General features: G+C 36.3%; 6 protein-coding genes, 1 long non-coding RNA gene and 1 other non-coding gene across 10 annotated transcripts; 3 read left to right on the top strand and 5 right to left on the bottom strand.

The window, feature by feature from the left end:
* Positions 1-28,211: 28,211 nt before the first annotated feature.
* LOC132641516 (SWI/SNF complex subunit SWI3C) lies at positions 28,212-45,326 on the bottom strand. Of its 2 annotated transcripts, none has more exons than XM_060358545.1 (9): positions 45,167-45,326; positions 44,503-45,027; positions 39,639-40,174; positions 38,625-38,988; positions 38,465-38,538; positions 36,288-36,427; positions 32,300-32,373; positions 32,044-32,228; positions 28,212-29,141 (listed from the first exon to the last, which is right to left on the bottom strand). In XM_060358545.1, exons 1-9 carry the CDS (start codon positions 45,183-45,185, stop codon positions 28,683-28,685), a joined length of 2,376 nt encoding a protein of 791 aa, XP_060214528.1. In that variant the 5' UTR covers positions 45,186-45,326; the 3' UTR covers positions 28,212-28,682. The 2 variants fall into 2 exon arrangements, with proteins under 2 accessions (XP_060214528.1, XP_060214537.1); XM_060358554.1 differs by having other exon boundaries at positions 38,673-38,988.
* LOC132619431 (small nucleolar RNA snoR83) lies at positions 33,700-33,828 on the bottom strand. The gene has a single exon (XR_009574718.1). It is a non-coding gene; the product is annotated as a small nucleolar RNA snoR83 (small nucleolar RNA).
* Positions 45,327-53,794: 8,468 nt separating the features above from the next.
* On the top strand, positions 53,795-57,796 carry LOC132641506 (aspartic proteinase Asp1-like). Its single transcript, XM_060358533.1, has 9 exons — positions 53,795-54,129; positions 55,309-55,426; positions 55,562-55,788; positions 56,024-56,257; positions 56,343-56,481; positions 56,557-56,751; positions 56,835-56,907; positions 57,178-57,262; positions 57,355-57,796. The coding sequence occupies exons 1-9, from the start codon at positions 53,960-53,962 to the stop codon at positions 57,467-57,469; spliced, it is 1,356 nt and encodes a 451-aa protein (XP_060214516.1). The 5' UTR covers positions 53,795-53,959; the 3' UTR covers positions 57,470-57,796.
* LOC132641494 (kinesin-like protein KIN-7C, mitochondrial) lies at positions 57,522-80,480 on the bottom strand. Of its 2 annotated transcripts, XM_060358523.1 has the most exons (26): positions 80,123-80,256; positions 79,693-80,000; positions 78,991-79,088; positions 78,420-78,509; positions 77,575-77,627; positions 75,676-75,741; positions 75,502-75,555; positions 73,464-73,523; positions 70,726-70,804; positions 68,548-68,615; positions 67,516-67,575; positions 67,216-67,320; positions 66,880-66,984; positions 66,597-66,704; positions 66,353-66,496; positions 65,601-65,771; positions 65,250-65,420; positions 63,401-63,637; positions 62,286-62,426; positions 62,057-62,182; positions 61,026-61,076; positions 60,876-60,923; positions 60,486-60,794; positions 59,675-60,406; positions 58,680-58,769; positions 57,522-57,827 (listed from the first exon to the last, which is right to left on the bottom strand). In XM_060358523.1, exons 4-26 carry the CDS (start codon positions 78,433-78,435, stop codon positions 57,807-57,809), a joined length of 3,015 nt encoding a protein of 1,004 aa, XP_060214506.1. In that variant the 5' UTR covers positions 78,436-78,509; positions 78,991-79,088; positions 79,693-80,000; positions 80,123-80,256; the 3' UTR covers positions 57,522-57,806. The 2 variants fall into 2 exon arrangements, with proteins under 2 accessions (XP_060214506.1, XP_060214498.1); XM_060358515.1 differs by lacking the exon at positions 79,693-80,000 and having other exon boundaries at positions 80,123-80,480.
* Positions 80,481-86,936: 6,456 nt separating this feature from the next.
* On the top strand, positions 86,937-92,178 carry LOC132641487 (replication factor C subunit 3). The gene is made up of 9 exons (XM_060358504.1): positions 86,937-87,234; positions 87,787-88,003; positions 88,550-88,629; positions 88,716-88,875; positions 89,941-90,022; positions 90,963-91,092; positions 91,192-91,255; positions 91,330-91,398; positions 91,854-92,178. Exons 1-9 carry the CDS (start codon positions 87,045-87,047, stop codon positions 91,951-91,953), a joined length of 1,092 nt encoding a protein of 363 aa, XP_060214487.1. The 5' UTR covers positions 86,937-87,044; the 3' UTR covers positions 91,954-92,178.
* Positions 92,179-92,664: 486 nt separating this feature from the next.
* On the bottom strand, positions 92,665-102,006 carry LOC132641476 (protein CELLULOSE SYNTHASE INTERACTIVE 3-like). Its single transcript, XM_060358495.1, has 6 exons — positions 101,909-102,006; positions 98,415-101,532; positions 95,007-97,545; positions 93,863-94,317; positions 93,379-93,495; positions 92,665-93,141 (listed from the first exon to the last, which is right to left on the bottom strand). Exons 1-6 carry the CDS (start codon positions 101,971-101,973, stop codon positions 92,977-92,979), a joined length of 6,459 nt encoding a protein of 2,152 aa, XP_060214478.1. The 5' UTR covers positions 101,974-102,006; the 3' UTR covers positions 92,665-92,976.
* Positions 102,007-116,343: 14,337 nt separating this feature from the next.
* On the top strand, positions 116,344-117,344 carry LOC132611693 (ras-related protein Rab-2-A-like). Its single transcript, XM_060326101.1, has one exon. It carries the CDS (start codon positions 116,374-116,376, stop codon positions 117,004-117,006), a length of 633 nt encoding a protein of 210 aa, XP_060182084.1. The 5' UTR covers positions 116,344-116,373; the 3' UTR covers positions 117,007-117,344.
* Positions 117,345-118,939: 1,595 nt separating this feature from the next.
* On the bottom strand, positions 118,940-119,423 carry LOC132611643 (uncharacterized). Its single transcript, XR_009571710.1, has 3 exons — positions 119,323-119,423; positions 119,120-119,218; positions 118,940-119,034 (listed from the first exon to the last, which is right to left on the bottom strand). It is a non-coding gene; the product is annotated as an uncharacterized LOC132611643 (long non-coding RNA).
* Positions 119,424-126,737: the final 7,314 nt, after the last annotated feature.

Below are 126,737 nucleotides of genomic sequence, written 5' to 3'. Positions count from 1 at the left end.
TTTGAGGAAAATGTTGTAAAAAAAGAGATTTTAACCTTTGATTACCTAACGAATCTGGGGCGTTATATATTGTTCGTATTCTTGTTTAGTAGTTGTGTATCAAACATCATTTGTTTTGTTGGAAGATAAAAGAGAATACTTAGAAGATGTGGTGTTGCTAATTGCAATGTATTCTCTTTAGGGGGGAAATCCTTCAACTTTTACATATGAAGACAAACATGTCCTCAAAACATGGTTCTTTTTTTAGACAATATTATATTTTATGATAGTTGTATCTAGAACATATACTTCTAGTTAAAAAAAAAAATAGGGAACCCGCAGCCGCTATTCTTTGAGTGCGTTCTGGAATAACCCCGCTTCTAGTGCAATAGCCCGCAAATCACATGGGAGATGTAAGCCACACCAGGCAAGCCCTGTGCGACGAGCTCATACTGATTGTTTTCGAGGGAAATCGATCACAGGTCTCCCATATGAAAAAGTATTCGCACCAACTCAGTCACCTCTGCGGATCTTCCAGTTAATTTTGATCAAACATAAAATTAGAAAAATATCTTTTTAAAGTGTAATAAAATCACCTACAAATCTGCCTCCTTATCTCCACAATTTTCTATTGTGTAACCTAAAAAATCGTCGCACTTGCTATAATATTGGTGCATGCAGGCAGATATTAGTAAAAAGCAGTTTTTCTCTTTATTGGAAGAAGCCTTTTATATGGTCCAAAAATAGCCGGAATTTAGTACTCGTGTAGGCATTTCTTGGTAATAAAATCTCTACCAAAACGAGATATACTTTCTTTTCTACCTAGAAATAATATCTCAAACTTTTAATTTGATTCAGATATAACAAAATCAGACCACATAATTAATCCTCCATACATTCCAACAGTCCTATGGGGATTATTTTTCCCCACTTTCTTGTCATTGATGAACGTGCTGATTGGTGAAAGAAAAAAAGGCCACTTGTTTGACACATAACCAACAAGTGTCAACCTCTATCCGCCAACGTTAGCATTAGCGGTACTCAAAACGTTTTGTTCACCCTTTATTTATTTCGACTCTACTGCAAATATTGTAGTATTCTTTAACACAATTTATTGTCGTGCAAATGTGTTACGCTCTGTTCTTTTTTCTTTGATTTTGGTTATGACACTGCATGTTGTGGCATCGTAATTGTTTCTTAACGTTTAAATGATTAGATATGAAGAAAAAAGGATCAAAGGTGTGATTTGATTATTATTTCAAAAAGTGATTGTTTGTTTACGAAGTTAGCAAAATGACACTCCTTTAGGATACAATAAACATTTTTTTTGGTGTTGAAGATACAATAAACATGTTAATACTTGAACTTTAAGTGATCGATATAAAATAAAATGACTCTTTTTATATAAAATGTACAGCTTGAACAAAATTTAAGATTGTAACTTTACAAACTTTTTCATGTGACCACCTGAGAAAGCAGTGATGGGTTTTCATGGGTGGTACCTGAGTAAGTAAATTTTATAATATTTCACTCATGTTACCTTAAAATATAATTCTTTAAATAAATATGTTTCACTCATGGTGTTGCTAAAATATTAATTCTATAAATAAATTTATTTCACTACTGGTACCTAAAAATAGTTCATTAATTTAATATTGTTTGACTCCAATATAACAAGCTATATTAACAAAACAAAAAATGGAATGGAAGTGTTTAAAATGAAATATGACCAAAAATATAACTGTGCGGCTTTATTGAAATAATAGATAAAAATTTAGTAATCATGCGATGAAATTAAACCTGAAAATAAATGAGAAATATAATTAGAGTTATTTTGATATCTCATAAATAAGACTTACAAACAATTTAACTTGTACATATAATTGCCAAAAGGGGTTGCATCAAGTTTGTTTACTTGACTTATAAATTGATATGTAACATAATTAAATATTTAGTAACTCAAGGTTAAATTAGTTTCTATGAAGAATTTGTCTATGCTACTCTTCCAGTTTTTGTTTTTCTTTTTTGTATATTTTCGAATAATGTTAGACAAGATATGTTGGTACAATTTTAAGGATAACATTTTTCTAATGTTTCATTGGCATATATCTTTAAACAATTACGTCGGCGTTCAAAATCATGTTAGAAGTACATATGTGATCAGCAATTCTTAAATAATTCCAAGATCTTGGACCATAAACACCATACTAGCTAGAAATTAGCAAATTTGTGGTCAATAATTTGTCCAACTTCTGGGAAAAACATTTGTTAGGATAACTTGTAGCATACAAAACTCCTAGATGTCGAATTGTTGGGGGTTTTAAGGTGTGAAGAAGAAATGAGAAAAGACACTTTTGGATTGCACGAAAAAGGTACTTTTGGATTGTACCTCTTCATTTCACCATTTAATTGTCTGTAAATTCAGAGACCTTATTTAGATTTTATACACCGAAAACATACTCTGAAAATAAGTCTTCTCCTTCCCCTCATATGCATCGATTTTCAAAAGAAAAAATAAGTGTCAAGTGCGATTTACTGTCGTTTATTGAATTCGATGATGTTCTGCAATTTCAATTGCTAATATTGCATAATAGTGTTTCATTCTTCCCTGGGAGGAATCAATCTAAACCTTGAGCAATTGTGAGAGGATTAAATTACTTAAGGAAACACAATTTTCTGTTGGGCTGGAAACAAGGGAGGAAGGGATGAACCCCGTTCGGCGGAAAATTACACAGTTTAGACATAGTTAAAATTATTTTTTATATATTTATAGTAGACATTGAACCCCTTTTGACTTCTTCGTGTGTTTTTTTTTTTTTTTTTTATACTTTGAACCCCCTTAGTGAGAATCATGGCTCTACCACTGGCTGGAAACTAAATTACTCTAACGTTTCTTCTCTTTTCAGTATATAATTTTGAATTCAGAGATAACAAATCTTGATATCTAAAAAATAAAAAAAATAAAAAAAATAAAAAAATAAAAAAATCTATCCACCATGCATACTTCAACTCTCCAAAATTGAAGGCATAATATTTTATTAACGGGAGAAAATAAAAAAGGGGATTCTTGGATGCACTACAGTTCTTGAAGAATTATACACCTTTTCTATGGTGCCACCTTGCTAAAAATAGTTCTTTCTCTTCTTCTTACATTTATTATTTCTTTTAGTAAATCATTAGATAAAACCAATTTAAAAGAACAACGAAAGGCATAATGCAGGAGGAGAATAAAAGCAAGAAGTGGCCGTGTTAAACAAAGAGAACATTGGAAAGCTATATGATAGCTACTATACCAAAAGGGATAACCAAAATATAAGAGGAAAAAAAGAATTTTCATTCTTTGGCTAAAAGAAGAAAGAAAAAGATAAAAGAAGAGAATCTAAACAGTTGGATGAGAGAATAGAACTATAAAAACATATAGAGGTACAACCATAGTTGCAAGTTGTATAATTATTGGTACTCAACGAATATATAACAAGTCATAGAGCCCAGATGCAGCATATAATAAAAATAGGTCATAAAGGAAAAACAACATGACCTAACTTTTTAATTAGAAAATTAGTTTAAATATTGTTGATTACTAGAGATAAAGGATGGAATCGTCTAACTGGTTCCAATTAATTAAAGAAATTTTGGTTTGAGATATGAGGTTTAGTCTCAAGATACTCGAAGCCACAACAACTGATCATTAAGACGATTGGTATAACATTATATGCTTGAGTTTGATGTTTTCTGGGAATTAGTGAAGTGGGGACTACTGAGGGCATGTTTGGACAGGTTTCAAATCATATTTTGAAATCAGATTGTTGTGAAGTTGAAATTTTATTTGGACATGTAATTTAGATTTCTTGAGTTATACTTTTTTTCCCCATAAATATGAAAATCCCACAATTTGTGAAAAATATCAAAACTTCCCCAACTCTTATATAATCTTACCAAATGAACAAATCATGGTTCATAAATAAGGTATCTGGATATCCTAAAGCGCTACATTAATAAATTACATATCTCCATATTCTTTTTATAAATAAATGTTCGCGATTACATTCTATTATCAAACTTTCAAATACACATAATTTTACAAAGATCCACTGGTTTAAAAACTCAACAGTTGTAGTAACTAGCTTAGCATTATATTTTTTAATATAGTCCTTCCACGTGGTACAAACAATCTCTTCACGTCAAACATGATTTTTTTTTTGTTGCAAAATCCTAAATAATGGGTCTTTTTTTTTTTTTACAAAATATGAACTTTTGAGTCAAGTTTTTACATCTTTAAAAATTGAAAAATCACAAACAAATGCTGATTTAAAATGAACTTTAGTGATGACACAACATGTCTTTTTTTATTGGTTTCTCATGCGGTGTCCGGTACAAGCATTAGAGTCTGATTAATTTGGATTCGCCCCGCGTAGAGCTCATTTGGGAGAGTGCCCCTTACCAAGAATCTTTTTAATATCCAGACTCGAACTCGAGATCTTTAATTAAGAGAGAATCAGCCCATCGCAGCATATCATTTGGTGGTTGTGGCACAACTTGTCATGCGCCAAGCGAAACTTCTTCTATCAACGGAGAGGGATGGAGCCCAGACATAGAACAAATCTGGAATTCCTTTCTAGAAAAGGAAAAGGAAACAAATTGCACAAAACCCACTGCAAACTTGTACTAGAAGATTTGTCACTGGACAATAGTCACACTATTATCAGAAAGAGAACTCATACATATGAGAAAAATAAATTTTTAATTAAAAAAGTTCTCCTGAAGATATGATTTGTATCGGAGCAGCCCTAGTAAGTCAAAAAGTATTCAAGATTGGTATAGCTGAAATGTTTGACTAGTAGTTACCCAGACGTTCAAGATTAAGCTGAAGGCAATTTTCAAGAATTCTATACCCACGCAAAAAGCAATTGAAAATGACTAAGTTCACAAAGATGACTATTTAGTGCTTGCTTTTGTAAAGTGAAATTATGGTAGGTGTTGAACTGTTCATGTACCTTCCCTCAACTAGCCATTAACTGAACTTTAGAGCATATCTCAAAAACTTTTACACATTTAAAAAATTTGCAAATTGCAACTTTAGGAGGAAACAAATATTTGCTGGTTCAAGAAATGGGTACAAAATATATATCTCATTTTTTAGTACGGTACAAAATTGAAAAAAGGAATTATTCCTTATCATATTATGGGTTCTAATAAGGTTTGATATATTGCAACATGGACACGGACCTTTCGTCACATAGAATTTAGAAATGGTAGAAATGTACTGATCACAAATATTGGAGGAATTTTGAGGTCATCAATTAATTAAAAAGTGTAACATCAACCTCGTCCGGTCAATGTACATATTTTCTTATATTTTAGGAATATTTGTAATTATTTAAATTTCTTATTTAGGATTCCTACTATTATATATAACCTATATATATGTATAAATACTCTTACAAACATAATCAGAATTACTATGATTTTATAACCTTTTCATAACATAGGTATGTAAATTGTTCAAGTTATAGCCAGTAGTTGATTATAACAACAACAACCCAGTGAAATCCCACAACGTGGGGTCTGGGGAGGGTATAGTGTACGCAGACCTTACTCCTACCAAGGTAGGACGGCTGTTTCCGAAGTTGATTATAACAACTTTAAACTAAACATGAATAACCTTTTTCAATTCTAAATCGATCAAGTCTGAGTCATAATATGTATATGTCAATAAAATAAAATAGTAATTAATGGGTCAAGTAATTTCCAACATATTTCAATCAACTCATATGAAAAACCAACACATTCAAGCATATGCAAAAGCCAAAAATTAACATTTTGGTTCATGCATCGCATCAAATTTATGAATTAACACAAATAAGAATAAAATGGGTCGACATACACCACATATAGAAGAACAATATGCTTTGTCAAATTTCTTTATTTTGTCGATTACAACTTGTCTCAGTATTTTTTTTCTTCCTACAAGCTGCAAATGGTCTTTATTCCATATAAAATTTAAAGTTTATTCTTCAAGTTCACTCAGCTATTGTAAATTAACCTACTCATTTATATTATCTATATTTCTCGGTCTTTTAGATTGTTGCTAAAATTGATGGAACTATATATACACTTTGTGTCAGTTGTACTAAAAATATTCCATAAAGGCTAAAGCATGTTAAATTAGGAGTCCGGTGCCAAAATGGCACATTTTTGGAACTTGAAGACAAAAATGGTATTTTTTTTTTTTTTTTATATACCAAAATGGGTTTTTCGTTGGTTATCCAATGAAATGTTAACCCCATTTAACGTTTCCGTCAAATGTAAAAAAAAAAAAAAAAAAAAATCGTTACATACCTGGCGAAATACAATTTTTTTTTTTTTATTTTTTTTGTATTTCGCTAGTTGACTAGCGAAATGTAATTCATTTTTTTCCCTTTTTTTTTTTTAAAAATCCACTTTTTCTTGTGTTATTTTTTTTAAAGTTTCCTAAAATAAAATTATGAAAATCTAAATTTTCTAGAACACAAAAAAATCAATTTTCTTGATTTAAAAGAAACCCATTGTTTCAGATATTTTAATTAATTAAAAAAATCCAGTTTTGCATTTTTTTTAAAAAAGCGGGTTTAAAAAATGAGATTCATTTTTCCTGATTCTAAAAAAACCATTTTCCAGATTATTTTAAAAAAAAAAAAAATTGCCAATAATAAAATGCCCTAATTTACATTTTTTTTTAAATTAGTGTTGACCGTTAGTCAAACGGCATAAATGAGCCAAAAAGTTGAATTGAGGGGTATTTATAGCAAAATAGATGAATGAAGGGTATTTTTAGACCATTTCTAATAGTTCGGGGGCATTTTTGCCATTTTCTATTAAATTTTTAATAAAATATTTGGGAGTTAGACAAAAAGCGCACCACTTATGCAAACATAATGCTCCATGTAAGAGAACATATATAGTTCTAGGTCCAAACCTAAAGGTAATATACTATTTTGATCCTTTTCTCGAGTCGTGAATTAGGATGTTCGATCAATATTAAAACCTCTTTTTTCCCATCCAATTTGAATTTTTCCCCAAATTGTTGGTGTACAATTTTCATTCATCTTTAGTAAAAATCTAGTGATAAAAAAAATATATTTCAAGATGGTAATCCCGTGGTAATGATGTTTTGAATGTCAATTTCAAGGCTCGAAATTCAATTTATGAAAACAAGTCAGATGGCATTAGTGAAATTTATAAATAATAAAAAATGTTCACGTTGTCACTTTCCCAAACTTGGCTTGGCGGTTTAGCCAATCTTTTTTATCCCAACCATCAGGGATCAAACCTATGCGGGTGCATGATTAAGTAAATATTAAGTATATTTTTTGTGTATAATAAATCTTATTTTAAAAAGAGCAACATATTCGAAATAAAGTTACGCATTAAAAAATAACACACTTAAGGAAACTTAGTGTTTTTTTCCATAAAAAAATCGCAACATCTTTTTTTTTTTTTTTTTGCAACACTTAGTGTTTTTTTCCATACTTTGACCAATGATTAGTCGTGTGTGAAGACTCCGAAATGTCAATATTTTATAGAGAACCTGATATTTTTTTCTGCTTACAATAATTTAGGCTCAATACATCAAGGATACATAGATGTTCGAATCGTCATTTTAGGGGTTGAAAAGGTGTCCAAAGTAAGTTTTGTTTGAAAATTTTAGGTTTAAGTGTTTTACTTTTTAAGGTTTTGATTTAAGCATGTTATTTTTTAATCAAGGCATAACTTCATTTTGAATATAAATCTAATTCAATTAGATAAAAACGTATTTAAAAAATATTGGAGGAAAAGGAGTTGTAAATTGGTAAAACTTTAAACATTCATAACTTTCACTCGGATGTCCGATTTACAGGATGTTTTTTTTTTGATTTTGCATATTTTTCTGAGATCTAGCCAAGCAACCCGCCGCTAGGCCGGGATGATTTTCTAGAAAACCTCTTTTTTCCCATCCAATTTCAATTTTCCCCCAAATTGGTGAGAAATTTTCAGTTTTCTTTACTTATAATATGATGATGCGCAATAGATTTCAACATAAAAATTTCGGAGTAATGTAGCTGTGAATGCCAATCTCACTTATGTGGTTTCAATTTTCGAAAATAAAGCTGACTAATTTTCTCGACATACAAAGTTGACTAAAACAACCTTACAAAAATATAACACTTAGACCTAAAATTTTCAAAACTACTGCAGTAAAATACTGCTTTATACAACAACAAAAAACTTTAATGCAGTATTTTACTGTGTTATTGGACTTAACTGTGCCGTTACAATTTAGGTTTCGAGAAAAGGATCAAAACAGTATATTACATTTAGATTTGGACCTACAACTATATATGTTCTCTTACATGAAGCATTATGTTTGCATAAGTGGTGCGCTTTTAGTCAACTCCCAAATATTTTGTTAAAAATTTAACAGAAAATGGCAATAATGCCCCTGAACTATTAGAAAAGTTCTAAAAATACCCTTCATTCATCTATTTTGCTACAAATACCCCTCAATTTAACTTTTTTGCTCATTTATGCCCTTTGACTAACTGTGAACACTAAAATTTTTTAAAAAAATATGTAAATTATGGCATTTTATTACTGGCATATTAATTTTTAAAAAAAAAAGTGAAAAATGGTTTTTTTTAGAATCAGGAAAAATGAATCTCATTTTTTAAACCCGCTTTTTAAAAAAAATGCAAAACTGTACTGTTTTAATTAATTAAAATATCTGAAACAATGGGTTTCTTTTAAATCAGGAAAATTGATTTTTTTTTTGTGTCCTAGAAAATTTAGATTTTCATAATTTTATTTTAGGAAAATTTTAAAAAAAAAATAACACAGGAAAAAGTGGATTTAAAAAAAAAAAAGGAAAAAAATGAATTACATTTCGCTAGTCAACTAACGAAATACACAAAAAATAAAAAAAATAAAAAATTGTATTTCGTCAGGTATGTAACGAAAAACATTTTTTTTTTTTACATTTGACTGAAACGTTAAATGGGTTTAACATACATTTCGTTGGATAACCAACGAAAAACTCATTTTGGTATTAAAAAAAAAAAAAAAAAAGACATACCATTTTTGTCTTCAAGCTCCAAAAATGTTCCATTTTGGCGCCGGACTCAATTATTAGAACCGGTTATCTCTAGGTCACATTTAGAGGAATTAGTTAAAATAGCTTTTTTGTGCTAGCTAAAGTAGTTATCATGATTTAGAAAATATATTGTTGCTGACTTAAAAAATGAGAGGAATTTTATTGCTTTTCCTATTTACCAAACGTGCTCCTGAAAAGCCAACATTTAGACATGTCGTAAAAAAAGTGGGTAATTTTTGAGACCTTTTTCTTTGTAAAAAGGTAAATTTAGGAAGAAAAACAGAAGTGTTATAAAATAATATTAAATGTACATGATACAAGAGATATAGCCAAAAGAAGTTGGGAGAGAGAGATTTTTATTGCTCTATCAATTCATCAAATGGACCTCCTATTTATAGGAGGAAAATGGTGGCCAAAAAACATGATAATAGCTTGGAGGCCATGTATTCTTGGTTGCCAAGTTTACTTGGTAACCAAGTATACATAGTTTTCAAGTATATTAAATGGATATCCATTACTAATATTTACAACACTTCCCCTTGGATATCTATTAATAAATGATGTGCCTCGTTAAAACTTTATTAGGAAAAACCCTATGGGAAAGAGTCCTAATGAAGGAAAAAGAGTACACATATCTAGTAATACGCTTTGAGAGCTGCCTCATTAAAAACCTTGCCAGGAAAATCCAAATGGGACAAAACCTTGGTCAAGGGAAAAAGAGTACAACGCGCATTTGCTCCCCCTAATTAAAGTATCACATAATTCTTGAAGATGATGTACTCCGATCTTGTATATACCAACTTATCATATCTTGAGGTTGGTACTGTGTTTGTGATCAGATCTAACAAAAGACCTGGCTGATAATCTGCATCTTCATTCTTTAGATAGAGTTGCATCATCACCATATAATATTGTTAAAATCACGTCAAGTACATTCTTGACTTGCTTCATTATCTATCTGATGTTATCATTCTACGGTTTGACTGTCATGTATAATAACATAGTTTGACAGTAATCCTTCATGGAAAGAGATAACATATTTGGATCGAGCTCTTATGTCGATCAGATGAATGCCTTGTATATTCAAAACACTTGACAATATTTGTTAGAATAAACACATTCATGCCATACTTTCATTAGTAGCATGCAATTGATTTTATTTCATTATCTCCATATAGGACTAAATTATATCATGCTCGTAGTTATAGCAAGATATATAACTGTATCAATTGCATAAAGATATGGTACTTCAGGACCAATTCAATTTTCTTATTCCAACTTCTTTCTGCAGATAATGTACTGCTTTTGTAAACTCTTCAAGAGCTCCAATAATATTCATATGAAAGGTTCTGATTATAATAAAGAGACAAGGGTAAACATAGTATATTTGTACCATTCATCAATGAATATACATTAAGACAATTTCAGTACATCAACCTTGATTCATTTAATCCATTTAAGGATTATAAACCAGTTTCCCAAGAATTTGTATATGCTTCAAGCATTTTGAATCCTTTAAAAATTTTCGTATAAATTTTGCGAAGTAAGCCATATAAGCTGTGACAACTTCCATCATTATAAATTGTGACATCTTCTAATGTCTGGACTACAAGTCCAACCGCTTATCAAGATGCATCATTTCACTCGGTAATTATTTGTACGTCAACATGCTTTAAAAGATGTAGAACTCAGATCCTCACAATCTTATACAATATTGCGCGCCATATTTTATCGAATATATCGTCAACGAGATATCATTTTGTATCGGTTGGCAATTCGACATAACTTACTGAGATCTCATCACTTCATTATTTTCAGGTACCTGAACCTCTCATAAGGTTTATGAAGTGTTATGTCGTAGCTCTTCAAGAGCACATTGCCTCTTTATTATGATCATTTGCTCTTCCCTTTTTCAAGGGTTATTATATTTGGAACCGATTGGTCTACCATGCGCCATGCATACTGTAGACTCTGTCCTTCAGGGACATTAGAAGCATTTTGCAGATGAAATATGAAATAGTTGGGTCAGCAAATGCTTCCACATTTTGACTTGAATTATCTGAGAATCATACTGATGATAATTCACAACATATTTCTTAGCTGCTTATTCTCTCCCCCTTATTTTAGTGACATATGTCCCCATTTTCTTTGGGAAAATCCATATGTGTGCATCATGGTATATCCATTAATCATATACTGCACATCAATCGCTATAAGATGGAAATATCTAGTTCCTGACCCTGAACCAAATAAGAGGGGAGAATTTATCAAAATTTATTGATCTGAAGCATACAAGTGTTGTTGTATGCAATATATCATATCGCGGACTAACATCTGAAGCTCTGTTCTCATAAGCAATGGTTTAGCTGTATTATGGAGGCATCTAATACCAAACCAGCTTAGATATAAACCAGCATTATCAAGATGATTGTCTTGATTACATATTCTGAAAATTATGCTTCCAACTCAATTATTTTGAGCAAGCAACTTCGTAAATGTCAAACTGTCAGTTGACAATAAACATACATCTGACCATCTCATAGATGCATCTATTTAAGACATCACATTGCAGGTGAAGGGGCCCATATTCACCTTTTATGTTTTCTAGAATTTTGGGGATTCAGTCCCAACATCAACTGGTGTAATCAACTTATCATGAGAACAAGCAACACAAACAAATTCTTAAAGAATCTTCTAGTTCTTCAATATGTTTTTAATACTCAATTAGCACATCAAATTTAAATCACGACAATCAAAATGGTCTTGTCAACTGATAAAATTATATGTACCCGTAAACTTCAAGTTTACCATGACGAGTGCTATTTATTTTAATAAACTTCTGGTTTACTATTGCATGAAATTGTATATCAATAAACTTCTGGTTGATCGTGGTATGTGATCTCATCATGCTCGGGTAACATTTCACATGTGTATTTCTTACCCGTAGTAAATTGAAGATATTTAATATTCCGATCATTTGTAGTCTCAATATGATAACCATTTTTATTGTTAGTAAACTTCAGGTTCACTACAGTGTTCCGATCGTACCAATTATGATCTATGATGAATGGTATTATCATATATAACATCTTCAAGAGACTTCAATTTATTTATCATAATCATATATTATTTGGACACTGCTAGTGTCATGATACTTGTAAATAAATAATTAGCTCTTCTGGAGCCTTTGATCATTAATTTATATTACCAAATATTTCTTAAATACTTCTGGTACCATGAAAGCAAATTTTGACACTACTGGTGTCACGAAATAAACATTGAGTTCTAAACTTCAATATTTCAAACATCTTCAGGGAGATTCATCATTAACTAAATATTTTGTATCTAAGCATCAACCACATAATAATCACATCCTTCATAAAGAGATACATTAATTGTTATTTTCTTTAAGGAAATCAATAACAAGTAACCATAATGTATCAATGTGGTTAGAGTAGAAACATTTTATTTTGCTTTCTTTTGCCTTAAAAAGATAATTTGATAAAAATTATTTAAGATGTTTCTGCGTACAACAGGTACGTCTTGCTATGTCTTAATTCCATACCACAAAAATAAAATGTATATTCCTTGTATTTTATCTCTCCAGGAGACAGATAATGGTATTTCTTCATTCACTTCGGGAAATGGAACCTGATTATTCAAATGTGCTTGCAATACGACGTTCATCAATAGCTCGTTATTTTGTTCAAGTACAAGAAGACATTGCTCAGAATATTTCTCAGATATTTTACCGTTTCTTTCTGCTTCAGGAGTGAAGATTAAAATTTTACTACTTCGGGAGTAAAGTTTAAAGGTTTACTACTTCGAGACTAAATTTCAAGGTCTTACTACTTCAAGAGTAAATTTCAAAGTTTTACTACTTCAGGAGAAAATTTTCAGAATTCTACTACTTCGGGAGTAGATTTCAGAGTTGTACTACTTCAGGAGTAGTGTCACGACCCGACTAGGGGGCCATGACGAGTACCCGAAGCTGACTAATACCCGAAGCTCGACATTCTCTCATAATCCATAAACTTTCTCTTCTAATATGATCTTACACATCCTTTCCTTTTGAATGTAGGTTGCTACCATCCAGTATTTACATGATTTTAAATTGTTCATTTTCATTCCGACCCTCTCTTATTGTTAGCGCCGCATCTTTCCGTTAGCAAAGGCATTACTAAATACTGAGTCAAGCACTCTGCCTTTAAGGCCTTTCACTGTACAATGCTTCCTAAATTGCTATGCGACATTGAAACTTCGCATCCATGTAACTTGCTTGCGGTAACTATTTCACTTGACTTCCCGTCTCCGTCCATCATTCACTTCCCCCCTTTAGTCCAAATCTTGCTCTCATCGCTTGTACCTCCTCACTATAAAATCATTCGCATGAGCCCTTATTATATCGAAATACCATTTTATTCTTGTCTACCTTACGCTTGAGCCGAAGCCGCAATACTCATGTGATGTATCTTATTGGGATTAATATTGCTCTTCCGTCATATGCTCATCCGTTAACTCTACCTCGTAATCTACCTTAGTGTTGTACGACTGCCATGTTAGATTCTCCGTCCGTCTAACATTCTATGGCCCATATCTTGTATTATCTCATTCTTACGCCTTCGGCGGCCATGTTGCCTCGGAAGGTCGAAGAATACTTCTTTGGTGGTCTCTTTTGGTTACCATTTTGTTGCCACAACTATCAAACCATGAGGAAAATTGCCTTTAGCCCTATGCTTCTTTCCTCAATTATGCTTAAGACCTATAGATCGTCCTGCGTATTCATCATTTGATCGATGTAGCTCATGACCACCCCATACTCCCTATACCGTATCATCCACAAGCTCGCTCTCTCTTAGCTCACCTTTCCCAAATAATCACTCCCTGGCACCATTACTGTGTAACTCACCAGGGATGCAATTTCATTTGCTACTGTCTGGTGATACATATGAAGTCAGTCCATTGATCGTTCACAATCAACCTTGTTTCTTCTTCCGTCTTACCTCTCACCCTCTCCTTAGATGATTTTATCCACAGGACAATCGTTCTAAGCATATTTCAGAGCACCATTGACTCCCCCTCCTCTTCTCTTCCTATTTTTTTTCTACTCATTATCTATTTTATTTGATTTTTTTTTTTTGAACTACAACTTAAGGCTCAACTCCAATCCTTTCATACTCTTCTCTGCTCAGTTCACACCGCTATAGGAGCTTTGTCCCCTGCCATCTCAACATTTTAATAACAGGGTAACGCTTGGCCTTTTTTGAAAGTCACCCTTCATGCATAAAACGTCTTACTCCACACTTGATTCCACCTTCCTTGTCATCATTTAATCAGTCACACCATCCCCACGATTGGATTCAAAATTTCAATCACTCCATGACACCTATTACCATTCCTACTTAATGTTAGGATATCCACAGGGTTTAATTCTTTTCCACCTTCTGTTTATCGAGTCACTGTTCTAGTAGACTTCCCTCCTATTTGCCTCGTTCCTACCCTTCCTTCTTTGTTTCTAACACTTCTACCACGCACATCACATATACTGAACATTCATCACTTGTCATCCTTTTGTTTCACCGATCAATCTTATCTTATTTTTGCTTTCCCTTATATCTGTAATAGCAATCCCTGTCATATAATCGTTCGAGCAAATTCCTGGATGCATAACTTAAACCATAACACAGAACACAACTGCGATCATAAGGTCAACCAATTGCTAGGCAAGGAGCTTTTGTGAACACATCTCTTCTAATCTCTTTTCTCGAGGTATCGCCAAAGTCGTTAAGGCTAGCTTGTAGTGATATGAAAGCTTCTCCTACTATATTCCTCAGGTGAAGCCTAGCTTAATAATTTGATTCAGTGCATCCTGTATCGGCGTACACATACACATCAAGTTTATCTCATAACTTAATGTTCCCCAAAACGAAGGGAGCTAGTAAAATATTCTAACTTACAGCTTCTTCTAGAGTGCTTACCCTTTTAATTCTCCTTAGTATATAAAAATTCTTTCTATGTCAAACACACCATTCTCCCTTTCCATGTTCTTTATTCCATCCTGACCTATTCATTATTCCCTTAGTGTAATACATACTCGCGAAGTTCATCCTGCATTTTAACTACTAGCTCCATCCTTAATCACTCGTTGCTGGCCTTCTCTTCTTTTCACGCCAATTCTGTCTACAGTTCCCACAATTTCCTTTAGATTCCTGGGAAAATTTCGGCAGAGTTTCCCTTGTAAACATAACAATCCCAAACCTGCACATAGCCCAGAAAACACATCCCATGCCTTAATAGGACACATATCGAAACACATATAATATGCGACTCAGCAGCACAAGACTGTTTACCATAAAAGGATATAAGTAACAAAGCTTGTCTTATAAGTTGTACCTGCGCACTCTTTCTAGAATTCCATTATATTTTTTTTTCTACACACCATCAATCAACTCCCTCCTGGGAGGTTTACTTACTCATAAATCATAATTCTGGCTATCACCAGGTCACTAACAAGCACAAACATCTCAAATTGTTTGATTGGCTCAGACTTTCACCTCAACACAGTCAACAACATCAGGAGTGATATATGACAACATAGGACCCGAATCAATCGATGCATACACATCATAAGGGGATACTGACAATATACCTGGGACATTATCAGGGGGAGACTTAAGATCCCGTCGCCCAGCTAACGCATAGGTATGATGCTGGGATCCACTTGGACTGCGCATTCCTCTTCGGTCTCTATCACCACCTATTAACATCTGCGGCCTTTGCCTCGGAGGGCGTACCAATGATGAAGAGCCAGCTACCACTCCCGTAGCCCGAACCTTATATTTACCACCTAGCGATGGGCAGTCGCGCTTGAAATGGCCTGGCCGAGCACAGGCATAACCAACATTCGAGCCCAAGCGGCACGGTCCCTAATGTCACCTACGACACCGAGTACATCATGGTACTGTGATCTCACCTAACTGGAACCACTCCGAATCCTGGAACTGGAAACTCTGAGACTCTGGGTGGGCGAAGTATGGGAAAACCGAAATAGGGCCTTACTCTGGGGTTTGCTCTCCTTCATATCCATAGACGTCTCCCGTTCAAGCCCCTCTTCAACCACTATCTTGCCCTTCTGGGCTGCTGTAGCTTTTCCTTTCATCAGCTTTGCTGAAATCATAACGCACAATTAGGGAAAAGAAAATCTTATAACATGGCTCTATGGCACGATCTAATAAGAGGAAGGACGGTCATTTTTCCTAGATGCCCCGCAGCCTCTTGTTTATAAGTGTGGCACGCAACACACTCATAAACAAGACTCTACTGGACACCGCTCGTAGATATACCCTAGGACATAACTGCTCTGATACCACTTTTGTCACGACCCGACTAGGGGGCCATGACGGGTACCCGGAGCTGACTTCCGAGCACCGCTCTTTATGCTAATCATCATACCCATCTTGAATGCATTTATTATTCTCAACACAACCAGCCATAAAGAACCCATTATCGCTTTCAAAACATATCTACATCCACGTGCATAAGCCCCTCGGGCTATTAAAATAATATACAAATATACAATGTGATCATCATGGGTCATCTACTACCCACGCATATGTATCTACGAGCCTCTACTAGAGTATTAGACATAAGGACGGGACAGGACCCCGTCGTGCCCAAATACATACACAAAATAATACATATCAAAATGGCAAGGAATAATGGAGTGCTCCTGTAAATTCGTTGATCGACTCCTATGAATCTGGGCCACCTCCTTGTCTACCTGTGGGCATGAACACAGCATCCAAAGAAAAGGACGTCAGTACGAAAATTGTATTGAGTATGTAAGGCATGAATAATATTAACATAACAAAGAAATCATGAAACATGACGTGAAGATATAACCTGCTTAACCTTTAAGAGAAAACACATGTACACATATCACATATACCATCATTGTTAACCCGCGTCCAGGTAACCATCGCAAGCCGCCCACTAGTGGTGTCATGTCCGGCAAAATAGGCACGGTGTAATCGTATGCATCCCGCCTTCGCAGTGACATATCCGGCCATCTAGGCACGGTGTAATCATAAGCAGCCCGCCTTAGCGGTGACATATTCGGCCTTCTAGGCACGGTGTAACCTCATCATCATACACTTATCATGAAGCATGCATAAGAAATCAATTAAATACTACAACTTTATCGGGGTGACGTAAGGTCGAGAACCCCCGATTCCATTATGGAGTAATCATAATCATCATACCTCACCTTGAAGGAACTAGCACCATAAGGTGGGTCTAGCAACAATGAATAACTTCAAAGAATCGTATAAGGACCATTAGCTTCGTGAAAATATCATATCATCAGCTTTAGGATCTCTAGGCTTAGACTCATCATCATCATTATCATATCATAGCGTAAGCTTTAGAACCGTTAGACTTAGACTCATCATCATCATTATCGTATTAATAACATATCTCTTATCTCTATCTCATGAGAAGCTCTTTATAAACATAGACTCATAGTTCCCGGAATGTACGAAGGTAATGGAAAAATAAAGGAAGTCATGTCATAGGAATCATGCCTTAGAAAAAGGAAGGGACTAGCCTTACATATCTTTATGTCTCTCCAACTTTATCAATTAAACGCTTTTCTCCAAGGTTCACAATTCTACCTTCAAGAGAATTCGTACTAAGATTAGATAATTGGAACATACTTAGGCTTAAGCTAAAGCTAACGAAAATTGGGAAGCATCTCCTTTGTTTCTACAACTTCCTCTATATGCTATAACAACTCCCAACATCAATAACAACATTCATAATATCATAATCAATAACTTTGTCAAGTTCGACATTATTCAATTCCCACAATTCCTTACCAAAATGATTCATGACCATAGTTATGGCATAACTTCGTATTTGTTCTCACATAATACCTCCTTAACATCATTTGTATCATTTACAACAAGATTTCACTCATAATACCTCAAGAATCATGATCCATGTCAAACTACTATTCAAGAATACCACTATTCTTATATTTGTAACCTACTTTCTACTTTCTTCCATAATCCAAGTCTTTCAACCCTTTAATATTCTAAATAACATGAAATGATCTTAAAACTCACCTTTGATTGTGTAGAAATGGGTTTTGGATGCAAATACTTCACTTAAAGAAAACCCTAGCTCCACTTCCAAAGAAATTCTTGACTTCTAGCAATCCTAAAGAGCTTCCTTGTACTTGATTTCCTTGGATTAATGATGTTGATCTTTGATTTGCCTTGGATTTATGTAAATGAAGTGTGGAGAAGGTTCTAGAGGTGTGGAGAGGGTTTTTGGGAGTGTTTGGGGTCTGTTGGTGAAGAAAAATGGGGAAAAAAATGAAGTGGGCCAAATATATATGTAACTTGGAACTTTTCCACCGACACCAACTTACGGTGGACATACGGTTCGTATGTCATACTTACAGTCCGTATGTCTGACCGTATGTTGGCCAAAATTCTGCACAACTCTCTGATGTTGTTTTACGCCTCTCTGACATGACAGACGGTCTGTATGTCACTTTTACGGTCCGTATGTTGGGCCGTATCTCTGCCCAGTCAACAAACTTTCACGAAAAGTACTTCCTTCGATTATCTTAGCCTCGGAACCTTTAGGGTACATGCTTAATGACTGTCAAAAGTCTCTCTTTAACCTGATAGGGGTATCATAGCCTCTCTGGACTTACATTAGTTTGCCTACGATGTAATCGACGCGGAAATTCTCAAGGTGTAACAAGTAGAATTCAAAGCCTTACTACTTCAAGAGTAAAATTCATAATCTGACTACTTCTAGTAGAATTCACAGCCTTACTATTTCGTGAGTAGAGCTCAAAGTTCTACTACTTCGGGCGTAGAGTTCAAAGTTTGCTACTCGAGGAGCAAAGTTATGAGTTTAGTACTTCAGGAGTAAAGTATATAATATTCAGAATATCTCTTTTCAATTATTCTACCTCTTCTGTAGATGAATCATGATATTTTCACAATCAAATGCACGTTTATATTTATAGGCTTTTATTACATATTATCACATTCACTTCAGGGAATGGATTTATATTTATAGCTTATATCAAAAGTTCTCATTCTTCAGAAATGGAACACAATCATCTGAATGTGCAGGCCTTAAGCATATCAAATTGTGATAGCTTAGAATTTCTTTTAAGATATTGCTACTTTAGGAGCAAATCGAGGCATACATTAATGTGGAAAAAAAATTCTCTAACACATCTTCAATCGTAAAGTGCAATAAGCCTGTGAAAATATTACCACTTCTGGTGTTTATAGACATAAGTAAATATAATTACCACATTCGATGGTTATATCACAAATTCTGCTGGAATTTAAGTGAATTTGTTCTTGTTGTTCACTTTATAATCCCTTTGCATTATTGCTTTTCGGAAGCAAATTTCACGTCTTTGAAAACTTGTAATTGTGGAATGGAATATAAAAATAAATTTCGATTACATCATTCAAACACTTAAAAACAAGTTTCAACGATTAGCTCTTACCAGAATATGTTAATCTTTAGCATATCAAGTAAAGCACCATGATTTCTAATGAAAGATATTACCTGACAGTAGTGACCAATATATGGGTTGCTTTCTCCGTAGCTTTATAATCCAAATAGAAGAACAGATGATTACTTCTACTTCAACTGATTCATCATGAATAATGAAATCGTGGCTTTGAATTTCTTCTTGCATCTTCGAGGCTTTTATCGAGATGGCAGAGTCTCGTGCTGATAACGTATTATAAAATAATATTAAATGTACATGATACAAGAGATATAGCCAAAAGAAGCTGGGGGAGAGAGATTTTTATTGCTCTATCAATTCATCAAACGGACCTCCTATTTATAGAAGAAAAATGGTGGCCAAAAACATGATAATAGCTTGGAGGCCATGTATTCTTGGTTGTCAAGTTTACTTGGTGACCAAGTATTCATGATTTTCAAGTATATTAAATGGATATCCATTACTAATATTTACAACAAGAAGAAGATATATTTGAAAAGTACAATTAAGTTCATTAAAGGTATGGCTAGAACCTAGGCCTTTTCAAAAATTCTTCTAGGCGCTCAAAGAGTTTCTCTAAAGGCCCGTTTGTCCATGAGAATTATTCACTTTTTCCGGAATATTTTTTCACTTTGGCCATAAAAATTTTAAATACAACTTTTTGGCATAAAAAAGTTGTATTTGGAATTTTTCACTTTTTTTTGCTAGTTTTTTCACTTTTAACACATTCACACAACCAAATATTCTTTGCAAAAACTAACCAAACACAACTCCATCTTCAACTTCAACTTCAAAATACCAAATAAATTGAAAATATTTGGTTTTCATGGCCAAACACCTACTTAATTTTGTGGAACAATGTTTGCTATAGCCAATTAATTAGGTTAAAACTTAGTAAATACAATCATCCAATAATTTTTAGTAAGTATTATTCACAAACAAATAAAAAGATTATAGAAATAAGTGAAAACCCAAATAAAGTAAGTAAAATGAGTTTAAACATGAAATAAATTTTCCTAATGCAAATGTATCTGAATCGCATTTAAAAATGCAAATCTTCCTAAATTAACGTCGAACGAAAAATGCAACCACGCATTTAAAAATCCTTTCACATGCAAATATATGTGCTCATAATAGGACATGGATATAGAAACATTAATAAGTAGAACTAAAGAATATTGTTTTAACATACCTTAGGCCTTAAGTTGGAAACAAATAATGCATTTCTTAAACTTTAGGCTAAGTGTAATACGTGTTCTTAATAAATTTACTATCAAAGCCTCGTGTCTCCATAAATATTATGATAACTCGACATTTCTATCATCAAGGATTGTGGTAGGATAAATAAGGATTCTTCAATCATTAATCAAAGTTCTCGTATTCGAGTCATGAGAATGAAAAAGAATCTTAATAGGAAGCGTTTTCCCTTTAATTAAAGAATTTTATGTGCCATATTAATTAATTGAGTCCCCAAAGAGGATATTTCTAATTTTTTCATGTTTGGTTGGTCAAAATGTTTTGGAAAACATTTTCTCGAGGAAAATAATTTCCTTAAAAATGAAAGAAAAAATGACTTCCCAGTAGGAAAAAAACAAATTCCTTAAGTGACATTCCAACTTCACTTGGTTCTTCTCCCGACCATCCCAATCCCCGCCACCCCCAAACCCCACTCCCAACCCCATCGCACCCCATGGTATTTTGCTAGATTACATATAAATTGCTCTTGGGATAATATTTTTTTGTTTACGTACCAAAAAATAAAAAATAAAGTAAGAAACCCGTTGGTTTTCCAAGAAAATATTTCTAAAAAAAAATAAAAAAATCATGGAAAACATTTTCCTTCATACCAAACACACCCTTAGTGGAAAACAAAAATAACTCGATATTTTGCACGGTATATGGAACCTTCTTTTTCTTTTTTTCTTTTTTTTTTTTTTTGTGATTGATTTTCCTTGGATATGGATCGTTCTTCAAACAGTGAAGAGGGCAAGATCAATAATGAAGGATCCTTCACTCTACTAAAAAGGAAAAATTAGCGCACAAAAAAAAAAAAAAAAAGACCTAGTTATGGATGCAACTCGACCTTTTTCTTTAAAGACTAGTGCAGGTGTTTCATCTTTTATCTTGTAATACAAAATATTGTTCAGATATCATATCTGTACACCTCTTATACGAAATATGTTTCGAATTTTCCCTCGAATCGATTGACTACCAATTAATTAAAAAAAAAAAAAAAAGGAAAAATTACATGATGACCTAAATTGGACTCTCAAATAACTAACCATTGAGGCATCGAGACAATCATCCACTGGATGTCAAACACACAATGTCCATCCCACTGCCATACAAATATTTCAATTCCTAACAGACAAAACAAATAAAAATATAATAAACAGAGAAAACAAACAAAAATATTGTAGAATATTACTTTAATGTTTTCATAAAATTAGAAAATTCCAACTTCAATTGGATGGTTCACTAATGTTCTTCAGATAAAATGCCTCAAACTAACATAATGTTTCCAAATGTAGTTTGTGAATTTAGCAAAATGTGCTAACCAATAAATTGGAACTCCAACTTCTTTAGGAACCCTCTTACTTTTTAATTTCTTCATATGAGTCGAAAAAGAAGTTTCAGTTGTCGATTGGAATTTGAAAACTAACACTCAAAGGAAATAATTGGTTAAGTATCATATACACTTTGGAATTAACTTGTTGATTTTGTGTTACATTGCCCATTGACCTTCAAATCACTTAAATTATATCAGTCCTTTGCTAAAAAAAAGTATATTACGATATATAATTGGAAACTGTGATAAAGTTAGCAGTTAGCATACTATATAGATAAACAGATCCAAACTAATATTTCTCTAAGAATCCCGTATGAGCTTTTATGATTTCCTCTCCTCCGATTTTAAAGTTACACAATAGCCAAACAGACTTCAGAGATCAAACCAGAAATTAAACTTTATATCACAAATTGCTAATAATTGATTGAAGTACTACTATACGTATATGGATGCAACAAGTTATTCAAAGGACTTCTTTATGTTCTTTTTATCTCTTCCTCAATAGAGAAAAAAATTGTTCAGACATCATTTCAGTCAATAATTTTATAAGTTTCCCATCAAATTGACTGATTGACTAACAATTATTGTTCCAATAAATGCTAAAAAGGGTTGTTGCCTGATGAACCAACTTGAAGTGTCAAATAACTACTAGTAACATTTAAGGCAGCCTGACAAATTTTACACTGGAAATTAAAGTCAAACAAAGTCTATCCAGATCAGTGTCTCCCTCTCTCTCTCTCACACACACACATACATATATATACATACACTTCTTTCATAATTGAATAAATTTTTAGCAGGGCGGAGCTAGGCAGGGCCAAGTGGTTCTTCAAAACCCCCTTCGGTGAAAAACTACACTGTAAATATAATGTTAAAATTATTTTTTATGTATATATAACAGATGTTGAATCCCCTTGGCTTCTTGTGTGTTTATTTTTTTATATTTGTTGAACCCTCTTAGCAGAAATTCTGGCTCTGCCATTGATTTTTAGTTATATACTTTAAACATTTTACTGTTTCTACGCCTTAGAATTATGAGAACTCCAATTTTATCTTAAAAAATCTCTCAAAATAATATACTATTATTTTCACTCTTCCAACTGAACTATAGCCAGATGCTTATGATACATATTGTAGTTTGTGAATTAAGCAAAATGTGTGCGTCCACACATAGAACAAGGTTTCATTCTAATCTCGTACGGACACTCTTTTACGTTTAATATCTTCATATAATTCGAAAATGAAGTTTCACTTGTTGATTGGAATTTGAAAACGTAACCTATATTCGAAGGAAACAATAGGTTTACTATCATTTACAGTAACTGAAATAGTACCTTTTAGTTTACGTCAAACAAATGATAACCAGAATCTCACTCCAAAAGGATTTTTTTTAAAATCAGTCCAGATTACGAGTAGCTGAAATATAAGTGTTTATATCTACGAATACCAAAATATGTTCTCATCTTCCTCTTTTTTTTTTTTCTCTCTTTTCTATTTCTCTCTTTTCTCTTCCCCTCCCTCAAATGGTAAAAAGTGTTTATATCAAATCAATAATGAATCCAAGATATGTTTCTTTCATATACACATTTATCACTAATTGACTGTGGTTAAATTATATATACTTCATTGCAATTTTTAACTGCTAAATTAAATTGATTGATTTAGTATAATTTTTACACTACTAAAAACCAGGAATTAGTGATGGACAAATTCCGTAGTTATACAACAAAATTCGTCGCTAGCCCTATTTAGCAACCGATTAGCGACAAAATATCAAAAAAAAAAAAAAATAGTTATGAACAATTTAGCAACGAATTAACGACGTTCCTAACTAATTCCAATTTTTTATAAGTGGTAACTGCTAATTTTGAAATGAATGGATCATTCAATTTAAGTAATCATCAAAAGTTCTTTGTTTGATCTTCCTAATGACTTTATAGGCAGTAATGAATAAAAAGTCAAGGCTGTGAAATTTTGTCAAAGGCACGAGAACGAGCTTATAGTATGAAAGGAACAAGGGGTTACGTTGACCAGTGTCTTATTAATTAATATTCTTATTAATTTTAAGCGACAAAAGACATCAAAAAGAATCATATGACGACTTTTTAGACAAAAACTTGTACTGTTTGGTTACGTATTTCTTTATTTAGTTAAGATTCATACTCGAAATGATTGTCGTTGCTTAATCTTCTACGAACATAAAACAAAAAGGAAATGCGACTAATTAGACATTCTTCATAGTAGTTACGTTGTAAAAATTAGTCCCATCTTCCGACTAATTTTTTTATTTTCCACCTGGTGTTCGGTACCTTCATTGAAGCCCAACTACATCAAAATTCAGGTCGCGTAGTACTCCAGTCGGGGGGAAGCGCTCCCTACTAAGAATTTTCCTATCTTCGACTAATTTGCATGTCAAAGAACAATCCTTGAGGTATTTTCGAAAGGAAAAAAAAAAAAAAAAGAGGTCAAGTTTGAACAGCCAAGATTACCATAATAACTTGAACTGAAAAAGAATAATTATAGTTTTGAACCGAAAAAGAATAATTATAGTTCCAACTGAGATAATATAAGGTGCGTTGGGTAAGAAGGAAAATAATAATTTCCAAAAATAAGTCATTTTCTAGCAACCAAACACCAACAAATCTTTTTTTATGTTCTGCTCTAATAGTTCAATCCAAAATTTTAGAGAGTGTTGAATAGTGAAATACACTTTCTTTTGGATAAATATTTTGCTTCATACGAAACACGCTCACACGAATGGCTTAGCGAGACAAATTTTTAAAAAAAAAAAAAAAAAACAAAACAAACAAACCACAACTCCGGGTGGCTGCATTTACGATTTATAACAGACTACCACTTATAAATAATAAATAAACTAAAAATAAGAGAAAGTAGGAGTAATTACTCAGTATTACAATATTTGCCGACATCAACCTTAATCATTAACGAACGGACAATGCCAAAAATAGTAAAAAGTCAGAAGAACCACAAATAAAAGTACATAACAATGAATGGACCCATGAGTGACTAACTAGCTGGACTTCGAGCAGCGGTGCCTACAAAAGGTCGACCAAGTTTTCCTTGCTTATGTCACTTTTGAATTTTTTTTTTCTTTTTTATTGTTTTCATTTTTTCTACGTTAGCAAAATAATTACAATATTATTACATTAACTAGAGAAGCAAAATTCTCCAACCTCAAAAGACAACACCGTGACATACTAAGTGACGATATCTGTTGAATCTGCATCTTCTAACATTACATTCTTCAAAGACTTCATCATGTATACTCACTTCAAAGTGTGATGATTGAATTTTTTTATTTTATTGTTTTAAGGGGAATTTGGACTTATGCCCATTCATATATCGGTTAGGGGTGCTTATCGGGCGGTTCGGTTAGATAATTGTGCTTAACGGTTCGGTTTATCGGATATCGGTTTTTAAATATCTCAATCCGCTAACCAACTAATAAGATATCGGTTGGTTTGGTGTGAATTTAGCGGTTAACGGTCGGTTAGTGGTCGGTTTATCGGTTAATCAATAAAGTATATGAGATTTTTTTTTTCCTTCTATTGCTCGGACTATTGCATCAATACAAAATTATCAAAACACAAAAGGCTCAATATTGATAGTGTATAGGTTGCAAACTCACATTTGACTCTATTTCCTTCACATCGCATGATTTAAATGGAAGTATTACTCATGGTAGGTATTCTTGGGACACATGATTTTAAATTATTGGAAATACGAATTAAATTTTCCTACTAAAGTGTGTCAATGCCCATAAGAAAACTTATTTCTTTCAAACAACCACTAATAATTTTATCTCGTTCTCATCTTCACCATAGAAAAGGGAAGAAACATCCAAGGAAAGTAAAAATGTTTTGAATGATTTAAAAATGTTTTGAATGATTCTAGTTGGTAACATGAGATAATCAGAAACAAACACCAGGCAAAGCAAAAAGGAAAATGAGAAACTGCTACCATGTTGCGGGAAGAAAAATGAGTTTTAGGCTCAAAGATTAGTATTAGTATTTCTAATCTTTAGTACTTTATATACATAGGGATATATTTATAATTTAATTATTCTTAACGGGTTAACTGCTAAACAGATAGGGAAAATGAGGAAACCGTCCCCCGCACCGTTAAGCCGCTAACCATAAAATTCCAAACCATTCCCTATATCCGTTAACCAATTACCCGATACCAATAAATCAATAAACCAATTTTGCAGTTGCGTTATCGGTTGCGGTTCGGTTGGATAATTGTGTTTAACGATTCGGCTTATCGGATATCGGTTTTTAAATATCTCAACTCGCTAACCAACCAATAGTACATTTTGATTTTGGACCTTGTGATATTTGACCAAACACATTTATTTTAATTAATTAAATTATGCACTTGTAATCTCTCTGCTGGTAAATCTTCACAAACTTAACGAATCATACAACATCATATCATTAGACTACTCATATGTTATGTTAAGTTTGTGTTGTTACTTCATATTTGAGGCTACTATACTACTAAAAATAGTTTAAATGTAACATATTGCATACATAAACTGATTAAAACACATATTTTAATAAATTGAAGATTATATATATTTCATCATATTTTCACAAAGATCAAAACTAGAATTTACCGATAACGGAGGGTTGAAAGTGCTATGTTCTCTGTTATCCCCTAGTTTTAATGACCCAGAACCAATATTTCTAACCACGATTCTAATCTCCAGTTCAGTAGTGCATATCCGGTTTGGTAAAAGGAGCCAAAGGGATTCTACCATCAGAAATAATTTAATTTCTCAACAACAAAATTATACTATTCAACAAATTCTTACTGATAATAACAATTATAATAATTAATTTAAATTATAATATTTCAATTCACGTATTATAGCATCACAAAAGTCACATTTGATTATTGTCCAACCACACCATCCCGACACATTACACACTTCACATTCAAACTAAATGTACATCTTATACTGTGTGATCACAACAGTTTAATTACTTTGAGCCTGTTTGAATGGGCTTTAAAATAAGTCGTTTATAAGCTGAAAACAGCTTATAATAAAAAATAAAAAAAAAATTGGAGTAGGTTAACTTATTTTTTTGGCTTATAAGCTGTTTCAGCTTATGAGCTGTTTTAGATAAGCTAAGCCAAACGGGCTCAATTATTTTCTTGGACTTATTTTATGCGCAAAATGGCTTTAAGTTGGCCAGTCAAACACTCAAAAAAGCTGCAAACAGCTTATAAGCAACTTATAAGCCAATCCAAACGGGCTCTTTAACATTATAAGTACAAATGAACTTTGTTCTTGATGAAAAGAACTCTTTACCAATAATTCTCTAAAATCGCCCCTTCTGTGAGCAATTTTCGACCACTGCACTTAATAGGTAATATAGAAACAAGGTGAAATTCGGTTTATTCTGATTAAACGATAAAAATCAGTGGAGAAAAGGCCAGAATTTGGTTGATATGTTGGTGACTGCAGTAACTATTATCCCTGTTTCCAGAGTGAGCAATACCCTTATATTATCAATAGTTCAATACAGTTAGAACACTAGACATGTAGGTAAAGCGTCTTAAAGTTGAACGAGTTTATACATTGAAGCTCAGGTGCGGTTTAACCGACCCCAACTTGTTGGGACTGAGGCATAATGTTGTCAGGTTCGTTTAGCCAAACCCCAACTTATTTGGAACTGATGCATAGTTGTTGCCAAGTGTCGTCTAACCGCAAAGCTTAGAGCCTGTTTGGATGGGCTTATGCCTATAAGTTGTTTGCAGCTTATAAGCTAAAAAAAATAAGTTGGGGTAGTCTAACTTATTTTTTTGGCTTATAAGCTGTTTTAGATAAGTTAAGTTAAATGAGCCCAATTATTTTTTTGAGCTTATTTTAAGCACAAAATGACTTTAAGCTGGCCAGCCAAACACTCAAAAAAGCTGAAAACAGCTTATAAGCAACTTATAAGCCAATCCAAACGGGCTCTAAATTACTTTAGACATCATTACGAAACAACTACAAACGTAGGAATCCGCACAACAATTTTGTTACACGACTTCTATGATCAAGAAAAGGCATGTACCTAAAGACAGTCAATATTCCATTGCCTGTTTTCTCCATCTTCATTACCTGTACTGCACAGAACTACATTTCTAGATCCCTAGTTCTCGTACTTCTTGTTACCAAAAGCGTGTTATTTCACATTAGAAACCGAAATATAATACAAGTTGTTTCTATGAATTAAGTTTAGCTGCATAAAGCAGTAACTAATTTGAGCACTCCTGCTTGAGTAATCAGAGGCCAATGCACTGTCAGTCCGAGCTGCATCTTCAGTCGATTGGCTTCATTAATGTCTCAATCCGTCTGACAGAGCAATGCAACTGTAATTCCTTTGTTCTCTCGCCCCAATAATTGCGAAATGAAGAGAACTGATCAGTAAACTGAAGCAAATCCAAAGCTTAATCACACTCTTCAATCAACCTAAACCAGATTTCGTCCCAGATACAGGTCTGAGCATTGAATGACTGAGAGCAGGCTGTGAACTTGTTGGTGCATTAAACATACCGGGTGTTGAAGAGGATGGGTGTATTGCTGATAGTGGCAGCCGAGGCCCAAATCCATACATTCCTTGTTGTGGCATAAATGACATTTGGGGATGCATTTGTTGGTTGTTGCCATATCCAGAAATAAAATTTTGCTGTGGAGGACCTGAAACAACTTGTTGCCTACTATTTGACGTGTTACTGACCACTGCTGCACCAGCACCAGACACGCCCATTGGTCGGGAGACGCGAACCGAACCAGGTTGAGTTGTCATCATCCGAGCACGTTCTGTAGCAAAGCGTTGCCTTGTTCTCTCCAATTGTTCACATTCTTTCATTAACAAGGTCTCCACCTCTGCGAACTGCTTCAGCTTCAGCTCTAACCTCTTCAACTGTATGTACGAGGAAAGTAGTAGAAAGTCAAAATTGTTGCAAAGCAAAGGTCAAGAGAGAGCCATCCTTAACCAAACAGAGTTCAATGAAAACATAGAGATCCACAAAAGAAGCTCCCAGACCAACAATTTCCCTAACAATGCAGAGATAAGATACAAAAGGAATAAATGTAGCATAACCTGAAACATGAACTAGTAGGGACTTGAAATTTTCCTCTTTTTTCTTTTCAATAAGGGAACTAGTCAGGACTTGAATAAAACAGTCTTAGTACTGTATTACTTTTACCATTCTCAAAAAAGAAAGTGTTAGTACCATACTACCATCCCTTCCTTCCCCAGCAAAGGACAGCTGGGTAAATAAAACAGACTCAAAACTGTCCATCTGCTGCATGGCAGCATGCAATAGACATGAAACAAAACAATGATAAAAATAAATTAAATATCAAAAGTTATAGTTACCTTTTTCTCGGAAAAAAAAAATTATAGTTAACTGGTAAGTAGAATGGCAAACTTCGTTGGCTTATCGTTCCATTTTCTCCTCAGGTTATTTCCATGTTGCACTCTTTTTGAATTTTATATCGTTTATTTCTCTTGGGGCTAGATGGCATGCGGGTGAGAAGTGGTTATTATTCAAGTTACTTGCCACTGATGTCATGTCTACGGTTTCAAGCAAACACAAGAAAAATTATAGTGTCTAAGGGTTACTTGCTAGTAAATCCAAGGAGAATTTGAAATTTATCAACAATTTATTTTGCTGGCATCACATGTTGTCATCATAATGTTAGTACGCCCCACGTCATTTGAGGGAATGGGTTGATGTCTACTTATATGGTCTTGAACAATCCTCAACTTAAGACCTAGCTTTTGGGTTGAGTTAGGCCCAACATCAATTTTCTTTACATAGAGACCCTTGTGGTCCGGCCCTTCCCCGGACCCCGCGCATAGCGGGAGCTTAGTGCACCGGGCTGCCCTTTTTAGTCTTAGTCAAGACCCATCCCTATTCTTGGTTTATCCCATGTTATGTTGTCCACACTGCATATGACCAACTCTAGGTGTGTTACAACGTCCTACATTGGTTGAGGGAATGGATTTTTGGGTTGAACTAGGCCAAATTATTTTTTTTTTTTTATTAAGCACCGGGTGTCCGGGTCTCTTTGAGCCCCGACTAATCCCGGGGGTGCACAGGCCCTCGGCAAGGAGTTTCCCTGTGCACCACGGGTAATTCAGGGTTTTACCCCAGTCCGATGGCCCTCAGAAATTGTTTGCACCCAGTGGGTTTCGACCTTGAAAGGGAGCAAACCCCAAAGCTCAAGCCAATTACCACCAGGCCAACCCCTGAGGGTTGAACTAGGCCAAATTATCATTTTCTTCACATAGAAATTTTAATCATTTTTTACCAAATTCATCTAGTAGGACGCTAAACCACACCACCACCACCACCACCACCACCACCACCCCCCCCCCCCCAAAACCCTCCCAAACAGAAAAATACAATATATAACCCCTTTTTTGATAAAACTTTGAACAGAGTCAAACAAAAATTGGAACTATGAAGAAACACCATATAGAGCGAGGGTTTAAGGATGATAAGCAGACATGCTTGGTAAGAGATGAGATCGCCTTGTGGTGCCTAAATGCAGATAATTCAGAAATCTATATTCAAATCTTCTAGAAAAGATTCATGTCAGATAAACATGCAACATATAGAATTAGAATAAGATGGTTGAAATGGAAAATCGCTATGCGACAGAAAGATCCCTAACAAACTGAAGGACAAGTTCTATTGAACGCTCATCAATTTTATATGGGAGTAAGTGTCGGTCTTTAAGGCACAGCACATCCAAAGTATGAATGTTGTAGAAATAAAGATGGAACTATGGAAGCGGTCAAACAAAATTAGACATAATTAGAAATGATTATATCCGACAGAAGGTACAAGTAGCTGAAAAATAAAACGGAGAAGGCCACATAAACAATTTTGACCATGTCCTATGCGGACCTTCCTATGCACCAATCCTTAGGTCGGTCGGATAAAATGATGATTGAAGTGATACAAGGGAAACGAGGTAAACCTAAAATCATATGCAGAAATGTTATTTCAGAAGTCCAAAAAATCTAGATATAAGTGTGACAGTTATAGAAATCCTAGTGAGGTAAATTATTTACTATTGAAACATAATGTGCTTGAATAGAGCAGTGACGATTATTGCACAATTTGTGAAGTTAGGGTCTTTATTAAAAAGAAAATGAAAAAAATGAAAAAAAATGTGCTTGAATAGAGTATTAAAGATTCATATAGTTGATCTCTAGTTCAGGACTGAGGCATAATGAATTGATCCATATCATCCAGAGAAGGTGTGTTTGTGATGAACTCATCGGAACCTCAAACCACAACTCTTTGGTTACATCCCTCAAACCCTAATTCTTCAAATCCAAACTCTACCAACTTTTTGACCCAAGTGGATCCCATCAACTACTACCAACCAAAAAAACTTAAGCGCCAGTTCTTCAAAATGTTCAGCAGCCCACTGTTCGTTCAAGTTTCAGCAAATTAGCCCATTCCATCTCAACTCAGGTCTTGGATTTTGCTACTGAAATTTTTTACCCTTCAATCATACAGCACATAATGCCCCTTGGTAAAACTTTCAAGAATAGTTGGACCCATTGTGAGTATGTAGTGCACCCATAAAGGCCCCTTATAATTGGCAAAACCCAAATGCCCAAAAGTAAAAGATGGCAATAGAGAGCTCAACCAAGCAAAACGGGAAAGAAAGCGGATGAAATGGACTCAACAGGGGGTCAATTAATACCTAATGATATGTGAAAATCTAACAGGTTACAAATTGGATATACATAAAGGAGTTTGGAGCTAAGTTCACAAACTACGGTATCAGCAGATCACCTGATGGTTGATTATGTTTGCAGATAATCGTTGAATCTCACGTTCTTCATGGTCAGCAAAAAGCTTTGATTTTATAGCTGCAGCTGCAAGACCAACTTTAGCAGCAGCTCTTACACTTTCAGTGGATAATGGAGCACCTCCAGCATCCTGTTGACCCCGTGGACCTTGTCCTCCAGACTTTTCATCTGAGAAGATTATATTAGAAAGTTTTTAAAGGATGAAACAAGAACAGTACTAGTTCAAAATTTACATCCACCTTTTAGCTGATGCGAATTTCCAACATCACCATGAGGACTTCCACTCTTTCCAGGCATTCTTCCTACACTGGTCCTGCAAGATTTGAGGTAAGTATGTACCTTCAGATTACTAGGGCGATTAGAGATGTTTCATCCATCATTTCCACACGAAACTAATACATTGTGTGGTATTACCAACTACTGAATGCAACAAAATGCATGAAGCCAAGCATCCTTCGTTTTTTTCTCATAATATTTGCAAAAGGAAAAAATAGCTACCCTTGTATTAACATGAAATTTAAATTTTATTGTTGGTTTATAGTGAAGTCGCCTTTTGCTGTGTATTTGAGAGAATGAAACCATTATAAACTTGACTGCCTCCAAACTTGAATAGTAAAGCTCATTTAAGTTTCCAAAAGTACAAAATTTCAATACTGAAAAGGTGCTCACCTTTTGCCTCATCGAATGTGGATCACATTGCATTATGATTTCAACTATCAAAAGAGTGTATTCAGTGAATTGAGAAGTGTGATTCATTCTAGCTTACAGCTAATGTGAGACGTATGATTTCTACACTACTGGCCAAGGAACTGCTGACTGAAAATGATAGGGTAAGGGTTCATGCATTACCCACGGTGGCAAAGTGTACTATGCCACTGAAGCATTCATGAGCATAGGCAAGCACATGAACAATAGAAAGAAACAAAATTTCCAGCATTAAGACTGACTTAATGCCCAAAGTAGAATTTTTAGTGTTAGTGCCATTTTAGCTTCAGAGTGATGACTATAGCTGCTTAATGAGCAGGACAGCTTTTGATAAGTTATTTGATCCATAAGAGATCTGTTATTGTCTCTTTCTTCCATGCTTGGAGACGAAAACACTTACTGTCCACACATCATCAGGTCCTTCAATTATTCTATGAGAAGAAGCAGTGTCGGCAACAAAAGAAACAGTGAGAAAAATAGGGTAAATTCGGTTACTCAGCCTTATTTGTGTGTGTGTAAATATTTAAACCAAAACAAACCGAAAGCTAGGTATGGTTCACAGTTAACCTTTTTCATTCAGTTTTTTCGATTTGCCTTTTTGGATTGTGCCTATTCTAAACTTTGGACTTTTATTGGGCTTATAATTTTTTCTATTCGGGTAAGGGCCTATTCTTTTTCGTAACAGAAAATGCTACTTCTGCTCTTCTTTCAAGCTACTGATACCTGAAATGAAAGGATGAAGAGGAATTCTAAAGTCTAAACTAAGGAAAGGAATTGTAAGTACCTCTTTATCACTAATTATATTATAGCTTATTGTTTCATAGAGTTCATCAAAGGCGAAATACGCATGTCCCATGAGTGAATTGATTTCTTTATATCGATCAAAAAGAATAAGTCAATTTTTTATTTTTTTTGCATCAATGAAGATAAATTTGTGTGTATGGAAAGGTATTATTGAAACGCCCCCGGGAAAAAAGAAAGGTGCTATCAGCAAACTCCCAATATCAATATATGCCTCCCATTATAAGAAGAATAAGTCAATTGATTTCTTCTAGTTCAAGATATATTGTAGTTGAAATCAGTTTCAATTTAGAGTCCATTAGATTTGTGTAAAAGTGAAGCGAGTATGATCATTTATAGTAAATTCAGATTTTATGGCAACATTAGTATTTTTATAGAATTAAACTTACAATGGAAAGTCGATATTAATCACTCGGGCAAACACTACCCAAGTTAAGACAGAAGATGTGCACTATCTTTTTAAGTCCATGTGAAACCAGTTAAGATAATCTAATTGCAAGGATACAAGTAAAAATCAGGCAGTTACACATCCAGCAGCATGGACAGAAGAGTAATCATTCTAAATTGTATTTGTTTTTTCCTAAGAACCAAAATTTCGGTGTTTCTTTTTTCCAAAAGAAATGAAACCAAACCAAAGAATCAAATTTACAAAATCATAAAATGAAACTGAACCGAAGAACCAAGAAAGCATGCAATTCAGTTTCAAACGGTTTCCAGTAAAGTACTATGTATGCGTAACCCTAGGAAAGAGTAGTGCTAGAGGAATCACAAGTTTCCCGAAACACGCACATCAAAGTTTCCCCTATTCATCTTTTCTAAGGTTCTGGTTTACCTATATCACTTGTCCCAAAAATTGAGGAATCACAAATTTCCCGAATCATGCACATCAAAGTTTCCCCTATTCATCTTTTCTAAGGTTCTGGTTTACCTATATTACTTGCCCTTAAAATGGAGGAGGTAAGGATTACAGTAATTGCAGATTTCTTGAGAAAATATAACCAATATCTAACAGAAACAATGAATATCATATGGAAGAACTTAATAACCCAGTTGCACAAACAATGGGAGGACACCCAACAAGTAGAACCCTGGAGCAGAGACATTTACTAAGTACCATGGGGGCCACTTACATATAACATTAGCCCCTTCTGTGTTCAATCAAGGGGAAAAAAATGAAGCATTAGGCAAAGCTGCATGTTCTGCCATTGTAGTATCTGTTACAGGTGACAGTTAAGAGGCAAGGCATGCAACCCAGCATATGCACAGCTAGGGATGTAATTGTGTCCAATTAGAAAACCATACATGTGGCAGCATGCAACCCAGTTTCTTGCATCTCGTAATTTAGTGATAAAAAGGCAAAGCAACATGTTCTGTCACCATAGTTTCCCTACCACAGGTGACAGAAATATGGTTTGCAAGCCAGTTCCATGCAGCTAGGATTGTTATGTGGCAGAGCAAGTATAACATGGCGACATAACTAATTATGTACTAAAAAATCGCTATCAGATGTGCCCTTTGCTTCCATTTAGCATACTGTATACCTGTGCATATAATGGACTGCTCGTATCTCTATAACTGGAGAAGATCAGTGTCCTCTTAGTTACTCCAAGGTGTAACTAGCTCGGTAATAGCAACAAAAATGGAGCTACATAGATGCAGCCAACAAGATTCTTAGACTTAAATGCTCCCAAAGCACGGGGGTGTGCAAATAACAGAGATGACTAATAGGGGTTTTTTGGATAGGTAACGAGATGACTAAAAGGGAATGAGCAATTAAAATGGTGAAATACAGGATTTCATGTAGCACAAAATACCTAATGCAGAAGGTAGAATGAGGAGAAACACTTGAGCAGTTGAAAACGAAGAAGAGAAGGTTGTGGGATGTTCCAAATGGGTCTGACTTCAGGCCTCAGTCAGATGGGGATGTGAGGTGCTCAGTTTGCTGGCCAAGGACATGGACGGAGAGTCAAGAACTCAAGTTCAAGTTAAATGAATAAAACCAAAAATAGACTGTTCCCCATGTTTTGCTGTCTTTAAGAAGTTTCTTTATAAGGAAAGATTATTTAACTGCATTTAAGAAGTTCTACCAAGGCTAGTAGGTAGTCACGTTTATCCTTTCTTACGAGTAGTTATATTGCTCTATAGTTTCTTGTCTCTTGATTACTGCGAGTATCTGTTGGTTTATAATGGCTTATTTACTTTCATTGTTTTCATTTTCATAATTGCTTTGATTTGTTTGCCCGTATCTAACCTTTCATATGCCTTTTCTTGAGCCGAGGGTCTTCCGGAAACAGCCGCCCTACCTAAGGTAGGGGTAAGGTTTGCGTACTCTCTACCCTCCCCAGACCCCACGTTGTGGGATTCACTGGGTATGTTGTTGTTGTTGTTATTTTAGAAGTTCTACCGTGCAGTACACACTTACATATCTTGTTTTTTCTCCAGGTCATGACTCACGTACTTATTGTATGCAATATTTATGTTGAACCAGCAAAGAACCAAAAGTGAACTGCAGAACCCTTATATAAGAATTCATTAATCAGTGGTGATAAAAATTGTGTTGATAATGGTAAAAGCAACTAAAGTAGAGGAAACTTCAAGCAGATCTGCATGGCAGAAATTCCCAAATTTTTCATATAATTAATCATGGGTGAAATAGAACTAGCATGCCGAATAGAATATAAATACAGAAGTGACGAAGAAAGAGCAGTAGAAAATACACACCCATTATTTGCTGTAGATCCATCCATCTGAGTCATGTTCCGTGATGCACTTAAAGTATCATCCTTAGATAATGCTGCCAAGGATGCATGGGCACATGCTGCAGCAACTCTCGGTCCAACAGCAGATGCCAGAAAAGCAACCTACAGACAACAACAGACAGCTAAATCTTTTTTCTTCTTTTTATTGATATCTCATTATAAGAGAACAACAGAAAGCTAACTCTCTTTTCTTCTTTTTATTGCTATCTCATGATAAGAGTCATCAGCACTGAACTGTCTATATTTTAGATGGTACGGCATAGTCAATTTAAATGTACTCCAGATAGCTGCTTAATAGAGAACATACATCAGAAAATTCTAGTACATAACAAGTTATGTGGAAGACCAGGGATAGGTGAGAAAGTATAAAAACGAAATTGTTGATATAAGCAATTTCTACACCACACCACCTAGTGGAAAAGGGATCAGATAGAGATATACGAGTTAAGAGAATCAAGACACTAACCACCTCAAACTCAGAAAAAGTCTCATATTCTAATAAAACTGGATCCTAAGAACAGGTACTTCCAGGTCCAGAGCCTCAAAGGCTTCCCTTGTTTAATTCTATCCAAGCAATATACAGTTGCATATGCAGCAACGCAACAAAAGTGGAAAGGTACTAGATCATGATTTGGGATCTGATAGATCATTTCAGGATGTCAAAGGAAACGGTGAATAGATTGCAGTAGAGAGATATTGAAATAAGAACTTTAAATTTAAAAAGTGAAAAGAAAGACACTAATAAATGAGAAGGCCATACAAAATGGGGCAGATCTGGAGATTATATCATTCATTTTTGGAATGAAAAAGGAATATAACCAGGCATGTTAGTTTTATCAAATTCAATTCCGAATCTTCTCTTTAAGAAGCATCATAATGAATCTATACGTGTTTCATTGCTTCAACATTTTTACTATTGTAAAAGATCTTTTTTTTTTTTCATTATGGTAAAAGCATTGTCAAAGATCTTTTTAAGCAACCATCTCACATGGAAGACTTGCATAATGTTTCTCATATATAGTTCACCTCCTAACTCCTATGTTGACGACTATCTCACCAATCACCATAAGGAGATTATGGGACCCCTCTGCAAGTTAGACAAACGAGGATAGCCTAGTTCTCTAACAACCTACCTCAATGAAATAACTAATCTGAAGAGAGATGGTACTAAGAATCCGTCCGTCGTAGTTTATTAAAAGTAGTTGATAAGCATGAAAAGTAGTTTTAAGAGTCGAAGGTTTGATTAAAAGTAGTTGATAAGCATGAAAAATAATTCTAAGTGTTGAAGTTGATTTCCACTATTGTTCTTGTGGAAAATGTCCAAGTCTGTCACAGTGCCAGGGAACGATGAGTTGGAAAGCTGAAAACAGAGGTCAATTCACAGTGAAATCTCACTACGATAGCTTGATTTCAGGAGGACTTCAGGATAATTTTTGTCCTTGGAAACAGATCTGGAAAACTAATGCTTCTTACAAGGCGATGTGTTTCTCGTGGTTGGCGGCTCATAAATCAAGCTTGACCCAGGATAACTTACAAAAAAACAAAGAGGATACCAACTGTGCTCCAGGTGCTCTTTCTGTGGATCCAGTTCAGAGAGCATATATCATTTGTTTTTGCACAGCTACATCACTGATCAATTATAGCAACTGTTCGTTAAGATGGTGGGACTTAAATGGTGCGTGCCCAGAAAGACAACTGGGTTTCTGAAAAGCTGAAACATCAAGGGTAAGAACAAGAAGCAAAGAAATAGCGGTACACTATTCCATCCTGTATGTGGTCCATTTGGAGGGAAAGGAATATGAGGTGCTTTGAAGACAAAGAAAGTTCTATTCAGACGATCAAATGAATTGTTTACTTTTGTTTTATCTTTGGTGTAAGCAGAATTTAAAAGTAGTACCTCCCCAATTTCACGCAGAGAGAGAGATGAAACAAGGAGGAATAGGATACTAAAAGAGAAACAAACTATGGAAATCAAAAAACATATTCGCGTTCTTAACAAGTGTCCCCACCCCAAAAAAAGAAGGCAGCATTGTTCAAGAATCAACAGATATCGTCGCAGAAACTAGGAACTAAAGTCTCTTCACATGACAAAGAGAAATAAACATTCATGAGAGCATGCTGACTATAACAAAGTCTTACCAGGGACATTACTGGATTTCCAGAGTTCTCAAATGGAAACTTACTATCAGAATCAAGGTTTTCAGTGCTTGGTCCTGCATCATAAAAGGATGAAGGAAGAATGTTAAAGATTCAGTGTTGTAATCATAATAAAGAGAAATGAGAAAGTCCACGGTCTCACCCGCAAGATTCCCATTCAAAATTGAATACGATTGGTTACGATCTTCACCCGTGCAAGAACTCGAGGGACCAGATGCACCTGGAAGTTCAATTTTTTCCAATGGGGCACCATCCACAGGAAGGCGGACAAAATGAAGGATGCACTGTGCCTTTGACTTGGTGCCAACATGTTCTGCAATCTGATTCCAGTTTTCATTGTAGAGTTGCATTCCCTCGAGAAGCAATAGCGTTTCTTGGTCAGTCCAAGTATCTCCATCTAGATCTCCATAATCTTTCATAGAGCTCACCTTGAAAAAATCCAAGCTAGAGTGACCAGGAACAAATCTACCCTCGTGGAAGCAATCCAAACACAATAGAATATCAATCTGTCAAAGAAAATGCAAGTCAGCTTTGAAGGCATCCACTCAAGAATATTCATCAAAAGAAGTTATGTAATTTCATGCCTATGTGCCAAATGAAACGCAAACTTTTTAGTCGCACATAAATTTCAGCCCAAACAATGTTTCTAAGAGAAAATTTTCATAAACTCAGATCCTTTTTGGCTTGCAAGAAAGGTTCTTACATTAATGTTTTTCCTTCTTTTGTTAACCTTTTCGCAACCTTTTTACTGAAACTCTGGTAACAGCTAAATCTAACTCTGACACATATCAGTAAATAAAGCAGAAGATCTTATGGAACCCCACATCTCTCTACCAGAAAAAAGCAGCAAAGGGACTAAATGCTGATATGGGTCTTCCTCTCGCCCTGATCAAGAAAGTAACTTATTGCGCATTGAAGCAATGAGAATGTTTTTACTACACATACACATCCTTTAAACTGAACGAACAACACATTGTTCTATTACATAATACATAAAGCTCTCAAAGCAATTACTCCCTTCCCATCCACTATAGAAAATAATGCCTCTAAAATTTGTTCCATTAAGAAATAACTGGAGGAACTTAACAAGCATTTACTGATACTTCAATTTTATCCGTAACCAGCAAATAAAGACAACAGTAGATGTGTGATATACCTCCTTCTGTGACTGGTAGTACGCGAGAGAAACAGGCCGAGAACAGCAATTGCATCTTATTTCAGACAACAGTTCTCGGATTGAGTTGTCAAAATCGGAGTCATCATCGCAGTCACGCACAAGTTCAGGATAAACATCTTTTGCCTTCAGGCGACATTTAGGCTTGTCAAACTGGACTAAGCTGTCAATAGACTTCAAACCAGCTACTGGAACACAGACATCACTGTTTGAGTCCTCATACAAATATGTGCCATCTTTTGGGGCCTCACCTTTAGGAGGAGCAGCACAGTAGTTGATGATCCCCCAATGATCAAGAAATCTTGCAATTCGAGTTACATCATCAGCACTGACACCAGCTACTATCCCATGGCAATCAGCAACTGACAAGTGCTTTACAGGAGACTCCATATACTTTGCAACAATACAATTTCTACATTCCATGTATTTTTCGGGTGTATGTTCAGTTGACTTTCCAGAGAAAAAATGCGGCACCACTTGTCTTTCCAATCTGTGCACAGTATTAGGTGAAAACCAATCTGCTTGCAGAGGGATAACAAAGGGTCAGTTAGACAGAGATCTGAGACCATAAACAATAATACATAAATGAGATACCAGTATAAATATCTAAAACAGTAATTGAGCTACACATGGATAACCATGAGCAACACAGACAACATTCATTTTGAGAAGAAATCAATGAGTAATCTAAAAAGTACTGCAATGGAGTACTAAACTGGCATCTAGTCTCAAAAGTAAAAGAGAATATAATCCAAATATAAATCCAAGAATGCTACTCTATACTAGAAATAAGCAGCACGTATGCTTGTATCCAGAAATACTCTGTACTGTGCTCAAGTCAAGTGCACCATAATTGTCAAGCATAGCATTTCCATTTTCTTTTATATTGAAAAATTCCCTGCGGGCTTCTGAGCCGACTCCAGTTGGCGCATAGGTTCAAAACTCCAACTATGAGCCTGCCCCATCTACCTTCCTCCCAACTTGAATACCAGGCCTTTGACTGCGGCAGAGTTCAACCTAATGCATATATTACATATTGCGTCTAACCACTGAACCAAAGTCCTTGGGGCCATTTCCAGATGATTTTAAGAATTCTGATTCTCAAAAATCCCAAATACAACCATTTTAAGAACCGTGATTTTATTTTATTTTTCTGATCAAGTAAATGTATTTCATATCGAAGAAACCGTGAATTTCTTCGTACCTAACCACCAAGAGACAGACTTCTTATTCTCAGACAGATTCACTCCGCAATCTAGGCAACTTTGTCAAAAATTAAGCACTACTGAATTTTAAAAGACCTTAAGAGCCTGTTTGGAAAGCCACCTGGTAATTGGAATTGGTGTAATTACTACCCTAATAATTACATAGCCTAGTAATTACACAGTATTGTAATTACAACGACCTGTTTGTTTGTCATAATGTAATTACAGTGTAATTACAAGCGTGCTGTTTGGTTGCACATGTGTAATTACACAGTTAGTTTAATTTTAAAATAAATTTAATCATAAAAATTTAAAATTAATATTTAAAAATTATGTGCATATATAAATGATATTAAATTAGTTATTTAATAATACATTGTTTCTTGAAAATATGTTAATTAATAATCATATATTTGTAACTAATATTGTAAAAAAAATTGATATACAATTTCAAATTAATAATATTTTACTTTTAATTGATTATAAAACTTAAAAGCATACCTTTTTTGTGAGAACATCATGGGATTGGATGTTTGAAAAAAAAAAAGAATATTTATAAATATAATGCCACAGCATTATCCAAATGTTTAACAATAATTCTATCAACTGTACATGAAAAATAAACAGCATGCAATGTGAAATAACAAGTTAATAATATTAAAGCAAATATTTTTAAAATCGAAAATATAACCTGAATTCAAAATCCAAAAGATTCTTTTTTTTAACATAATACTCTTATGTAAAATTCCAACGTTACATAAGTAAGTTTCAACGTAACATAAGTAAATACTCCTATAATTCAAAAGAAAGGAAAAATATAAGTCTATAACCTCATTCCCAACGAAATTCTACTTTAATAACGTCACTCATTATATGTCAAGTTTGTTAATGACTCATTCTTTCTAATATTAAGAGATGTAGTTTCAAAAATTAGAATATTAACACGATTATGCTAAATAAATAAAAAAAAAAAAAAATATATATATGAGCAATTATATGGAACCACAAGAAGTAAAGGTTGCGAATGAGAAGAAAGGAAATGAAATATAAATACTATAAAAGAAAAATATATTTTAAAAAATAAAAATAATTAAAAAGTAAAAATAAGAAAAAATTAAATAATAGAAATAAAAAATAAATTAAAAAAGAAAAGAAATTAAAAAAGTTTAAAAAAAATAATAGAAATAAAAAATAAATTAAAAAAGAAAAGAAATTAAAAAGAAATAAACTAAAAAGTAACCCTGTAATTACATGGTGTAATTACACCCAATTCTCAGCCCCCCCTTGAGAATTGGAGAGTGTAATTACACCCTCTCAATTACACTCAATTCCCACCTAACTGTGTAATTACCTGGTCAAACAAACAGGCCAAACTGTGTAATTACACCCAATTACACTCAATTCCAATTACCTGGGTGGCTTTCCAAACAGGCCCTAAGGCAAACTACTTTTATAGAATATTGGTACCTGCCGGCTGCCGCTCACCTCGCGAGATAAATCTGGTTGATTCAAGAGGTAATTGTTTTAACCTTTTAGAAAAGCATAATTAATTTGGTAAAGCCCATGCAAGAAATTTAACCTTGATAAAAAATGGCACAGGTTAATCTTAGGATTCTAAGAGCCTGTTTGGATTGGCTTATTTTAGGTGCTTTTAAGCCAGAAAAGCTTTTAAGCACTTTTATAGTGTTTGGGTAAAATAAGAAAAGTGTTTTTAAGCACTTATTTGTAAGCCAAAACAACAAAAATAAACCAAAAGCCATAAGCTAGAATTTCTAACCTATGACTTTTGGCTTATAAGTCAAAAGCATAAGCTCATCCAAACGGTTCTAAGTAAGATGAGTTTGTACTCCACACATGCAAATCTTAGCATTCATGTCTATAGTTCAGTTGGACCAAAACAAAGAGTCTTTAGTTTAGTAAGTTTACTCTAGCATCTATTCCACAAGTATGGCACCTACATTAGATTTGGACACTAAAGTAGAAAAGAGGATTCTTTTTTGATTGTTTGTAACGTCTAAAGTACAAAAGAGGATTCCAAGTTCTTATTTTATTTTACTCTCTAAATAGGATTGGAAAGTTAATAATTACAGTGTGTTGAAATATCCCAAATCCTGCAAGCAGAAAGCCAAGTTATAAATGATATTAAGTCGGACAGAAGACAAGTTATTCACCCTGCAGTAACTCATAAGTTTGTATTACTTTGCTTTGCTTAGCTAATAAGTTAGGTAGATTCATATTTTTCCTTGATATCACATACACCTCTTCTGACCTATGTTGCACGGACTCTTCAAAAATATAGTCGGGTGCGTGTCGGATACTCCAAAAGTAGTGCATTTTTGAAGAATCCGACACGGGTGCGGCATCGAAAGTGAAGAGTCCGCGCAACTTAGCTTCTGACCTATCAAATATTCTATAAGATACACTCCTCCTGGTGATGAACATTATGGTTTGGTATTCATTTATGATTTTTGAACCGGAAGGTCAGCAGTACCCAAAAGAAAGTGGAAGGGAATTCATATAATCGCTACAAGTGTCTATATCACGCCTCTTTAAGGTCCCATTGCCAGTAGGCACATTGATTTGATAGGGGAGCAATTACCCTAGATGCTAGGGTCAGAGATTGCTTCATCTCCTAAAGTTCTACAAATTAGGAAGTTAAATCCAACGATCATAATTGCCCGTCGAAATACTAATAATAGTATCATTGGGAAATGCAACTACCTTATTTCCCAAAATTAGTCAAGTCCTGACAGAAAAATGCAGAACTTCTACTGTACAATTGAGAAATCTTCCAACAGTCGACACCTTCAGATAGCGGAAAAAAAAAAGAAAAAAAAAAAGGCATACTATGCATACTACAGATCTAACTCATAGTCCATCCTTTCTTGCTCAAAATCATTACCCCATAGGGAAGTTACGAGTGCAGCCAGTAGAAATCATCATCTTTGCTGCTGTTATGGCTACACTTGGTAGATGATCTCCTTTGACATGCTAACCATTTCATCCTATTTACATTTGTTGGGGGCGCCAAAAATTTCAAACAACTTTGATCGGTATTCAACTAAGCCCCGTTAAGTAAGATGGGAGCCAACACAAAGCTAACAACCTTTATTAAACAGGAACCCTAATATAGACACAGTAGGATCAATTGAGCTGGCAAATCTAATGTGCTTACAAGCATCTTTTTCCTTTTATTTTTGAGTTGGCAAATCTAATGCAAACAAGTAGTTGGCAAATCATTGGGCAATGCAACTACCTTATTTCCCAAAATTAGTTAAATCCTGATAGAAAAAATGCAGAACTTCTACTGTACAATTAAGAAATCTTCCAACAGTTGAACTTTTCAGAATGCCAAAAAAGAAGGCATACCACAGATCTTACACAACTCACTTTAACTCATAGTCCATCCTTTCCTGCTCAAAATCGATATTCACCAACAAACAACTATTTTGGAGTCAGACCTCTCTATAACAACATTTCACTATAACAGCCATGTTTTCAGTTGGAACCAATTTTTCATGTTATGTTATATTACATGTCTTCTGTTTCCTATAACAGCATACTCCAAAGCATACAAAGGTTCCGTCAACTATGGAAATGATACACAAACAAATATCTCTATAAGCACATTGTATGAATACCTGCGTGCATAGGGACAACATGAATTCTCCCAGCACTTCCATAACGCTTAACAACACCGCGACCAGGCAATATCCTCGGAGGAGTAATCACATACGAACCACCACCACCACTTTCCTCAGTCAACAACGCGTGACAATCTACAGGCACAAACGAACGCGCCTGTAGCTGGCCATAGGACACATTCTCCAAAACCACCCCACCACCATTACTCTGCCTAGTCTCCCCACTCAACCCCGCCTTCTCTATCGCCACAATACTCGCCACAGACGAATGTGGCCGCGTTACAGCACGCTTTACCACTACAGGAAACTCGCTAATTCGCTCCCTGATTTCCGAAACCAACTCAACAGAGTTGTTGTTAAAACTTCGATCCACGTTATTAGGGTTTTCGTCTTCAATTAATTCCTGTTGGTCAATGTCTTCTTCCACGTCATCGTCTTCTTCAAAAACGTCGTCGTCTTGATGTTGGTTCTTCTGTTTCCTTAATGGCTCTCGCTTCCGCTTCCTCCATCTATTCCTCGTCTCTACAAAATAACAACAACAACAATTACCACGTGGATCTGTTGCACAACTAAAAAAGTAAAAAGTGAAATTACACCAAGGTGAATCAAATACAAATTAAAAAAAAAAGGGGGGGGGATGGGGGGTTTATTTTGTGTGAACCTGAGGAGGAAGCAGGCATTGTTGAGAAATTTGGGGGTTTAGGGGTGATGAGGAATTTGGAGGGGTGGGTTGGTTTAAAGGAGAGATTTGTGGGGTCTTTGAGAATTGAGATTGCTTGTTTGTTTTGGAGAGAGAAAATGGGGAAAGGGGGGTTGTTTTTGAGCTGTCTTGGATGGATATAATTTTGAGCTCTTTTTTGGAATTTTGTTTGGCAGCTGTGTTTTCCCACAAATATAATTTGTTTTCAAGGCAATCTTTTGCTGGTATGGCTGTGTGAAGTCACGCGCTGTAATAGAGACAGAAACGAACGCGCTGAGAAAGTAACGTAAAGGTAATTAATTTATTTTTATTTATTTTTTCAGTCCTTGATGCTTAGCTAATAGACACTTTGTAGCTGTAGTACCTGCTTGAAATTCTGTTTTCGGCCATCAAGTTTGACAATATTCAGATATCTCTATTTTAATTGCTTCTTACCAGTGATCGAGTTTGAACAACAGAACAATAGGTGGTCATAATAATCAAAAAATCGAACCCCAACCGAATTAGTTTGGTTCTTCAGTTTCGATTCTTTGATCGTTGTCGATTTTAATTTTTAAAAAGTTCAATTCGTTTTAGATTTTGAGGTACCCGGTATTTGTGTTAAACGAAAAACTGCACTATTTTGTGTGTGAAAGTTATATGTTTCCCATTGTATGACTAATGAAGACTTCTAAAAGTCAATTGAGAAACAATGACAGCCATTCTCTTTTAATTAATAATTAAATACTGACTGATCTTCCTTTCAAGCTTTTCTTTTGCTATTGTTCGTTCATTTGTTTAACCGTTAGTTGATTGTTTCTAGAAGGAAATGAGAAAAAAAAAAAAAAAAGGCTTCATATTAATTAATTAAGGAAGGAGAGTTGTCAACATATTCAAAATATTGAAGCAGAAATAAGTCTAGTATATCTGGTTCATACCAAAGAATCGAATTCAACAAAAAAAAAAATCGAACAGAACAAACTATTGTCATGTATTTGATATATTTAATCGAAGAATTAAAGACTGAAGTTCCTAAAAATAGGGTCGGACAAATTAAACGTCACCTCTACCAAAACATATTTAGAACCTCTATATTAAATGATTCTTACCTCTAATTGCACTTACATAGCAACTATATGACTGACTTGGCTAGAGTTATTTCGACTTTAGGAAGCAATCTTCAAAATTACAATCTATCAAAGTAATGCACCCTTTTTGTAATGTTTCTCCCATTTCTTCATTCTTGAATGATGGAGAAACTTGTTTGCATCTTTTAGACTTATCACCTGCTCGTGCAAGAAAAGGGTCTTATAAAGCCACTAGATTTACAACTTTCACCTCCACCATCAAAAATTTGTCCTGTTTTAAGCATCTACAAAGCCTAAACCATTTTTCCTACACCATTTGTAGCACCCTGCCAAGAGAGGACACCACTTAGCAAAATAATGTAATACTTAAAAAGTTAGTATTTTTTCAAAACTATTTTTATAACTTAACTAATAAAAGAAGAAATTATTTTACAATATTTTCAAGAGATTAGAAGAGATTTCAAGTGATCAAACAATAATTATGAAGACAATTTAGCCAATATTATTATAATTTATTATCGGAAATATACAAGGTTGAAAAGATGACATTTCACCAAAATAAAATTTCATTAAATCCCTTAATATACAAGTATACATGCAATTAGTAAAAATTTGGGCATCGCATAGTTAAATAATCACCATATTGATTATAGAGTTTAAGTTTTGTACACCATCAGTATATAAGATTTTTTACACCATCAGGTAATTTCAAAGGTAATATATTTACTTTTTTATATATAATTATAATTTATGATTGAAAAAATATTAAAGAAAAATTAAATCCTAATCGTAATTTACCAAAATTCTTTCCTTTTCCATTATTATTTACTATAATCTAAGGTTTTTCATGGTTTTCATCTCAGCAAAGTATCTCTTCAACTCCACAGTTATTTCATATTGAATGCTAAATATTGAAGTATTATTTTCTCTCAACATTATTGTAAATCAACCATTGAAGAATTCACATTATTGTAAATCAACCATTGAAGTAATTCTCCAACCCTAAACATTATGAATCTTAAAAAAAAAAAAAAAAAACGTCTCAAACATCTAATCCTTGGGAATTTTTCTATTTTTAATTAGGAATTACAACAATTTCTTATGAATCGAACTTGTAACAGCAACAATATTCCCATAATATTCTGACCTAGAGTTCTTCCCTTGATGTGTATTTTCAACGGAAAAGGGCCAAATATACCCCTGTACTTTTGAAAAGGGATCAACTATACCCCTCGTTATACTTTGGGTCTAAATATACCCCTGTCGTTATACTATTAGCTCAAATATATCATTTCTCCGTTAAAGTTGTCCACCTTGGACATCCTATCTTACGTGACAGTGACATTTGATAAGGTGGATGTCACGTGGCATTGCCACCTCATCACCCCTAACCCATTTTACTCCTCCCTTTTCCACCACTAAAAATTTTTACCCCCTCCACCACCATTGTCATCATTATTTATCATTTTAGAAGTAACTTTTTATTCGAACTATGAGGAGTTGGAAGTTCAGTTGACGCTACTTCATTTTTCTCTAACTGAATTAGCCATGTCCCACCTAATCAGAATTTCCCAAAAAAGGAGCTAACCAACTAACTCTAAAATGGGTACACAATATCTCCTACTATAAATTTGGAACTAAAAGTTCTTTAAATATAATTTTTTAATCTTTTTTTTTTCTGGGTACATCTGTTATTATTATTTCTTACGCTTACCATTTCTTTGTTTTGGGTATGCAAAATCTAGTCCGAAAATACAACAAATTATTTTGGAGGATTTGAGGTGTTGTATGACATTTTTGGCATTGGTTGCATATGAAAAGCAAACTCTTGTTGGTTTTGGGTTGCAGATGGTAGTGATGGGCTAAAGGTTTCTGCAACTTTTGTTGCCATTGCTAATGAACTAATTATTGGAAGTGTTCTTTGGATATGAATTTATAAAAGGACTGGAAATGAAAAAGCAAGTGAAAGATAATATACCAGGAAGAGGTTAGAGTAAATAGTGGAGAATCTGGTAGGATGGTGACAATGGTGGCGAAGGGGTGGAGATTTTTAGTGGCGGAAGAGAGGGGAGTAAAATGGGTTACGGGTGATGGGGTGGCATCACTGTCACGTAGAAAAAGATGTCCAAGGTTGACAACTTTAACGGAGGGAGGGTATATTTAAGCCAATATTATAAAGGCATGGGTATATTTGGACCGAAAGTATAACGATGGGCTATATTTGGCCCTTTTCCAATAATACAGGGGCATATTTGGCCCTTTTCCGTATTTTCAAAGGTGTGGGATAAATTTTGGTAATATGCACATTAAACCTTTTCTCAAGATTCCATTTAATTTTTATATTCTATCTTCCACCTCATAAATACATGTCCAATGTACAATCCAAAGATAGAGAATGGATATAGGTCACATAGGATTGGAAAATCCAGAGAGAGAAATTGGATTACCAGATTTAAGGAGCTATGAAAAACGGAGGGTTTGCAGGGAGAGATTAGAAAATAGAAAAACAAAATCAGTGCTTGAGTTTCGGTAAAAGAAAAAAGGTAAATGTTACCTAATGTTGTAAAAAAATTATACACTGCCGATACACAAAACTTAAACTCTTGATTATATCAAATACCTAGGAGAAGAATATTTTTTCATACAAACGCCATTCAAGACTCATACCAAGCATAAAATCCAACTCGCAATCTCAACTACAGACTAATCAAGTCTCTAATCATCCCCAAGTTCAATTCAAGTGTTCAATTTAATACATTAAAAGACTTGAGCATGAACACCTTCAAAATAGTCAAATCATTCACCAAAATCAAGTTACAAAATCATGACCTAACAATCATTCAAAATTACATATTTGGGTGTGTCATATGAATCATGTATATGATCATCCCCGCGCCACCTGATACTTACCCTCTGGAACTTGATCATCCATGCGCCTAATCTCTCCAGCCTGTCGGATACCGTCCTCAAGATCCGTACCATCTTCGTAGCAACCCCGGGATTAGACATATGCTCTAACCCCAACATGCGTAATCGATGTACGACCACCAATTGAATTTGTGTTCAACGGTAAAAAAAAATAGTAATTTTTAAAACGTAATAATTAATACAATTAAATAAATCTAAATACGATAAACTTACCAACGCCTCGTACTGCCCCGTTTGTGCTGCGTATCCTACATCCCTTACAGGACGCAAAACTGGGTTGCCAATCAATCGGCGTGTGATTCCATGATACCGATGCATGTAATCTATGATGGAAGTCGCATGACCGACCACCCCTAAAGTCCCCAACCTGTCCTGCCAAACGCTGGAGCTGGACACCAATGAAAGCCAGAAATGCATCGTCGGTGGTCGCTTGATCATCTCGCTAGTAGTGTCAGAGCTCATGACGAATGTCGGGGGGTATAGTCCTGTGTATGCCCAAACTGTCGCAAAACGCGCTCGGGCATATGGTACTCAACGAAGTCTAGGCATATCAATGGACACCGCGACCTCCACAGGGCACGACCAACCCTGCAAAAGGCCGGCAACCCATCCAAAATAGCAGCGTACGGTGTCCATATAAATAGCTGCATAAACTATAGATACAAATTAGTGATCACCAAGTAGAAAAGACGTTTAATTAAATTAATAATGTAAAGTTAAATAGTTTTACTGCATCGTCCGTCATCTGATCAAGCTGGTCTCGAAATGGAAGAATATTGTGGTACATATCCACATCCCGGTCAAAACCTGTCGTCCACCCCCTCGTGTAGGGCATGTCAATATTGAGGTGATGCCTAGGTACTGGCTGAAAAGGCAACATCGTCTCCCACGCCCATAACTGAAAGCAATATTGGAAAATATGATTTTTTTAGTCATTGTTTTAAGAGGTTTGTTTACATTAAAGTAACTAACACTTAAAATATTACCTGGAGAAGAGCAAAAAAATCCATACACATCATTGATACCGCCAATAGACGCTCGGCATAGAAATCGGTAGAGGTACGCCAAAACAGCACCGCCCCACCTGTAGTCTCCTAAGCTATCCAGATGCTCCGGGAAGATCAAATATCGTAAGCTGACATAGCCGCCTGATGTGTTCGGGAACAAGATGCCCCCGAATATAATAAGCAGATACAAACGGACATGACGATCAATAAAGTCCTGAGAAGTGTCGTCCTCAATAGGAGGCCAATCCCAAGACCTGGGTCGCAACACTAGGCATGAAGTGGGTGAGCCTAGTTAACTCTGACACCCATGTCCTACCAGGAGGAGGCTCGTACAGACTTTATAATGGTTATCCATCTACCCGCAATCTAAACAAAACCTCCATATCCTGAAGTGTAATCGTAGCCTCACTAGTGCGTAGATGGAAGGTACGTGTCTCTGGCCTCAACCATGACCGTAATGAGCGCCAAATCATGCTGTACCTGACCAGAAGACACGCAACGATAGATACTGCCCCAAAATAATATCTCTAAGGCGCGGGAGTGTGGGGGACGCTCGCGTAACAGAGTCCACTTTCTCTGCAGCCTACGGAGACAGAGCCTAGTCGATATCCTCATAGCACCAGTGCATAATAACTCGGACCTATGATTGTCTTGCAAAGAAAGTACTGATCTATCATCGGTCTCCGGGTGAACATTCGGATCCATGAAGAGTCGTGTCTGTAGAAACTAAATTACTCATTATTCTTGAAATTAAAGTGAAATTATATTAACTAACTAATCATTTATAGGGAATATGTGAATTATGTTGTATCATATTTTGTGAATAATTATATCTAATTACAATTATTGTCCTAACTACAATTAAAAAATAACGAACTAATTTATTTAACGATTAACATGGGAGAAACAGATAATTAACATGGGATAAATAATTTCGCAAATAAATAAATTAACAATGCCATAATTAGAAAATATTAGAAGATTACTATATTTTTCTATAATTAAGAAATTAATAATTCATAAACAATTAACAAATAAACAATTCATGTCAACAATTAACAATGACATAATTAACAAAAAATAGTAGATTACTATATATTTTCTAATTAAACAAGTCATAAACAATTAATATATTAACAATTCATAAAAAATTAACAAAGTAACAATTCATACTCAATTAACAAATTAACAATTCATAATCAATTAACAAATAATAAATTAACCAAAAAAAAACAGTACAAAAAACGGGCAGTAGCCTAACAGCCAACAAATGCAAAAATAACAATGATTTTTCGAAATTCGAGACTATGAAACGCTAAACATGCTTAGGATTATAATATATTTAACAAAAAAATTAAAAAGTTCATAGTAGAATACCTTGATCGGAGCTTGTTGTAGGGTTGTTTTAATCGAGTTGTGCGTCGCGTTTTTCCAAAATTAGACCTTAGAATCTTGCTCTTTGACTCGAATATACCGAAAATCTAAACTTTCCAAACGAAATTTGAATAGAAAACGACGTTTTTTGGAAGTGGACCCTACCAGTTTTCTCCTTCAATGTTTTTTTTTTTTTTTTTTTTTTTTAACTTTTGGGAGGGACTAGTGATGGAACCCGATGAGTTTTTGTTGGGGTCTATAGCGCAGTAAAATACTGCGCTAACGGAGGGATATATCCTTTAGTGCAGTAAAATACTGCGTTAAAGGATATAACTGTGCCGTTACATTAAGTCCTTTAACGCAGTATTTTACTACATTAAAGGTACTTTTGTGCCATTTTTTTCTGGAATATTTTGATTTAAATATTTTTTTATTGGGTCATTTTGGTTCCAGACTCTTCTCTTAGCACTAGTCATCAGACTTTTTGCTCAAACGAATTCTAGATAAGTAATAGTATATACCAAAATTATAATCTTGTAGATTGATCTAAGTGAATATTATCCATTTCTAGATTAACTCAGCCAGAAGTAGAAAAATAATTGTAAATTTGTAGTGACATCACTTGTAACAATACTAGATGATATGTCCCGTGCGGTGCACGGGTCCAATTATTTCTTGATTTATTGCTAATTAACACATGTCTTAAGAAAATTAAAAAAAAAAAGGCTTTGTGTGACGTGTAGAATTACGACGTCGTGAAATTCAGAAATTATAAATTTTGAATATGCTGAGGTAAAAATCGCACAATACATATTGCAACGCTATGCGGCAATTGAAATTGCATTTCGGGATAACTTGTATAAAATGATATCAATAGGTTTATGTAACCAAACATCTAAATTCAAATCTATATAAATTTTACGATGTGTTAATTTTTCTTTAAGAGATAATACAATTGTTACATATAAATATGTGGTTACACTATATTCTTTTAATTAAATAAAAATGAACATTTGAATTTTAGAATTATGAAAGAGATATTTTGTTTTTGTAGTTAAAATTCTGTATTGGAAAGCTACTTGATTTTAAATAGTGAAGGGTGGTAACTGGTAAGTAGTGTAAACACCTGCTAAAAAAAGATTGAAGGCAAGTGGGGGCCCCAGTGAAGATCATAAAGAGAAAGTAAGTTGTCAGCAAAATTGAGGGATGGGGCTACTCACTACCTCTTGTTACACAGGAGAATTCATAGAATCTAACCATGCAAAACAGACAAGTTGTAATCAGCCTTGGCTGCTGTAGTAGAGCGTGAATTCCAAGAAGTTCACTCACAGCCACAAACCTCTCAGAGTTGGGGGGTCCTTTTTTCACGTGGACTCACCAAATTAATATCACAAAGTAACACTTCGCAAAACTTACTAATATCACAAAATTTGGACCGTCCAATTTGTTTTATTTATATTTATATAATAATAATAATAATGGTGTCTGATTAAAAATATATTTTTGACACACATGGAAAAGGTACTCAAAATTTATCTTACCATGCTATTTTTGTGCTTATAAAAAAAAAAAAAATTAAAAGTAAAACCAAAAAAATATTAAAATTAAATAATATTAGTACTATTTTTTTTTCTTCAAATATTGAAAGAGCGTAGTATAAAATAAAACAGAATTTTATTTCTTTGTTTGGTTTTTGCTTCACGTGAGACTATTTAGTTTGGAATGGTTGACACTATTATCAAATACTAGTATAATTTTTACTAAATTTATTAAATTATTTTAATATTTTATATTTTTATTGTACAAATATGTAACTTAAAAAAATAAGTGAAAATAAATTTTTATCTTTTGAATATAAACAAATAAATTTATATGCTATTTAAAAAAAAATATGTGTAAAACAAAAGTATTTTATTAAAACAATAAAATAAGTCTATAAAAGCGCAATTGACTAAGAGCCCGTTTGGATTGACTTATAAGTTGTTTATAAGCTATTTTTAGTTTTTTTGAGTGTTTGGCTGGCCAGCTTAAAGTCATTTTATGCTTAAAATAAGCTCAAAAAATAATTGAGTCCATTTGACTTAACTTATCTAAAGTAGCTTATAAGCTAAAAAATAACTTATAAGCCAAAAAAATAAATTAGAATCAATTTTTTTTTTATTTTTTTTAGCTTACAAGGTGCGCATAAGCCCTCCAAACGGGCTCTAAGTTAACATAACTGGTTGTGGAGTTAAGTGAACCGAGGAGGAGCTCTGTGTTCTCTTTATTATTATCCTTTAGCATAAATTGAACTTTTTGCTTATGATCACAAGCTTTTTGAGATCAAGAAAGTTCTTGATTTTGCTGTAGAATTTTGTGGTCTCTCCAAAATCATCACCATGAAAGTGCCATTTTCAGTACCATTTTTTATGCTGTTGGTGTTGGTACTATCCACTTTATTTCAAGGCTGCTTCAGTGCATTTAGTCTTCCAATATTATGGAAGAAGCAGCAGTTAAAATATGGGTCCTCTCTTGTTTTCCCTCTCTCTGGAAACGTTTATCCTAAAGGGTACTTACTACTATTCACTTCTTTCTTTGTAATGTCATTTCATGGTAATTTGGTTGATCAATGAGGTTTTTTTTTTTTTTTCTTGATTGAAGTTCACCAATTCTTGAAGGGATTTGTTGTATCATATTTTTCTTCTAATGTATCTGTGTTTTCATTAATATGAGATTCTTGATTGTCAGTGAGCCTTTTTTTTTTTTTTCCCTTGATTGAAGTTCACAAATTCTTGAAGGGTTCTGTTGCATCATCTTTCTGCTAATTGCATGTACGTTTTCTCTTCTCTGTTTGTGTAGAAATTAATACTAGTTTAGTGATAAGATATCAAATTGTGCTTGTCAAAGGGAAGGGAGATTTCATCATGACTACCGTAATAGTCATTTCTTTTTTCTTTCTTTTTTTCCCTCCTACTTTTGCTAATTGGCGGGTCTATTTACATTCTTATATAGCTTGCTGATTAGGTAGAAATTTGGGGTGGGTGGTGTGTCCGGGAATTGATATCACGCAAACAGATTATCTTAGCTATATAAAATGGAAGTACTAGAGCAGAAGGGAAAGCTGTGACTGATTTGAAGCTTCCGAAAGAGTGCTAAGTGATGGCATTATGCTGTGTTTATAGGACCTAGTAGTCAAATTTTTCTTCACACTTACATGTAATTTTATAGGGGTCTTGCAAGTAGGGGAAGAGAATTCTTAAGTAATCAAGACACAATCATCTATAAGAACAGTGGCGGAGCCAGGAATTTGGCGAAGGGCGTGCAAATTTTCTTCTCACTTGTGTTAAGGGTGTGCAAAATTAAATATATACCCATAATAGCTAACATTTAACCTATGTACACTGCGTTATTTTTCGGCAAAGGGTGTGTACTGGACCACCCTTTGCCTAAGGTGGCTCCGCCCATGTGTAAGAACCAATAGACAATAGGACAGAAGGTTCAAATCTCAAGAGGGGAAAAAACTACATTTCAAGTGTTGGTAGACAAAGTTATGCAGTACTGGTGAAGGTGAGAGGTAGTTAACCAGACACCACTGTTATTAAAAATCCGAGAAACTAGAGAAAAAAGGATTATCTGTACGTATCAAGATCTGGCATTCATTTTTTTTCTCTGTCTGAAACTTTGAAACACTCATACTTTTTGTATCCATGTTCTTTCTTCTAAATCCAGGTGGTGTCTTTACGTGCAGGTATTATCAGGTGACACTTGAGGTTGGCCAACCCCCCAAACCTTACTTTCTCGATATAGACACTGGTAGTGACCTAACTTGGTTACAGTGTGATGCACCTTGTGCAAAATGCACCCCGGTAAATTACTTCCTTTTCCTTGTTCTGTAACTTAAATCTTTGAAGTAAATGTCACCCTGAAAGATCATCAATTCATCTGATATTTGCATTAGTCTATGTTTGTCTTAACATCTGCATGCATATGCACCTTTGCAGGCCCCTCACAGTCTTTACAAACCACATAAAAATCTTGTGACATGTAAGGATCCTGTATGCACGGCCCTTCACTGGCCCAAGAACCATCTTTGTCATGACCCTAAGGAGCAATGCGATTATGAGGTTGCGTATGCAGATCGTGGTTCATCCTTGGGCGTGCTGGTCAAAGACACATTTCCACTAAGATTCACCAATGGTAGCATTGTTGTTCCACATCTAGTATTTGGGTGAGAAACATTTAGAGTACCTGTAGCTGACCTTAATAACAACTCGAGTGACCTTTCTGTATCTTCCACTTGTATTCATTTTTAAATATGCGATGCTTTTGATTTATGAGCTCTGAATGAGTTGTCTTACGTACCCTTTGACACCAATTCGGTGTTTCAATTGATATCAAGTTGTTGTTTATCAGTAAAAATTTGACTTGCCAAAAATAAAACTGAATTGAGTCATATTCTGCAGTTGCGGTTACAGTCAAGAAGTGCCAGCTTCTACTCATGCGCCTTTTACGGATGGAATTCTTGGTCTTGGGGATGGAGAATCAAGCATTGTATCACAATTGAGTGGCTTGGGTCTTATCAGAAATGTAGTGGGTCACTGTTTAAGTGGGCAAGGTGGAGGGTTTCTTTTCTTCGGTGATGATGTTCTACCCTCTTCTGGAATTGCTTGGAGACCAATAGAGCAAACATCTTCGGAGTATGTCCCCTGCTATGTTATGCGGTTTGTATTTGGACGTTTGGAACATTCTGAACAAGATGTTGATGTATTTCTATGATTTCAGAAAGCACTACTCTTTGGGATCAGCGGAGCTCTTATTTGATGGGCAGGCCACAGGAGTTAAGGATCTTCCAATTATTTTTGACAGTGGAAGTACCTTCAGTTACTTTAGTTCTGAAGCTTATGATATTTTGGTGTCTTCGGTAAGATGGGGAAGTGTTATTATAGTCCTAAATGCTTGACTTTCTTTCTGTGCGCTGACAATAATCTTTCATCAGATGAAGGAAAACATAAATGCAAAGCAGCTGACTGATGCAGCGGATGACAAAAGCCTTCCCGTCTGCTGGAGTGGCTCCAAATCCTTCAAATCTGTTAATGACGCTGCTATCTACTTCAAGCCAGTAACATTGAGTTTCATGAAAGCCAAGAATGTTGAGCTCCAGCTTCTGCCCGAGGCCTATCTTATTCTTACTGTAAGCACTTTTTGAACTGCTCCCTAGGCATTAAATTATGGCTGGACTATATCGTCAACTGATTTTTGCCCTTATTCTCTCAGGAGCATGGTAATGTATGCTTGGGCATATTGAATGGTACAGAAGTTGGATTAGGAAATTATAATTTGATTGGAGGTACGAGATTACTGCTTAAAATCTTACATTTGCGAAATCAGTCTGTGTATCCCAGAATAGTGTCCTGTTTAAAGGATCTGGCATATTGCAAGATTTCTTTGTCATAATGTTTAACAATAATGATGGAGCAGCATCAACAAAATTAAGAGAAAATGCAGTTCTTATTCTGCATAAGTACTCAAGGGGAAAACTAGTTTTTGAAAAGAGCTGGTGTCCAAGTTCTTTGTCCATTTGATCTTTTCTAATCCTGTTCTTTCTTTTCATATACAGATGTTTCTTTACTAGACAAAATGGTGATATACGATAATGAGAAAAAACGTATTGGATGGCTTCCAGCAAACTGCAACAAGCTCCCGTAAACGCCATAAACTCTATTATACATTTTCTTGCTTTTCACTACTGGGGCTAGTGTATTGCTAACCAAAAACTTTTTCTTTTCATGAACAGCATTAGTAGTGATTATGGTGAAGGCTATTATGATGCATACCCTACGAACATGGGCATATACGGAGGAACATGCCCTGCAAGGTCTGATTCTTTGAAGCGGAAAGCCAGAAAGTAAGGTGACAAAATGAGAAGCTATGGCAGATTTCATGCCATTTTGTGCAAATGTGTAGAGTAACAAATACATAATTGATCAGTCACTGGGAGTACAAATGTCTTACACTGAAATGTTCCCTATGACCTACACGGCTACACCAAAGATATCGGGTTTATCACAATACATAACACCAAAGATATCGGGTTTATGACAATACATATTATAGTACATGTCAACGAATATCCTCTACTGGCTTTGAATCTCAGTTAGCTATACACTTTGGCCCCCCCACTGTGTCTGCTGGTTATATGAAATTTTGGCGGTGGTGAATTGACCAGTTGATTTTTACATCTGCAATTTAGTGACATTGGCGTAATACCTGTGAGAAATGGAACCTACATATTAGATAGATTGAAAACAATTTCTTGAGGGTAACATTCAGATATAGTAAGATAAAATTGTAAACTCAAAACGGCAATGCAGAAATTTACTAAACAATGAAATGACAAAGGAGTGAGGTAATAGTTAGTGCTGATACTGAAACACAGAATTCATCTGGAAAATAAAAAATAATAGTGTTGTTTCGACATTTTTGGCTGAGATCCAAAGTAAGTAAATTTTCATTTTCATTTTAATATGTATTCTTTTGTCATTTTGATATAAAGAAAGTGCAACTTAAAGTACAGCTCATCAAGTTTCTGGATATCTGTGTTTTACTTTTAAAAAAATATGAATTAATTAATCTAAGTCCATTTTAGTAGAGTTTTCTAGTCAAATGACTTGAGAAACGAGATGGGTCAAACAAATTAACCAAGGAAATAGGACACATATAAAGGAGGAATGCTTTTTTGAACAGCCCGGAAACGAAGCTTTTCTAGACTAAGAGAGTCTACCATATCAGGTAGACTGGTAATAGAAGCTGAAGTTAATCTTTTCCAGACAAAGGGAGATTCTACCATATTCGGCAGACTGGAAGTAGAAGCTGGAGACCAAACTTAGCTGAGCACATTCAAGGGTTATGTTAACAAGATCGTATTCAAAAAAATATTCTTTAAATTTTTTTTTATCCCTTCCAGTAGATGCAAGTTCAGATGATAATTGTTGCAAGACAGCATGAGTAACACACGCAGCGATAATGATCTAAAGATTCTTAACAGAACAACAAATAAAGTGGAAAAAGAACATTTCATGTTCATTCAATTAATAAATTTAGAACAGGGAGCGCTCTAACCTTTGCACGACAAATCTTGGTAATGGCCTCAACATGAAGGCTTTGCAGCTCTTCGAGTGCATTAATATCCAAGCCACCCAAATCATCACCCTAAAATCCAGTAAAAACGTGATTTATCTTGTAATCATTAAAATGCCATATTGATGACATTGTCTTAAGCGGAGCGCAATACGCAACGACAAGACTCCTGAGTCTTTAAGAAGAAGCAAGGCTCATAGAGTTCTTCAAAGTAAAACACACAATTTATAGAAAACAAAAGTTATGTAACAAATAAAAAGTTGGTACTTATAACATGAAAGTTGCTATTCAAATCATTAGTTTTGGCATCCAATAAACAATTATGACAATATTAAGCTTAATAACACGAATCAAACACCATTAAAATGTAATTGCAACATGCCCACAAAAAGATAACCTCAATTGAAAAAGTGATTATTACTTTTCAATCAATCAGCCATATAAAGAATTAAGTTAATGCATTTAATTGCTTTAATTATTTACTTAATTAGCTTCAATTGCAAGGGTCAGTTTTTTTTTTCTTCTTCAAAACACCAGCCTATAAATCAAGAGCAAAGATTAGTAAATGAAGCACGGGACAGACGAGAAAAGGAAAAAAGGAAATTATTGACATCAAGAAAGAGTAGAAGAAACAAACAATAAAGAAGCAAAAGAAAGCCAAATAATGGTCATGTGATGAAAGACCCTATAGTTCACAGAAATAGTTGGCTACAATGTTCACAGAGTTGGTTAGTTGTATTCCTGAATTCAGTTAGAATCAGTTGTGAAAGTGTGTAACTCGTGGATGAATCTCTTCAATCTTTGATTCATTGTGAAAAATTCACCCTTTTCTCTCTCTCTCTCTCTTTCTCTCTCTCGTTTGGCTCTTGCAAAAATTTGCTAAGTGATTCTTCTTCTTTTGAATTCATTACACTGGAAAAATGCATATTAATCAAAGACACCAACTTAAATAAGGCGTGGAAATGGGAAAAACATACCTTTAATCTTGAAACTAAATCGTCTAGTTCCTTGCACCTTTTCCTCTCCTTATGGTAACGAGCCTTCAATTCTTCCGATGTATCCGCAGCAGGAATGTTTTCAAATGTCTCACTAGTTTTTTTCTCCAAATGACTGTTGGACAAGGAAATGTCATTTCTTGATTTTGCTTCCAGGATATTAGACACATCAGACCCCTCAAATAAGACAGTCTGGGGAACAGGACCAGATTTCCTCATCTTCGCAACAAGCACCCACATATTGGCGAGCTCATTTTCCATATCTTCTTCTCGCCTCTTCGTTTCATCAAGTTGTTTACGCAGTTCACTTTCTATTTTATCTCTCTCATACAATGCAGCAACCAAAGAAGCTTCTCTTTGGTGTCGTGCATTCAGTTCTTGCTCCAATTCATCCACTGATAAATGATCTTCTGTCTTCCTGACATGTGCATTAGGTCGACCTCCACCATCACCATTTTGCTTCATATCAAATGAAACAGATCTCTGACAGCAGCTATTTTTGCAAGGTGCATCTTTTTCAGCAGCAAGTTTGGCATTTAGGTAGGAGAGCTTTGTTACCTCTTCAGCTATGTTCCTGAGTTCAACTGCTGCTTCTGCCGCCAGCTCTTTTGCATAAGAAGCTTCCTCAGCTAGCTTTTGATGGTGAATTTCTACTGCTTCCTTCTCCTCGATAATTTGCTCCTTCTCTTGTTTCAGGGACTCTATCTCAGCAGCCTAAGAGGAGGAAAAACATAATATAATATTATATTTACAAAATTTAAATCAAGAGCATATGAATTGAAGGAAAGCTTACCTGTGAAAGAAGCTGAGAATTCAAAAATGCATCAACACTACAGTCATTGGGGACTTCATGCACAAATCTTTTGTTTGATCTCATATCACTAGTTTGTGTATTTTCATTCGTAGTTCTGTCTTCATATGACTTAACCCCAGCCCCCCTTTCAAATTTAGCTTCTATAGGTCCCTCCGAATACACTGCAAGTGTGGCAGCGTCATAGTCTGCATCCTGCTGCTGGCATGTAAAACTTTTTTCTGATAACAAGGAATCAAGTTGTTGCCTCAGCAGAAGGATAGTTTCTTGCATCTCAGAATTCTCCATCATCTTCAGGGACCAACGATTTTCATTAGAGTTCAGAAGAATGTAACATCTGAATAGCAGACCATAGAAAGACTACAAATCTACCTTCAATTTTAGTTGCTCTTGCAGTACCCTGTTGTCTGCAGATTTAATCTAATCATGGCGACAAACTAAGTTGAGTTAGTCCAGCAGCATTTAACTAGGCTATTAATATCCAATGATCGAGTTTAATACAGCTCAAAGAGCTGACCATACCTCCAGTTCGAAAGTCTTTTCATTTAGTTGAGTAGCTAACTTGGACAACGCCTGCAAATTAAGTGAGGATCACAATTCAAATGCCATTATGTGATAAGAAATTTCTCATGGTAAGAAACTAGACATGGACTTGGGATGCGTCCTTCAATGGATAGCACTAACATAACCTTTTGTTATTCCATCCCTCTAACTCTCCTGCTTGCCCTAGGAGTTGGACACCTTTCAGTGAATAGTGTTAGGATTTCCAAAGGAGTTTACTGGTCCTGAGCTACTCCACCCATTGCCTTAAGATTTCGGGTTGGATGCTCAAATTCTTTACATGATATCAAAGCTAAATACTGGTAAGCCCACTTGAACAACCGCTTTTTCTCTTTGTTTCAGGCCCACTCCTGTTGAGCCTCTTCTCACTACTTTAAGAAAAAATCAAATCCATGTAGAAACCCTACGACGGGATTACACGTGCAGGAGTGTGTTCCAGAATGCAACATCTGTTCCTAATCGGTCGCGAAAGGGTTTCCGAAGGGGTTTAAATGGTCCTAAACTACTCCATCCATTGCCTTAAGGTTTTCAGTTGGATGCTCAGATTCTTTTTATCCAAGGAGTTATACTAGAGATCATTATGGATTTTATCTCTGAGAAAGGGTTATGGTCATTTTAGAAACTGCAAGATTCTTTAAGAATATGTATAAAAAGAGTATTTGCCGAAGATGGAAGTGAAAGATGACAAGAAATGAGCCCAAGAAGATCAAACAAACCTTCAAAGGAACCTGCCCCATTACGAACCAAACCAACAAGTGCAAGAAAGTGAAAGAATAAGGTTTTACTGGACTCGGCCCAATTCCAAGTGAATCGCATTGGTCATACATCCATCACAACAATGCTCGAGGATTCTGGACTTTATCAATTTAGGCCATTCTGGATTAGGTAGCATCTGTAGAGGTTCACTAGAAGTATGTATGCTCCTATGAAACTCCTAATTTTTCCAGATAGATTATAAGTATTTATGCATATCATGTTTTTTTCAAATTTACCTGAGGTATCTCAATATTGGTTGATCCTTGTGGCATCATTTCCACTGATCCAACCATACGTTGCTCTAGAACACATATCTGAAGCTTTTTTTCTCTTATTTCATTCTTTAAATTTCGCATTTGCTCCTGATCATGAGACAAAAATATAGGGATGATTAGTAATATACACATTCAGTATCCATTATATCTGGAAAGATAATATAAAGATCAATGTTAATAAATGGCTAACCTGAAGTTGCAAGTCCTCAGGATTCTTAACTGCTTGCTCTGATACTCGTTTAAGAGAACTAACACGTAATGCAACCTCACCAGCTAGCATCTTCACTTGCTCGTGTAGAAGATCCATTTGATCAGTTATAGTGGTCCCAGTCTGCAAAAGAAGATTGAGCATCCTAGCAGAGTTATAAGCAAAGGACGACTGTAAAACCATTATCCATGAGATTACAGAAGCTGACGGTTTAGCATAAATTAACCTGACAGGGTGCACAAAAGCATAATTTTCGAAAACATGACATAGTCAAACCTGGAAGCTATTGTATATTTCCGTTTCTAAGCATCTTCAACCTAAAGTGAAATTTTGATCTCACCTTATATGCATCGTCATAAGTTCATTAAATCATTTACTTCTGACGAAAAACAAAACGCAGTTCTAAACAAAGCCTTCCATCTCTTCCTATTTAGAAGAACAGCTTTAAATCCAACTGCTTCAACTGAAGATTGACCATATGGAAAAAGCATGCATAACCATTTAATCTAACTCTTACACTCTTACAGCAAAATATAGATGAGTAATGAGTTTGATGCTTTGTGTAGCAGCTAAAATGTCTGATATGTCCTCAAAGTTATGAAGACGCTAAGGAGGACCAGAGAACATACCTTTTTTCGTAGCATAATAAGTGCTGAAAATCACAGGTTAAGATAAGTAGCATAAGAACGGGCAAGAATCATCTTCACAATTTATAAAAAATAATTTGTATTGAATTAAATTCTTTTAAATAATAAGAGGAAAACTCAAATTGAAGGGGTGGTGCAGAGCAGATTGTTTCAGATAACTGCAAGAAACTGGCAGGTTAAAACAAGTGAATGAATTTACTGGATCAACTACATTTATTCCTCTCAGTTCTCCCCTACTTGTAGAGTCATATCAATAGTGATTGTAGAAATTTACCAAGTCTTCGGCAAAGAATTTAAAGCCAAGCATATTATTGAAGAAACAAGATGGGACATGTCATCTAATTACATCAAATGCCCAAGACAAACTAACTTCTACAAAAAGATTTCCAATCTGCTTTCTTCATTCTTCAATTCAACCGACCAGAAATTAAAACAACAATGAAAACTTACTGGTGGAAGTCGACCTCCAGTAGCTGCACTAAACAAATCACCTGCTTGGGTTCTATCTGGAACAGAATCCACCGCTGGAGCATCATCCCCTCGCTTACTAACAGATCTTCTCCGCCCTTCTTTCATATCACTGAAAGTAACTCTACTTTGTGATGACTTCAATGAAGATGCAGGGGAACCACTTGCAGAGCTTTCATAATCAGCATTTGGTGATGATCCAATCAGATTTTCAGGCTTCTGCACCATCAACTATTCATTAGTATGTTTTTCTATGAGTCAAATGTCTTCCGTTGATATCATATCAAGACAGTAATCATTAGTAGTTTAGAACAGAGTACCTGAATAATCACCATAAATTTTGGCTGATTTTAAAAAAAATAACTTCTGAATAAGAATCATTGTTTGCACAGATCATAGTTGAAGTACAAACACAGAGGATAAAATTCTGATACTTAGGAGATGAATATTACTGTGCTATTATTGTGTTTTTCCTTTTGCTCTTTTGATCTTTCATCTAGCTTGTTCAACTCGTGGGTCTTGTGCATGACGAGTGGAGATGGGAGATGGGCACGATGGACAGTTCTCAATCAAATCATACTACCATATACTATTGGAAAGGAATGAAGTGGATATTCCACATCTTTCGATTTGGATACCCAGAGGGCCCAGAAAAGTATGCTTCTTTGCGCATTTTTGCTGCTAAGGAGCAATATTGACTGCCGAGAACATGAGGAGAATCTTACATATTTTTTACTGTTGTAAGAGGAGAATCTTACATGTTAGTTGGTGTTATATGTGTAGATATTTGGGAGAAATGTGGATCACCTCTTATTACATTGTCAAGTAGTTACGCGCCTGTGGTGGGAGATTTTGAGTTGGTTTTAGAGTACTACAGATCATGCCGAGAATAGTTAAGGAGACATATATAGCTCGGCTTTCAGAGGAAGCAAGAGAAGAGTCAAGGCATGGGATGTAGCTCCACTAGCTGTTATATGGGTAGTCTGGAAGGAGAAGACTAGGAGAGATTTTGAAGGGGTTGAGGACAACGTCGTACATGTTAGGAGTAGCCTCAGGCCCTCATGTCCATAGTTTCTTTTTGGTGCAACCATGAGGTTCTTGTCTGTGTTCTGTATAGATGACAGGGTGATCTTTGTAGAGAACCATACTTTGGTCTAGGATTCTCTATTTTGTAGTATACTTCTTGTGTACGGGGATTTCTCCAACATTAGTAAAACCTTATCAAAAGATTTAGCTTGTTCAATGTATCTTTCTTGTATGACACAACATAAATGTATCATTTTTCCCTTCATCTTAGCTTTCTTCTTCTTGTTTCCCCAAATTATTCCCTTTTTACCTTTTCTATTTTATTTTATTGTTTTGTCATCTAGCACTGCACATTTTACCTTTTAGTTTTGACAATAATGTTCCATTTCATGCCATAACAAATTTATTCTTCTATCTTAAGTCTGGGTATGGGAAACAGATTACCAGCCCGCCGAAGTGAATTGTTCGATCTTCTTATATCTGAAAAGTATGCCAACCAGAAAAGACGTATCCATCTGTTGTCCATCAATCTCATACTCACCTGATATCTAGCTAACATTTCTTAAGAGTTGAATCTTTTGCACCCAACCTTACATATGCCAATTTCTTTTATTCTTAAACTTTCTTTCGTTGATTTCCTAATACGAAACATTCATCTTCTATTTTACCAGCTAAAAATTTAATGACTGAGATTCAGTGTTGCAGTAGCATTAGAAACTTAATGGCGCACTTCTGACTTGTCATATTCTGACAAGGTCTTATACCATACATCTATGAAGAGTATGGAGAAATATTAGAAGTTTACTTTTAACTTGAACCAGCCAAGCATCCCTCTCTTTCTGTTTCTTCTAAAATCTTTGACCAATTCATCAAGGTTCATGACACCCTCTCTTCCATCGGCTGATATTTCGGAATCAATGCTTGCAGCATCCTCGACAATCATGTATTCTCGTTTTCTATCAGGTAAGTAAGCCAGCTGCATGATCAATGAAGATAGACATGAACAAGATGAGAAAATTTTATGATCATATGAATACATTCATTCACAAAAAAAGCGCTCCATATCTGGCAATATGACTTCGATACTTGTGTAAGACAAAGTATTATCAGTTAGATTTACTAGTCAGCACATCATGTATAAGAAGCCAGCTGCTACCTCGTCTTCTCCAAAAGAATGTCTGCGTTTGTGGCCAGGCTTTTCATGGATATTAGGTTGCATCGTACTTTTTGTGGAAACTAAGATTAGTTTGGTTAATCTTTGAATCCTTCCCATCAATGCTGCTTTCGCTTGTTCCTCCTCTTCCAATCGTGATTGCCCAGCTTCCAACTGCATCACATACAGAAATAATGAAAAATATAAACCATTTAAATGGGCATGTAATATAAGCCATAATATCCTGGGAAGCTGCCTTCTTATTTTCTGTGTATATCTTTAAGTCATCGCTGCATTTTATTTTCTACATATCTTTTTCTGTATATATGTTTGGAATTACATATATTTTCCTTGAGCTGAGGGGCTATCGGAAACAGCCTCTCTACCTCTCAAGGTGGGGGTAACTTCTGCGAACACTCTACCCTCCCCAGACTCCACTTGTGGGACTAAACTGGGTATGTTGTTGTATTTCATATAGTTTCCTAACAATTTAAACAAAAAAGGTGTACCACCCCCTTGCTGCATATTTACACCCTATGGAGAGAAAGGAATCAGAGCGGGTCTTTTTCTAATAAGCAAGCAAAAACATTATTGATGAGCTCCATGAGTCCTAGGTCCACAGGAGCCTCTGTTGAAAGAGACGTGGATCAGGTAGACAAAATAGTTACCGACGCCATTTCTATACAAAAGGGTTCTCTGGAGCTTCAGATTAACAAGCTGGTGTGTTTATTTCTCACAGTAATGATGTGACGTACCTGGAGCTTCAGATTAACCAGATCATCCTGACTGGGTCCCACTTTCTGATTTTCCATAATTCCGCGCTTTAGAAGATCAAGCTCTTCTTTCAAACAGGATATTTCTCTCTGATACTTTTTGATGAGAGACTTCTCATCTATAATCTGAAACAGTTCAAAAAACATAATGGGTATACTTACAATGGTTGGACAGCTCTGTTATAGCAACAGAATTTTGCTCCTTATATTTCCTTCATAATCTCACCTTATTTTGTGATGCTTTTATTTCCACATGCTTGCTTCGATGTGCAAATTTCAAGGTGTTGTGCGTCTCCTCTGTGTTGCTGGAGGCTGGTGTTACTGTGCAAATGAGCTTTAGAAAAATTCAAAAGAGTGAATCAGCGCCTTTTTTTTTTCTTTCTTTTTTTTGCCTTCTTTGCTGAGGTAAACGAGGGGCAGGGTCCATGCAACTCAAACTCAGAGGGGAACATTTCAAAACATTGTAAATAGATGACCAACAGCTGGAGAGCTGATTTACTAAAACTTACAGAAACTCGACCATGTCCACTGAGTGATGATTGCAACAGACGTGTAAGCTTTGAATCTCGATATGGGATATGAGTGGATTTTTCATCTGTTAACTTAGATATAACCTGCATCGTGCATTGTTGTAAGTCAATATACAAATTCCAGCATTATACTCCATAGGTAACAGCTAAATAAATTATTTTGCGCATTCTGAAGAAGAATTCAGCATTTAATCTGGGGGAAACGAGAGGGACTGTTGATGCTCAAGAAAAATTTTAACCTAAGATAAAGTGAAAGATACATCAATTTAGACAAGGGAAGACCTAATGGGTAAAAATGTGAAAGAAATATCTTACAGTGCCAAGAGTGAGTAAGCTTTTGTTTATGAATGAACCTTCTCTCCTCCTTAACCCAGTTGTCTCGGTCTTGGAACTTTCAGAGCCTGCCAAGTCAATTAGATGCTACAAACAAGATTCGAGGACAGCATGCATGATCAGCATAGTGAAAACAGAACGAAAAGATAAATTATAATGCCGGAACACCATAATGACAACATTAGTAGAAAATTTGTATTTTTACTGAACTATAGGACTATAACATCAAATAGCAAACTGGTAAATTTTAAAAAAGGATTAAACAAAAGTAACACGAGCTACCAGTTGTGATAGTGCCACTTCCTCCCCTTGACTACCTCCTCGTGGACTGCTTTCAATTGTCTGGCACAGAAAACCACTCGTTAGAACTCCATATATACAAAAATCATGCAGATGTGCAACAGCAATTCAGGATTTTTCCATCAATGCCAAATAATAAAAGCTAAATATTGGAGATACTGAACAGTACTAGGTCTAAATTTATAGTGGAACTTGCAAATTTGGCTTCACCAATGATTTGCTGTTTGAGAATCAAACAAGTTTTATCTTTGACCAGAATTTTCTTGAGAGTTTTTTATGTTTTACCACCATATGGAACTCTAACGATGTTCATCTGTTTATGCTAATTTAAATATCAAACCATGTCCAATATTCAATTTAATAGTGCAAATTTGACTTAAGGAAAATCACTATGTGACATAAAATGGGACAAAAGGAATAAATATAACCTATTGAGCTTCTGATTGTGGTCGGCAACATAATCAAAATTATTCTCAAAATCACACAGAAGATGATTTCATAAAATTTCCTTTATGAAACAAAGACACAGCATTCGAAAATCTTAGGACCCTCCATAATTACTGGCTGACAATCCAACTCTGGCAGCTTTAGTCAGCATGCATCTTGATCTTAAGTCAAAGCAGCACACATTGAATTAATTACTTATTTTGTCATCGCCCCCAATTTTCAAGTTCCAAAACATATTAAAATTACCAGAGCATATAAGTGCGAACTTAATAGTACTTCCCTTAAATGTGTGCCAGAATTATTCACTTTGAGTTTTGCGCTATTATATACAAAATGTTTTTCCTTGCTTCCATCACTTACCTAGACTGCACTAGTCTTACACAAAAGTGCGTTCAAACAGCGAGATAATAATCATTAGCTATTGAATATCCAACAACAAATCATTAGCAACAGATAAATTGTTTATCAGCTAGAACAGAGCTAGGAAGACATCCTTGCCAATTTTCTGAACGCAATGAATACACTAGAAGTACACAGTTACAATGGAACAAATGAAATAGCTATTACCAGAGTGAATATTGTATGGCTCCGACTGCTCAGTAAATTAAAGTTGGTTGATCCCACATGTCTGTGCTCTGTTCAGTGTGCCATCAAAGCCAAAGATACATGTTAAGAAGTTTGCCTTGGAATCGAGTGAAATGGTGGCATATCTATACTTGGGATAAAGCAAGAATATCAAGGTCATATAAATGATTAAGATGTCTTGAAGAAGACAAACCAAGCTAATTGATTAGCAAATGAAACAGACTCCGCAATTTGCTTTCATTGGAGCTGGCTTGTGTGATGGGCACAAACTTTTGGGGAGAGCTCATTACCTATCAGTACATTTTAAGATAAGTGTAGATGAAAAATGTCGCCAACTGCATATAGGTTGATGAATCGGTCTTATCAGCAGATTGATAATTGGCCTTGGAAACATATTTGGAGAACTAATATCCCACACAAATTAGCTTGTTTTGTGTGGCTCTTCGCAAAGGAAGCTGTCCTCACCAAGGAAAATTTAATGAAAAGACAGATAACATTGTGTCCCAAATGTTTTTTGTGTGGAGATAAAGCAGAGACAGCTAACCATCTATTCCTACATTGTGAAGTGACTGAACAGCTGTGGAGAATTTTCTTTAACCTTAAAGGCACATCCTGGATCATGCCTGGAAAGATTACAGAAGCTTTACAGAGTTGGGAGGAAGCAGGGTCTATGGCAAAGAACAAAAGTAGATGGAGAATTGCCCCTGCTTGCATCTGGTGGACAATCTGGAAGGAGAGGAATTCAAGATGTTTTGAAAATATAGAGAATAGTATGCAGAAGATCAAACTGAATTGTCTTTTGCTTTATGTTTTTGGTGTAAACAGATATTTTCAGATGATACTGCTACCATAATTGATGAGCTAGATTCAATATGAGGTAGATCAGTTTAGCTTCTGAAGTACAATTGTAAATATGGTTTCAGTACAACCCATGTACTGTGTTGCCCTCTTATATATATATATATATAGACACAAACACACACAATAGTTACCAGTTTTAAACAAATGTCCCCAACTGCTTTGTGATACATCGCCCAAAAACTTGTACCATACATGAGATGGTTCCAACATTGGTTAGAGTAGATTAAACTAGAAAAGTTGATATTGTCTGAACAGCTTAAAAGCTAAAGGACAAATAAGGTGAAAACCATAAAACATAGACAGACGGAAATAACCGAAGATAGCAGAAGGAAGCCAGGAGTCGGGTTTCGTTTTAGCTTGTTGAGGTTTTAGCTTGTTGAAGAATGAAAAAAGTACCACATCGGTGATTAATGAGATGAGTGGTCTCCTCATATGGACTTGGGTAATTCTCCCCTCATGAGCTAGCTTTTGGGGTTGAGTTGGGCCCATGATCCATTTCGTTACATGGTATCAGAGCAGGACCCATCTCACCCGATTTTGGGCCCCCAAATTAAATTGCACACGCACCAGATGTCCAGCCCTGGGTGTGAGGTGGGGTGTTGAAGAATGAAAAAAGTACCACATCGGCGGTTAATGAAATGGGTGGTCTCCTTATATGGACTTGGGCAATCCTCCCATCATGAGCTAGCTTTTGGGGTTGAGTTAGACCCATGATCCATTTCTTTACAAACAAGTGATAATTGGCAAAAGATCTTACAAAATGGAATTCCAGTCTTTGGAAAGATAAAACCCAAAAAAGTGGAGGTGGTTGAAACAAAAGTATCATGGCGGGATCATTAGGGCTCATGGGAACTTTTCCTACTCTATATTTCGGTATACCACTTGCACAAACCACAAATCAAGATGGTTTGGGATGTAGTTCAGGAATTTTGAGAAAAAGTTAACTTCATGGAAGATGCAATGTGTATCTACTAGAGGACATCTTACACTGACGAACAGCTCTTAGCAATACACTGACCTACTTCTATCTTTGATTCTACTAAGAATCTGCAAGAATCATGTTAACAATCAGAGAGAATGTGTAAATATGATATCAATCTCTTAGGCTGTCCCTGAGGTATTCCCTCATGAAACATTTTTTATGGTTGTCAATATAACCATGACCTCCTGATCAATAGAATACGATTACTTATAACAAAAAAGTATCACAAATTGTTAACTGCGATGAGAAAAGAAACATGCAGGTAATGATAGCAATGTTTTCTTTAGTATAAAGAGACGAAAGCGAATTTTTACAACCTTCACCAGATGCTATTAAGGAAAGTGCATGAGCCGGAGACAAAACAACTTCCTCCTTGATCCCTTCAACATAGGTCCCCTGCAATTTTCATCAAATAAATTGTTAGAACTTCGAACAATAAGCAGCTTTCAAGAAAACTAATCACATCAAACAGTAAAAAGGAAATTTGCTCTCCAATTTCTTAGTAATTAATGAACTGACTTCATAAAAGAAAGCTCCCCACCGCCCTTCTGAATAGAAACCGGATCATGGAAAAGGAAGTCCACATGGAAACAAAAGAAAAGAGAATAAATGTGACTTCAAAGACAACTTTGGATCAAAATAACTAAATTCCAGTACTCGTGCAACTCATGGACCATAGGTCCATTTAGATGCTTCACAAGCCTCTTATATAAAAGAGTAAAGAAATGTATCATGGGCCTAACTCAACCCCAAAAGCTAGCTTATGAGGTGAGAATTGCGGCGATTGCCCAAGTCCATGTAAGGAGACCACTCATCTCATTAACCACGGTACTTTTTTTATTCTTCAAAACCCCACCTCACGCCCAAGGCTAGACATCTAGTGCGTGGGAAATTTAATGTGGGGGCCCAACATCGGTGAGATGGGTCCTACTCTGATACCATGTAAAGAAATAGATCATGGGCCGAACTCAACCCCAAAACATTCAATTCCGAGACAAAAAGTGGACAGCTAAACGACCCAAATGTTCAAATTAAAACATAAGATGCTATGATTTCTTTTGTTCCTCCTCTGTAAAAGACAGTCCAAATTGGCAATAACTTCATGATGATTATGGCTGATATAAGAACCAATCATACAAAGTATATTATATATATGCTTTATCAATCCCTTCATGGTTTTTAATCCTAAATTACACATTGACTCGCTGCACTTGTTTTTTTCAGAAATGTCATTAAATTTGTCAGCTTCTGATCACATCATATATGTAAGTCCCCAAGAAATTTCAAAAAAAGCTTGACCAAAGCTTTCGGGAGCTTAAACATGATTAAAATTGTCATACAAAGTGTTAAAAATGAATCTTGAGCCCGAACTAAACCCGAAAAGCTACCTAATAAGGTGAAAATTGCCAAGACTATGTAAGAGGACAACAGTCTATTCCCTAATGCAACACACTTAAAACCCTCTCCTCCCAAAAGCTGGACATCTCGATCGTGGACAACATAACATGGAGGCTCAACATTGGGTAAACCAAGAATACGGACGATTCTGACTCTGATACCATGTAAAAGAATCTGAGTACCCAACGCAAAACTTTGGCTGATGGGTAGAATAGTTCAATACCATTTAAACTTATTTGGAAATGCTTACACAACTGATAAGGGAAAATTGCAGCATTCTCTAACTATAACTATCTTGTTGCCCATGTAACTCGGTTCTAGGGTTTACACGTGGATTTGATTTTGTTTTGACATACTTTTTGTTTTTTTATTTTTTTCGTTATGTAGAAGAGAGGAGGCTCAACAAGAGTGGGCCTAGACATATGATGCTCAACAAGCTAATAAGTGAGCCTTGAGTAATGTTAATGGTTCAATGGGCTAAATTAGGAGAAAGATAGAGAAGCGCATAGCACCTTAATGGGCTGAATTGAGAGAAACAAGCCCCATGGTGATCGAATATGAATAAAGAAAGCACGTTTGAAAACAGGCTCATCAAAGTTTTCCCCTTAAGACCTCAGGTCCAACTCAACCCTATAAGCTAGCTCGTGAGTCGGGGTTGCCATGATCATATAAGGGGAAACGTGGAACACTTGACACGTGAAATTATAACCACGCCTATAATGTGAACCAGACCTAATAGCAAGGAACGGAAGGATTAGCATAAGCACCTCCTCCATGACCATGTCAAAAAGCTTTAATATTTAGACTACATTCAAATAAAATCTTCTGTTCTAGGGTGTCAAACAGCACAAACATCCATTACAAATGTTTGGTAAAGTTACCATTAACCAGATCATAAACATAGACGTGCAACTTCCAGGAAGTAGCTCATTATAGTAGAAGAAACTAATGCATATGAATAGCAGAGTTGTCAAAGGCGCGCTTAAGCCTTGAAGCGAGGCTCAAAACGCGTTGAGCGCTTCGCCTCGCTTTATGTGCGCTTCATGTCATCATCAAGGCTCTAAGACATACTTTTCCTGGCCAATGAGCCTCTCTTGAAGGGGTGACACTAGATAATTCATATTTCACTTATCGTAATGTTTTTACAAAGAATTCTTGTTTAGGCAGTTCATACCATCCATACATAGTGTTTTGATCTAAGATTTCAATTCTTCCGTGTTTCAGCAGTAACATATTCTTCCATGGAGCTATTCATTTGTCCACATATTTGTTATTCATGCTTATTATTATTAGTCTTGGACTAAACACATATAAAAAGGGGAGCCCGGTGCACTAAGCTTCCGCTATGCCCGGGGTTCGGGGAAGGGCCGGACCACAAGGATCTATTGTACGCAGCCTTACCTTGCATAGATTTGTATTTTTGCACCATTGCGCCTTTTTTCATTAAAGCCCACACTTTATTTACGTTTTGCGCTTAAAGCCCCAGCTGACCTTAGAGCTTTATTGCGCTTTTCGCTTTTGATAACACTGATTAATAGAGAATAAAAAGCCACTAACGACAACATAAAACAAGAATTTAAAAAAGCTTATTACATGATAAAACAATATGAAGTAAACTTGTATAAAAAACCATGAACATGCACTCAATCACACGAACCTGAGCGTCTTCTCGTACTCTTAGATTCTGCCCTGTTGGATCGAGCAAATCATTGATGACCTAAAATAAACATAAGGTCAATTTCAATGAATTGGTATTGAACCCTAAAATAAGAAACGAATACAGCATCATATACCGATATCCTGAGATTTCAATGTTAATTTGCTAATTGGTTCAAAGTGCAGCGTGGAACCCTTTAACAAGTGCCTATCTGAGAGAGCTTATCACCTTAATGTTTGATCACTTAATACCCCTTTGCTGCAGTTTATAAAATTTGGATGCATTAAGTTATTAGCTTATCAGAATTACGAGCTAAAAGCAAGTCGAATGCTGCTTCTCTTTCCAGCTCATAGCTGGGATTAACCAGCTAATCTTGTTGCAATTTTGACAAGCATAAACATTGAAGTGGCTTATTCAACTAGCGCGCTGATCACTTAAATGTAACACTAGTAAACTTGACAAGTTTAGAGAAGTTACTAAGGCAGTAAGTCAGGACTGAAATTTAAATAAACAAATGAAACACATACACTGCGATAAATGTATGTGTTTGTGTATTGAAGCAGCAAGATTCAGAGAACGGTATGCAAGCTTCTCATCAAGCCTTTAGGCTCGATGAAAGTTTTTGTACCCAAAAGTTAGCTCATGATGTGAGGATCGTCCAAAACCGCGTAAGGAGACAACAGTGAATTCCTTCACCCAAATGTAAGACACTTAACTCAACATTGGGTAAACCAAGAATTGGGATGAATCTAGCTCCGGTACCATGTAATGAAAATGGACATTGATCATAACCTAGCCCTAAAAGCTTAGCTCATGAGATCAGGATTGCCAAGACCATATAAGGAGACACACCTAGCAAATTCAATGCAACTAGGGATTTTTATTAATGTTAACAAAATTGAGATGAGTGAGAACATTTTATTCATTTGGATGTTGGTGGCGTTTTCTACCTCGGGTCATTTTCAAATGGCAAGACATACTAGTTCAATATTTTAATGATTGATATACAAGTAGATGACACTGAATAAGCTTGCCGACCTTTGTTGATTATGTTTTAACATTTTTATACCAATTCTATTTTCAAATTTTCAAAACAGAAGGAAGAGGATAAAACCGAAGTCGTGGGTTTCCTTTTTCTGAAATATGGTAAGTAGAGTGGTCCACACAAATAAATGATCAGTTAAGCTAGCTCAGAAACTCATTGCTTAAACGCTAAACTATAATGCAAATACAGGCTGCCAACAGCATCCTACTCAACCATCTCTCTCAGCAGATACCATTAGCTGCTGTTAGAGCAAAGGTCCCACACAAGTGTAGAGTTCAATCTGACTCCTCATGCTGAAAAGGAAAGAAATTCCATAGAAAAGGCATTGGCATCCCTATACATGTATTTTATTCTTTTCGCGGTATTTCCCTGGGGGCCAAATTGCTGTTCACCTACGAATCAATTTCTTAAAGCTGCTCTTTTTAGAACTGAAGCTTGAGGTCGCCTAAGCATTTCAATATACTAATTCAAAGTAAAAAAGATCTTATAATGCCTAAACTCATTCAGCATTTTTGGGTGTCCAGCACATTGCAAGAAAAGAACTTCCTGGGATTGGGGCATCAAATTGAGTCAAAACTGGTGGATACCCAAATGCCTAAGCTCATTCAGGTTGGATATGGTGATGGACGAGGGTAATATACAAAGTAGAGATATATACCGCCAGCAGGTACAGTCGGAGCACAAATTTAACAGTAAGCCCGCTTTTCAGCATATGCCATTCATACTTAAGAATATCACACCTACATTTCACGCCTTTGAAGTACAAAAAGATGAGCCAGTTGGTATTAGAGCAACTCTATTCACAAGACATAGAATTAAACTATACAGAGCTCCTCGAGGTCTGCAGTTATTTTTCATCTTCCCTCAATTCTATCTCCCTCTGAGAGTAATAAGTACGTTAAATGTTGTTTTGATCAGAACGAAAAAATTGGAACGTAAGCTACACTAAAATCAAATTAATGACTTGAGGAAAAATGTGAAAGCATGCCTTACCTCATTGTATATTTCAAGATAAGAGACGCGAAGGAGAAACTCCCGTCCAGGTGTCTGATACAAATACATTTAAAAGTTAGCTATAAAGTATGAAATGTTCTCGAAATAGTATTGAAGTTCATGAAACGACAGAACCAATTTTTTGCTAAGCCGTGAAAACTGGGTAGCCAGTACCTCCTGTATAATGCCAAAGACATCCTTCACCGTTAGTGGAATAATACCAGGGGACTTTTGCTCTCCCTATAAAACATGACGGAAACTTAGCAGAATATTTCAGATGGAAAGGGATATATCTCTGTCTAACTTGACGGTGGAGCTAACCAATAACTCTTACAATTAAGAACCAGCAGATAAAATCAAGAATTAAAGTTTCCGTATTAACACTTGATTGGAAATCACTCCCGTGTTCATATAAACAAGCATTCTGCATGAAATTAATACAAACCTCTTGTCCAGCGAAACTTGTCTTTAATATTTCTTCTAGAGATGGCTTTGTACAAAGTCAAAGTGTCCACTCATAGTAAATTAAGCACTCACCTCTCACCAAATGAATCGCTCTCATAGTTTACTCTAACGATAATGATTACAGGCAAATCTAGCCTTCTAAATAATTTCTTTGAATCATGGTGGCAAGATTAAAAGAGTAGTTTATCTTCTTTAGATGCTGCTTGCTAGCTTTTTTTTTTTTTTTTTGGGGGGGGCGGGCGCTGCTGGAAGTTTTTCATGAGTTATGCCTCCCCCAGTTGAGTTCCCCCAAACTCTTCGGATGCTATTTGGTAGCGTTTCTTTTTACCAACTTCAATTTCAAGCGATTACATTGATTTTCCGGCGACGACTCTGATTGTTTCTTGCACTCTGGGGTTCGGTTGGAGTCTGCAGTGTACCAGTTCAGTTTTCACGGAAGTTTTTCAGGCAAAATCTGATTTTATTCTCTGAAATATACTCTTTGGCCAGATGTTTTAGCCATTTTTTATGGCTGTTTCCTAATATTTAGTTAGAACTCTCTGCAATCCAACCATGTCTTTTGGGTTTGATGTGTTTGGTTTCAAAATGCGGGATTTAGAAATTCAAGTCTCATGATTACTTCGGAACTCTTAATGGGAAGTTCAAATTATTTAGCTTCGGCTTCCTAAGTTCAAAGCCTGAAGTGGTGGGGAAGAGCTGGAGTAGGAATTGCTAGGAAAAGCAAACTTCATAAAGAGTCTACATGAAGCAACCACTAGGTTTGCTGCTCTGGAGGAGTCTGAATTAGTATGTTGATTGCGTCAATCCTCCATGGTCTTACGCAAATACCAAGGGCATGGTTTGGCAGTGTCGTCTAAAAGTTGGCATGCTTTGAGGTCCAACTGATAATTATGCGTTTTATAAGCATTTTCCAACTTCAGACGCATAATCTTGGTTGTTCATGTTGATAACATTGTCATAGCAAGTGATGATCATGAAGACATTGTTCAGCTCAAGCAACATCTTGTTCGTTAATTACAGACTAAAGATTTGGGTAAACTGAAAGACTTCCAAGAGATCAGGGTGGCAAAATATAGAAATATTTTCATTTCAAGGACGTATACTTTGGCTATACTGGAAGAAACCAGCATGTAAGAATGCGAACTAGTGGATACTCTAATTATCAAAATGTTAAGCTAGTTATAGTACAAGGGGAGCTTTGAAGCTCCCAAGTCGATATTCGAGGCTTATTGACAAGCTCAATTATACAGCTATTTGTACGCTTTTCTTTTTCATATTTCCTGTAAACACTGTTTAAATATCCAACTCCTTGAGGGAATAATCAAGAAGCACATTCCGTATTTTTTCTTTCTCCTTTTTCACGTTCTTCATATCAACATATGGCCTCTACAACTTACGTACATCAGTTCTTCGATGGCTGAATGATTTACTTTTCACTGCCAGCAAATTGACAACAATGTTGGAGCTATAATCATTTTCAAAATGCCTGTAGTGTTGGATCTATAATCTTATTCAAGCGAATACACCAAAAAGCATGGCGGGATTAAAAGACACCAAAAAGCATGGCGGGATTAAAAGGATTAACGAAAACTTAAATAAATGACTTACATGCATTGTATGAGTCTTTCCACTGCTAGTTACACCATAAGCAAATACAGTTCCTGTAAAATGTGGAGGAATGAGCGGTGTCTTTAGTCTCAAGAACTGTCTCCTATATCCATACCGTAGAGTACTTTAGTGTACAATACTAATGCCTAAACATAATTCTCAGTTCTCACTTAGTTAGCCCCAATACCATGTCAATTGATGACTCACATGTTCAATCTGTCACTTCAATGCATATACAATATAGCCATTTTTGTTTTCGAAAAAAACAATGACTAAATTATCCTACTCATTAAAGCAACAAAATATAGAACATAAAATTCCCTAAAGAGTTGTAACTTTAGTTCCACGTTCCTCTAACAAGAGATGGATGTGAAAATCTTACGAATTTTGCAAACAAGTAAAAGGCCTTGTTCAATTAACTTGTTGCAGTATGAAGCACAACTATATTATTTCCGAATCGTTTGCCTCCCAAAGAAATTAGTGCACAAAGGAGTACCAAGGGATGAATTGATACATCTATGGAAAAGAAGGGAAGATGGAAATTGCTTTGGTAGAGAAACCCTAAAGTCAGGATATACTGGTTGTTTTTCTCCAGCACTGACATATTACTGTATGATATAAAAACTTATAATAAGTAAACTGATCTTGTATTTACAGTTTGCAGTTAAAGAAATTGCCACTAAGTTAAATCAGCAGGTGGAACCCCAGGAAGAAAAAAAAAAATGAGCCATCATCCTCTTTAATTTCTATTTAAAGTACCAAAATTAAAAGGAAAAGGTATATTATGGCTCTGTTCCAGTTCTAACGTTGCACGTTAAATTCAACATATAAGCAAGAATCATTACCATTAATTCCTTCCATGGCACCACCCACCACATGCTGAGCTGCCACATCATAAACATGGCGTGTAGTTGTTGCAGGACCAAAAACTTTATCTGTATGAAAGAAATGACATTTCCATATTTTTAATAAATAAAGAAATGGCATGTCCATGCTTGCATCTCCTTTGTGTTCCTTTAATATTTAAACATGATACTATGATAGAATCAAAAGTTTTCGCCCTTGTTTTTCCTTCTCTTCCTCCAATTCTTATTTCCTTTACATCACATTCCCAGTTTCCCACTGAAGCTCTCAGCAAATTTAAGCTTGGTACCTATGCAATTTAGTTTTCCTCATACAGCAACATAGACTGAACCTTTCAAACAGGCAGATATGACCAATAAAAAATGGTTTTGGCAAAAAAAGAGAAATGGGGGAATGTCAGACAGCAGCCCTGCCTGAATGAGTTGTACCTCCTGCAGCATTAGTCGTATTTTTTGACAAATGAACTAGTACATTATTTTTACAAGTACAAAGACTTCCATACATACAGATAGAAAATGAAAGCTAACAGTCCACCAAGTCTTAAGCACTAACCAAAACTATAAGCAACTTTGGAATTGTTCTCATTGCGAACCGTATGATCACCATCCGCATACCAAGCTATCTCGTCCCCTTTCCTAATCTCTCTAGAGCTGCAAAAGATTTAAAAAAATCCACTGGTCATCATCAGCAACAACTCAGCTAACGGACCAGTCTAATAGCCTATTTGGCCAAGCTTTTGGAGGCCAAAAGTGCTTATTTTAAAAAAGTGAGTTGTTTGGACAAAATTTTGAGAGAAAATAAATGCTTCAAGGGAGTAAAAGCTAAAAAAAGTAGTTTTTTTTTCCCCAAAAAACACTTTTATTGAAAAGCACATTTGAGAAATACACTTAAGAGTCACATTTTGAAAGTTTGGCCAAACACTAATCACTGCTAAAACAACAACATACCCAATTGGATCCCACAACGTGAGGTCTGGGGAGGGTAAAGTGTACGCAGACCTTACCCCCACCTTGAAAGGTAGGGAGGTTGTTTCCGAAAGACCCTCGGCTCAAAAGAAAACAGGGAAAACAAGGGAAACAAGGGAAAAGAGTCAGATACGGACAAGCAAATCAAAACCATGTGAAAATGAGAAATAGCAAGAGCAACGAAGTCATGATAAAATAGCAAAGATAGACAAGACCAACACATAGAAGCAGGATAAAAATACTCCTAATACGAGAAAGGAAACCTCACGGCCCCCCACTAGCCCTTTACCCTGATACTCGACCTCCACCCCCTCCTATCACCGGTCATGTCCTCGGTAAGCTGGAATAACGCCATGTCCTGCCGAATCACCTCTCCCCAGGCCTTCTTCGGCCTACCCCTCCCTCTCTTCAGGCCCACCACTGCCATGTCTCACACCTCCTCACTGGGGCATCTCCGCTGCACGTGGTCGAACCACCTCAACCTCCCTTCCCGCATCTTATCCACCACAGGGGCCACACCCACCTTATCCCGAATCACTTCATTCCAAATCCTATCTTTCCTGGTATGCCCGCACATCCATCTCAGCATACTAATCACTGATAAAAATATTTTTGAATTAATTGGACAAACATAAATTGCTTCGCCAAAAGCAGTTTTTTCATAAAGCATTTTTCAAAATAAGGCAAACAGGATATAGAAGTGTGTGGAAATGACTCACTTGAGGGGACGAAACCTAACAGTAACAGTAACATTCTCCTTATTAGTCTTTCCAGAAGATTCCAATGTAGGAGTCAGCGGAGAAAGAGATGATTTTGCCGGAACCTTGGATGAAGTAGTTGAGGAAGGCTTGGAGGATGAAGAAGAAGAAGGAGAAGACGACGTCGTTTTGCGTGAACGGAATGGCGAGATTGACGACCTTGATGAAGACATCTCACGTGAAGGCCGGCCAATTTTGCCGCCCTTTGTTGTATCATGCCAAGCTTTAAGCGGGTCTTCGAATTTTTTGGGGGTGACTCAAATGACGGAAATATCCTTCTATCTGACCTGGAGAGTCTGGACCGTTTAGTTCAAAATAAAATGGGAGGGATTCTTTTCTTGTCTTTTGTCAGTTTGTCGTATCATTTTCATCTTACTAAGGCTGGATTAGTACATGCCGAAATTTCATCTTTTCTGGATTTCCACTTATCTAAATTAGTAAAGTAGGACCCTCAATAATTGTGGAGGAAAACCCTAAACAGAATTTTAGTGGGTTAACACTGATGTCGATGAGCTAGCATTTGGTCGAATATTTTGGATTACATTGTAAAATTTTATCTTCAAATACCGTTTGACCATGAAATTTATCAGATTTTGAAAATTTTATCATCAAGACATTTTCAAGTTCCAACATTTGGCTCGGAGAAATTTCACTTCCGTTCACAAAAATTCAAATTTTTTTCAGGTGAAATGCATGTCCAAACACAATTTCAAGTTTCAAAAATCACAACTTTAAAAACTCAAATTTTCTAGTTTCAACTTCAAAATCTATGATCAAACGAGAATAGAAGTTTACTGTCATAAGGATGAAAGGATAATAATTGCGGGATGAAATGTGGATTATTTTATTTCATATTTGACTAGAAAAAATTATTCTTAAACTCGAGTTTGTTTATATCATAATTGTAATGTTAGTTTTTATATCACGCTCTATGTGGACAAATAGCCTCCCGATAACAACAAAATGACATGTGTGCCTTCCTCCGGAGCTCTTTTCCCATAAAACTTAAGAAAATACTGTTAAAAATGGCAATAAAAGTTTATCAAGTTTATTTATTGTAAAATTTTGTATATATGCTTTTAGTCAATGAATCAAACATCTACAGATAAAAGTATATTCTCTTAATATTCTCATCATTATTTCATCTATATATAGTAATTTCCATATTATAATTAGACACAGGCCAAAAATTTGAAGTTATATGATTCCTAGAACGATAGACTAATATACAACACTCGTAATCGAATATTTATAAATATTTAATAAATTTCTTAATACAATAGCTTTTGAATAAAACTAAATATGGGTCTATAAATTACATTATATACCTGCGTTTGTTTATATGTACCTGTTTACAAACTAAATGATCCATTAGTTATTACGAGGTAGTGCAATTTATTTCTTTTAATTAGACTATTTATACAAATTAAACTTAGGGTTCGATCGGTTGGTTTGATCGGGAGGTATATTCTTCGCATTAAATCTTGTTGTAAGCATTTAAATCTTATTAGATATTCATAAAATAGGTTGAATTTATAGTTATACTAGTAAATTTGCTCGCGCTTCGCGCGATTGTAAAATACTTTACTAAATTCTTGAAATGATTTTTAGATGGAAATTTGGATAAAACCGTAAATTTTAATTTCTACATGCTTTTTAACCTCTCCATTCTCTTCACAAATGTATAGTTTTATATGTGCGAATATATTTTAACAAAACTCATTTTGAGATCCTTAGTTGTGAATTTATTATCGACATTTTTTAGCCTAGAAAAAGAAATAATATTGTTTAAATTTTCTTACATAAATTATGGGATTCCATATTTAGTTTTATAAATATTACATTTTGTTTCTCACACACTTAACTTTCTTACTTTTTAAGTGGGTAAAAGTAGGTGTAAATATTTGATTTCTTCCCTTAAAAGATAGTAGAAAATTAGTACTCGGACTTTAATAGCTTTTTCATGTTCTAACATGTCACAAGAAGTAAAAGGTATGTGAAAACTAAAAAAACAAAGGCTACTACGACTTCATTAAGCAGATTTCCGACCTGTAGGATATTGGACCTCATAGAATTGAAAAGAAGTATATTTCTTTTCTCATCCTGACTATCATCTTTAGCTAGAAAATTTTGATTTTTTATTGTTTCTTTATCTTGTTCATTTATTAGTTTTGTTCTTCCTTTTCTAGTAGCCGTGTTTTCCTTCCTAATTTTTTTTTGGGAATTCTACATAGCGTAACTAACTCTACTACATATTTATATATATTACATTCCATAGCTAAAAGTTGTATGTTAATGACACTTATTAGCTATTAAGGTAAAAATACAGAACTCTCTCCTCCTCCTCCTCCTCATCTCTCTAACGTCTACAACTCTCTCTATGTCTGTCTGTCTGTCTCTCTAACGTCCCTTCTGCTCTCTCTTCCATTTTCTCTCTCCTTACCGCCACCACCATGGCCGACGTCACCACCATCCTCAGCTCTTTCCCCTTCTTATCGATCTCAAGAAATAAGGATGGAGGAAAAAGAAACAGAAGTTGGGGAAGCTTACCATGGAGAAGAGCAAAATGAGCCATTATGTATCAATTAAAAAGGGTCGAATTAAGATACACCACCTCATTTTTCCTCCAGATCTGTCACCACTATCGGCACTGCTCCTTCCCCTTCTTTTTTCGGTCATCATCTTCTCCAGATCTGTTGAATTTTATTTTTTGTATTCAGTATTTGAGTGTATTCGTTAGTTGTTGTTGAGTGTATTCGTTAGTTGTTGTTGAATACAGTGAATTTTGAAGTGTATACAAATGAATATAGTGAAATTTATTTCTTTGTATTCAGTTTTTTAGTGTATTCATTAATTTTTTTAGTGCAAAATTATGTGTTTTGGGGTGTATTTTGAAGGGATTGTTTTTTGTATACAATCGGTTTTAAATACAATGTAAAAGTAGTTATAGATGAATACATTTGACATGAATACAGATGAGTTGAATACATATGACTTGAATACAGTGAAAAGAATTTTTGAAATTTTTTTATTCGTTGTATTCATGAATACAGCTAGGCCGTATTATGAATACAGCGAGCCATTTTTCGAATATAGCGGGGTAACTGTAGCTACGAAATGTAAATATTGAAACTATAGCTGTGGCAAAATTTAAACCCCCAAAGTGTAGTCATTTATGTAAAATTCCCTTTTTTTTTCTCTCAACTTCCTTTCTTCTTTCTCCCCTAAACTTGGCACATACTGAGCAACTAAAATCATTGCTCTAGCCTCTAAACATTAACAAAATCAATTTTCCTTGAAATTGCACTAAATATAAAACGTAACTTCTAATACAACAATATCTTAAAAAACCATCTTTATCATTTACAACTTTTCATCTGTTTCTTACATATAAACACAATAATCTAAAAATAAAGGCATCACGAGTCAAAGTTCAACAGAAACAAAAAAGAGAGTATAATATGAGATTATGAATAGAAAAAAAATTGTGAGACTTCGATTTGTTTATCATGTATAAAATTATATTATATGATTTATATGTAATGATACTAATCACATACCCAAATGTTTGTGAGCGTTACTGCATCTCCACGGCTTCTCCCTTCAAAGCAATCATTTTTGCCGCCTTCGTAGCCATGTAGTCATTTTTTGTTGTTAAAATTGTCGTTAATCTCATACTGTTGAGTGAAATTTTGGTATCTTCTATCGATGGGTATGACATTTTTTCAAAATTTAGCCTCATAACACCAAAGAGCTCTCCCCATAATTCTAAATGAGAACTTGAGAGAAAGTGTACTACTCTTTCATTGGCACTTCATTTTTATGGCGAGGAGAGCCATTACGCCTTTATTTACTTTCACTTTATCACATTGAATTTAGCGGTGAAAACTGAAAGTGAGAATTAGATGGAACAGTAAGATGAATGGAATCTGTCATTAACATAAAAATAAATAATTGAATAGGTGAAAATGAAATAGAAGCAAGAAAGGGAGAATAAATCCAAAACGGTGCGTGGGATAGTAAAAGATAAAGTTAGACAATTAATGTAACTCACGCTCTAGAGAGTAAAAAGGCACCAGAAGTTATAAAGTAGTAAACGGTTTTGGTTCCGAAGAGGCACCATCATTTTAAAAGAGTAGTTTTTGTGCTTGAGAAAATTAGAGAAAACTCAAAAAATTGAGAAAAAAAAATAGAAATTCTAGCTTAAAGGAGTGTCACATCACCTGCCCCATGTCTTTGCTTTATATATTTATATAGATTAGATGCTACTGAAAGGTAAAAAAAGTGCATTAAGAAAAAAACACCCAAACATTATCTTTCCATCAGGAAAAAAGAAAAAAAAAAGACAAAAGACAAAAGACAAAAGCAATCGTCCAACTAAAATGCAATTTTGTATAACAAAAACACCTTACATATAAGAATTTTACATATCGACAATTCATAATTAACAGACAAACACAAAAAGAAAGGAGCAAAAAGCTTCAACAATTAATTTTCCAAATGATCAGAATTTCTAATAATCATAATTAAGTTGGTAAGAAAAAATCAACTCAATTCAAAGGAAACAAACTAACAAAAATGATTCGGAGAGATATGTAAAGAGAATTCTCACCTGAATTTAGTTTGAAGACGATTACGGAAATAATAGATTATGATTTATAAATTCGTACATTTGGAGCACTTTTAAAACTAACACAAAACTAAACTATTTAAATACTAACGAAGAAGAATTTCAGCAATTAGTAAACTTAGAAGTGGGGAGAGGGGGAGTCCTTTGCTTTTACTAAGAAAAAATTACTACAAATTAATCACAATTAATTACCGGAAGGAGTCAAGAGGAGTAAGTTATATCAGACGTGGGGAGTGGGAAAGTTCTTTGTTTTTCTTTGTTAACTTCATAATTAGTCATTGCCTTTATTGATATTAATTTTGTCATTATAGGTAAACATTAAATTCTATAATAATCACATAAATATATTAAATTCTAATAAAAAATTACTTAAAAGCCAAAAAAATGAGAAAAAAGATAAATGCTAATGGAGGCTATAGAGAGGTGCCACATAGGATTGTCTATGCATAGCTTTATATTATATATAGATTAGTCCAAACAAATAAAGGGGCTATAAAATTGAATTAATAGTGCAATTTTATTGTATTAGTCTATAAAGTTGAGCTTCAAATGATGAGTCACTTTGTTAAGCTTATGATGTTATCTTATCATTGAAGGCCAAATTGGTGTCTCGTGTTAGATGATGTGACACGCCAAGTCAAATAAACAAGTCAATACGATCATGTCACATGTCAAAATGACAGAGCATGACAAATCAAATCAAAGATCAATAAAAATGCATCACGTCTACAAGTGATATGTTTCGCCCAATCAAATATGGCCATGTGTACCTCAATATGATTGGCTGAGAAGAGTTTGCCTTCGTCACAACTCTTCCACCCTACAATTCTAATTAGGGTCCTCATAATTCAAAAAAAAAAAAAAACAAGAATTCAAAATAAGAAGCAAATAGAGCTTGTGGAACCAAGTATTTTTCTACAAGTCCTAAAAAGATCAAACTTCAACCTCTTGAGTTCAAATACAAATCAAGACCAAAAAGCTCAAAGATCCTTGAATTTATCTCCAAAAAAATAATGAGAAGAATTATAAAAACTGCAACATTCACCATATTGAAATAAAGTACTACGATTGGTGCGATATTTTTGATTATTTTCTTAACAAGAATTTTACTATCTATAAATTTTGGCACACCCTGTGAACAATCTTTACCTTTCATATCTTCTTCGCAAACATCAACATTCAAAGAAAACCAAAATGACTCAAATGAGATGATCGACCCCAAATTCGATACTATTACGATTGTTGACCTTAAAATTGAATTGGAAGGTGCCATGAAAATTATTTGCCAAATCAAAAGGAGCAAGTGCTCAAAGAGGTCATAGCAATTGAATTTTACCAAACTGACATAAGTAATGAAGATAATCCATTAATGGATCCTCATTAATCAGTTTGAAAGATATGACTAAGTTTTTAATAATATTTGATCATTTTCTTTTTATCACTTTACTTTGAATTTTTTTTCTTCTAAAAAAATAGAAAAATAATTTGAAGCATGCACTTGAAATTTGAAAGGGTCCAAATATATTCTTGAACAATTAAAAGGGTCCAAATATGCCTCTATGCAGCTTTCACTATTAGTGTGAGGAGATAGTTATCCCGGTATTATAATCCCAAGATTATAATTTCGGGACTAATTTATCCCATTTAAAAAATGAGATAAAATAAATCCCATTTAAAAGATGAGATAAAATAATCCCAAGGTTAATGGGATAAGGCGAGATATCCACCTTTAACTATGAGCTTCATTTTATACTTTGTATGGTAGAAGGTATACATATACCCTGTGATAATTTTATACCTTCTACCAAGCATGATATAAAATTAATTCCAAAGTTAGTGTTGAGATTCCACATTATACCGTGTACCAAATGACCATGTTCATATTTGAAACAAAAAATAAAGTTAGGGAATTTATGAGCGGATAGGCCACTGAGGGGCAACTATGAGACAAATCACAAATGTTAAGGACATGTTTGACCTTTTGTTTTTTATCAATACTAGGAAAGTAGAAACTTTGTAATTTGTAAGTTTAAAATTTTAAATACAAAATTTAAATTGTATTGAAAATCTTAAAGTTACTTTTTTGTTGTTTGTAAAAACAATTCAAACAAATATTTATGGACAAAGTTCCGATGCAAACTCAACTTTTTCAAACTGAAAAACAAAAATAAAGTCTGTAAAAAAAACCTAAATAAAAAATTAATTGGCGCCAATAACTTGACCCGACAGTCCAAATATGGCCATTGTTCATAAATGCTAGGGTTTAAGGAAGAGAGAAACCTGAAAATGGCGGAAACAATGGAGATGGACGATAAACCAAGCAAGGGTAAAAACACAGTCTTTTCAACATCCAATAATGAACCCAAATCTGTTCCTTGGGTCGAAAAATTTCGTCCTCAATCCCTCGATGACGTGGCTGCTCATCGTGATATTGTTGAAACCAGTACGTTTCTTCATCTCTGTAAATTATTATTGACCGAACGAAAACGACGGAAATTTATGCTCTATGTGTACTGGCAGAAGTAGCCCATATTTTGAGTTTGTTACCTGATTTACCTCATTTTTGTGTATAAAACACCTTTTATACAAGATTGATACATTATTTATAATGCTTGCCCCCCAGGTATATTGGGCTACGTGTGGCGTAATAATTTTCAAATTGATGTATATTTTTGAAAATTTCCTGATTCATAATTGATGTTTGTGTTGGGCAAAAGTTGATAGGCTTGCGAGTAGACTACTAGGAAAGTAGAAACTTTGTTGCAATTTGTAAGTTTAAATTTCTAAATTGTATTGAAAATGTTAAAGTTGTTTTTTTTTGTAAAAACAATTCAAACAAAGTTTTGATGCAAATGAAAAGAAAAAAAAGAAAAAAGAAAACCAATAACTTGACCTGTCTGTCAAGTTGAAACCTGTATGTTCCTATATTATGTATATTATTATTGATTTTTGACCTTAAGGATTTTCATAATTGACGTTTTTTTTTGGGTAAAAGTTGATAGGCTTGCGAGTAGTAATAGGTTGCCGCATTTGCTGCTTTATGGACCGCCTGGAACTGGAAAGACATCTACAATTCTTGCTCTTGCTCGGAAGCTATATGGGACTCAGATGAACAATATGGTTTTAGAGCTGAATGCGTCTGATGATCGCGGGATTGATGTGGTGCGACAGCAGATTCAGGACTTTGCTAGTACTCAGAGCATCTCATTTGGGTAAATTTTTCTTTAATCGCTTATTTTATGCTCAAATAGGTCAGGACTTTTCTCTATAAAGTATTTAAGAGAACAATGTAAAGTTTAATTTAAGCTTATATTTTGCACCCAAGGGTGTGGCCTAGTGGTCAATGAAGTGGGAGGAGAACTGTGAGGTCTAAGGCTCAAATCCCAGCATAGACAAAAAACACTAGGTGATTTATTTCCATTTGTCTAAGCCTTGGTAAACAGAGTTATTTGGTACTTGTTACTGGTGGGAGGTAGCAAGTATCATGTGGAAATAGTCCAGGTGCGCGCAACCTAGCCCCGGCACCACAGTTATAAAAAACAATGTGACATTCAACTCAATACCAATATACATGTATAGGCACATTGCTTTACCAATTTGTCCTCTACTTAAACTTGTAGTGTTATATTATTCCTCGTTTCGTGTTTGCATTGTTGTGAGAATAAAAGCTGGGAAATGGGACTATATGCCAGATGAGTTAAGGTGTCATTTTGCCTTTTTAGTGAAGTAAATCGAAGCTTAATTTTTTTGTTATTTAGTGCAAAGTCAGCAGTGAAGTTAATATTATTGGATGAAGCAGATGCGATGACAAAAGATGCACAGTTTGCTCTGCGTCGAGGCAAGAAATTACCGCTTCCTCATGCTAGACTTAATATCTGTGCTATACTTGCAAAGCTGATTGTTATGGGATTATTTCCCCTGCAGTGATTGAGAAATATACAAGAAACACTAGGTTTGCCTTGATATGTAACAATGTCAACAAGGTTATTCCTGCCCTACAATCACGATGTACACGATTTAGGTTTGCTCCACTCGATGCAGTTCATGTCTCTGAGCGGCTCAAACATGTTATCGAGGCTGAACGGTGAGTTCCATTTTGTCTTTGAAGTTATCCTTTGCTAAACTATTTTGCGCGTACTTCAGATTGCTCAGTCCCTTGGTAAAACTTGGTTATGCAAAAGTGTGGTGGGTGACTGTCGTAGTGATTGGAACTGTTCATTTAATTTCTTTCTCCATTCCTCTTATGTTCCTTAGGTCCACAGGCCCATCGGATGAATGGAGTTCATAGAGCACAAATGTAGTACTAATAAGGAAAAAGAACTAACTAAACCCTAGCAATTGATGTGCATGTGTTTCCCTTGGTTGCTTGATTAAAACCTTTTCACCAGACTATCATTTGACTGAATATAGTGGTCGGGCCTATGCAACTGGCAAAATACATAGATCTAGTGAATAAGATATAGAGAAGACAAGCAAACTTCTGTTGGAATGCCACATAAGTTCAAGGTATCTTGAAATACCAGCAGGTAAATGTAATTTTAGTCGTACCTGTGTGAAGGCTTATGACTAGTTTTAGAGTTTTTCCCAGTCCTATCCAACATGTTCGAAGGCAGCTGAAAAAGTAACCACTTCTTTGTTGTCATACGACATTGAGAAGTCAAATTTTACCTTATGACATTGTCCTTTGGTTTTCAGGTAATTGTGCATCTAATAACAACCAATCTAGATTCCCATGTGCTATCCTCTTAACTAGAGAAGAAAGTTATCTAAGTACAAGTATACTGATTTAAAATGTTTTGGGAAATGATTATGAGAATAACTCTGAAATATATTTATACTATTATTATTTCTCTATGGATTGTTTGAGATATTTTACCATATCTACATTCTGTGTTACCCAATGATTTCATTGAATTACAAACAACTATATTCTACTTGGAACATTGACAAAAAAAGTATGTCCCCAAAACCACCTTGAAAACCAAATAAAGTTATGGATACTTATCCACTGTTTGATTATTTTCTTAGCTTTCTTTCCAGAGAAAGCAGATATGGTATAATAGTTGTTGAAAATGTCATAGTTACTCTTGCTCTATTTAGTCTACGCAATTTTTTTTCTTTGTTAGTCCATCACAATGTTTTGTTATAGGCTTGATGTCCCCGAGGGTGGTTTAAAGGCACTTGTACAATTGAGCAACGGCGACATGCGAAAAGCTTTAAACATTTTGCAGGTTCAAACTCCTCATCCTATTTATCCTCATTTCGGTTATATGTAGATTTCAATTATTGTGTTCAGAGATTTCACATCATGAATCAGTTGAATTGCTTTCTTTTTGCAATGTGCTGGTAGAGATCTTGCTCTCTCTCTAGGTTGACACCCCACTTCCCACCGCATAAAGAGAAAAAAAGAAAAGGAGTTGTCTGGGGCTGAAGTTATTAAAAGAAAGAAAAGGAAAAGTTGTTTGGGGAGCTAGCAATCTTCATTGCTGCAGTTATAAATGAGAGGTTTATTCGCTGCAATTCATCAAGCTCACAATTGGTTTTGTGAACTCTAAAGTCCAAGGGCCTAAAGTAACTCATTTATGGAAAAAGTGAAATTCTATTGGGCATTTTTCCTTGAGAACTAGCTTTTTATGTTGTGCCTGAGGCTAGTTTTGGATGACTTGTTAGGCCATGGTAGAGTCTAGATGTGACACATGCAGTGAGCTAATTGTTGTGTTTGGGGTCGCTTTGCTTGTTCAAGGTCCTTTTAATAAATGGTATTGTTTTTTATATATATTTTTTTATCAGTGGGTTTCAGGGAGGAGGGCATTACTCTCTGTTAATTGTCAGGATATAGTTTCAGGCATGCATGAAACCACCGGTATTTAGATTAACTGCAGCTACATTGTTGAATTAATGATCATACGGTCTATTTTTTTTTGTCTTTTTGAATCATTCTTTTCTGTCTAGTTCTTGCTTGGCATTAATCTACCATTATGAACATTGGTGGAAGGGTTTGTTTTACTGACGAAGAAAAAAGGGAGACCATTGTTGGAAAACTATAAGGTGCTTATTGCACTATTAACCCCATGCACAAAATTTTTCAAGCAACTGTTTATTTTGTTTATCTTCAGGCAGGTAGACCATTCTCTTTTGGATTCACTGTCATTAACTTTCAGCTTTATGCAGTCAACACACATGGCTTCTCAGCTGATTACGGAAGAAGCTGTCTATCTGTGCACTGGAAATCCATTGCCGAAGGACATTGAGCAGATCTCTTACTGGCTTCTGAATGAACCCTTTGCTATCAGTTGCAAACGTATTTCAATGAGTCCCACCTGTACTTTGTTCCATTTTATCTATCTGCTCTTGTAGTCCATTTACTCTCTAACTTTTTTTTGTACATAATTGTCCATAGGAATATCAGACATCAAGACAATAAAAGGGTTAGCTCTGGTGGATATCGTGAGAGAAGTAACCATGTAAGTGCACATATTTTTGGCTCTTTGTGTCAAAGTTAGTTGGTATAACTCACCTCTGTTCATCTAAATATCAGGTTTGTCTTCAAGATTAAGATGCCAGCAGATGTTCGAGTTCAGCTGATCAATGAGATGGCTGATATTGAGTATGTGTCCCATGTTTTTCTTTTTGATTATTTATTGCCGTTGCCTTGTGCTAGACTAGCATTTCTGGTTTGATGCCACAGAATCGAAGGCCGGCTTATGGTCAATTTTCTCATTTACTTGCTAAAACATTTACCAATATTATCTACTGAACTTGTAATTAGATTATTACACTAAATAAGATGAAATCAGATATTTCCTTAACCGGCTGATCTCAAATTATGGATTCTGTGGCTTCTGAACGGTGCATCGAACCTCTGTCCCAACCCCCACAGAATGAAATACTACTTTCGTTTTAGAAAGAACTATTCGCGTTATAAAAGATGGTCATCAATGGTTTTATATTTTAGCTTGCCAAAAACAAAATTTAATTGCCAAAAACAAAATTTAATTGAATTACAGTCCCTAGGTTTTTCCTAAAGTATGTTGTGTAAGTTATGCATTTTCTGGCTCGCAGGTATAGGTTAACTTTTGGTTGCAATGACAAGTTGCAGCTTGGATCACTGATTGCTGCTTTTACACGAGCAAGAGCCGCACTTGTTGCAGCTGCAAAGTAATCATGTCGGACAACCCGGTGGCTTGCCCCACCACTTGAAAACTTTGCGATGTTTTAAGATTCTGCGCTGTGCCAAATTTTGGGAATGTAGGTTTTAAAGCTTCTTGAGGTAGTATTGTAGAAAAGCTCTCCCAAATGTAAAGTGCACAAATGTTCCAAGTGCTTTGCTGTTGTTGCACATTGTAGCTACATTTTCATTTACAAGCTTTGCTCTGTTTTTTTTTTTTTTTTTGTCCATTTAAATTGTACATTCAAGCATTTCGTGCTATGCTGCCTGGAAATTTTGTGCTTTGGTCGAGTCCTGCTAACTTTACATGGGGAAATGTCCATATTCCAGTTTGTCGCTAATCCTACATGGAAAATGACCATATTTCATATTGGCTGTGGGCGTGTATTAATGGTGACGGAATATAATGTTGCCTAAAAGATTTATAAGGGAAAAGGAAAACCATGAAACCTGCAAGCCATTTTGGAGATCCAGACCTCAAGCTCTAGGACCAACATTTGCACTTGCAGTTGGTTTGCATTGGTAAATTTGGTGCTGGGATGTGCACTGATGAATGGCTATCGGGACAGATTTGCAAAGCCATGGTTTGCATTGGTAAATTCGGTGCTGGGATGTACACTGATGAATTGCTATCGGGACAGATTTGCAAAGCCATGGATGGGACATTCTGTCAAGGAGATCTCTATTTATATTTATATACTTCTAAGAGCTACAGAAGAATCTGTACAGTGTGGTGCTTAAATAGACAAGACTATCATTCTAGTATGGGGACTTCTTCTCCCCAGACTTCTTTGGCCCTCACAACTATCTGGAAGTTTTTTGCACCAGAGGCATTAATGCTTTCAATACTACAAAACTGAGCCTTCAGCAGATGTTGATGTGCTGTTGCATTAGCCTGGGACGTGAACAAATTGTTGCTCGTTAGGGGATCGTATAACTTTTCTTAATGCTCTGTTGACTGGTTGCCAGGTCCAGCACCGTAAATGGGGAATCAAGTTGCATTATACCAGTCTTGGTTCACTTAACACTTTCATTGGACGTCCTATTGGACCAGGTGATCTCAACCTCTAGAGTCTGGGATGAGCCATCCTTGTTGCGTTCATGACTGAGGCTGTAAGTATCAGTCTGTATGCCTTCATTTACCACTTTATCAATTTGGATCGTTACACTCCCAAGCGTAGACTGAAAACATGGCAATGTATGTATCAAAATTATGTTAAAGATTGACTAAACTCTTCTTATCCTACCAAGAGCTGCAGCATTTATATAAGAGTATTTATCCCTGCCTTTTGTATATATGATATATATATTTTTACTATTAGTAGCAGGTCAATCAGTAAACTTATTGCACATTGTAGTTGGAGTTGAATTGGATATTCTAAATTTAGCATCAGACACTACGAAAATGGAACTAGTTACCTTTCCAAAAGTAGTTTTGCCTTTGCACGAGATCTGCAACTTTTGTCCCTTTGGTGGAACGTCAAAAGCCCATGTGAATCCTTCATTCCATTCTGGGGATGTACTGCGACTAACGACCTGATAATAAACCAGATTAGTATAAATCGGATTAGAAAAATCGGTGATGTATGCGTTTTTGGTGCATCACGCAACACAAATTAGTATCTCAGTAATTGGATCAAATTACATATAATTTCTGGAGTTTCCTAAGAAATGTAATACAGTACTTATTTCTAGAACACTTCTAGAGTAGTAAAAGTTAATTGGGTCTTTCTTTGTTCTCTAAAACGACAAGTATATTGGAACAACTATTTTAACCGAAAGTGACAATTGTAAATATAACCAGTGGGAGTAGTTCGGATGTGAAACTCGGCCATAACAAAGTAAAATATTGATGATAATGAGAGTCTTTCATTTCATCAACATTTTAATGCTGACTCATTACCTTAGTTTGTCGTGCCGGACCATTGGCGATAGTCAATCGACAAAAAGGATTTGTCCCTCCCATGACATGTCTTAGATTGTTTGCACGCTTAATGGTGACGGTCAAACAACCTGGTAAGCAATGCAGCAGGCTGTCTGCTCGTTCATGGAAACCTGGTGGGGAAGTTTTTATCAGCATTTGTAGGATTGGAATGGCTTCAGCTGCAACCATTGCTTGAGATTTTGAGACGTCAATTGGCATGGTTGACCAGGATTGTTGGAGTAAGCACAATGTGGTCAACACTGAATCCTGAGCAGCCTCGCTGCCAGATTTCAGTGCTGTCACCAGATAAGGGATACAAAGGGTCCCAGCTTCAGAAAGTTGGAGCTTGGGAAAATTGGAAAATATAATGTAAATGCTCTTCAAGATCTCTTCATTAGCAGTTTCTGTGGCACAAAATTCCTTCTCTAGCGCAGCTGCATGACAACGTAGTAGAAATGTTTTAGGCAGACTTTTGTAGCTTGAATTATCTGGACAATTAAACTTGGAAATTGATGTGAAATTCATGAATCAGAACGTTTTACTGCTTCAGTTGAAATTTTAGATGTTTGAAGTATAGCATGGGAACAAATACAGTGTCTAGGAAACATCATACATCTAGTTGTCTTCATATACTAGTTTATTTTTCCCTGTTCTCCTTAGCTTTTCCGTTTGGAGCTTCTGCTGTTACCTGGAGTAGTAGAAAGGGTTAAGCAGAGTGAGTCATTGTTAGTTTCTCTCTCCAACAATTTCATGATGGCCCTTGATCTTGGAAAGCCAACTTATTATAACCAATTTATCTAGCTTCTTAAGTGATTCTGAGAAGCTTTGGGTTTCTTTAAGGGCTTGAATGCAACTTTAACTTGTAAGGAACACTTCAGTCAAAAGATTAAAAAGTCTAACATCCCTGGGAAAAATATTGGAAAACAGAATTAGGTCTATAGTCTATTTCTAGGTCTCAAGCAGTCGCATATGATGTTCTTTTCAAGTAGGTAACAATTGGTTTTCAGTGCAACTCTATTCATGTTAATATATTTGACACAACTGGTGGCATCTAGTTTGACATTTTTCAAAGAATCACTGACTCAAAAGAAGGAACGAACATTTTATTTAATGAGCAACGTACCTGTCAAAGATCTGATAAGTTCATTTGATGCATAGTCCTTAAGCGTATGATTTGAGAACAAAAACCTTATGAGCAGAGCTGCCTGGACTACAATTTCTGAATTAGGGGACAGAAGTAGTTCTTGAACTAGTAATATTCCACCTGCTTCTGCGACAGCTCTCCTGTTGGTTCGGCTGTGCATGACAAAATTTTGCAATGCACAAATGGCCACCATTGTCATCTCTTCCGTTGGGTGATCTTCAAGCAAACTTATCAGTGCTCGACAGGCAGATACAGAATCAGTTGCTCTAGCAAGTCCTTCATGCTGGGAGAGATCACCAAGTGCAAGAGCAGCAAGAAGCCTTGGGGACTGCGATGTAGTCTGTGGATCTAGTAAATATTGTGCTAGAGGTGCTATTGCATACTTAGATACCTTCAATTCTCGTATTCGGACGTTGTTGAATAGAGCTTCAATCAGTCCTGCTGATGCTTCTTCATACTGGTGAGATCTTAGCAGATCTAGAAGAGCATCTACAGCACCAGCTTCAGCCATCAGTTCACCATTAGATAGATCAGTCTTTTCAAGATCTATCAGAGCATTAAGTGCAAGAGTAACAGTACTCTCCACCGTTGAATACAGCATCTTTACAAGAACCACCAGGGGAACCTTGAGGTAATAATCAGCGTTAGATTGTATGACATTGCAGAGAATCATAGCTGCTGACTCCCATAATGTATCAGGAGGTAGGGGATCATCTTGAACGATAACCTTTGAAAGCTCAAAAATGCCACCGGCATCAGCAACTTCATTTGGCCATTTTAATGAGATACTTTCTAAAGCACTAATTGCTGTCTGTTGCAAATTCAAGATACCAATGCCTGCTAGCTGCACTAGGGGCACTACTGCATTTTTTGATGTTATATCTTGCTTAAAATGCTCTTGTGCAAGGAGATGGGATAGCAGTTCGGTGCCAAGCTGTTGGATAGCTTGAGCTGGGGATTCAAGGAAGGAAATCAGAGGCTCAATGACCTGGCTAGGAGTAAGTTTTAGAGTTGCAAGACATTGTGGCTTCTCTAGAATATTTAGAAGAGTTTGCAACGCACTGTGCTGTCCCCACAATCCAAAATCTGACCGCTGCAAAACCGTAAAAAGAGGTTCTACGATTTTTGCAGCAGATGGACTTTTTGAAATAGCACTACTATTTGTCAAGACACGGAAGAGTTCTACAATTGTGGAGCACAAGGAACTGGATGCAGTAGGGAGTAGCTCAAGACAATTTTCTAATATTCCTGCTTTCACCATATCCAACTTGCGTGGAGTTCGGTCTTTGCCCAGCTTAATAAGTGCAAAAATACTCGCTTCAATGAGCCGATGGTTTGATCCAGAAATCAGATGAACCAGAATACCAACAAGCTCGTTTGCTGATGCAAGATCCACCGGATGCTCATCATCTAACAACCTCTCGAAAGCACAAACAGCTGATTCCACGGCTCTTTCCACATCTGATTGCATAAGCAGGACAAGGGGATCTAAGCACTCAGAAGCAATGGGCAATATTCTGATATTTGGATCACCAAAAAGTACAAAGCATAATTCAGCAGCATCACTTTTCAGTTCCATCGGAGAAGATGAAGACAGAATTTTGTATAAACTCTCAAGAGGATTCCTATCTAAATCAGCCATCACTGCTGCTTTTGAATCATTCCCTGAAGTCAACTTGACCAAGGAACTAAGGGCAACATATTGTTCACTTTCTGATGTAGCATCAAGCATGTCCGCCAAAGGTTGAACTGCTTGAACTGATGCTGCAGAATTTCTAATCTTCTCATTATCAAAGAGTTCTTTTAAAGCACTAGCAGCACTCAGCCTTGCACTCCTTGACCCCAAACGAAGGACAGCAATCAGTTGAACAGAGCAACTAACTGCAGCTTGATGTTGAATAAGATCAGAATTGCTAAATATAATTCTCAGTAGTTCAGAAATAGTTGCCTCGGTCAAGTCTTGAGGGCTCAAAGATAGGTACTTTGCTAGAACATCCAGTGCGCCAGCTTCAGCCATAATTGATTTGTTTTCATCATTGCCATCTGCAATTTGAGTCAAAAGACGAACAGCTAATGGGGGGGCACCTGCTCTATCTGGAAGTGGTTTTAACAGATCCACCAATAAAGGGATAGTTCTGCGTGCAGCGGAACCAACTCTCACTTCCTCAATTTCAAAGAGGACTTCCAGAGAAACCTGATCTGGGTATCTTACTAATGAGAATTCTTCGGATAGAGCAACAAGATTTGGCATATCTATTTCAATGTGACCAATCAAGCTTATCAGACCAGTGATTGCACCTGAATTTACAACAGTAAGATTTATTCCCTTTTTCCGATGACAGACAAGACTGGCTATTGCGTGAGCAGCAAAAAGTCGGACAATCATTTCATCTGATTTCAGAAGAAGTGCAAGCGAAGGTATAATGCGCATGATTGTTGGAGAGGATATAATGTTTGGATTCTGGAATAAAATAGCTAATAGCAGTGCACTGATCCACGTGCCCTCTGCATCTTCTGCCTGCCATGACAAATATCTCTTCAGCACAATGACCAAATATAAACTTTTTTTTTTTTTTGAGGTAAATGACCAAATATAAACTTTAATCAAATCACGAGAACCAACATTACATCCAAATGATTAAATTGAATAAAGGTGACACTGAAAATAAATGTCCTTGTCCATCTTTTATTCATTTTATTAACTGAACTTTCAGTGATATATTTCTGTATCATAAGAGAGGGTAACTTAAACATTAAAAGGTGCTGGGAAAGTCTTTCCATTTTACCAACTCCAATGGTGTTGTTAAAGCTGGCATACACCATAAGTATATTGACTAGACGGTCCTCAAATGTAATATAAGAAAAGAAAAAGGACAGAGAAGCTAATAGAAAGAAGAAGAAATATGCACTTCAGATATTCTCGCTCTTATTATTGATTCTAAAAACAGGAACTCAGAGAAAATATAGCCACTACTACTTCCTCCATGTACATTTATTAAATGAATGATATGGAAGCCGACTAGAAATAGTGAAATCGATGGATTTTTTTTTGATGAAGCAAGGTATTTCATTAAATGGAATCTAGGAGTAAACAGAAATTCTAGCAGTGAAATAAATGGATTATTGACTTGTTTGAACAAGTTTTATTGCGCTGACTACAGAGAGGCAGCCAGTCTGTTATCAAAAGCCAACTTACAGAAGAACAAACAGGCCTAAAGTTCGTAAATTGGAAGGACAAAAATGACTGACACCAATGTAACAACCTATTTTGCTTCAAGTGGAAAACCAACTCGAGTTCTCCTTATGAAGAGATATCAGCACAACACAAATGGGCCTAAAAAGTCAAAAAGCAAACATCAAGAACACCTAGGATGATATAAAATCTACCTGTGGGTTGGAACCATGCCTTGCAAGCTTGTCAGCAAGGGCCTCAAGTCCCCCAGCTTCCACTACAGTGGATGTGTTCTTGACATGAAATGATGAAATTATTGAGAGCAACCAAAGCGCAACTGTACCCCCCAAAACTATTGCTGGATCAGGAGCTTCAAACTCATTTCCTTCTCCAAATGGAGTTCTTTCTGTGAAGCCTCTAGGGGTTCTGACTTCAATTTCTAGGGAAGAACAAGTGCAGTTTGGCTTCATCATGTCAACTAATGCATATATAAGAGGTTTCAAGTAACCAGATGCATCAAGTCCATCCATTGACTGAAGTTCATGCTCCTTGGCAGCACAAATGATCAATGCGGTTCCACCAACTCTTACTTCTAGAGTGCAAGAATTAATTATTCTATCAGCCAATGCACCGATAGACCTTGATTTTGATAATAACAGGTTACCCAGAAAAACTGGTTGATCTCCGCAAAGCCTTGATAGAATTTCTATTGCCTTATCTTGGACAAGGGAAGATCCCTCAGAAAGGCAATGTACAAGAGGCTCTAAACTAGATGGAACTTCAGCAAGGCATGAACGGTAAGTGGAATCTGTGCCTTGTTTTGTCCTAGTCAAAAGTGCAATAACGTCTAAAGCATCTGCAGTATCAGTACCATCAACATTCATCACATTTAATGATTCCACCATAGCTAGAACAGCAAATCGACATTGAGCACTTCCATTGAATACATCTTCAACGGGAAAATGCCTCAATAGCTTATGAAGGGCACGTGATGCGTTTCTCCTACCTTCTGACGACCCTTCTCCTAAGACTCTTGTCAAAGCTGAAACAACGTCTTCCTGCAGCGCTTCCGCAGCTATCTCTGGATCAGACAACAGATTGGCTAGAGCAGCCATTGCAGTAGCTGCAGAATCAATGGGTGCTGTTTTGGCCAGCTTGATCAAAGGCTTTACATGCCCTTCACCAATATAAGGCATCTTATTTGTAGATTTTTCTTTTGATGCACGGGATAAAGCACGCAAGACTCGAGCTGATTGTGTTGCAACAGCTGGAGAATTGCTACCCAAAAGCTTCATGCAAGGATTAACCACTTCATCTGTAGCGAGACTATCACAAATATCATGTCGAGTGCTAAATACATCTGCCAGGACAGAGGCAGCACATACTTGAGTCTGTTCATTTGAGGAATTAAGAACATGTACTATCGACATTAGCCCTTGGTTAGCTGCAGCACCTTTATTCACAAGGTCACTGTGAGATGCCAAGGTAAGCACATGACCTAACACCTCAGTTACATGGGCCTTTGAGCTTGGTAAATCTCCCAGGAGCAACACTAACAATTGATTAGTGGTAGCTGGATTAGATGCTGTGATTAGCTTTGTTAAAGCCCTAGATGATGCTTCTTGCCCCTTTGATTCACCATTTTTGAGGAGCGATAATAACGCCTGTATAGCTCCAGCACTTTCAGCACAGGCACGAATGTCTTCACTATGACAGCAAAGGTTATGAATAATAAGTGCTGCATTTTCCCTAGCCTTTTGAGACCCCATTTCTAGTAATTGGACCAGTGGTGGGATCCCACCAGCAGCAGTGATTGCCCACTTGCTCTCGTTGATTTGGTTAGTTAGGATTGCAAGCATTTCAACAGCATACTCTTGATGCTTTTCACTGGATAAACCCAGCAGTGATATCAGTAACTGAATTCCTTCCCTCTTTCCAATTGCTTCCCAAACAGTCATTCCATCACAGCATAAACGTAATAGGGATAGTATTAAATACTCTAGTGCATCACCACTTGCCATTGTTGTGAGCCCAGTAAGAGCCTTCTTAGATTCTGATTGTTGGACCCGTTTTGACAGATAAGCATTGCCATAAAGGCTTGCCATAGCCTCAAGAAGACGCTCCTGAACCAACTTATTATCCCGTGGCTTTAGGAGCATTGCAAGAATATTCTCAATTTTTGTCGCATCAAATGGTTCTTCTTCTGCATTGTGCTCAAAGACCATAAGAGCATAAGCAAGTGCTCCGATTATATCAGCCACCGGAGCAGCTAACCTTGGGGACTGCGCAAGCTCACCCAGATATAGTAACAGAGGAGACATTCCGCCACATATATTGGCTAAAGCTTGTATTGCATGCCGCTGAAGTTTTTCTCCGACCTCACCTTGCTTTCTTTCTTTAGAAGGAGCAAATACAAGCTGCTGAAGTTTCTCTCCTTCCTCACTTTGCTTTTTTTCTTTAGAAGGAGCAATGACAGCTCCTATCAGTGCTGTGACTCCCTGTGAGTCAACAACAGCTTTCTTTGCTTTGGTTGATTTTGAAGTCAGAACCTCTAAAGCCTCAGCTGCACTGGCACGTACAGAAACATCATCTTGCTGAGCTAAGAGGCTAAAGAGAGCTTTGATTCCTCCAGAATCAATTACTTTTGGGATGCTATCACTGAACGCCAACATCATACGGGCCAATAGAGAAGCTGCATTTGATTGAGTGGAAGCACTACTACAAGAAAGAAGTTTAACAATAATGTCAACTCCGCCACCCTCTAGTGTTGTCCTCCAATGTCCATCTTTATCACCGCAGAGATTTCTCAAAGCCCCAACAACAAATCCTTCCACTGCTTTGTCCGGCTTCTGTTTTGGATTCAGCTGCTCCCACAAAGTTGGTACGACACCTTCCGTAATGAATATTTTCATGCCAAAATGATCATCTGAAACCCCACTAGGTGACACCTTAAAAATTGCTTCTGCAGCTGCTTTCCTTGCTTCAGGTGAATCTGACTTCAACAGTGAAAGTAGAGGAGGAATACATCCACCTAGAAGCACCTTCAACCGTATATCTTCATCTCTGCACAATACAGTTAAGGTTGAAGCTACATTGACTTTTGCAAAAAGAGTTCCATTTCTGAGAATTGATATGAACAGTGGCATTGCTTGGCCATGTGAACCAATAAGACGCCGTGCTTCTTTCCTTGCTTTAGCAATGCCTAGAAGACGTGCTGTGGTAAGTTCTTTTTCGTGTGCAGATGATTGATTCAGATGCAGCTGATCAATAAGTTGAGCAACCTGTGGCAGTGTCTTTTCCGGATCATCCATTTCTGCAGTTTCATTGGATTCCCTGCAAGCAAATAACACATTTGAATTTTCTGGATAATTTTTTTAGTAGGTTATCTAGATAAATCATATTATGCCTCATAAATTCATGGAAAAGGATAAATAAAACAAAGCAATGTGGAATCAAAATTTTCTTTCAGAAATTAACTGAGGGGTCATAATATTTTGGCTCCTATACATACCAAAGTTTCTCTACATTAGGTGTCTCTAAGCACAAGGGAACAAAAGATGGATTTAGAAAGAACAGCTGCGAGATACTAATATGTTCTATCTATCAAGCAAAAGTACTATAGAATATAGAAATTTCTTTTAACAAATCTATAACAACCACAAATAGTACATAAATTCAGCTAGAACACACAGTAAAGAGAGGAAGAAACCTGCTCTTCTGAGAAGAGGATGACACTTCCTTGTCCCTTAATTCAAGGGAAGATAGGTCTGACATTGGCAACAAGCCTCCACTTTGACACTTTTGTGGCTTCCTACAGAGCGTAACTATCTTGTGTTAACGAAGCGATATGTTTAGCTTGGTTACTATATGCACAAACCATAACAAGTAAAATTCAAGAAAGAATTGAAAAGTGTGGATGCATTTTCTCCAAAGTTCTTCATCATAAACAGAAAGCAGAAAAGCAAGAGAAAGAGGGAAAAGGAAGAAAGGTGAGTGGAAGAATAATAAAAAGAAACTCAAACAAGTTTCAGAATCATGCTTACCCAACATTTTAGCCTTAAAATTTCATTTTTATTGCTGCATACAGAAATATCCGCGTTTGCCACATAGTCTAGTTAATCAGCAAAAAAACCATTTGACTGACATACGAATCAAGAAATCTACTAAAGGACACCACTAAATTGCCATCAGGATGCAGCTCGGAGGGGTTCAACACTGAAAAATTACAATGTATATACAAGGTCAAAGTTAATATTTATGTATATATATTAGATGTTGAATCCCCTCGACTTCTTTGTACGTATACTTTTTTATATTTGAATCCCGTAAAATGCTAGCTCCACCGGACCACCACTAATTGCCATTGCATAAAATGTTTAACAATGCATGGCAAAAGGAAAAAAAAAAATATAAGAAAGAATTTTGCATATTTACCTTACCTCCAAAATTTGTTGTAATGCTGCAAAATTCAGCTCCTCTGTTGCTCTCCAGGGTTAGAAACCAGGAAAGAACCGGGATTTCCCCTTTATTTAAGAAGTGCATATATATGCACAAAATATATGTATAGTATATATCTTTTTACATATATGTATCGTGTTGTACAAAATTCGAACCAATGGTACAAGAAGGCTTTACCTAGAAAATCTGCATCACCCAAAAAACAAACAGAAACGATCAAAAGCAATTCATGCACATGCAGGTAAAGAATATATGAATATTCAACAACTCAGACACGTTAACGTTTAAATGCATATAATTTGGTCATTAAATAAATTGAAAAAAAAAAAAGACAATATGGCAGAATCTACAATGTAGCAATGATCATTCTCTTGAAAATGAAATGGAAAAGATATGTATTGTATTTAATGAATTCTCCTCTAAGACATGAAATATTAAAAAATGAAACAAAAAAAAAGTACCTTGGGGAATTGTAGAGTTGAAGAAGAAGATGAACAATGGAGTGATACACGAAGATGTAGAGAGAGAAAGAGAGAAAATAGGAGAGAGAGAGAGACTCTGAATTCTGCCTTTTCTTCTCTGTCCATGTCTCTTTCATTTTTCATGTGGTGATTTATTTACGCCTTCCTTTTCCTCCTATTTTTCACTTACAATATTATATTGGCAATGAGAAATATATGTACGTACTTCATAATTTTCAGGAAATTAATAATACAACTGAACACACATGTTCGTCTGGTAAATAACCAAAAGCCTTTCACTGGACAAACTTACTGAGGTTATAACTTCATAATATTATACTCAAATACGTTCGATTATATGTATTGTACTTGTAACCAGAATATGGCTGTATTAACTTTTCTCATACATAATTGTCTTCGATTTTGCCAAAGAAATTTGTTTTCCCTTAAAACGGTAACAATTAAATTTATATGTGATTTATAGGATATGTGGCTAGATTAGTGATTTACGTATAAAAATAATATGCAATAATAAGCGATATATTGATGAATAAGAGAGAGAAATCAGCTTAAGAAACCGAAATATAGACTCTGCGAATTTGGTCCGGTCTTTGAAGTAATGTCTTTATCCCGAGCCAATCAATAAGAAAGCTTCTATATATGATTTTCTGATTACAAGTGTGAATCTCAATGAAAAACTAGCCCTAAAATAAAGGGGGTTCACTCCTATTTATCGTAAATAGTAGATGAGCCTTTGTACAACCCTAAAAATGCCCTTTAAGAAAACCCTAAAATGGATAAGACGGCACCCTGTACGAATGTTAGCGGAAATCACGGAGCGGTTAGGCGATGTGTAACCCAGCTCGTAAAGGACACTCTGAGCCTGTGTCGAGTGTCTTCTGGTTTCCGTGCCTAATGACATACCTTCGGTTTCTGACTTTTATTAGAAAAACTCACAACTCCTTGGCCCTCATCCGCTTCGATCTTACCCGAGGCTAATGATCTCGTTCTTCCTCGACCTCGTACCGGACAGCGGCGATATTTACTTCGTTTTTCACCGTATGCGAATTACCTCGGTTTTTACCGTATACAGATAGTCTCCACACTTCTCGGATTGAAGTTTTACCGAAATGACGGGAAGTGGAACGATAACCTCGGTGACTTCCTTAGAAAGCTTCCCTTTGAAAATAGGCGAAAAATAAGATGTCTTTTCGTGTCACGTCTCTCTGACTTCGGACACGTCTTTTCTTGGTTGGACGATCCTTCGGTAACCGCCTCAAAGTCTATCACCTCCTTCTTATAAAAGGCCGATCATTTTCACTTTTCACCTCTTGATTATTTCACCCATCTTGCTCTGTTCTTCCTTCTTCTTAAATTTTCTTTCAAATTCTGAGCCTTCGATATTTTCCGAGAAACTCCATCCGAGGTCCCAAAATCTTCTCAGGTTCCTGGAAAATTTCCTTTAAATCTTCATAATTTCATCTTTTTCATCTTTAAATCTTCATATTTTCCATCTTCAAATCTTCATATCTTCATGCTCCGATCTTCAAACCTCACAAAATGGCCACGAACACCGATTCTACTTCCTAAAATGTTCCTTCGGTTTCTTCTCCAAATATCGAGGTCGTCGCCAGCCCCGGGGTCAAAGCTCAAGCTAGCTCCTTCGAACCCCAGGCCAAGGACATAAAAAGAACTCATTTATTCGTCTTATTTATTATTATTATTATTATGATTATTATTATTATTATTATTATTATTATTATTATATATATATAATATATATATATAGATATATATATATTAATTAATATGTTAGACAAATTAATATTATCGATGGGCACACATTAATATTATCGATGGGGTCTTACTAAGACTACTTCAGAAAAATCCCTTCGAAATACAATTTCGACCATGAGTTCGTCGTTGAGATGGCCATAAAAAAGTCTGATCAGGGCTATGACGTCAGGCGTCACCCCTCATCGATCAAAGAGGCGCAACTCCCTCAAGTCCAAACTGACTGCGGTTGGGACAACCGCCCTATAGAGATCATTGCTCCCGGTGATGATGAAGCAATCACTGAGTTCAGGGAGGGGTACTCGTACATCTACACATACACCTTTACTTTCAAGCTCGACCCTCCAATAGACCCGATCATCCTTGAGATGTGCCGGACATATCAAGTGTGCCTCGCGCAAATTGGTCCGAACGTTTAGAGGATCGTGGCCTTCCTTCGCTTTCTGGCCAACAATGTGAATGCCGATTTCACCCTTCACCATCTGATTCGGCTATACTGCCTAAGGATCTTTCGTGGCGGAGTTATAAAGCTCGCAAACGAGGGAGGAACCCCATTCTTTCTAGTGTCGATAAGAACAGAAATCGAGGCTGGTATGAGTGTTTTGTTCGGGTTAGAACCCCGGATATCATACCGGCGGAGTTCATGTCTTTTCTTGAAAGGTGGAACGACAAACGTAAGTTTTATAGAGCTTATTCCCCTTTTACGTGCTTTTGATCATTCCCCTAACTATTTCCGATGTTTCAGCTGTTGGATTTGTTCCAGAGGAGATACCTCGCTTTCCTAAGTGGATCGAGAGTATCATAAGCCAACATCCGCACCAAGAGCGGACATGGAAAGATCTGTTCCACGAGAGGTGGACAACAAAAAATCATGGTATCTTTCTTTTTCCTTTGCTTCGCGTTGTTTTATTTCCGGTGTTTCCAGTGGCGGACGGGTGAGTAACGCGTAAAAAAACTGCCCTTGGGAGGGGAACAATAGCTGGACGTAGGCTGAGGAGCAAAAGGAGGAATCCGCCTGAGGAGGGGCTCGTGTCTGATTAGCTAGTTGGTGAGGCAATAGCTTACCAAGGCGATGATCAGTAGCTGGTCCGAGAGGATGATCAGCCACACTGGGACTGAGACACGACCCAGACTCCTACGGGTGGCAGCAGTGGGGGATTTTTCACAATGGGCGAAAGCCTGACGGAGCAATACCGCGTGGAGGATATTCAGGTTTAGGAAGAGGTTCTTCGACCCCTCAGCCCGCACCAGCAAAAAAAGACTAGATGGGCGGAAACAACTTCACCTCCTCCTCCTGCTCAATCCCCAGAGCATGAGAGTTTTGATCACATCTTTCCCGAGGATGGAACCGTCAATAATCCTCCTGCAACAGCGGATGCCTCCGAGTTCGGACACCTCCCTATTCCACAAGTATAGAGGAGGGATACCCAGTCTACTGAGTCTAGCTTGAAGTCTCATTTTGTAGATGTTTTCCCAGCTCCAAGTGTAGAGCCGAGAAGGACTAGGTCGACTACGGTCACAGTTCCTGAAGACTGCAGCTTCCTGTCCCTTCCTGTGGGGGTGGCCAGGTATCTTCGACACCTTGTGTCGGAGTCTAATAAAGAGAAGACGATCGAACTCTCGTGGCAATGCCTTCTCAACAAGAGTATGCATGCCGGCAACCGATTGAACATTTTTCTCCCTTTTCCTTTCCAATAAGTTTCGACTTATTTGGTGTAATCTTCAATGTTTGCTAATTTCTAACTTTGTTTCCTTTTTTGAAGTCTGTCATGCTCGAGAACGAAGGTTTTCTTCGAGCTCAACATGAGATAGATGATTTACGGGCCCAGTTGCATGCCCAAAGCTGAGAGATTGAGAGGTTCAAACTTCTGTTTCAGTAAAAAGAAGTTCAGTTGAGCCAAATCGTTGGTCCTTCAACCCTCCGGGCCGAACTTGAAGCAGCTAAGAAGGAGAAACTTCGATTAAATAATGAGCTCGAGGATTCGGTCCAAAAGAACAAAGTCCTGGAGGAGGACAATAAGCAGCTCAACCGGGGGAACTCCGAGAATATCATAAAGCTTGGTGAACTAGAGGCCACCAATGCTCAATTGAGGCAGGAACTGGAATCCATTAAGGGCGAGGCTGCGAACATGAAAGAGCAGTTTAGGCAGCTCGAGTCTGAAAGGGCCGTTAAGAAGGAATCCTTGAAGGTTGCCCAAGAAAAAGCCGAGAGACAGGCCCGGGCTAATGAGAAACTCAAGAGTGAGCTTGAGGCTCCTATTTGAGACAATGATGGACTTCAGGCCGAGCTGGTAGCTTCTAACCATGTTCACAATACTCTGAGTGAAATGAGGGCCTAGCTGGAGGTTAAACTAAAAAAAGCTCAGGACGATCTGGATGAAGCTCATGACGAAGTTGAGGCTACCGAAGCTCGGTCCATCATTCGAGTAGAATATGAGAAATAGAAATCTCGAAGGTCTACGCTTGAAGCGTCTCAACGAGGTATTGTGGATATTTCTGCTCGGATTGCCGAGGCAAAGGAACTCGAGGATAAAGCCAAGAAAATACTCGATGATAGTTCCGAGGAAGCCCCTGAAGAGTCTGGCTCTGGTAACTCGGGTTCTTCTTCGGCGGATTAAATAGGCTCAGAGGACCTTTGTATTGTGTTTCAATTTTTGTAATCTTTACAAGGACAGGCTCTGGCCCTTTATAATATAAAATTTTCTTAGGCTTTTTTTTCCAGTATTTCATTTGATCATTTTTTATACTTAGTCATATGAGACTCAAGTTAAACGAATAGAGCCTTGAGTCCGATAGAATTTATGATATTGTTTCGTTTGAAAACGACTTAAACTCGACCTTGAGTCCTTAACAATTTTCATCTTATAAGACGAGTAGTTAATAATTTCATTTTTTAATGAAAAAACGAGCCAAATTAACTTATGAGTTTTGGGATCTACTTATACCGGTCCTTTTTCATCCGATATCTTAATGAGGGCTTGTTCGCGGGAGTCTTTTTATGCTTTGTGAATTCGGACGTCTCCGAACCACTTCGGGCATATGAGTCGAGGTCTTTAATTACTCGACCCTTTTTTGACCATTTGAAGTCTTTGTAAATTGAGCTCGATTAATTATTACCTTGGTGCCTTCGTCTATTTGTGATAGCAGTTCCCAGTCGAGGGTAGCCCATGGGCCTTAACAGTTAGTTGCTCTCGGGTACTTTTATAAGAGAGCATATTTGATGCGTATTTTCACCGAAGTATTTTTCTTCATATTTCAAATAATTGTCTCATACAAGAATCTAAGGACTTCATCCGACTCATTCTGCCTTTTGCCGTAGCAAAACTATCTGGGCACGATTCATTCGATCGTTTGGCCCTTACAACGAATCCTAATGCAGAAGGTTTGGTAAATACAAAAAACAAAAAATGTTTCGACTTCGACTTCACTTATCACTTATTTGAGTTTTCTCGATCTTGTCGTTCTTGGAGAGGATATCATAGTCCCCTAGTGTTTGTATGAGAAGCATGAGCAGAGGAACACTATAGAAAACAACGTTGTTGAATCCCTAGTCCCCAGTACTTAGCTAGTCTTCGAGTCCATGACATTTAGCCTGGTTTTTAAATGAGAAAGTAAGACGTTATACATTGTTGCCTCGTTAAAAATCTTGCCGGAAAACCCACTTCGGGATAAAACTGATTTTAAGGAAAAAAGAGTGCAACAGACCTAATTCTACTTTCTTCGAATTTTGCTTCGATTTGAACCTGCAAGGAAAAGGTAAGAATCACTGAAATTCACAAACGGTTAGTAGCTCGTTGACGAGTGTCTGGCGTATATAAAATTTAAACTCGCATTATATCAAATTATAGTATAGAAAGATATCAATCCCACAGAGATTGGAATATTTAATGCTCTTACTTTGATTACTACCGTAAAAATAACGACTTTTTGCTTGATACTCCTTATGAAAGTAATAAAATTAAAATATCGTGATTGGAATTTACCAAATGGAAGAGATGTTGGAAATAGTGATTTCACTTGTTAATTTCATTGAGATACGAATCCTTTGGTGAATTAATTATTTCTTGCGAATATAATCAATTCGTATAATTCATAAATTATATTCATTTCAGATATATAATTTAATTATAAAATGATTACAATGAGATAGCTGCTATAATTCTTATATTTAAAGATGACTCCTTTCGGATATCAAATTTAATATAACTTATTACATTAATTTCTTTTTTCGCAAATAAAAATTGATATAATAAGGTAAAAGAGATAACTTATAAGATCAGTAGCAGGTAATTAAGCTTATTGTCTCCCAATTTAATTAACTAGATCCATCATATTTCCGACTGCTAAAGAATTAGTTCATTTTTTGCGCAGGATAAGAATGTAAAAGACGACGTAATATAGTGCATAATAGTGAGTGTCAACAAAGGAAGTTAACAACAAAAATATATAGTAATTTTATTTCACTGTATTAACTCCCTTTTTGATAGCACAACTTCTTGAAGAAAACTTCTTGAATTCTTCATAACATATCCCAACTTAAGCTTCAGTGTAGAGAATTCTTTTCCATTAAGGAAATGTCCTACGTATTAAAATCACTTCTTTCTTCTAGCTTCCTACAAGAGAATGATTTCCCAAAGTGGGCCCCTTTCTTGTCTTTTATGAAGACTTTCTCAAAACAAGCAGAGAAAGGCAGCAGGAAAAGTATAAAGGAAAACTTTTTGCTATCTCTTGGAAAGTGTGTGCCTCCATTTTGTATTCTGAACACCTTTTTTTATAGGTTTAAATGTACAACATGTTGCAGTCTTTTACTTCTCTTTAGCTCGTTGCAGATATTGACCATTGAGCTCGATGTAATATATGAACTTTTCATCTTTTCTATCTTTATGTATAGACTTTGCAATTTTCTCTTTTTGTCCTGCTTCTGTTATAATTTGATTATTCTCTTCACGAAGTACATTTTACCTGTGAAAATAGAAAATTAATCAGAGAAAATATAAAATATGTAAATAAAAATAGGCAAATATTTAACATTATTTAAGTTCTATCACTCGTACCTTAGCAATAATATTTTTTCAAGTGTACCAGGTTCCAGTTGTTGTGTAGCTATTGGCCGTCTCCAGTTTCTAGTTGATACGACCCTTTGTCGGTTACTTCGGTTATCTTATACGGTCCTTCCCAATTCGGGCCCAATTTTCCGTCACGGGATTCGTAGTGTGCATGGTAATTTCCTAAGCACTAAGTCCCCAACTTGGAAATGTCGAAGATTCGTTCTTCGATTGTCATATCTCCTAATTCGTTGTTTTTGAGCTGCTAAACAGACCAACGCATTCTTGCGAAGTTCGTCCGCTAAATCAAGCTTCACGGCCATAGCCTCTTCATTTGACTCGTTCGTCGCATACCGGAATCTTAGGCTCGGTTCTCCAACTTCCACAAGAATTAAGGCTTCCGCACCATAAACCAGAGAAAACGGTGTTTCTCCAGTACTTGACTTCGATGTCGTTCTGCAGGCCCATAGTACCTCCGGCAAAACTTCCTTCCACTTATGCTTCGACGATTCTAGTCGCTTTCTTAGATTTTGAATTATGGTTTTATTTGTCTACTCCGCCTGTCCATTTGCACTTGGGTGATACGGAGTCGACAAAATCTTTTTGATCTTCAATCCTTCGAGGAAGTCATTGACCTTATTACCAATGAATTACCGACCGTTGTCGCAAGTTATCTCGGAAGGAATGCCGAACTGACAAACGATGTGGTCCCAAATGAAGTTAATGACTTCCTTCTCTCTGACTTTCTCGAAGGCTTGCGCTTCAACCCATTTAGAAAAATAGTCAGTCATAAACAAAATGAACCGAGCCTTAGCGGGAGCCCAGGGCAAAGGACCGCAATATCCATTCCCCATTTCATGAATGGCCAAGGAGATAGAATCGGATACAGCAACTTCCCCGGTTGGTGAATCATTGGTGCGTGTCTTAGGCATCCGTCGCATTTTCGGACAAACTTTTCCGCATCCTCCTCCATCCGGTTTTAGTAGTATCCTGCTCTGATTACCTTTCGGACAAAAGCTTTGGCTCCCTTCGTGGTCTCCGCAAGTCCCTTCGTGGACCTCCCGCATGACATAATCCATTTCTCCGGGCCCCAAGCATTTAGCCAAACGTCCGTAGAAAGATCGCCGATACAACTGGTCATCGACCAAGCAGAATCTAGCAGCTTTAGTTCGAAGGGACCTCGACTCCTAAGAGTTCGCTGGGAGCTTCCCATCTCGCAAATAGTCTATGTATTTATTGCGCCAGCCCCATGTCAAGCTCATTGTATTTATCTCAGCGTGACTATTTTCCACTGCCAAATTCATCAACTGAACGACCGTGCCAGAATTGAATTCTTCTGCCCCGACTGACGAACCTAAGTTGGCCAATGCATCTGCTTCATTGTTCTATTCCCTGGGTACATGTTGCATAGTCCATTCTTTGAACCGGTGTAAAATTACTTGAATTTTTTCTAGGTATCTCTGCATTCGTTCATCTTTGACTTCAAAAACACCGTTGACTTGGTTCACAACCAGAAGAGAGTCGTACTTTGCTTCGATGACTCCAGCCCCTAAGCTTTGAGCCAATTCCAAACCTGCAATCATAGCCTCATACTCAGCTTCATTGTTATTCAATTTTAAAGTCTTGATTGATTGTCGAATAATATTACCTGCGGGGGCCTTAAGAACAATTCCTAGTCGGGACCCTTTCACGTTCGATGCTCCGTCCGTGTATAGGGTCCAGATCATCGAGGTTTTTCTCGAGGTTGGCAAAAGTTCTTTTTCTACCTCGGGAACTATTGCGGGCATAAAGTCCGCTACGAAGTTGGCTAAAATTTGGGATTTAATAGCCGTTCTAGGTTTATATTTGAAATCATAACCTTTTATTTCTACGACCCATTTCGTCAACCTTCTTGATAGCTCCGGTTTATGCATGATATTTTTTAATGGGTAAGTGGTTACTACACATATGGGGTGGCATTGGAAATAAGGTTTCAGTTTCCTAGAAGCACTTACCAAAGCTAAAGCCAATTTTTGGAGGTGAGGATAACGTGTCTCTGCATCCTCTAATGTTCTACTCACATAATAGATAGGGAATTGCGTACCTTCTTCTTCTCGGACCAAAACGCCACTTACTGCTACCTCGAATACTGCCAGATATAAGAACAGTTGTTCATCTGCCTTCGGTGTGTGCAGCAAAGTGGACTCGACAAGTACCGCTTTAAGCCTTCCAAAGCTCTTTGACATTTCAGTGTCCATACGAAGTCATTCTTCTTCCTTTGCAGCGAAAAGAAACGGTGACTTTCATTCGAAGACCTTGAAATGAATCGGCTCAGAGCCGCTATCCTTTCGGTTAACCTTTGCACTGCCTTCACGTTGTTAACCACTTCGATTTCTTCAATGGCCTTAATTTTGTCCGGGTTGATTTCAATTCTTCGGTTCGACACCATAAAACCTAAGAACTTACCCGATCTAACTCCAAAGGCACACTTCTCAGGGTTCAACTGCATGTTATATTTGCGAAGTATGTCGAAGGTTTCCTGCAAATGCTTCAAATGGTCCTCTGTTTCCAGGGACTTAACTAGCACGTCATCAATATAAACCTTTATTGTTTTACCTATTTGTTCTTCGAACATTTGGTTAACTAGGCGTTGGTAAGTTGCATCGATATTTTTTAATCCGAATGGCATTACATTATAGCAATAAGTCCCATATCTGGTTATAAAAGAAGTTCTCTCTTGATCCTCCGGTGCCATCCGAATCTGGTTATACCAGGAGTAGGCATCGAGAAAACTTAACATCTCATGTTCGGCCGTCGCATCGATCATTCGATCAATGTGAGGCATAGGGAATGAATCCTTCGGGCATGCTTTGTTCAAATCCTTATAATCAACGCACATTATGAATTTATTACCTTTCTTTGGCATGACAACGATATTATCTAACTAGTCCGGGTATTTAACCTCCCGGATGGAACCTATTTTTAAAAGATTTGTTACGTCTTCTTTGATGAAGGCACGCTTTACTTCGGCCATAGTCTCCTTTTCTGTTTCACCGGGGAATTTTTTTTATCGAGGCTTAACTTATGCGTCGTTCCCTCCGGTGGTACACCTGTCATGTCTAAATGGGACCATGCAAAACAATCGGCGTTAGCTTGAAGAAATTTAACTAATTTACGCCTGAGCTCCGAGGTTAACCCCGTGACCAGATATACCTTTCTGTCTGGCAAGTGCACAAACAAGATAATCTGTTCCAGCTCTTCTACGGTAGACTTGGTTACGTCCCAATCATCCGTTAGAACGAACGATCTGGGCACACTGAAATCGTCTTCTTCAAAGTTCAGGCTCATCTCTTTTTTTTCTTCACTCGAACTAACCGAGCCTCCACTCTGTAATTGTTATTTGGTGTCTTTGCCTTTGGCTGGTTCAACAGCTTTTAGGGATGGTTCCTTTGAGTGGGGGGCGCTTCTTCGACTGCGAACATCTCCCTTACTGCAGGTTGCTCGTCACTGACCGTTTTTATCTTTTTTTAAGGTTGGGAATCCCAATATTTAATGTAATGATGAGGGTACTGCCCTCATGATATGAATCCATGGTCTGCCGAGCAATGCGTTGTATTTCATCTCACCCTCGATGACATAGAACACCGTTTGTTGAATAGTCCCGGCGATGTTTACCGGCAAAGAGATTTCCCTCTTACTAGTTTCGCTTGCCATGTTGATTCCGCTGAGAACTCGAACCGCCAGCATGATTTGATCCAACAGCCTAAGTTGCTCTACAACTTTCCATCGGATAATATTGGCCGAACTACCTGGATCAATCAAAATACGTTTAACTTGAGATTTAAAAATAAGGATAGAAATTACCAAAGCATCGTTGTGGGGCTAAATATGATGCCTTATGTATCCTCATCGTTGAAGGAAATAGATCCTCCGGGTACATAATCCCCGGTTCGTTTTTCTCGAACAACATAAACTTTTGTCCTCTTCATCATCGACCTCGTGGCATTTCCGTTCCTCCGATTATCATATTGATCACGTGTTGAGGCTCCATGGGCTCAACCTGTTGGTGATTTTCCCAGCCTTTGTAATGTCCTTTGGCTCGGTCACTTAAGAATTCGCGAATGTGACCATATTTTAATAACCGAGCCACCTCCTCTCTCAGTTAGCGACAGTCCTCAGTCCTATGAACATGAGTACCATGATATTCACACATCATGCTTGGATCTCTTTGAGCTGGATCGGATCTTAGTGGTCTCGGCCACCTTGCATCCGTGATATGGCCAATGGCCGAGACAAGATCTGTGGTGTTAATGTTGAAATTGTACTCCGATAACCTCGGGCTGTCCCTATTGTTGGGCGACCCACTGGTATCACCTCTAAACAGCAAACCTCGACTGCTTGATCCGCGATCCGCTCGCCTGTCACTCATGCTCGAATGATGGCTGGGATTGTTTTTTCCCTTATCCGACCTAAAGTTGGATATCTCTGGTTAAGCATAAGGTCGGTATCTATCCTTTGGCGGCCTCGTCTCCGGTTCGAAAGTCCTTCTAGACCTTTCAGAATTCTTACTTTCACTTATCGGACCTGGGGAAGTTCAAGTTGATTATCCTCTACCCGAATCTTGGATTCGTACCGGTTATGAATATAGGCCCAAGTCACTGCATGTCATATATACTATGGATACATAAAAGTAAAATTCCATTAGATTATATCAAATATAATACTCCCCCCGTTTCAATTTACGTGAACCTATTTCTTTAGTAGTCCGTGCTAAAAAGAATGACCCCTTTCTATATTTGGAAATAATTTACCTTTATGCAATGATTTATAGCCACACAAAATATATGTGACTCATTTAACACCACAAGTTTGAAAGTCTTCTGTTCTTTCTTAAATTTTGTGTCTAGTCAAATAGACATATCAACATCTACATAAATAATTTAAAATAAAACTTAAAACTTAAATTGATAACATTGCAAATTCAAAACATAAAAACTTGAACGGCGAAACAAAAGTTCAAAACATACAAATTAAACGGCTAACATCGATGGACAAATTTAAAGAAGAGATAAACTTCAAAGTTCAATTTCGTGCCTTTTCACAAGGGCCTACGCACGACACCGGTACCTCCCTCCACCCCCACCCCCCAATAGGCTTACACCCGGCACTCCGGACTTGTGGAGATATATGTCACCACAATGTTGACATTTAACATGTTCCTCATTTGCTCGCTCAAAATGCATCCACACTGCACTTGAAGTTGATCTTCGAACTCGAGGAGAAGATGGAGGTGGAGTAATGTACACTAGTTGAATAGCAAATTTAGATAAAGAGAGAATTGTGGAAGAATTGTGTGAAAATGAAGAAGAATGGAGGGGTATTTATAGTTTGAAAATATGACCAAAGTGTAGTTATTCATAAATTTAGGGGTTCAAATAAAATTGACAACGACTAGTTTTTTAAATTTACAATGGCTAGCTTTTTGAATTTGACAACGACTAAACTTTTTTTATAGTTTAGCAATTTTATCATTAGATGTAAATGTTAATTTATTATTATTAGTAAATGTAAATGTCTATTTTTGTATTAGAACTTTTTTTAAAAAAAAAGAGAGGCCCGACCCACTAACTAAACCCGGCCTGAGGTGTAGCCCCTATTCGGGTAGGGCTTGGCCGGACACCCTTTTCCCTCCCCAAGCCCGGCCCCTTAATTACGCCCCTGCCCGGCCCTATGTGGCTTACGTTAATTTAAATGGCCCGGCCCACTTGACAGGCTTAGTTGAAGTTCATTATTTGCTATCTTTTATTTTTAGTTAGTTTATAAATATACATTTGGTTTTTATTTCTTGTTTAGATAATTTGCATCAGTTTAATTTAGTAAATAGTTAATCATAAGTCCCTGTGGGTACGATATCTGGACTTTAAATCTTATATTACTTGTACGATCGCGTATATTTACGTGTGCGTTTGGGAGTAACAATACGTTTGGTCAAGTGACATTCATATTAGACATTGTTAGTACTCCACCTTTTTTAATTAGAGAAAGTGATCCCGCCATCTTTCAAATAAAAGGATAAGTCTATGTAATTCGTTTAAACTTGATGGGCTTAAATGAAATAAAAAGAAAGTTTTCCAAAACCTTTACACTCTCAACCCCGCACACAATCCATGTAATATTAGAATTAGGAAACAAATGCATGCAAATTCCTTACGCAAATAGAATTGAGAAAATTAAAACACTTCATTCTTCTAATCAATTTGGGAATAATCCTCTACCTATAAATTAAATATGCATTATCCAATAATCTTTTCATTATTCAATCATCACCTAATTCACTTCTCTCAACAACAACAACAAAAAGTAGAGAGGAGAGGTTGTTTCCAATAGACCTAATTCATTTCTCTCTGCATTGTGTTTAATTTAAGTTTCTTTTTACAATGTTGTATTACAAGTATCTGTTCAAGTTCATCATAGTAGGCGAAACCGGAGTAGGAAAAACCTGCCTCCTTTTCCAGTACACAACTGCACGATTCAATCCGGTTCACGAGGTCACTGTCGGGTCCGGATACGGATCAAGAATGATCGCCATAGACGATAAGCCAATAAAGTTACAATTATGGGACACAGCAGGAACAGAACAGTTCAGAGCAATAACAAGATCTTATTACAGAGGCGCTGTTGGAGCTTTACTAGTTTACGACGTTACTCAAAGAAATACGTTCAAGAAACTTTCAAGTTGGTTGGATGATATACGTAAAGAAGGTGGTGAGAGTTTGACGGTAACGGTGGTGGCGAATAAGTGTGATGTTGATAAGGGAATTAGGGTTGTTAGTGAAGAGGAAGGTAAGGAATTTGCGAGGGTTAATGGTTGTTCGTTTATGGAAGTTTCTGCTAGAACGGGGGTGCAAGTTGAGGAGGTATTTGATATGACGGCTAACGAAATATATAAGAAGATTGGAAAAGGGGTGTTTGGGGAGGTTGAGGAATCTCCAGTAATTAGAATTGGTAATTGGAGAGAAAAAAAGATTGAAGTTGCTGTTACTAAAAGATTTAGCTCATGTTGTGGTTGACGCCGTTGTGAATTTGTTATGTAGTTTCTTTTTTTTTTTTTTTAATTGGCTTAGAAAAGGATAAATATTTATCATTGGCTCATAATCTTTTGTTTTCGATATTTCCAAACACATTACAAAAGTATTTGTTACATTCTGAATATTCGCGTACATTATATAGTCAAACCTTTCTTTACCAACGACATCGTTGGTTCAGAGATATTTTAGTTGGTATAGCATTTGATATTTAAATAATAATTTGACTATCATAAATAGGTTTAATATCAAATTCTAAGTTTAATAACCTTTTGTATAAAGAAGGAAGTCTTCTAATGATAGAAATATATATTTATATAATATTTTTTATCATAAATATTAAAATATTTGGTCAAAATTTCTAGACTTATTATTGGTAATTTTAGAGATTTTATTTTTATAAAGATGATTAATTATTATATTAGCAAAAAAGAAGATAGTAGTTATTACGGAGAGATAATTTTATAAAAAGCGTATTATAAAGATGGTTATTACTGTTATAAAGAGATAAATTATAATATAAAAAAATGATTACGAGTTTTTTTTTTTTTTTTTGATAACTGTATATATATTATTACCAGGGTAAAATTTGTACAAGTAAAGCAAAAACCAAAGAACCTAGAAAGCTAGGCCCCAGGAAAAGTAAGCAATCTATCCTCTAGCCACTAGTCTACCTCCACCCTATTAAATTGAAAGTCAAATAGGATAGTAATCAAGTCTTCTCCTGCAATCTTGACAAAGTGACCTGCTCTATTATGCACCTCCTGTACAATGCACTTGCACAAATGTCTCATCGTACTCTTCTTCCCCTGGAATTGTCTGTGGTTTCTCTCAATCCATAAATGATAAACACTGCCCCTAGAACCAGTCTGTAGGCATCAGCAGCTGCATTTTGAGGGTGGGGAACCAAAATGGCTAAAAAAAAAAAATATTTTAAATTAAAATGCCCCAACAAAAAAAGAAGTTACTAAAGTACCTATAGCGCAGTAAAATAATGCGCTATAGCACTAATAGAGACGGTCCCGTTAACTCCTATAACGCAGTAAAATAATGCGCTATACGGAATACGGTCCAACGTATAACGCATGATTTTACTGCGTTATAGGAGATCATAAAATCACAAGTCCCCCTTTCCATTCTTCCCTTATTACGTAATTTTATCTTTTTTACGTAGTTTAGCCGTATATTAATCATGCTTTAAGATTCCGAAACTTCAATATTTTATATAGTACTCTAGTTATATTTGTACAATTAATAAAATAGGCTCAACACATCAAGAATACGTGATACTTTAAATTGTCGTTTTAATAGTTGAAAAGTGCTCGAAATCCTTTTTTGTTTGAAGACTTGTAGTCATTAGCTTTAAGTTATTTATCTTTTAGGGTTTCGTCTTATTTTTAAATTAATGCTTAACTTATTTCGAATGTGTCATGCTTTTTTTTTTTTTTTTTTTTTTATATTATCAATAATAAAGACTAATGATAATATTTATAAATATGCAAAAAATGTATAATATTTACGATAAATTGTACAACACTAATGTATATACACTATCGAGGATGGGTCCCACATGTAGTATGACGGAGACTATCCCTAGGCCTAAGGCTCATACCATCCCCACCGCCCTCGCCATCGTCTCCGTCGCCCTTTTTCCTCTTAATAACCGAGCGCTCCAAGTCATGATCATCTCCTCTTCCCCTAGCCCTTGCGCCCTTAACTAGAACGTGCTTCTTCTTGGGATCTTGTCCCGCTGGCACGGTCAGAACCTCATGCTGAGCTGGGTCTGGAAACTGGACCTCTTCCTCGTCGGGAGTCGCCACCGCAGGCGCCGAAGGATGAACCCGAAAAATATATAAATATTAGTACCATTTCTTATTTATGTTGAATACATTAAAGTTATTTATTTAATCAAATTTGTGTGTCAACGGGCGCCTGAGAAGGCTCCTGAGATGGGTCTGTAGCCTCCTGAGATGGGTGTGATGGTGAATATGAGGTAGTCTCCTGGACGAGATGCTGTTCGAAGTCCAAGTAAAGGTTATAAAAATTAAATAAACATTTTTCTTATATTGAATAAAATTAGTTTAAGTAAAAAACTTACATGCGCCTCGGTAGTCTCATGAGAAGACACCTCTGCCTCGGCAGGCTGATGAGAATGCTCCGGAATGGGCAGCTCCTGTGGACCCACTGGCGCCGAATCCTAACATATGAAAAAAATGATATAATAAGTACTTTAAATGATCAAATATGTATATTAAATATTGACCTTATATTGAATAAAATAAATTTTAATAAAAAGCTTACCTGTGGCTCGGTAGTCATATGGGAAGACACTGCTGGCTCGGCAGACCCATGAGAAAATGCTTGAGTGGGTGGCTCTGATGGACCCGCTGGCGCCGAATCCTAAAATATGAAAAAAATAAAATAATAAGTACTTTAAATGATCAAATATGTATATTAAATATTGACCTTATATTGAATAAAATTAGTTTTAAGTAAAAAACTTACACGCGCCTCGGTAGTCTCATGAGAAGACACCTCTGCCTCGGCAGGCTGAGTGGGTGGCTCTGATGGACCCGCTGGCGCCGAATCCTAAAATATAAAATATTACTAAATAATGAATAACATATATATATATATATATATATATATATATATATATATATATATATATATATATATATATATAAATAATTTAAATGAACAAATATGTATTTTAAATACTAACCGGGATCAAAAACTCATCAAAGAATTCCTCACAGGCCGCTCATCAGCTAATGAAGCGCGTAACGCCACCCAATCAACGTTATCACGCTCCTCCATGTATGCATTATGGCTCGGCTGTGATGAAGACCCGAGTATCTCAGCAAGTAAGAGCACCGGCGTAAACGTAGGTGAGTCTCCAGGTGAGCTGCCACCGGCCTGGAAGGGCTGCGGATGGACTAGACCGTGAACGCCCTCTGGAATGAGACCGGCCTCATCCGCCTCATCTACCAGTCCTCTGGGAGCCCCCGGTGCTGCCTGATACTCAGCCTCCGGAACAGGCTCCGCCATGCGCCTAATCTCGCCTGCCTGGCGGATACCATCCTCGAAAATCCTAACCATCTCCGCGGCAAGCCCCGCAAGCCCAGGGTAAGGCATATGCTCTAACTCCAAGATGCGTAAACGCTGTACGGCCACCAGCTGCATTTGTGTTTAACAGAAACAAAAAAAGTTTATTTTTAAAACGTAACAATTAATGAAATTAGATAAATCTAAATACGATAAACTTACCAATGCCTCGTACTGCCCCGCGAGTGCTGAATATCCTACATCCCTAGGGGGACGCAAAGCTGGGTTGCCAATCAATCTGCGTGTGATCTGATGGTACCAACGCATGTAATGCTCAACGGGAGTCAAATGGCCGACCACCGCTGAAGTGCCCAACCTGTTCTCCCAACGGTGGAGCTGGACATCCATGAAAGCCAAAATATTATCATCAATGGCAGCCCGATCGTCCAGCTGGTAGTGTCGGAGCTCATGACGGACATCAGGGGGTATACTCTGTGTATGCCCAAACTGTCGTAAGACACGCTCGGGCATGTGATCCTCTACGATGTCCAGGTGTATCAATGGACACCGCGACCTCCAAACCCCCTGACCTGCCCTGCAGAAGGGGGGCAAACCATCTAATATAGCAGCGTACGGCGTCCATATAAATAGCTGCATAACATATAAATACAAATCAGTGATCACCATGTAGAAAAGACGTTTAATTAAATTATTAATGTAAATTTAAATAGTTTTACCGCATCATCCGTCATGTGATCAAGCTGGTCCCGGAATGGAAGAATACTGGGGTGCGTATCGACATCCCGGTCAAAACCCGCTATCCACCTCCTCGCATAAGGCATGTCAATCTCGAGGTGATCTCTAGGTACGGGCTGAAAAGGCAGCATCCTCTCCCACGCCCATAACTGTAAGCGATATTAGAAAATACGATTTTTTAGTCGCCCTTCCTTTCAAGAGGTTTGTTGACATTACAGGAACGCAACTTAAATATTACCTGGAGAAGAACAAAAAATCCACACACATCTCTGACAGCACCAATAGACGCTCGGCACAGGCATCTGTAAAGATACGCCAAAACAGCACCGCCCCAGCTGTAGTCTCCCAAGCGGTCCAGATGCTCCAAAAAAACCAAGTAACATAAACTGACAAAGGCACCCGATGAATTCGGGAACAAGATGCCCCCGAATATAATAAGCAGGTACAAACGGGCATGACGATCAACATCGTCCTGCGGGGTGCCGTCGCCAACCGGATCCAGACCCTCCAAATAAGTGCAGAGTGCACTAAGCTGAACCCGACCCTGTCCGAATATCTGGGCCGCGGCATCAGGCACGAAGTGGGTGAGCCTAGTCAACTCTGTCACCCACATCCGACCAGGAGGAGGCTCGTACCGAGTGTACAGTGGCTCTCCATCAACTCGCAATCCAAAGAGGACCTCTACATCCTCAAGTGTAATCGTGGCCTCACCAGTCCGAAGATGGAAGGTATGTGTCTCTGGCCTCCACCGCTCAACCATGGCCGTGATGAGCGCCCAATCATACTGTACCCGACCAACGGACACGCAACGGTAGATGCCGCCCCGAAATAATATCTCCAACACGCGAGGATGTGGGGGGTGCTCGCGTAAAAGAGTCCATGCTCTCTGCAGCCTACGGGGACGGAGCCTAGTAGATATCCCTATACTACCGGCCCATAATAACTCTGACCTATGATTGTCTTGCAAAGACAATACTGATCTATCAGCGGGCCCCGGGTGATCATCGGCCCCAGGGGGAACATTCGGATCCATAAAGAGTCCGGTCTGTACATACTAAATTAGTCATTATTCTTGAAATGAAAGATAAATTATATTAACTAATCGAAATTTAGCAGTAATATTTGTTTGGAACTATATTTTGAATATGTGATATATTTTTAGTTGACCAAATAGCCAACACAACTACGATAAAATTAAACTAAGAGTTCATATTCGTCAACCACATATTTTCCTATAAACTTTATATTTTTTTCGTTAGCTTATGTATTTATGAAAAGAAGAACTTTAACTATTCTTTTTAAGATTTTTTTTTTTTAACATATATATTCATGCTTTTAAAATTGTATAGATTAACATTTCATAATCGTTTACAACTTGTTTGGATGGTTGTTACCTATTGTATTATATTATGTTGTTAGTATAAATAAAATGTTTGCTTTGATTGCTACTTTAATTTTATTGTTATGTAACGACGAGAGGTTCTATTTTATGTAACCACTGATTTGGTCCTATATAATACAACATAATACGATAAATGTCAAAACAATACATAACAATCATCCAAACAAAATGTTAACAATATAATAATTCATTACCAATCAACTTCTTTCAATTCATAAAGAATATTTAATAAATACTCAATTAAAAAAATAATAATTCATTAACAATTCATAAATAATTAATCAAATTCAACTCATAAACATATAACAAATTAACAATGTTAACAATTCATAAATAATTAACCAAATTAACAACTCATAAACATATAACGAATTAACAATGCATAAACATTTAACAATTAACAATTCATAAACATTTAACAAATAATGAATTAAACAAAAAAAAAAAAAACGGAACAGTGGCCTAAGCCACTGCCCCCAGCCGATCAAACCAAAAAATTTTTTTTTTTTTTTTTTATTAATGATGATTAAATGTTAAACATGCATGCAATATAATGTATATAACAAAATAATAACAAAAGTTCATAGTAGAAAACCTTAATCGAAGATTTTTTGTAGATATTTTAATCGAGTTGTACGCCGCTTTTTCTCAAAATTCAAACTTAGAATCTTGCTCCTTGACTTGAATATACCGAGAATCTAAACTTTCCGGATGAAATTTCCTAGAAAACGACGTTTTTAATGGGTGGGGACCACGGAAACCTGCCCTCCAATGGCGTTTTTGAAAAAAAATTGCCACTGGAGGAGGCAGTGGTGGAACCCGATCGGGTTATAGTGGTAGACTATAACGCATGATTTTACTACGTTATAGGAGAGAGGCAAAGTCCTATAACGCAGTAAAATCATGCGTTATACGGTGCTTCATATTCCGTATAGCGCATTATTATACTGCGTTATAGGACTTAACGGGTCCGTCTCCGTTAGTACTATAGCGCAGTAAAATACTGCGCCATAGGTACTTTAGTAAAAAAAAAATTATTGGGGCATTTTGGTTCAAAATGTTTTTTTTGGAGCTATTTTAGTTCCGGACTCGCATTTTGACCCTTAGCATAATTGATAGCCCAGGTCACCTCCTATTGCCAGCCCATTGCTGCTCTATGATGCCCCATCCATCTAAGCATTGTTGTCCACAGTGCATTAGAAAATGTGCACTCAAAAAATAAGTGTTCTATGGACTCATCTTCCTCCTCACATAAAGAACACACTTTATTCTGTATCAACCCCCATCTGGCCAACCCGTCTTTTGTATAAATCCTCCTCAGCATTACTAGTTGCAATATGAACACTCATTTTGGGCATCCACAATTGTTGCACGTCAGCCTCCTCCAGTCCACTTTGACAAATACGCCCCTTAGCGTGTTATATACTTGCTTAATAGAGAACTTGTCCATGTTCAATATCTCAGTATGTGAATAACCTGCTCCCTAGCCTTGAATATCTTCCTAACTACCCATGATGCTTGTTTAGGATTGACATCCCATATATTTTGCCCTTTGACACTGCATAGATGAATCCATTGGATCCATAGCCTGTCCTTTTTCTTACATATATTCCAAAAATATTTGCATATTGCTACTTTATTCCAGGTATCTATGCATATAACATTAAATCCCCCCGCTGATCTTGGTAGGCACACATTCTCCCATGCTACTAGAGCCTTCTTACTCAACTCATTCTCCCGAGTCCGCAAATATCTTCTACAAATGCTTATCACTTGTTTAATGATCTTCTTGGGTAAAATGAAGATTTGACACCAAAAAGTTTGTAGGGCAAACAAAATGCTTTTAATAAGTTGTAATCTACCCGCATATGAAAGAAATTTAGATGTCCAGGATGTGATTCTACGTACCATACTCTCCACTAGCGGTTGACATTGCATCACTGAAATCCTTTTAGTGCTTAATGGCACTCCCAAGTATCTAACAGGGATCACTCCCTGAGGGATACCAAGAAGACCAAGTATCAAGTCTTGTTCTTTAGCAGGGACTCCACCAAATAAGATTGAACTTTTTTGCTTGTTTAATGTCAGACCAGAAGCATTAGAGAAGCGCTGGAAACAAGCAAATAGGAGGTTCATTGATCCTAAATCTCCTCTGCAGAATAAGAGAAGGTCATCAGCAAATCTTAGTTGAACCAATTTCAATTTCTCACACCTAGGATGATAGTTAAAGTCCGGGATTAGGCTCAAACTCTTAACCACTCTAGTAAGGTATTCCATTGCAAGCACAAAAAGGTAGGGGGTCTCCCTGCCTAAGACCCCTTTTAGCATGGAAAAGATCAGTAGGATTACCATTCAATAGAATAGAGTAGGATACACTCGTCACAGACTCCATAATCCATTTCACACAAGTATCAGGAAAAGCCAATCCTATCAGTATTTGTGCCAAAAAATCCCATTCTAATGAATCATATGCTTTTTGCATATCCAGTTTCAACATGCATCTAGGAGATAGTCCTTTTCTTCCATAGCCTTTGACAAGTTCATGACTGAGGATTATATTATCCGTAATCATTCTTCCTGGAACAAAAGTTGATTGACAGTTATCAACTAGCACATCCATGATTCCTTGCAATCTTTTGGTAAGCACCTTTAAAATAAGCTTGTATAGTATTGTACAACATGAGATAGGCCTGTAATCCTTCACTGTTGCAGGGTTTGCAGTCTTTGGTATTAGAATGATTGAAGTACAGTTAATAGCATGAGCCATCTTGGACGTCTTAAAGAATTGCAACACAACTTCTGTCACTTCCTCCCCAATAATGAGCCAAGCTTTTTTAAAGAAGCAAGCATTAAACCCATCGCAACCAAGAGCTTTCCAATCATCAATTCCCTGTAATGCCTCAAACACTTCTTCTTTTGATACATTCCTCACCAGATGTAGTTGGTGCTCTTTGCCTAATATAACCCCATTTCTGATCACTTGAGGATTCATAGCTGGTAGAGGACTATTAGAGGAGCCCAAAAGAGTTCTGTAGAATCCCAGAATTTTCTCTTTTATCCCCTGTTCATCATAGACTGTGGATCGTGTAGGAGTTTGCAACTGCCTGATACCATTATGCGCTTGTCTATTTTTCATACTAGCAAAGAAGTACTTAGTATTTGCATCACCACCCTTGAGCCACAATGACCTGGACTTTTGCCTATATATGCTTTCTTCAATATTACCCCACTTCTCCAGTTGGCTTTTCAAGTCCTTCTCTGCTTCTATAAGGCTAACATTCAGAAGATCATGGTCCATTCACTCTTGAGTATTCAGTAATTGTTGCCTTAGCTGTTTTAATTTCTAATCCACCCCCTGGAAGTGTGCAGTATTTAGATTTTTCAGTCCCCTTTTCACCTCTTTTAGCTTTGTCCAAATCATTCTCATATCCCCGATAACATTACTTTTTCCCCAGCAACTCTCCACTATATTTAAGAATGAGGGGTGTTCGGCTAAACAGTTGAGGAATTTGAAAGACTTACCCCCTCTATTTCCTTGCAGGTCTAATCTGATACATAATGGAGAATGGTCAGAGAAACCAGGTTCTAATATATGTATACTCATGTTAGGTATGTTGATCATCCAGTCTGCGTTCACTAACCCTCTATCAATCCTGTTATACGTGTGGTTATTAGTCCAAGTATATTCTCTTCCAATTGTTGGAAGCTCATGCATACCAGTGTTAAGTAGGAAATCTCTGAAATCTTTCACTTCTGACTCCTGAACCTCTGAACCAATAACTCTATCTTCTTTCCTCAAAACAGTATTAAAGTCTCCCATGACAATCCATGGTTCGTGGATGATGCCATGCAAATCAGTTAGTTCCAGAGTTCCTGTCTTGTAGCAATAGTATGCAGTCCATACACTGCAGTAAAAAAAAAAAAAAAGTGCAACTCACACCATACACTCTAACCAGACCATGAATATATTGTTTATCCATCTTGATATTGGTGAAACTAACTCTTCTCGGATCCAGAGCAACCATATTCTTCCTTTTGGTGCACCACAACTGTTAGGTTCTCAGCACCAGCCAGGAGCCACTTTATTGATTATTTTATCTTCTATTTGTGAACTAACCTTATGTTCCAGGATTGCAAGCAACCCCACTTTATTCTCCCTTATAGCTACTATTAACCCCCTATGCTTGTAAGTCTTATTGAGTCCCCTAACATTCCATGTGACTAAATTCATGTTGAAATTATAGTGGGTGGTTCACTTCCCTCAGTCCCCTTACTACCACTAGTATCACCTACATCAACCCTTGTTTGAGGACACAAAGGCTGAAATTCATAGCATTCACTATCGGTGGAGGAGATGGCATCCTCGCTATAACTTTCCCCCTTGCTGTCAACCATCTTGTTTCATGTTGCTGCCTTGTCTCAATAGACTATTTTTCCCCTGGCTTAGCTACATCAGTAAATGGTTGCCTGTTCATTGTTTGTGTACGATTAGGCCCCGTTCTGTTTCTCC

Source organism: Lycium barbarum, chromosome 1 (assembly GCF_019175385.1).
Source record: "Lycium barbarum isolate Lr01 chromosome 1, ASM1917538v2, whole genome shotgun sequence".
Classification (NCBI taxonomy): domain Eukaryota; kingdom Viridiplantae; phylum Streptophyta; class Magnoliopsida; order Solanales; family Solanaceae; genus Lycium; species Lycium barbarum.
Note: the sequence above shows the minus strand (reverse complement) of the source record. Positions and strands in the feature narration are given on the sequence as shown.

Coding starts and splice junctions, on each gene's coding strand:
- LOC132641476 (XM_060358495.1), bottom strand. CDS start 101,973: ATGTCAGACCTATCTTCCCTTGAATTAAGGGACAAGGAAGTGTCATCC. Junction 97,546..98,414: donor GGCATGGTTCCAACCCACAG/GTAGATTTTATA, acceptor TTGTCATGGCAG/GCAGAAGATGCAGAGGGCAC. Junction 93,142..93,378: donor GCAAAACTACTTTTGGAAAG/GTAACTAGTTCC, acceptor CCATGTTTTCAG/TCTACGCTTGGGAGTGTAAC.
- LOC132641487 (XM_060358504.1), top strand. CDS start 87,045: ATGCTAGGGTTTAAGGAAGAGAGAAACCTGAAAATGGCGGAAACAATG. Junction 88,630..88,715: donor ACAGTTTGCTCTGCGTCGAG/GCAAGAAATTAC, acceptor TTTCCCCTGCAG/TGATTGAGAAATATACAAGA. Junction 91,399..91,853: donor AATGAGATGGCTGATATTGA/GTATGTGTCCCA, acceptor TCTGGCTCGCAG/GTATAGGTTAACTTTTGGTT.
- LOC132641494 (XM_060358515.1), bottom strand. CDS start 80,334: ATGTCTTCATCAAGGTCGTCAATCTCGCCATTCCGTTCACGCAAAACG. Junction 63,638..65,249: donor TTGGCTGGTTCAAGTTAAAA/GTAAACTTCTAA, acceptor TTGATGGTGCAG/AAGCCTGAAAATCTGATTGG. Junction 62,183..62,285: donor CTGAGGACTTGCAACTTCAG/GTTAGCCATTTA, acceptor TCTCATGATCAG/GAGCAAATGCGAAATTTAAA.
- LOC132611693 (XM_060326101.1), top strand. CDS start 116,374: ATGTTGTATTACAAGTATCTGTTCAAGTTCATCATAGTAGGCGAAACC.
- LOC132641506 (XM_060358533.1), top strand. CDS start 53,960: ATGAAAGTGCCATTTTCAGTACCATTTTTTATGCTGTTGGTGTTGGTA. Junction 56,482..56,556: donor ATGATATTTTGGTGTCTTCG/GTAAGATGGGGA, acceptor ATCTTTCATCAG/ATGAAGGAAAACATAAATGC. Junction 56,908..57,177: donor AAATTATAATTTGATTGGAG/GTACGAGATTAC, acceptor TTTCATATACAG/ATGTTTCTTTACTAGACAAA.
- LOC132641516 (XM_060358545.1), bottom strand. Junction 38,539..38,624: donor TTTGAATGGGAATCTTGCGG/GTGAGACCGTGG, acceptor TTTATGATGCAG/GACCAAGCACTGAAAACCTT. Junction 36,428..38,464: donor GAAATCCAGTAATGTCCCTG/GTAAGACTTTGT, acceptor TGTTGTCTGTAG/GTTGCTTTTCTGGCATCTGC.